Here is a 127,419-nt window from a genome sequence, read left to right on the forward strand (position 1 = left end):
AGTGTACCTATGATGAACATTACAGGCCTCTCTCATCTTTTTAAGTGGGAGAACTTGCACAATTGATGGCTGGCTAAATACTTTTTCTGCCCCACTGTATCTACAGTAGCTTTGATTGGACTGATCATGTCAACATCATGCATCAAGTCGACAATCTACTGGCAAATCCTTGTCATATGAAGAGAAATAATGAAGAGAAATTATAGATAAAACGTATCGGTGATCATCGGCCATTGGACCTAAACATTACACAAGTTGGAAATCGCAAATTCGACAATGAGTGGTTTGGAAGGAATCAGTGGCTAAATGCAAGCATTGCAAAGCAATCACTTACCTGCTATTCAGTGGCGAGGGTGTGTGGTGCCAAGTCTGTTTATGTGCCCATGAGCAAGGCACTTAATCCGAACTGCTCCTGTTAGTCACTCTTATCAATGAATGAATGATCCCTGAGCCTGTTATATTTCATGTTGTTGCTAAGCCTATTTATTTTCTTGATTGTTGTATATAAAATCGTCATGCATTTATTTTCTGTCTATCTAGGCAATACAGACTGGTCTCTTATCGGATCACCCTGGAGTGGACGCTGGAGTGGAGAACATCTAGGTTGAGGCCAACGACGGCTACTCCCAGCCACTGTGGTGGCAACAATTACATCTAACTACCCTGACCCCAACAGCAGCTACATTGGATTCCAGGAAGTTGAGGAGGCTCATAGCGTCTTATACAAATAATATTTTCAAGAAACAACATTGTATTTCAATTATTATTTTTTATAAAGAATTTGTTATTTTAAACAACAATTACACAGTTACAATGCCTTTCACACGTCACTCAGCATTAGTTACAAACATGTTCCTGAAGAGCAACCGTCTAGTAGGTTTTCACTCCAACAAGTGAGCTTGATTAGGGGTTGGGTTGGATTGAAATCCTATAGGACGGTAGCTCTCTAGGTACAATGTTTGAGAAATGTTGGGTTTTATAAAACACAGGGAAAATCCCAATTGCATACTCTATCCTTCTCAAAACACATTGGATGAGAAAGCCAGAGGAGCTCTGGATTTCTCATCCAATGTATTTTGAGAAGGAGACGAGGAGAGGACGTGAGGGATATGCAATTGAGATCTTCCCAGCTAATCGTACTCATTACTCCATGTGTTGGCTCACGCCTGTTCCAAAACTTCACCTGATGCACTGTAGGGATGGTGCCAGGTTTCCTCCAGACGTTAGGCTTGGCATTCAGGCCAAATATTTCAATCTTGGTTTTATCAGACCAGATAATTGTGTTTCTGATTGTGGTCTGAGAGTCCTTTAGGTGCCTTTTGGCAAATTCCAAGCAGACTGTCATGTGCTTTTTTACTGAGGAGTGGCTTCCGTCTGGCCACCCTACCATAAAGGCCTGATTGGTGGAGTGTTGCAGAGATGGTTGTCCTTTCTGGAAGGTTCTCCCTTCTCCACAGAAGGGAGACTCTGTCAGAGTGACCATCTGGTTCCACTGTGTTCTTGGGGATCTTCAATGCTGCAGAAATGTTTTAGTACCCTTCCCCAGAGCTGTGCCTGGACACAATCCTGTCTTGGACACAATTCCTTCGACCTCATGGCTTTTTGCTCTGAAACAGCGATTCCTCCTTTAAAAGTTTACACCGCAGGACTTAGAGGTACCCAGTGTCATGGCTTCATTGCTCCAGACCACCACCAGAGGGAGTTAGAGCACTCATTATGCATTTGGGTCCCAAGGTTTTTATATGACCAATCATATCGAGTGGTTCCAATGACGAATTTGACGCGAACCACCCGTCCCTGGTGACGTTCTTCAGCCAAGATGGCTGACAAAACATTACAGGGGAGCAAATGTAAGTATTTATAACGTCATAGCGAGTCAAGCAAAAAAAAATACAATTGAGAAGAATATGTTAGTTAATGTAGAGACAAACGATTATGCATTTTTTTTGTCATAAAGTTAATTTACAAAAATGACTATTTAGCAAGTTTTTTTTCAGTCATATCCAATACCAGGAGTATCAAACTCCATTCTTTGAATGATGCTGTGTCTGCATGTATGTATTACAATTATACACTTCAACAGTGTTTACCACTCCTGCTCCTGGGACATCAATGATTACACATTGTAACTATGCAATAGACTAGAAACATGATTGATTTGTAATTGATATATACAGAATAAAAAACAGTACATCCTGCCAGCACGCCCACAAGCGTGCTGAACGATGCGTGGAAGAGAGCGAGGAACGAGATGGGAGTAATAATCCAGGCTATTTGAAATGATAGGCAATTAGCAAGACACCCACAATAAAGGAGTGGTTCTGCAGGTGGTAACCACAGACCACTTCTCAGTTCCTATGCTTCCTGGCTGATGTTTTGGTCACTTTTGAATGCTGGCGGTGCTTTCACTCTAGTGGTAGCATGAGACGGAGTCTACAACCCACACAAGTGGGTGGCTCAGGTAGTGCAGCTCATCCAGGATGGCACATCAATGCGAGTGTCCAGAGCATGGAGGCGCTACCAGGAGACAGACCAGTACATCAGGAGACGTGGAGGAGGCCGTAGGAGGGCAACAACCCAGAAGCAGGACCGCTACCTCCGCCTTTGTGCGAGGAGGAGCACTGCCAGAGCCCTGCAAAATGACCTCCAGCAGGCCACAAATGTGCATGTGTCTGCTCAAACGGTCAGAAACAGACTCCATGAGGGTGGTATGAGGGCCCGACGTCCACAGATGGGGGTTGTGCTTACAGCCCAACACCGTGCAGGACGTTTGGCATTTGCCAGAGAACACCAAGATTGGCAAATTCGCCACTGGCGCCCTGTGCTCTTCACAGATGAAAGCAGGTTCACACTGAGCACATGTGACAGACGTGACAGAGTCTGGAGACGCCGTGGAGAACGTTCTGCTGCCTGCAACATCCTCCAGCATTGCCGATTTGGCGGTGGGTCAGTCATGGTGTGGGGTGGCATTTCTTTGGGGGGCCGCACAGCCCTCCATGTGCTCGCCAGAGGTAGCCTGACTGCCATTAGGTACCGAGATGAGATTCTCAGACCCCTTGTGAGACCATATGCTGGTGCGGTTGGCCCTGGGTTCCTCCTAATGCAAGACAATACCTCATGTGGCTGGAGTGTGTCAGCAGTTCCTGCAAGAGGAAGGCATTGATGCTATGGACTGGCCCGCCCGTTCCCCAGACCTGAATCCAATTGAGCACATCTGGGACATCATGTCTCGCTCCATCCACCAACGCCACGTTGCACCACAGACTGTCCAGGAGTCGGCGGATGCTTTAGTCCAGGTCTGGGAGGAGATCCCTCAGGAGACCATCCGCCACCTCATCAGGAGCATGCCCAAGCATTGTAGGGAGGTCATACAGGAACGTGGAGGCCACACACACTACTGAGCCTCATTTTGACTTGTTTTAAGGACATTACATCAAAGTTGGATCAGCCTGTAGTGTGGTTTTCCACTTTAATTTTGAGTGACTCCAAATCCAGACCTCCATGGGTTGATAAATTTGATTTCCATAGATAATTGAGTGATTTTGTTGTCAGCACAGAAAAGTATTTAATAATATTTCATTAATTCAGATCTAGTATGTGTTATTTTTTGTTCCCTTTATTTTTTGAGCAGTGTATTATTATTAGTTTTTCACAAGCGTAGCAGGATGGGCTATTAGCTGAACAATAGACTATTCAACCTTTACTAAAGAATGACCTAATAGCCGAGCTAATAGATAGATGGGGGGGCGCAATCAATAGGAGGTGAACAGTGGCTGGTGCTGAAAATATAGCTAACTTGCCTAGTTAAATATAGCTAACTTGCCTAGTTAAATATAGCTAACTTGCCTAGTTAAATATAGCTAACTTGTTACGCAGGTTTTGCACACCAACAGATGGAAAAAACCTACACCAGTCGAGCAATTCATTTCAACAATAATCGTCATTTTAATTTGACTTTACAAACAACAAGAGGGCATTATAGGAGTCTAGAATGTATCCCATCATGCAAATGTTTCCTATTAGCAGGACAATCGATTTTTTATAGCCTGACTACTGTTGTGAAAATAGCTCAACTTTGCAATGTATTCGATGCTTAAGTACTCTAAAGTGTTACATTTTTAACTGAAAACAGCATTTCTTCATCAACATCTTTATGCTTTTGTTAATCTTCTTGCTTTGATTCATGCTTGGGCCTGCAGGACACAAAGTTCTTTGTTTGTCAGACGAATCACTAGAATCATTGACTCACTCACGTGTTGAAAAGGGCAAGGAACGAGATGGAGTCACAATCCATGTCAGGCACACCTGTGAGCTCTGGAATTCCACCTCCGACAGGCAGAGTCAACATACGTGGCGGGTTTGTCAGGTCTTCGGTTCACCCTGACATTTCCATTTCTCTTCTGACAACTTGACCAACTGCTCAACATGCACAGCAAGGGCCGCCCGGACCATTATGCTGTTCTGCTATTCAAAGGATGTGTAACCGAAGAGAGATACCATGAATGGGCACAGAATACATAGCCTTCCCGCTGTGGCCGTCTATTTCTGCACCGTTTCGCACTGCCCTGAGACGAGCATGAAGAAATGAACATCTTCAAATAATTCATGATATTCTTAAGATATGTGTTGACTGAATGTCTGCAAAATAATCAAGTTAGGTTTCTCCAGAAATAAATAATTCTAAATAACAAACTGTCTTTATTTAGAAAATAGAGAGAATGCCTCACCCCATGTTCAAGAATGGCCTTTTTCTCGCTCACTCTAGGTTAAATAAAAACGAAATCTCCAAAATATAATTCATTTTTAAACAAAGTGATTATCATTATTATTAATTAATTTAGAATTATATAAAAGCGCCTTAGATATTCTCACAGAAAAATTATTGTGTCAATACTACAGAACAGTACAAAACAAGTGAGCACATGGTTAATGTTCTGATCATTTAAAAAAAATATATATATATCACATTTTTCACCGAGCCTTTCCATAAGTCTACACAAGTTTCTTCAACTCTCTTCTGACTGTAATTAGAGAGAAAAGCCTACAACTATTTTAGCATGGTTTCGCGCTGCTCTGAGGCAAGACTGGTCTTGATAAATCAATGAGATTTTTATTTTCACTTCATCTCTGTTTGGGTATTAGTTAGACAATAATTAGAAAATTAGGGTGCAGAAATGTTATGCTCTTAGTGTAACCTTTATTTAACTAGGCAAGTCAGTTATGAACAAACTCTTATTTACAAGGACAGCCTACTCCTTCCTCGTGCCCTGTGGGGAGTCTTTAGCTAAATAGCCCAGTACTGTACTGCCGACTGTCACGTTGTACAGTGCCATATTTTCCATTCCATCCTGAGGGAAACCAAGAGGGTTTTTTGTTTTTCTTGGAATAGAAAAAACATAATATGAATCAAATTAATTAAGCAAGTACCATTCAAAGGTTTGGACACACCTACTCATTTCAGTTTTTTTTACTCTTTACTACATTGTTGAATAATAGTGAAGACATCACAACTATGAAATAACACCGGTCTCCCGCGTGCCCTGCATTCTGTAGTACAGACATGGCCTGCTCTCCCTTATGTAAGGAATTAGGCACCTTTCCATGTTTACTACAGTATGTATTGTAGACTGCACAGTAGCCTAATAAACAAATACACATTTCATTAATAAAATAATTATGAAAAAAATACTCTTTCAAAATGCAGATGTTGATTTAGTTATGGATCCATAACAAATTACTATGGGAATAAATATCACTGATTTACAGAAATATTGGAACAAAGTTGTCTAATGAAGGCAAACATTATAGAATCCTCCAATCCTGTAGCCTATTCCCCGACCGTCGCGTTGTACAGTGCCATATTTTCCATGCCATCCTAACGGAAACCCTGAGGGTTTTGTTTTTCTCTGAATAGAAACACCATAATATTAATCAAATGAATTAAGCCACATTTCTTAAAAATCAATCCCATATACTATGTTACTACAAAAAAAGGTTTTAAATTCTCTGGTAATGTCAATACAGAATACTATCAAATGCTTCTCAAAGAAGCACTCTGGTGGTCAAACTAGCAATAACTTGAAGTAACAGAAAAAAATGTCTGACAATTAAATGACATGCCACAGAATGCTGCGGCAGCACGCAAGGTGTGCTGCAGTATGACGCAACTTTTAATGGAGGAACCACCGTATGTACTGTCAACTGTGGGACCTTAAATAGGCAGGTATGTGCCTTTTCCAAATCATGTCCAATCAATTGAATTTACCACTGGTGGACTCCAATCAAATTGTAGAAACATCTCAAGGATGATCAATGGAAACAGGATGCACCTGAGCTCAATTTAGAGTCTCATAGCAAAGGGCCTGAATACTTGTGTAAATAATGTATTTCTATATTCAATTTTTAATACATTTGCAAAAAATTCTAAAAACCTTAACTTTGTTCTTTTGGGGTATTGTGTGTAGATTGATGAGGGGAAAATATTTTCATCCATTTTAGAATGAGGCTGTAGCGTAACAAAATGTGGAAAAAAGTGAAGGGGTCTGAATACTTTCCTAATGCACTGTATTTAATGATATGATTAATTTACATTTGTCCCTCATTTAGCACATTTATTGTCAGTCACATTTATTCGGTACTTAATAGGCACTTATGATAGTCAAGTTGATCATGTGCTCTTTTTATGACCGAATGTTAAAATGAGGCGAATTTACACTTCTCAAAAGGCCCAGAATTGGTGGAATGATCCATGCCATGTTAGGGCACTAGGGGGTAACTAGCACCCCCTAAGAACAATGTTGTATTGCTGATGTTTGGTATGTGCATTTAACCTATGAAGGTCATGCTAAGGCAAATAAAATATAAAGTTAAATAAATGGCTACAGTTTACACTTTTTTAGTTATTTCATGAAATGTTGTTTTTAGATAGGGGTGTTTTTTAAGTACTGGGGTAACTGCCCCCCAAGTAGAAGATTATGGAATAGAGTTTCACACAAGTGTGTTAAAATCCATTTAATCAGTTTTATTTAGAAATGATTTAGTAAGTAATACTTAAAAGCTAAATCTAGCTGTCGTATTTTAATGATTAAAAACAAATATTGGTGTAAATTGTGTTGCACATGTCACTATTAATGTCTGCACTATGAGATTTGATGTAAAGTCCCTCTTTTTAACTCACCTGCACATTCATTTTCTTTGTTCTTTCATTGTTGCTTCTTTTCCTTACAATCCATTATGTACAATTTCACTAAATAGTATTGGAATAATGCAAGATTTTAAATCCCTGCAGTCTTTAAATTGACATTCAGGAGCAAAAGGTTTTCAATAGCTTTTAAAAAATTCATTAAAAATAAATATATTAATTGGAATATAATATTGGAATGGAATATAACTAATAACATGAAATAACATTGGAATAACATTTAATAACAATAAATCATAAGTTAACTAATTCAGTGTAACATTGATGTTGCATCTCTTTTGCTCTGCTATTGCACAACCCATGAGCCACCTCCTGCAGTGCTCACACCTCATCCAGTCCCCACCTGTGACTGAAACCAGCACCTCACAGAAAAGCCCCTCCGCACCCCCTTCTTTGGTGGCTGATGTGGCTTGTTGTGTTGCAACCTTCTTTGAGACCATTTTTTTTTAAAGAAGAACCTGTTTTGTTTTCTTACTCTCTCTCTTTTCTTCTTGTTGATGTTTCTGTCGAGCATTTTCCTCCAGCAAACTTTGTAAGGTGAGGCTGTCAGTACAGCTACAGACTCTGCCTCCCTCTTCCTCTGCCTCGCCTCCTGGAGCCTCGGCCACAACTCCAATAGAACTGCTGCAGCTGTTGGTTGTTGGTTTAAGCAAAAACAACAGGAACACATGAGTATTGGTACAATAAACACTGCTAATCACTATATGCAAATATATATTCCCTAACAAATATATATTACCAACATTTGGAGCAAGGGTAGGCTGCACGGTGGAGGTTGTGGCAGAGGTAGATGTGGTGGAGGTAGAGGTTTTGGCGTTAGAGCTGGTGGCGGTGTAGGTAGAGCTATTGGTGGTGGCGGTAGAGGTGGCGGCGGTAGAGCTGGTAGCGGTGTAGGTAGAGCTAGTGGTGGTGGCGGTAGAGGTGGTGGCGGTGTAGGTAGAGCTAGTGGTGGTGGCAGTAGAGGTGGCGGCGGTGTAGGTAGAGCTAGTGGTGGTGGCGGTAGAGGCGGTAGAGGTGGCGGCGGTGTAGGTAGAGCTAGTGGTGGAAGCGGTAGAGCTGGTGGCGGTGTAGGTAGAGCTAGTGGTGGTGGCGGTAGAGGTGGCGGCGGTAGAGGTGGTGGCGGTAGAGGTAGAGCTAGTGCTGGTGGCGGTAGAGGTGGCGGCGGTAGAGCTGGTAGCGGTGTAGGTAGAGCTAGTGGTGGTGTCGGTAGAGGTGGCGGCGGTAGAGCTGGTAGCGGTGTAGGTAGAGCTAGTGGTGGTGGCGGTAGAGGTGGCGGCGGTAGAGCTGGTAGCTGCATCGGTGGCAGCGGTAGAGCTGGTGGCGGTGTAAGTAGAGCTAGTGGTAGTGGCGGTAGAGGTGGCGGCGGTAGAGCTGGTAGCTGCATCGGTGGCAGCGGTAGAGCTGGTAGCTGCATCGGTGGCAGCGGTAGAGCTGGTGGCGGTGTAGGTAGAGCTAGTGGTGGTGGCGGTAGAGGTTTTGGCGTTAGAGCTGGTGGCGGTGTAGGTAGAGCTAGTGGTGGTGGCGGTAGAGCTGGTAGCTGCATCGGTGGCAGCGGTAGAGCTGGTAGCTGCATCGGTTGCAGCGGTAGAGGTGGCGGCGGTAGACGTGGCAGCGGTAGAGCTGGTAGCTGCATCGGTGGCAGCGGTAGAGGTGGCGGCGGTAGAGGTAGCAGCGGTAGAGGTGGCGGCGGTAGAGCTGGTAGCTGCATCGGTGGAAGCGGTAGAGCACTGTGGTTGAATGGATTCTTTGCATTGAAAATAAACGCTGAAAACAATACATCGGTGTGAGCACAATAAACACTTTCTACCAGGTAGATGCTTCTTCTGCTACTTTTCATTAATGTAGATCATTTTATCTTACTGGCAATGGGCTCAGGCTCCTCTATAACCTCAGCGACCATGAAGTCTGCCTCCGTGAAGATGTCCTTCTCCAAAGGCCACAGCCCACTGGCCCAGAAGCCCTCCACTCCTCTCTCCACACTGGCCACCTTGTTATAGATCTTGGTGAAGAGTCTAGCCATTTGGTATATACATATCCTTTTCCCAGGATGCATCGTCATCCACTGATCTGCTGCCCTGTTGTAAAAGGCCATCAGACCCTTGAAAACGGTACGGTCTAACGGATGCATTTTGTGGCTGCAGTGGGGTGGCAGAGTGATGAGAATTAGACCCTGGCCTCTTGCTGTCAGAACAGCCTCCAGGGTCTTATGGGAGTGGTGCCCATCGAGGATGAGGATGTGGGGTTCCTCAGGGGTGCAACCAACACTGTGGATGAAGTCGTGGAGCCAGTCGACAAAGATGGTACTGTCGACTCAGCCTGAGTCACTCACCCTTCCAACGGCCCTCGCAAGACTGGTTGCTTGCGAAACTCAAACTGACAGTTGAGGGTTGCGCTTCATTAAGCAACTGAACCAATCCACCCATACATACCCCTTTCCTTTGATGAACCTGTGCTTGATTCCCATCCTCTCTGTCAGATCAAAGGCGAGTCTTCTCACGTCCCATAATGCGATTGACGAGGTCACTTTCAGACGCGAAAGAGAAGACTGACGCCCCACCCATTTGGCTGAAGCCTGGGTTGTTCACCTCCTTTCCTCTGTGGTGCCATAGGGTTCTTGGTGGAATGTTGAACACCCTGGCACGCCCCTTTAAGGTCTATTGCCTTCAGGGGATGCTGTATCACCCCCGAGACACAGCTTCCATGGTCTGTCTTCTCTTCTGAAAATAAAAACATGACATGATATTAGTAACTGTAAGGAACTGACCCTTAACCTAAGCCCCCGACCACAAATCTAACAGATGGCCCCTAACCCTAACTACCACACACAGGACTGTGTACCTCAAGACAAGTCAGTTTCTTTCAAACCACCTGACTCAAAGTATTATTACTTTGGGGAGAGGTGCCAATTTAAAAGCTCTCTCTTAAAAACATAGCTAGATATCTAGCTATATGATATAAAATGCTGTGTAAAATACCTAAAAGGCTATAAGGTAAGATCAGCTATCAGTAAAGCTATCAGTCACTAGTGGAAACATTTTAAACTGCAATCAAGTTAAATTATATTTTTTATGTATTTTACCTCAGATGATCTTGTAGTAAAGTTGCTAGCTAGCACTGCTAGCAGATTATGCTAACTAGCATTTACTGCTAGTGAGGTTGCTAGGTAGCAGGTTAGCATAAACTAGCACTAACTAAATGTCTAAATGACAGGTAGAAACATTCATAACCATAAGGAGGTAACTAGCCCCCAAGGGCCAGATTTCCTCTAGTGTTGGGGGCGAATTTCCTGGAGTACTTCTCCTGTCCCATTCGGTGTCCTGTGTGAATTTAAGTGTGCGTTCTCTAATTCTCTCCTTCTCTCTTTCTCTCTCTCTCGGAGGACCTGAGCCCTAGGACCATGCCCCAGGACTACCTGACATGATGACTCCTTGCTGTCCCCAGTCCACCTGACCATGCTGCTGCTCCAGTTTCAACTTCCACCTGACTGCTGCTGCTCCAGTTTCAACTGTTCTGCCTTATTATTCGACCATGCTGGTCATTTATGAACATTTGAACATCTTGGCCATGTTCTGTTATAATCTCCACCCGGCACAGCCAGAAGAGGACTGGCCACCCCACATAGCCTGGTTCCTCTCTAGGTTTCTTCCTAGGTTTTGGCCTTTCTAGGGAGTTTTTCCTAGCCACCGTGCTTCTACACCTGCATTGCTTGCTGTTTGGGGTTTTAGGCTGAGTTTCTGTACAGCACTTTGAGATATCAGCTGATGTACTAAGGGCTATATAAATAAATTTGATTTGATTTGATTTGATGCTGCCACCACCATGTTTGACAGTGGGGATGGGATGGTGTGGTCAGGGTGATGAGCTGTGTTGCTTTTACGCCAAACATAACGTTTTGCATTGTTGCCAAAAAGTTCAATTTTGGTTTCATCTGACCAGAGCACCTTCTTCCACATGTTTGGTGTGTCTCCCAGGTGGCTTGTGGCAAACTTTAAACAACACTTTTTATGGATATCTTTAAGAAATGGCTTTCTTCTTGCCACTCTTCCATAAAGGCCAGATTTGTGCAATATACGACTGATTGTTGTCTTATGGACAGAGTCTCCCACCTCAGCTGTAGATCTCTGCAGTTCATCCAGAGTGATCATGGGCCTCTTGGCTGCATCTCTGATCAGTCTTCTCCTTGTATGAGCTGAAAGTTTAGAGGGACGGCCAGGTCTTGGTAGATTTACAGTGGTCTGATACTCCTTCCATTTCAATATTATCGCTTGCACAGTGCTCCTTGGGATGTTTAAAGCTTGGGAAATCTTTTTGTATCCAAATCCGTCTTTAAACTTCTTCACAACAGTATCTCGGACCTGCCTGGTGTGTTCCTTGTTCTTCATGATGCTCTCTGCGCTTTTAACGGACCTCTGAGACTATCACAGTGCAGGTGCATTTATACGGAGACTTGATTACACACAGGTGGATTGTATTTATCATCATTAGTCATTTAGGTCAACATTGGATCATTCAGAGATCCTCACTGAACTTCTGGAGAGAGTTTGCTGCACTGAAAGTAAAGGGGCTGAATAATTTTGCACGCCCAATTTTTCAGTTTTTGATTTGTTTAAAAAAGTTTGAAATATCCAATAAATGTCGTTCCACTTCATGATTGTGTCCCACTTGTTGTTGATTCTTCACAAAAAAATACAGTTTTATATCTTTATGTTTGAAGCCTGAAATGTGGCAAAAGGTCGCAAAGTTCAAGGGGGCCGAATACTTTCGCAAGGCACTGTATATATACATCTAACTTCATTGGAATATAGCTACAACTTTTTCAACGTTTACAATAGTTTACCACAAAATAGTTGAGCAAGAGCAGCGGCAGCCAGGGAAATTGTTGGGAAAATAATTTGGTGACAACATGTGGTTTTAATGTGAATAACATGGGGCGGGGGGGAATTACCCCCTAGTACCCTAATAATGGTATCGAGTGAGAATGACTAACAAAATCAATGGGGGCCCTCTGGAGGTCAGGGCCCCTGGGCACATGACCTGCGTGCCTGGTTGGTACTCAGCCATGATTACTACAAGTTTAGTTAGCTGGCTCTATTAAACAGCCTGTGTAGTATTTTCTTACAGATATCTGTGTGCCTTTTCCTGAATGAGTTATTAAAGGACCATAATAACATTGCTACAGTAACTGAGAAAAGTAACGCAGCAATGGGACAGATTATTAGAGTAGGTACCGAAAGGGGACGTGACCGGTGTTCTCATATTGTGCTGGCAAGCAGGCGATAGGCTCTTCTGTTGATCCTCGTCAGCTGCTATCATGAAACCCCACTGTGCCCATGGCTTGGTGTGCAGTCCGGTACAGAACTCCACCGAATAGTTTACGCCGGCGGCCAAGCTATTTTGAATGAGACGGCAGAGACCGTCTAATTTAGCTTTGATTAGAATTTCGATGCGCGCTATAATTCGGTAATTCCAAGGGGAAGATCGGCTCTGCATTTCGTGTCACATTACGGCGACTGGGCTATCTGTCGCCATTAGGGTAGCCTTCCAATGGTAGGCTACTCGATTGACGGTTTTTAATAATATTTTTAGGTAGAAGTGTAGTTTTAGTCTAATGATATCTGCGGTTTACTGATAGGCTTGGTTTCTGCGCTTTCAAGGATACGACAACGACACGTCCGAGGAGCAATTGACTCGTGCGAGTGTTTTTTCTTATCTGTGTCCACGAGCTGAGGAGAAGAAGCCGCAATCATGTTCGAGGCGAGAGGGATTCTTTTTATTCTGCTTGACATAGCCTGTTTAATTATCGGTATGTATCTGGTTGACTTAACTTGCGTATTATGTTGTTACATTGTAATGAGTTAACCTTGTTTCCGTAATGATGTTTTTGACAATCGCTGTCACGTGCATGCATAGGCTATGGCGTTGGGAGACCGTGGGTTTGATATTCGATATTAGCCAGACATTCGGACCTTCAAATTCAATAGCTCGTTAACGACTTGAGGTACATACTCAGGTTAAGCTGTTTACGAAGGCTGTTTACGAAGGCAAAAGTTGTACAACATTGCACAGGTCTTATTTTTTTAATCGTCATATGGTAACGGTGTAGGCAGCGTGGTTCACCATCAATGCAACCAGTTAGGGACCGTCGACAAAGTACATAATCACAATATTGAAATGTCAATAGCTCTTCAACCACATGACCTAGCAACATATTTTCAGTTGTCCATTATTCCTTACAAAGAGAGCGGTGTTGCACATCCGTTGGCTTTGTCATAAAATTATTCTATAAAAAAATATATAATTTAATTAAAACAATTCTCACAATTCAATTGCGCCTTGATCACATGACCAAGGCACTTCAAACCAATTTTGTATTGCTCAATGGAGAGGGGGACACATTGCACACCCTTTGGTAAAAAAAAAAAAAGCACATATACGATTTTATATAAATATTGAAAGTTTAGAATTAATAGCTGTTCACCCACATGACTTAGCAACCTCATTTCATCTGTCATTTGACATGTAAATGCCAATATTGAATTATTATGCTGTTGTAGTTGGCTATACATTCAGTAGCATTTTATGCCTTCACAATGTTCATGGCTAGTGCAGAGAAGTTTCATACACAGGTCTGTAGAGATGTTAACCTCAAAGTCTAAGCTGTGGGGTGGGGGGGTTCTACTAAGCTAACAAATGGAATTGTTTTAAGATAGTCATACCTTGGATCATTAGGCTATTGGATTTCGAATTTTAGAACCCGTTTAAGTATATATATTTTTTTAAATGAAATAATATTTTGATAAAATATAGAATTGCCTTTATTACTATAGCCCATAGAAACACATTGAATTGGGTTTGGGCTTGGGCAGTATCCAGATTGTCATACCGACCTTGTGCCATACCAGGATATTTGGTAGTACTGGCACTGAACACAAGGGGCACTATTTTCAAACCCCACAGATCTTCTGTTATCCAAAAGTTAGCATTGCTAACATGTACATTTAAAATCCCATAGAGAATGCTAACTAAATTCTAACGAGCGTATTGTAAGCATTTTCTACAGTCTGACTTAAAGTATTTGCAGGACAGACTCCCCAGTTCATAAAGTTACACAAGTAACTCAAAAATGCTACTCATAGTTTGATGCATGCACAAAACAAATATTAGACCGCAAGGCTCTTGATCCATGAGGGGATACTGATCAAGAGCCTTGCTGTTGCTAAGCTTGATTTTGGAAGTAACTAACCACTTAGCTAGATTGCTAACTAGCTATTAAATGAGCAAACCAATGCACAACTGCAGAACATTAAGCACAGTTTAGACCATTAACTTAATAAGTATAAGATAGCTATACTGAACAAAAATATAAACACAACATGTAAAGTGTTGGTCCCATGTTTCATGAGCTGAAATGAAACATCACAGAAATGTTAAATGTGCACAAACATATTTTGTCTCTCAAATTTAGTGCAGAAATTTGTTTACATCACTGATAGTGAGCATTTCTCATTTGCCAAGATAATCCATCCACCTGACAGGTGTGGAATATCGAGAAGCTAATTAAAAAGCTTTATCAGTACACAGGTGCACCTTGTGCTGGGGGACAATAAAAGGCCACTCTAAAATGTGCAGTTATGTCAAACAACACTACCACACGTCTCAAGTTTTGAGGGAGTGTGAATTTGGTATGCTGACTGCAGGAATGTCCATCGGAGCTGTTGCCAGATAAATTTATGTTTATTTCTCTGCCATAAACTGCCTTCATCGTTTTAGAGAATTTGGCTGTTCGTCCAACCGGCCTCACAACTGCAGACCATGTGTAACGACGCCAGTCCAGGACATCCACATCTGGCTTCTTCACCTGCGGAATCATCTGAGATCAGTCACCCGGAGAACTGATAAAACTGTGGGTTTGCACAACTGAAGAATTTCTGAACAAACTGTCAGATAACATCTCAGGGAAGCTCATGTGCTTGCTCATCGTCCTCACCAGGGTCTTGACCTGACTGCATTTTGGCGTCGTGACCGACTTAGTGGGAAAATGCTGAGCTTCGATGGCGACTGACATGCTGGAGAAGTGTGCTCTTCACAGATGAATCCCGGGTTCAACTGTACCTGCAGATGGCGGACAGTGTGTATGGCCTCGTGGGCGTGTGGTTTGCTGATGTCAACGTTGTGTACAGTGCCCCATAGTGTCGGTGGGATTATGGTATGGTATTTTATCTATGGCTATGTCGTGCCATTTATCACCTCAAGTTTTAACATGATAATGTACAGCCACTTGTCACAAAGATCTGTATGCAATTCCTGGAAGCTGAAAATAACCCAGTTCTTCCATAGCCTGCATACTCATCAGAAATGTCACCCATTGAGCATGATTGGGATGATCTGGATCGACAGTGTTCCAGTTCCTGCCAATATCCAGCAACTTCGACAGTCATTGAAGAGGAGTGTGACAACATTCCACAGGCCACAATTGACAACCTGATCAACTCTGCGAAGGAGATATGTTGCGCTGCAATAGGCAAATAAATGGTGGTTACACCAGATATTGACTGGTTTTCTGATCCATGTCCCTAAGTTTTTTTTAAAGGTATCTGTGACCAACAGATGTATATCTGTATTCCCAGTGATGTGAAATCCATAGATAACGGCCTAATTAAATTATTTCAGTTGATTTGATTTCCTTATATGAACTGTAACTCAGTATAATCTTTGAAGTTGTTGCATGTAGCGTTTTTATATTTTTGTTCAGTGTAGCTTGCAAGCATTTAGTTGTAAATTCCATACTGTAACTAGATCACCTGGTGCGTGCTGCACAACAGTGAGTGAATCACAAGGTTTCGGTGTCTCATCGTTCTGTGCTTGTAAACAAATACTACGTGACTGGGGACTACCGGCAAGCTTCATAATGAACAATTGTGACCGGTGAAATGGAGAACTAACATATTGCACAAATTGAATGCAGGTATTTACTTAAGTAGCTACAAATATTCACATTTATAAAAAAAATAGTTTCAATGATATTGACGGTATTGAAAAAACCATCTCTTGGCTGTATCCAAATACCCCGATATACAGTATACCTCCCAAGCCTATTGAATAACGCATTCATAAATGGGAAAAAAGACAGTCAAAAAATACATCTTAAGGTTTTGAAGTGTAAGAAAGCTCAGGAAATATTTCAGTTTTTTTGGACACATATTTAACCCTTTTATTTTTGTTGGCACAAAACTACCTCCATACTTCCATTCATTTGTATGGGTTACCTTCATATGAGTCCCTTGACACCTGTAGGGGTCGTAGAGCAAAACAGAGAACATCATTGTGTTTGTGAGAGTCTCCCTTTCCACAGTGGGGTCATATCGGTCCGATTTTTGGGGTGTCTCATGGTCTGACAAACGTCGCTGTAGCTCGGCCACTTTCCACCGCAGATGCGGAAGGACGACAGATTTCTCTAGTCTAAAAAAGGCCAGTGTTATTGCTTCTTTAATCAGAACTACAGTTTTCAGCTGTGCTAACATAATTGCTAAAGTGTTTTCTAATGATCAATTAGCCTGAAATTAGCTTTGAAATGATAAACGTGGATTAGCTAACACAATGTGCCTGGGGGTTGTTGCTGATAATGGGCCTCTGTACGCCTATGTAGCTATTCCATTCAAATCTGTAGTTTCCAGCTACAATAGTCATTCACAACCTTCACAACAATGTCTACTGTATTTCTGATACATTTTATGTTATTTTCATGGACAAAAAAGTGCTTTTCTACCAAAAACATGGACATTTGTAAGTGACCCCAAACGTTTGAACGGTTGTGTGTGTTGGAATCTTTTTGTGAGAACTAAAGGCTATGCAATATGCCTTTCTATGTAAGGAATAATATACCATTGAAATGAGTGCGTGGTTGAGGAGCTATTGAAACGTAAATATTGTGATCATGCACTTTGTTGACGGTCCCTAACTAGTTACATTGAAGGTGTGCCAGGCTTTCTAAACATTGCGGTGTGATTTATGAATCTCCGGTCCGAATTTGGGGGACGTAAGACCTGGGCAATGTAAACCTTTTTTCCTTAATAAAGAGCCTAACCTGAGATGGGTAGCTCAAATCGTTCGCGAGCTATTGAAGTTCGAATGTCTGAATTTCTGTCCGATATTGAATCTCAAGGCAAGGTGGATGACCAAGGGTGTGGTTATGTGTTGCCTATTGGTCAAGCGAGGGTGCGGTGCATTTTTCTTCATCATTTGATTATAAATCATAAACAGCCGAACAAGTGTTTTATTTGCTGCTGGTTTATGTTGATCAGTTTGTTGTGGTTGCAATGTAATAGACAATGGTAACAAATGTAACTGTTGCGGTCTCGAATGATTGTTACAATGTAACTCCCGACAACATTTGTAGAACCATGGCGTGAGCATTGCTGCTGTTTAGATTGTATCGAGTTCCAGCCAACACCTCTATCGTGCATCCACACCATTATCTATTCAAAGCCGTCTTCTATTTCAGGCAATATTGAATTGCCATTCATTTGTGATGATTTATCCATTGTTGCCTGGAAACATTGTGTTAGGGATTCTCTTAAGAGCTTTATGGATTTATTTTTATTTATTTATTTTACCTTTATTTAACCAGGTAGGCAAGTTGAGAACAAGTTCTCATTTACAATTGCGACCTGGCAATTGGATAACCCAACCTGTCTCATCATATACTTATGAATTCTAAAATCATTACCTGGTCAATTTGTGTCAATTCTGCACTCGTGCATTTTGTAATTTAGGCTACTTCTAACAATGCCTGGTTTATGAGATACTAGGCCTAAGTAATATAACATATACAGCTCTGATAATCTCATTTTCAGATTATGACTCATCTCAATAGATTTGTGGAGGGGTTTAATCTCATTCTGAATTATGGAAGTCCTGGATGAGTCATAGATAATGTATTCCAAAGTGCAGTGATCTAATTTAATTTCCCTGTGTGCTGAATGTTATCTAAGAGGCCCATGAACCTCAACATGTGAAGTTAATAGGACCGTGACAAATTAAAGCTAAGAGTCTATTTTTTGGGGGGGGGAGGAATTAAGGCATGACACCACCACCGACCCGCTTTCCATTTACTGTAACAAGCCAAATCGAATTTAATTTGTCACATGCACCAAATACAACAGGTGTAGACTTTACCGTGAAATGCTTACTTACGATCCTTTGCCCAACAATGCAGGGTTAAAAAGTAAGAAATTAGCACACAAAGGAAATAGTAATGTAATAAAATAATATACAAGGATTACTGGTACCGAGTAAATGTGCAGGGATATGAGGTAATTGAGGTAATATGCACATGTAGATAAGGGGTCAAAGTGACTAGGCAATCAGGATAGATAATAAACAGAGTAGCAGCGTATGTGAAGAGTGTGATTGTGTGTGGAGTCTATATGCATTTGTGTGTGTGGTTGGAGGCCAGTGAGTGTGCATAGAACCGGGGCAAGAGAGTCCGTGCAAATCTAAAGGGGATCAATGCAAATAGTCAGGGTAGACATTTGATTAACTGTTCAGCCGTCTTATGGCTTGGGGGTAGAAGTTATTCAGGAGCCTTTTGGTCCCAGATTTGGTGCTCTCTGCTGCCGCTTGCTGTGAGAACAGTCTATGGACTTAGGTGACTGGAGTCTTTACCATGCAGGACCTGGTATAGAGTTCCTGGATGGCAGGGAGCTCGGCCCCAGTGATGTACTGGGCCGTACGCACTACCCTCTGTAGCGCCTACGGTCAGATGCCAAGCAGTTGCCATACCAACCGGTGATGCAGCCAGTCAAGATGCTCTCAATGGTGCCGCTGTAGAACAGTGAGGATCTTACAGCCCATGTCAAATCTTTTCAGCATCCTGAGCAGTGGTGATTTTAGCATGGAAATCTTGGTGGGGCAAAAATAAAGTGGAATGCATGCCAGGGAAGCCTCTAAACAATACATTAATTGCACTATAACGGTGACAAACAGTGCCCACAGTTGTCCCAACAGCAGTCCCAACACCTTACCACTGCTACACCTGACTTTCAGCGGAGCCTTGTCTGGCAGCGAAACAGTTCATTCAGCCTAATTTACTGCCTTGAAAAAAAACATAGCTTATATAGCTGACTTGCTTCAACAAATTTCTAATGACAATTGAGATGTACAAACTATGGCATAAGGGGACGACAAGCGGATAAGAGGCAATCCCTAATTTTGATGAAGACATTAACGAGCGAGCTAGGACGGACATAGTCAATATAACCATTTGTTCAGCACTTTTGAAATGTACAGCGACAGAATTCAGAACATGGGCTGTTGTTACAGTGCTCTCCCTGTACACCAAGTTAGAAGTGTAGGATAAATAAAGGGGGCATATAAGCAGACAATGAAAGCTCTTACAATATTCAATTATTATATTTCTCTCGAACAGGTTATAGGCTACAGCAGAACAGTAGGTGAAATTAAGAAGAGTAAATAAACCAAATTATTAGGGTGAGGCACATGGGCTACTAACATCTTACTACACAACATACACTGATGTATACTGTAGATAAGAAAGTTATACTATCTCCCTGGCATATCACTTCATTTCTGAAGCAGCATACAATACATTTTTCGACTCACATTGTTGTGCTCGGCTCACTTGAACAGGAAGGTGACGCGGCGGTCCTCCGAGTTAAGTTGTTTTGAGCGTAGCACAAATCATGCTTCATTGGCAGCATGGCAAATATTGAATGTTTATCATTTTAAACTTAATCCCAGATTTGGGACCACACAGCCACTGTCACTGTTTCCTTCCAAACCAGTTGTTGAATTTGCTATTTCCAACTTGTTGTGTAATGTTTGTTCAATGGCCGATGAGCACCGATGCGTTTTATCTATAATTTCTCTTCATATGAAAAGGATTTGCCAGTAGATTGTTGACTTGATTTATGATGATGACTGCTAGCTAAGATCGGACTGATCATGTCAACATAATACTTTCACAATCAAAGCTACTGTGGTGCGGCAGGTAGCCTAGTGAGCGTTGGGACAGTAAACGAGAGGTTGCTGGATCGAATCCCCAGGGTGACAAGGTAAAGTTCTGTCGTTCTGCCCAAGCAAGGTAGTTAACCCACTGTTCCCCGGGCGCCAAAGACGTGAATGTCGATTTAAGGCAGCCCCCCGCACCTCTCTGATACTGCCTTACAAACATGGTCTCTTTTTTTTGTTTTGTTGAGTATGTGGCTTTATTAACTCAATGATATATATATATATATATATATATATATATCATTTTTTACTTTGTTTGCAAACTGATATGTGACACCTATTAATGCCAAAATAACATGCAAAAAAGGCAAGCTCCCCAAAAATATATATATATTTTTGCAAAAATGTGGGACTCAAAACAGGTGGGGCTCTGAATGACGGGTCGCCACTGCTCCTGAGGGGGAAGAGGCATTTTCGTGCCCTCTTCACGACTGTTGTTGATGTGGACACTGAGGAACTTGAAGCGTTCGACCTGCTCCACCTGCTGCCCTATCGACGTGAACAGGGGCGGCTCGACCCTGCGTTTCCTGTAGTGCACGATCAGCTCCTTTGTCTTGCTGATGTTGAGGGAGAGGTTGTTAAATAAACCGTTGCCAGGTCTCTGACCTCCCTATAGGTTGTCTTATCGTCGTCGGTGATAGTGTCGCCGGCATACTTAATGACGGCGTTGGAGTCGTGCGCGGCCAAGCAGTCTTGGGTGAAGGAGGGGACTAAATGATTCCATATGTGGTTACTACATGATTCCATGTGTTATTTCATAGTTTTGATGTCGTCACTATTATTCTACAATGTAAAAAGAAACACCCTGGAATGAGTAGGTGTGTCCAACCGTTTGACTGGTACTGTACATGGACACAATAAATACAACAGAGTAACTCTACATGTAATAACATGAATATAAACAGAGCAAATGAATGGAATACAGTATTGACGGCAATAGCACAACATTGATAGTGATAAATGGAACAAAGGACTGTATGAATATAAACAAGCATGTAATAACATGCAGTGCAGGACCAGCTAGAAGTCCTTAGCCAATCAGAGGGTGCATGGTCAGTTCAGAGTGTGGAGCAAGCAGGCACCAGCTGATTGGCTGAGACCCATGGGCTGTGCGCTGATATCTCACAATGAGGAGAGGTGGACTCTGCAGAGCCAGCCAAACGTAAACCGATGTGCACATAAACAATGTGAAATAGTGTGTTTATTCACTTTGATTAGCAGATGGTGCCGTAGGACCTCTGTTAAGGACCCTCGTCCAACTACGTCAGCATTTGCAAATGGCTGATTTATAGAATTTGTTAAATGGACGTCCAGCTGGTGTTGTTAGCAATAGCATAGGGCTAAGTATGTCAGGTTATCTGATGGTTGAAAAGGCTTGTTGCATCGCGTGCCACTATGTCCAAGATTTTATTTGGTAGATTCAAACTGTTTCTAATATTCACAAGTATGCCCCCTCAATCACATTGGTGATTGAGGGGGCATACTTGTGAATATTAGAAACAGTTTGAATTGTTGAGTCTCTAAGTCCTCATCTACCAAATAAAATCTTGGACATCTGTCTCTTGAAATTGTGGTATATCGGTAAATCATAGGGATGTGTGTTTGTCAGGCTTGCTCACGTAACTAAACCCATATGGTTGGGTTTTAAGTTACTCTGCCAGTCGCAAGAAACCTTAATGTACATATCATGGCAGCGTGGTGCTTTTACCTCTGCACTTTCACAGACAACCAAGTAACCTAAATATATTAAGGTGTTGTAACAGCCTATTTGAATGTTTGTGACTTGACTTTTCAATGTGACCACACTCTTTAACTACACTCTTTCCTTAGGCCCAGAATCCTCCATAGCCTAGTATTAATGGAGTGTATTGGTGCATGGATATCTCTGCACTGAAGCTTAACCATGACCAGTGTCCTCCCTTGTCCTCTTTGAAGAGAGGAGGCCAAGACAGGATCAGATTATGAGAGAGAGAGGGAGGGAAGGGAGTCCTGGGATGTTGTTGTGGCCTGCTGTGTTTTACACACCCACAGGCGCGCTCAGCTGTCACTGCCACTCCATTTAACGCGGTGGCACAGCTGACAATGAGAAATGAAAAACCCAGATATAGATACCAGACAGGAAAGAGAGAGCAGCTTGGAAGGTTTGGTTGTGGCTGGCTACTAGGCTACAGGTAGCAGGGTTGGGGTCAATTCAAGTCAAAAACTCCTCAAAACAATGTAAATTCACCTCCTAATTGACTGAGTAGAAAACTGAATTGACCCCAACCCTGTTGGACGTGTACTCGGAACAAGCTGGCAAGTGTTTTCACTAACATTTTCAACCTGTCCCTGACCCGGTCTGTAATATCAACTTGTTTAAAGCAGACTACCATAGGTAGTGCCCAAGAACGCCAAGGTAACCTGCCGAAATTACCATTGCCCCGTAGCACTCGCAAATATAGCCATGAAATACTTTGAAAGGTTGGTCATGGCTCACATCAACATCATCATCCCAGCCACCCTGGACGCACTCTAATTCAAATCCCGCTCCAACAGATCCACAGATGACAAAATCTCTATTGCACTCCACACTGCCCACGTGGACAAAAGGAACACCGACGTAAGAATGCTGTTCATTGACTACAGCTTAGTGTTCAACACCATAGTGCCCTCCAAGCTCAGGACCCTGGGACTGAACACCTCCCTCTGCAACTGGATCATGGACTTCACGACAGGCCACGCCTAGTGAGGGTAGGCAACAACACATCCGCTATGCTGACCATCAACACGGGGGCCCCCACAGGAATGTTTGCTTAGGCCCCTCCTGTAGTCTGTTTACCCACAACTGTGTGGCCTCCCACGAATCCAAAACCATCAGGTTTGCTGACGACATGACGGTGGTAGGACTGATCACCGACGATGATGAGACTATACGGAGGAGGTCAGAGACCTGGCAGTGTGGTGCCAGAACAACAACCTCTCCCTCAATGTCAGCAAGACAAAAGAGCTGATCATGGACTACAGGAAAGGGAAGGGCGGCTCCCTGCCATCTATACTAGGCAGTTTCTAGAGCAAGGCCCCCCAAAAAACTGACTCTAGCCACCTAAGCCAAAGACTGTTCTCTCTGCTACCACACGGCAAGCGGTACCAGGGCACCAAGTTTGGAACCAACAGGACCCTGAACAGCTTCTACCCCCAAGGCATAAGACTGCTAAACAAGGCTGCTAAATAGCTAATCAAATGGCTACTCGGACTACTTTATTGACCCTTTCTTTTACTAACTCAATACGCACACGCTGGACTCTACCCACACATAAGGTGTCTGCATGCTTCCCAGCTGAAACAGTTCGGAGTATATTTATTATTATGTTTTTTTGGCATTGTTTTTTTTGTGTTTAAAAATGGACAAACAGTTGCTACTTTTTTCAAGCGAAGGTCATTTAAGGGAGTATGGGAGCACACTCATTCGGTTTGGCTAGGCGCCAGCTGAACTAAAGCTTTCGGATGCCTTTACACTGACATCCCAACACACACACACAGTTGAAGTCTTACATACACCTTTGCCAAATACATTTAAACTCAGTTTTTCACAATTCCCGACATTTAATCCTAGTAAAAATTCCTAGGATCACCACTTTATTTTAAGAATGTGAAATGTTAGAATAATAGTAGAATTTTTTTCCCACGCTTTTATTTCTTTCATCACATTCCCAGTGGGTCAGAAGTTTACATACACTCAATCAGTATTTGGTAACATTGCCTTTACATTGTTTAACTTGGGTCAAGCGGTTTGGGTAGCCTTCCACAAGCTTCCCACAATAAGTTGGGTGAATTTTGGCCCATTCCTCCTGACAGAGCTGGTGTAACTGAGTCAGGTTTGTAGGCCTCCTTGCTCGCACACGCTTTTTCAGTTCTGCCCACAAATTTTCTATAGAATTGAGGTCAGGTCTTTGTGATGGCCAGTCCAATACCTTTGACTTTGTTGTCCTTAAGCCATTTTGCCACAACTTTGGAAGTATGCTTGGGGTCATTGTCCATTTGGAAGACCCATTTGTGACCAAGCTTTAACTTCCTGACTGATGTCTTGAGATGTTGCTTCAATATATCCACATAATATCCCTTGCTCATGATGCCATCTATTTTGTGAAGTGCACCAGTGACTCCTGCAGCAAAGCAACCCCCCCGTGCTTCACGGTTGGGATGGTGTTCTTTGGCTTGCAAGCCTCCTCCCTTTTTCCTCCAAACATAACAATACTCATTATGGCCAAACAGTTCTATTTTTGTTTCATCAAACCAGAGGACATTTCTCTCAAAAGTACAATCTTTGTCCCGATGTGCAGTTGCAAACCATAGTCTAGCTTTTTTATGGCGTTTTTGGAGCAGTGGCTTCCTTGCAGGTTATGTCAATATAGGACTTATTTTACTGTGGATATATATACATATATATTTATATGTGGATTATTTTGTACCCGTTTCCTTTAGAGGTCGACCGTTTAATCGGCCGATTTTAATTAGGGCCGATTTTCAAGTTTTCATAACAATCGGAAATCTGTATTTTTGGGCGCCGATTTTTATTTTATTAAAAATATATATTTTTTTTTAACTAGGCAAGTCGGTTAAGAACACATTCTTATTTTCAATAACGGCCTAGGAACGATGGGTTAACTGCCTTGTTCAGGGGCAGAACGACAGATTTTCACATTGTCAGCTCGGGGGACCCAATCATGCAACCTACAGTTAACTAGTCCAACGCAACAACGACCTACACATGGTTGATGATATTACTAGATATTATCTAGCTTGTCCTGCATTGCATATAATCTGACTGAGCATACAAGTATCTTAAGTATCTGACTGAGCGGTGGTAGGCAGAAGCAGGCGCGTAAACATTCATTCAAACAGCACTTTCATTCACCAGCAGCTCTTCGTTGTGCGTCAAGCATTGCGCTATTTATGACTTCAAGCCTATCAACTCCCGAGATGAGGCTGGTGTAACCGAAGTGAAATGGCTAGCTAGTTAGCTCGTGCTAATAGCATTTCAAACGTCACTCGCTCTGAGCCTTATAATAGTTGTTCCTCTTGCTCTGCATGGGTAACGCTGCTTCAATGGTGGCTGTTGTCGTTGTGTTGCTGGTTCGAGCCCAGGGAGGAGTGAGGAGGGGGACGGAAGCAATACTAAAGTGCCTATAAGAACATCCAATAGTCAAAGGTTAATGAAATACAAATGGTATAGAGGGAAATAGTCCTATAATAACTACAACCTAAAACTTCTTACCTGGGAATATTGAAGACTCATGTTGAAAGGAACCACCAGCTTTCATATGTTCTCATGTTCTGAGCAAGGAACTGAAACGTTAGCTTTCTTACATAGCACATATTGCACTTTTACTTTCTTCTCCAAACACTGTGTTAATGCATTATTTAAACCAAATTGAACATGTTTCATTATTTACTTGAGGCTAAACTGATTTTATTTTAACTTAATATAATACATCAATAAGTGTTATTTCAGTAATTGTCATTATTACAAATAAATGTGGAAAAATCGACCGATTAATCGGTATCGGCTTTTTTGGTCCTCCAATAATCGGTATCGGCGTTGAAAAATCATAACTAGAGGTCGACCGATTATCTCCAGGATCTTCACAAGGTCCTTTGCTGCTGTTCTGGGATTGATTTGCACTTTTCACACCAAAGTATGTTCCTCTCTAGGAGACAGAACGTGTCTCCTTCCTGAGCGGTATGACGGCTGCGTGGTCCCATGGTGTTTACTTGCGTACTATTGTTTGTACAGATGAACGTGATACCTTCAGGCATTTGGAAATTGCTCCCAAGGATGAAGTAGACTTGTGGAGGTCTACAATTATTTTTCTGAGGTCTTGGCTGATGGCTTGACATCATGGGAAAATCAAAAGAAAAAGAGGCACTGAGTTTGAAGGTTGGCCTTGAAGTACACGCTACATACGCCCACACACTCATAACATGCGCGCACACACGCTCCTGCTACTGCTCCACATATGCTGCTGATACTGCTAAGTCTATTTATCCTGTTACCCTTATAAACTTATAAACTCGGCAAAAAAAGAAACGTCAACTGCGTTTATTTTCGGCAAACTTAGCATGTGTAAATATTTGTGTGAACATAAGATTTAACAACTGTGATATAAACTGAACAAGTTCCACAGACATGTGACTAACAGAAATTGAATAATGTGTCCCTGAACAATGAGGGGGTCAAAGAGGGGGTCAAAAGTGTGGCCACCAGCTGCATTAAGTGCTGCACTGCAATCTCCTCCTCAAGGACTGCACCAGATTTGCCAATTCTTGCTGTGAGATGTTACCCCACTCTTCCACCAAGGTACCTGCAAGTTCCTGGACATTTCTGGGGGGAATGGCCCTAGCCCTCACCCTCCGATCCAGCAGGTCACAGACGTGCTCAATGGAATTGAGATCCGGGCTCTTCGCTGGCCATGGCAGAACACTGACATTCCTGTCTTGCAGGAAATCACGCACAGAACGAGTGGTATGGCTGGTGGCATTGTCATGCTGGAGGGTCATGTCAGGATGAGCCTGCAGGAAGGGTACCACATGAGGGAGGAGTATGTCTTCCCTGTAACGCACAGTGTTGCGATTGCCTGCATTGACAACAAGCTCAGTCCGATGATGCTGTGAGACACCGCCCCAGACCATGAACCCACCACCTCCAAATCGATCCCGCTCCAGATTACAGGCCTCGGTGTAACGCTCATTCCTTCAACGATAAACACAAATGTGACCATCACCTGGTGAGACAAAACCGCGACTCGTCAGGGAAGAGCACTTTTTGCCAGTACTGTCTGGTCCAGCGATGGTGGGTTTGTGCCCATAGGCGACATTGTTGCCGGCGATGTCTGGTGAGGACCTGCCTTACAACAGGCCTACAAGCCCTCAGTCCAGCCTCTCAGCCTATTGCGGACAGTCTGAGCACTGATGGAGGGATTGTGTGTTCCTGGTGTAACTAGGGCAGTTGTTGTTGCCATCCTGTACCTGTCCCGCAGGTGTGATGTTCGGCTGTACCAATCCTGTGCAGGTGTTGTTACACGTGGTCTGCCACTGCGAGAACGATCAGCTGTCCGTCCTGTCTCCCTGTCTTAGGCGTCTCACAGTACGGACATGACAATTTATTGCCCTGGCCTCATCTGCAGTCCTCATGCCTAAAGCACGTTCACACAGATGCGCAGGGACCCTGAGCATGCATCTTTCTTTTGGTGTTCTTCAGAGTCAGTAGAAAGGCCTCTTTAGTGTCCTAAGTTTTCATAATTGTGACCTTAATTGCCTACCGTCTGTAAGCTGTTAGTGTCTTAATGACCGTTCCACAGGTGCATGATCATTAATTGTTTATGGTTCATTGAACAAGCATGGGAAACAGTGTTTAAACCCTTTACAATGAAGATCTGTGAAGTTATTTAGATTTTTCAAATTATCTTTGAAAGACAGGGTCCTGAAAAAGGGACAATTATTACCTCGTACCTCTGCATATAGCCATATTTTTTGATTGATTCATTATTCACTGTGTATTTATTCCTCATATTTACATTTAAATGTAATATTTTTTTTATTACACAGTTAACCCCTTTACCTCTCTCCATCCACAGGGGGACTGCCCCTGGCAGCCTTTAATTTGGGCAAAATCAAGCCCTATCAGAGGGGCTTTTTCTGTAACGATGACAGCATCAGCTACCCCTTCCACCAGAGTACAGTCACCTCCATTGTGCTCTACACGGCGGGCTTCGCTCTGCCCATTTGCTGTGTAAGTAACAATAGTAGACTTGACAAACTAAGATATTTCTTAGATTTTAACTGACCAAACATTGAACAGCAGTGTACATAATTACCAATGCGCCTCTATTACTGTTAGTACTACACAGTTCTATCTCAGTGAAAGGTTAAACACATTGATATAAAATAATACACATACGCATCACATAAAGACATTTAGTTCTTATGTTACACCCCTGGTCATGATGCGTATCGTATCAGTAAGGCTTCAACATTATGGCCACTGTGCTGTCACTTAGGTGACCGAACCGAAGGGTGAAGTTCAACAAGGTCATACCCAGTAAGCAAAACTAGTTGATGCCATTACAACCCTATAAACTGGTTGTAATCATGTTATTTCAACCAGCGTTGCCAACTGTAAGGGTTAACTCAAAACTAGTTGATGCCATTACAACCCTATAAACTGGTTGTAATCATGTTATTTCAACCAGCGTTGCCAACTGTAAGGGTTAACTCAAAACTAGTTGATGCCATTACAACCCTATAAACTGGTTGTAATCATGTTATTTCAACCAGCGTTGCCAACTGTAAGGGTTAACTCAAAACTAGTTGATGCCATTACAACCCTATAAACTGGTTGTAATCATGTTATTTCAACCAGCGTTGCCAACTGTAAGGGTTAACTCAAAACTAGTTGATGCCATTACAACCCTATAAACTGGTTGTAATCATGTTATTTCAACCAGCGTTGCCAACTGTAAGGGTTAACTCAAAACTAGTTGATGCCATTACAACCCTATAAACTGGTTGTAATCATGTTATTTCAACCAGCGTTGCCAACTGTAAGGGTTAACTCAAAACTAGTTGATGCCATTACAACCCTATAAACTGGTTGTAATCATGTTATTTCAACCAGCGTTGCCAACTGTAAGGGTTAACTCAAGAGTACATCCAGTCCACAAACAGTTCCCCATTCCCATGTCCTCATTTAATTTCACATATCCTGATTTCCACATTTCCACATGTCATTTCAGTCACCTGAGAAGCTTTTACAACACGAGCTACAGAGAGGTTTTCATCAACATTAGGCCTTTAGAGTCCAACGGGTCAGCGAGGAAGTCCTGGTGTTTGCAGGCGACTCACAGGAAGGGGGTTCTGGGGTTAAATATCAAAGAGCATGTAAGAGCACTTAAAATGAATGCACTCCCTGTAAATCGCTCTGGATAAGAGCATCTGCTAAATGACAGAAATGTAAAAAGAGATTAGAGGACCTGAGAGTAACCAGCAAACCCCTGTGGTCAAGCGGTTTATTTTGTTACCCTGTTAACTAGGCCATTCAAACGTGATTTAAAGTTTAACTAGGAACGCGCATGCCCTCGCCTACCTCAGGATCTGTCTATTTCTTGTGTTTTGAGGGGTGCAAAATCCACTTGTCACTTCAATCTCGCTGGATTGATTTTACTCCTGCGACACGCTTTCAACCTCTTGCTTGTGCCTATCAATTTTTCCCGTTTACGTTAAGACCGCGGAAATGTTTGTAATGACCTGTCAAATGGTCTTAATGGAATATGCTAAAGCTTAGTCTGGGATATAACGCACCGTCTCGACACTTGCATCACAAGAAAGAGAAGAAAAATGACTCTTTTGATGGGTGTTCTTTTTTTTGTGGAATTTTAACAAATTCTAATTTTAGGTAGCTGACATGTTCACAAATGACATGCGCTGAAATGAAAAACTTCAGGAAATGAACACTCCGATTGTAGTGAATATTATGTCTGATCTCACAAACAACTTAAAGTAAGTTTAGATGGGAGTAATCTAAAGCCAAGTGTGTGAGATTTTTTTTTTAAAGTAATCCGAGAGTATCCTGCTGTTGACACACTTGTTGAATTATGCGAACGTGACAACCGTAATCAATGAGGTAGTGTAGACTGAGTAGGGGAGTGCAGGTGGGGTAGCAAGTGGTTGGAAGGTTGCAGCCCTGTTAAACCCCCTTATGTTAATTCATGAATATATGCATATACACCCAGTGTTTTTATGCAAATGAGGCACATCATTTTATTTTAACACAAAATATGTAAAACAAGAAAATGTATGTTTTACAATAAACTTAATACTAGAATTCCCACAAAAAACCCTAAACTTCATTCATTATTTGTCTGTGCAGTAAAATATTCTGATGGATTATTTAAAAAAATAAAGTTTGGAGTATCTTCATCCATTGTCCAACTGTTGCATTTATTATAATTGTTTTGAATACCTTTTGGCAATTTTGATGATCGTTGCTAGTTTAAGGTCATGTCCATGTAAAAGGACCCATGAGCACCAACTTGAAGTTCATATGAGCATGTCAAATGAAAGCAAATTTTGGAGAAATTAAGACTTACTGTGCCTTCAGTAAGTATTAGAACCCCTTGACTTTTTTCACATTTTGTTACGTTACAGCCTTATTCTAAACGTGATTAAATCCCCCCCCCCCCCATCAATCTACACACAATACCTCATAATTACAAAGCAAAAACAAAGTTATAAAAAATAACAAAAAATATGTATTAAGACCCTTCACGTAGTACTTTGTTGAAGCACCTTTGGCAGCGATTACAGCCTCGTTGTCTTGGGCAAGCTGTGGCACACTTGTATTTGGAGAGTTTCTCCCATTCTTCTCTGCAGGATCCTCTCAAGCTCTGTCAGGTTGGATGGGGAGCGTCACTGCACAGCTATTTTCCGGTCTCTCCAGAAATGTTCGATCGGGTTCCGGCTGGGTCACTCAAGGACATTCAGAGACTTGTCCCAAAGCCGCCACTCCGTTGTCTTGGCTGTGTGCTTAGGATCGTTCTCCTGTTGGAAGGTGAACCTTCATCCCAGTCTGAGGTCCTGAGCGCTCTGGAGCAGGATTTCATCAAGGATCTCTCTATACTTTGCTCCGTTCAACTTTCCCTTGATCCTGACTCGTCTCTTGTCCCTGCCGCTGAAAAACATCCCACAGCTTGATGCTGCCACCACCATGCTTCACCGTAGGGATAGTGCCAGGTTTCCTCCAGACATGACGCTTGGCATTCAGGCCAAAACGGTCAATCTTGGTTTCATAAGACCAGAGAATCTTATTTCTCATGGTCTGAGAGTCTTTAGGTGCCTTTTGGGAAACTCCAAGCGGGCTGTCATGTGCCTTTTTACTGAGTAGTGGCTTCTGTCTGGCCACTCTACCATAAAGGCCTGATTGGTGGAGTGCAGCAGAGATGGGAGAACCTTCCAGAAAGACGACCATCTCCACAGAGGAACTTTGGAGCTCTGTCAGAGTGACCATCGGGTTTTTGGTCACCTCCCTGACCAAGGCCCTTCTCTCCCGATTGCTCAGTTTTGCCAGGCGGCCAGCTCTAGGAAGAGTCTTGGTGGTTCCAAACTTCTTCCATTTAAGAGTGATGGAGGCCACTGTTCTTGGGGACCTACAATGCTGCAAAAAAATTGTGGTACCCATCCCCAGATCTGTGCCTCAACACAATCCTGTCTCGGAGCTCAATGGAAAATTCCTTCGACCTCATGGCTTTTTGCTCTGACATGCATTGTCAACTGTGGGACCTTTTATAGACGTGTGTGTTTTTCCAAATCATGTCCAATTAATTGAATGGACCACAGGTGGACTCCAATCAAGTTGTCGAAACATCTCAAGGATGATCAATGGAAACTGGATGCACCTGAGCTCAATAGCAAAGGGTCTCATAGAAATACTTATGTCAAAGTATTTCTGTTTTTTGTTTTTAAATTTGTTTTTAAATTTTATGAAACATTGCCTTGTGCCTTGATATTCCGTTATCAAAAAAACAAACATATTTAAGATATTTTCTAATATCTCTCCCTCATTAGGAGGGAAAGTTCACAGAATTAACGAGTAGAAGTAGACCTATCAACTAGTGATGCACCAATTTATATATTTTTTTTTTACCGATAGCCGATATTTTCCTTACCAAAAAAAAACAATACCGATAAATCACATTTTACAGCCTTTCTAATACAGTGAAATAGTTAACACACACACGGTCTAAGGCACTGCATCTCAGTGCAAGAGGGCGTCCCTACAGTCCCTGGTTCGAATCCAGGCTGTATCACATCCGGTCATTATTGGGAGTCCCATAAGGCGGCGCACAATTGTCCCAGTGTCGTCAGGGTTTGGCCGGGGTGGGCTGTCATTACCTGTCAAATATAATCGAAACCCATTTCTTTCACTTACTTGCTGTGCTGTTTCATTGTTCATTTGTTCAGTCATTTCATTCTCAACCAGGATTTCATCATACATGTCAAGTAGTGAAGTTTCACCTCTGTCTGTCTGTGTCCTCTCTTCCTCAGTGCCCACTGTCACTATCACTGTGTCCGTTTCCATCTTGTCCAGCTGTGTATGGAACATCTCACGTAAACCCCGTTTCTTGTCTGCATTGAAGTAGCGGTCCTTGTACATCGCAACGAGCATGGTGGCGACACAGTAAAGAGAGAATTCCACCTAATAGTTTGTTCACAGCCTGTGTCGGCAGTTTTGTTGAGCAGGCGTTTCAATTCCATGACAGAGGGTATCACGTCTGCTGCAGGCACAGTTGATGAGCTTTTTTCTTGAGTCAGTTGTTTGAATTGAGCTTGCTAGTGTGTTCATGTTTCAAACATGTTCTCAAATGCCAGCAGCGGTATGACAACCAGCACATTCATGAGCAGCAAAACAACTTTCCTCAGTACGAAATCCTCGAAGACCCACTGTGCTGTCAGACTCCGCATGATATCGCTAGTCCAAATGTCAGCCGTGAAGCTAATAGCAGTGACGATATTACTGTGTAACTCCGGTAGGGCAACATCTTAAAAATAGCGCACTTGGTAGCGTGTACCGGTGCTCGACCAGTCGGCGGAAGCCAACATCGCCCACGAGAGAACGGTTGATTGTCAAGCGCAATGGATTCCAGTATCTTGACGTTAATGGATTTCGCCTTTGAATTGTCTCGCTGAAATGTTCTTACTCTGTCAAATGGCTGCTCGACTTGTTGACTGCTCGAGCCACACAGCAGACGTTGTGTGCTAGGTTAGGTATGCTGTGTTGCACGTGTAGCGCTACATTTTACGTGGCGTCATTACGTCATGTACCTAATTATATTAGGTATTCACGTCAGCTTTGACATCGGTTTTTCACATTGCCATTAAACTAGACATCGGGCCGATGTTTGCATTTTTAGCTAATATCGGCCGATTCCGATATGCTCACCGATATATCGTGCATCCCTACTATCAACTAGTTCAGTGTTTTTATAAATTATTAAGTGATTAAAACTAAAAACATTTACCAAATCGGTAATGGAATTTCAGAGGAATCGGTAACATAAAATGTCTGCCATTTGATATGGCTACAATGACAAATCATAGTAGTCACAAACCACAGTTGGATTTACAAGTTTGGGCAGCACAGTAAAGTATAGTTCAGTAAAGAAAAGTACAGAGTTTCTTACAGTACTGAACTATACTGTACAGTACTGAACTATACTGTAATTTAGTCTACTGTACTGTACTATACTCTACTGTTCTGTGCTGTGTTGTACTTTGATGTCCCCTACTTGAGAAACAAAATACATATATAATTGGTTCAAATTTCGTCTTGTTTGGGGCAGAGCTCATTAAAATAGCCCGTGTGTAGAACAATACCCAAATATGCAAAGGAGGATATTGCATATTTATACCTTTTTGTGTACCTATTTAGGATACATCACCATATCCCTAATTATTATGTCTACAGATCAGGGACCCATGATGATATTCCGTTTCCGGGTGTAAATCCAGTTCACTTACTGTAGTTCAATAACCAAAAGAGATGGGTTTTTTTCAAAGTCAATGTGTCATGTCAGTGAAAACCTAATCTTTCTGTAGACATCGTTAAATCTTAATTTGGAGTAGATACAAAATTTAAGAGTTTTTGGAAACATGGGAGATTTTACCTCAATTCTATTACAAAACTTTGCATCTGCACAGTTCTTCCAGTAAATGTGTTTTTGTAAAATGTTCAGTGTCAATTCTTAAGTAGTCTTTGTGCATAGTTTTTTTTATGGTTTTGTTAAACTTTAAAATCAGTTTTTTTTGTTTGGCATACATTTTAAGTGAAAAATCAGTCTCAGCGTAATTACGTTAACCACTTTTTCCAACTTTGGCAATAGCAAACATAATTGATCCTAAGGTTTATCTGCCAACACAGAAATTAGATTTAGAAGAATTTCAACATGTTTGTTATTGAGCTTTGGATGTAGAGATGCTATTAAAACTTGAGGATCCTGTTGATAGGCTTTGGAACAAACACTGTCTACTTTCTCTGTCCAAAAATAACTGGAATACTTTCCTGGAACACTCTGATTTGAGTATGTTGATACACACACACACACAACCATGTCTCACTATACTTGAGGACTTTTTGAGGACCAACAATTGATTCCCATTCAAAATCCTATTTTCCATTACCCTAACTCCTAAAAGGCTATTTAATTTATTTTATTTTTTTACAATTGAGGACCGGCAAAATGCCCTCACTTCTCTGAATTTTTGTTGGTTTTCTATGCGTGTGAGAACTACTGATACTCACAGGTACACAGACTCTAGACTCTACTGGAGTCCCATACATAAGTCTCACTGCTTCTGTTTACTATCTCCACTCCAGTCCCATGGACAAGACTATTTATGGTTTACACTGATTTATTTATATGTACACATCGAGTGGCAACATTTTTCAAACTGTGGTGCTTCACAATGCAGCTTTCGCTCTAACGAACAGTGGGTCTGTAAAGCGAGAGTGAATCTGTCACTTGACTCTGTGTTGGACCAGTTTCTCCTCTGTCCTTGACAGCCAGACTGTTCTGGGATCCTTTGTGATGACAGCAGCATGATCGGACTATGATAACATCCAGAAATACAACCTCTTAGATCAGTCGTGGAGAGTATTTGCATACTAATGTGAATTAACGTTAACTTTTTGGGGGTGCTTTCGACATGTCCAGTTCCTACTTTCTTTGGGTCAATGTGTGTTGTGGAGGTAGCAGTGTGGGATTTTACAGTTTTGTGTTTGTTACGAACTACGAAAATATTTTCTTAATTGACTTACCTGTGTGTGTGTGTGTGTGTGTGTGTGTGTGTATATAAGGTTTAACAATCTTCTTTCACAGCATGTTTGAAGCTAATGGAGTTTCCCTACTGTATGTAGTGTGAAACTCTATTGTGAAGTGTCTTATGGAACATTGCACCCAGGTGAATCTTCTTGGGCGATTCATCGCCAGTGGAGCGGAAAATATTTCTGTATCAGATTGGTCTCGCAATTCTCACGTAGGAACTTCATTGGGAGGAATGATGTTTGACATGCTTTTAAAACATTTCTATCACATGTTTTGAGAAAATCGTGATGAAAGTGGGGGAAATCATGATGAAAGTGGCCCATAATTGGCCTTTAAATAAAATAAACAATACATGCCTCCTGTAAGACACTATGATATGTGAACCCTACATGACACAGACAACATCTTGGTGTCATTATACACCTTATCGTGTGCGTCAACTTATGGAGTATGTCTTGATTCTGAAATGCCAATTCTAACATTACATTTATTCAACATTAAAACAATAATATGAATATCTCAAAAATACTATTTTCGATTTTGCTTATGTTTAGACATATTGTTTGAAATGATATACTCTTCAAACGCATCACATTTCCAGTGGGCTCTCTGGTATTTTTAATGATATGACTCACTTTATACATAGAAATTGAAGTTATGGGTCATTAACCAATCAAAGCCCTCCTTTAGGATTGCACATTCAGAAAATCACAAGCTGAGGCAGATCCCGTTTAAATCCATGTAACATTCATGGTGATGGTGGTGCTCCTAAAATGTATCAGAACTTCAGAATTAGCAGAGAGCCCCCTCTGGAAATGTTATGTTCTTGTAGAGTATATTGTTCCAAACAAGATATCTTTAAATGAACAAAACCAAAAAGGGTAATTTTGAGATATTCATATGAATATTTTTTTCATGTTGAAATATGTGTATTTCAGAACCTAGAAATACTCCATAGGACACACTATAAGGATTATAATGACACCAATATCTTTTCTGTATCTTGTACGATTCACGGATCCTAAGTAATTTTTTATAGGAGGCATGTTTAGGTCTAAAAAGGCCTCAAACTGATGATTTTCCCCCAAAAATGGTTTGTGATAAATGTAGAAAGGCAGGTCAAACATCCTTCTTCCTAATAAAGTTTATTTGTGAGAATTGCCAGAACAATCTGAGATTGTTAAAAATTGCTCCCGTTGGCATGGAATCGCCCACTTCCAAAAGGATGACCTGTTGTGCCCTTCATCTCCCTCTCTGGGTTCATTTAAGAGAGAACAAGCACTATTGAGAGATGTTGTGGAATGGACAACGACTTGTCATATTGCATGTCCAGTCCACTGCACTCAAGCACGAAACGGCTGTGAATCAGTGCAGAGGAATAATTTGGGCATGGTTTGTTCTTCCATTAACACCATCTCTTCACCACGGGAGTGAGTAGGGGCTGTTGCCATGACAACTCTCTCACCACAATGTTGTAAACTTTTCATTCCTTTATGTTCCTGACAGCCTGCGATGTTTAAATGTCTACTTAGATATGTCTTGACCTTCCTCTCTGAATGTTCTCTTCCTGTCCGCCTTAAGGCGTCAGCATGTTTCAGCTTGGCTGGAGCCGAACCGAACGAGTGCGCTCGCATACTCCGAATTAATCGAACTCAAGAAATCTGTCATTTAATTGCCATTTATGCCAAAGAGATATTAGATATTTATGTAAATAAGCAGACGATCATATCCAGTGCAACTTACAGTAGTGAGTGCATACGTTTTCCCATACTGATTCCCCACCATGCTCTACCAACTGAACCCATCTAACCAAGATGTTTGGTGCAGTATTCTTCATTTGGGGCGGCAGGGTAGCCTAGTGATTAGAGCATTGGACTAGTAATCGGAAGTTGAAATCCCCGAGCTGACAAGGTACAAATCTGTCGTTCTGCCCCTGAACAGGCAGTTAACCCACTGTTCCTAGGCCGTCATTGTAAATAAGAATTTGTTATTCACTGACTTGCCTGGTTAAATAAAGGTAAAAAAAAAATTGTTTAAATAAATGTAAAAGAATGTGCATAAAAGCGAGTCATGCCTCGTTGAATGACAGACTTTCTTGAAGAATCCCTACTGTTGACCAGTCACTGATGAAGGGGTGTATATACTTTGGCTCCAAAAAACCTCACTGAAGTCCAAAACGAACAAAAACGTCACACAATGTCGCCATTTAACATATGCACGAACTCTACCGAACAGTTTCGGGCTGGGAAGCATGCGGACAGGTGTGCATTGACTTTATATGGGTGCGGGTTAAGGAGGGTGTTTTAGAGCCTACTCCCCTAACTGATTTATCTTGTTCTGTTTTGTCTTTCTTTGCTTTTTGCTAGCTGGACTGCCATTCGCAATACTCACACCGCTACACAATCCCTTCAAACGTGGATTTTTCTGTAACGATGATTCAATCAAGTACCCTCTAAAAGAAGACACCATATCCTATCAGTTGTTAGGTGGAGTTATGATACCAGTCACAGTACTCACTGTAAGTGCACCTGTTTTTATGTTCACTAGATAACTTTCTCTTCCTTTTCCAGTCTTAGTGCTTGTCATAAATTTATGCTATACATCATTGAAGCAATGTGTGTGTGTGTGTGTATATAGTTTAACTACTTGGCTTCATTAATCACATTCTCACACTGTGTGAAAGTAAATAAATGGAGCATCATGCTCCTTGCAAAAGCAAGCAAACAAATAATCTGATTTGTAAATTGAACTGCATATTTTAGAGATGCTCAAAGTATCACTTGAGAACTGAAAAATCAAACAAATCCCCAACTCTTGCTAGTTGCTTCTCTATGTACTCCTAGATCACAAACATATCAGACCATGGCAGTTGACCGTGAAAGTCCCAGTAGCGAAGACCTCTCCATAAGTCTACTCGGTCTCTATCTGAACGATACAATAGGAATGGCCAAACTGTCCCTCCCTCTGCCTTTCCGAGATATCGCTTGACTCTGGGCCAGTATTCTGACTAACATGCTGAGCACACTGCCCGTGCGAGCTTTGCTAAATACATTTACACATGTTATTCAATCATTTCATCCAAAACTGCTCGCGAGCGTATGCGTAGCCAGGCGCTAAAAAAGAACTTGGTTTTATAAGTCCCGCCTCTCCCGTCTCCTCATTGGTTTTTAGGAGCGTATACCCACGTGGGTGATTGAAAGATGAACTGAGGTCCACACTCCAGTCAAAGTTGGTTGCCAACTGCCATATAAAGTCCACAGAAGAAGAGTAGAAGATAAATCATTTGAAACTAACTAGGTTTCCCCTTTTTATCTGTGGATTAATTGTTGGGAGTAAAAATATTCTACAAAGATCCAGGAAAAAAAGGACCTTGTGCATTTCAGGTAAAATAACAACCAAATGTTTATATCCCAGGACAAATTAGGTAGCAACAGCAAACTAGCTAGCTAAATGTCCATGAATGTTTGCGTTTCGACCTGTCCCCAAAATAATTTAGTTGGTTCAGAGTTTTTGTTTTTATATTTCAACCTGCTTGTCCTGATCGCGTTTGGTGTGAACGTACAAAATCAACAAGCGCGCGATGGCACATACGGATTCACGCCCCTGGTCTAGTTAGTACGTTTCCTGGAGTTTCTAGATAGTTAAACTCAAAGCACAGAGGCCCGTATTCACAAAGCATCTCAGAGTAGGAATGCTGATCTAGGATCAGGTCCCCCTGTCATAATGGTCTAAAACAGTGGTTCCCAAACTGGGGGGAGGGCCCGAAGGGTCGGCAATGGTGGCGCACATCCGGCAGGGATGACCTCCACATCCAGCTTCTTCACCTGCGGGATCTTCAGAGGGGGGACAGAGTGCAGAGGAGTATTTCTGTCTGTATTAAAGCCCTTTTGTGGCTTTGCTGGTGACACTGGCAGTGATTTATTTTGAATTCAAGGAGCACTTGACCAGCGTTCTGCAGCGATACGCCATCCCATCTGGTTTGTGCTTAGTGGGACGATAATTTGCTTTAACAGGACAATAACCCAAAACACACCTCCAGGCTGTGTAAGGGCTATTTGACCAAGAAGGAGAGTGATGGAGTGCTGCATCAGATGACCTGGCCTCCACAATCACCTGACCTCAACCTAATTGAGATGGTTTGGGATGAGTTGGACCGCAGAGTGAAGGAAAGTCAGCAAACAAGTGCTCAGCATATGTGGGAACTCCTTCAAGACTGTTGGAAAAGCATTCCTCATGAAGCTGGTTGAGAGAATGCCAAGAGTGTGCAAAGCTGTGTTTTTTTTCTGGGGGTGGTTTAGCCAATAGATTGTTATTTTTTTTGTCACTCAAGTGTCACATGAATACACATTAGACATGGCAAAATGTATAGAATTGCAAGAAAATGTGCTTTAAAACTGCAACATTTTCTTTGCACTCCATGACAAAATGTGTAGAATTGCAGGAAATGAGCTTTAAACCTGCAAAATTCTCTACACCAACAAGAGGGGTGTGAAGTTTCTGTCATGAACAATATTTAGGCCCGTAGAAATAGACATGGCGCGCTGGATGTTCACCAATGCTGGAAGGGAGGCCCCCGAGTGAAAAGATTTGGGAACCCCTGTCTAAAAGACAACTGATCCTATCATCAGTCCTAACTCTGAGACTTTGTGAATATGGGCCAGATAGATACCGGTAAAATGAGGCACTCAGCCTTGTTGTGGCTCTTATCAAGTCCTTCTTTTGCAGCATTCGAAATCAAAAAGCCTTTTTAGTTCCATTAAATTGACATGCAGACACATGCTGCATTATAATTGACGGGAATAGACGGTTCACATGGTCCACATACATTTCCAGTCAGCCAGTGTAATTATACTCAGCAAGTAGAAACCCTCACACAGGTTGTTACTCATTTACAGGTCATGAATGAAAGTTGGTGACTCCCTCTATCCTCAAGACAGTTCCTCCACCATTCCTTCACTCACAAAGGCTTTCAGGTTATGACTTGATGGTATCTGTGTCATGGTGGTAATTACCCTTGAGGTTTAAACGGGTGGAACAGTCAACTGTTATCAGGTCAACGCCCACCTCCTTGAGAGTAGAGTACAGTAGTAGGTCCATTGTCAGTGTGGTAGAGAGGTGTGAGTCAAAGTTGTCACATTATTTATTTGACATTTAAAAAGAACCACTTCACCAACCGCCCACAATGTTTACCTGACACATTTGTTGCTCTCAACAATGGTCTCAATCTGCATTGGGATAATTTCCCCTTTTTAAAAAGGCCTTTACTTATTTGACTTTAGACATGTTTCTCCGTGGACATCCTTGTTAGGCCTTTATAATATATTCACTCAGATGGACATTCTTCTAAAAAAATACCTGTAAATTGTGACTTTTGACTTGAATACTTGTAAATCTAAGCTGTAAGGGATGAGTATGATCTAACCTCTACTTCCTCTCCTCCCTTCCTCACAGATGGTCTTTGGAGAGTGCCTTTCAGTCTATCTAAAGCGCATCAAATCAAAGTCCTCTTTCAGCAACATGTATGTGGGCAGTGTTTACAAAGCCATCGGCACCTTCGTGTTCGGGGCTGCCATGAGCCAATCGCTCACTGACATCGCCAAGTATTCGATTGGTCGGCTGCGACCTCACTTCCTGGACGTGTGCAAGCCCGACTGGAAGCTGATCAACTGCACGGCAGGCGCCTACATTGAGGACTTCACCTGCACCGGGGATACGCACATGGTCAACGAGGCCAGGTGGGTGTTGTTGAGAGGAAACTGACAGCTGGGCTGAATTTTTCTCCCTACCACTTCCCCCATCCTAGCCCTTCAGTGTTTACAGATAGGGTGGGATTTAGGCATATCTGAGTCTGGAAAGGTATAGGCAGTAAAGTGGTGGAGCTTCCATTTTTATGCCTAAAAGGCTTTACATGGTCAATCCGACATATGCAGTGTCTGTACAGCATTTACTGTGAATGCAGCCTCCACAGAAGTCGGAGCATTCATACTTCTTGCGCTTTGGGTAGCTGTCATGGGCATCCAATAAATTGGTCTACGCCGCACCACTCGTAGTGATTCAGGGCTAATCTCTATAGCCATCCAACTAATTACAAGCAACTGGGTAAGTGAAAAGACAATACCTTACCTCTTCTGAGATGTTGGGAGTATGTTTCCCCGGTGCTTGACATAGATCAGCCAAATTAGACAATACCTTACCTCTTCTGAGATGTTGGGAGTATGTTTCCCCGGTGTTTGACATAGATCAGCCAAATTAGACAATACCTTACCTCTTCTGAGATGTTGGGAGTATGTTTCCCCGGTGCTTGACATAGATCAGCCAAATTAGACAATACCTTACCTCTTCTGAGATGTTGGGAGTATGTTTCCCCGGTGCTTGACATAGATCAGCCAAATTAGCATGAAGTAAAAAGACTGCGCAGTTTTCCCACCTGCATCTCCATCCCAAAATGTGCCTACATCTAGGCTATTGTTTATATGTGTATTACACACACTATGTTGAGGTAAAAATCTGAGTATAATACTTGAATGGATGCCAGCCCCCAATACATGTTCATGTCATCATCAATCAACTGCCTTATAGTTAAAAACTACTTTGAATACCACCATCGATTTCTGTATGCTAGCTGTTCTACCAGCTTGTACGAATGGGAATTAGCATTTAGCAGTCACTTTTTCGAAACCTGAAAAGGGACAACTTCTAAATGTTACGCAGCAAAATATATCCAGATTGAATTTTAGTAACCACATTGTGGGCCTGTTACAATACATCAACCATGACAGATTTGACCAAAAATAACAACACTTTGTTAGATCAGATTTGTTGAAAGTGCGCCAGCATCCTTCTGTCCTCCACGGACATTAACCTCTTTATCGCATCTACCTCCCCGATCTCTTTCCAGGAGTTCAAACTAATTTTTGTGTTGTTGAAATCCCTACACGAGGTATCATAAAATGTTTACTTTGAACTTGTTGGATAGCCTTTTGTCAAGGAAGTTCGTGTTTATACAGGATGTACTGCAGGTGTCCCAGTACTTTTGCTATGGGCTCTGGTCAAAAGTAGTGCAGTATATAGGGAGCCATTTGGGACACACAAAAACCAAGTGTGGGCTTGCCTTACTCAACAATGATCTCATCACTCAGCATCTCGGAACAATAGAAATATAATACACTGCTCAAAAAAATAAAGGGAACACTTAAACAACACTAACTCCAAGTCAATCACACTTCTGTGAAATCAAACTGCAACACTGATTGACAAATTTCACATGCTGTTGTGCAAATGGAATAGACAACAGGTGGAAATGATAGGCAATTAGCAAGACACCCCCAATAAAGGAGTGGTTCTGCAGGTGGGGACCACAGACCACTTCTCAGTTCCTATGCTTCCTGGCTGATGTTTTGGTCACTTTTGAATGCTGGCGGTGCTTTCACTCTAGTGGTAGCATGAGTCTACAACCCACACAAGTGGCTCAGGTAGTGCAGCTCAGCCAGGATGGCACATCAATGCGAGCTGTGGCAAGAAGGTTTGCTGTGTCTGTCAGCGTAGTGTCCAGAGCATGGAGGCGCTACCAGGAGACAGGCCAGTACATCAGGAAACGTGGAGGAGGCCAACAACCCAGCAGCAGGACCGCTACCTCCGCCTTTGTGCAAGGAGGAGCACTGCCAGAGCCCTGCAAAATGACCTCCAGCAGGCCACAAATGTGCATGTGTCTGCTCAAACGGTCAGAAACAGACTTCATGAGGGCGGGCCCTCATACCAATGTCCACAGGTGGGGGTTGTGCTTACAGCCCAACACCGTGGAGGACGTTTGGCATTTGCCAGAGAACACAAAGATTGGCAAATTCACCACTGGCGCCCTGTGCTCTTCACAGATGAAAGCAGGTTCACACTGAGTATGTGACAGACGTGACAGAGTCTGGAGATGCCATGGAGAAGTTGGGTCAGTCATGGTGTGGGGTGGCATTTCTTTGGGGGGCCGCACAGCCCTCCATGTGCTCGCCAGAGGTAGCCTGACTGCCATTAGGTACCGAGATGAGATCCTCAGACCCCTTGTGAGACCATATGCTGGTGCGGTTGGCCCTGGGTTCCTCCTAATGCAAGACAATGCTAGACCTCATGTGGCTGGAGTGTGTCAGCAGTTCCTGCAAGAGGAAGGCATTGATGCTATGGACTGGCCCGCCCGTTCCCCATATCTGAATCCAATTGAGCACATCTGGGACATCATGTATCGCTCCATCCACCAACGCCACGTTGCACCACAGACTGTCCAGGAGTTGGCGGATGCTTTAGTCCAGGTCTGGGAGGAGATCCCTCAGGAGACCACCCGCCACCTCATCAGGAGCATGCCCAGGCGTTGTAGGGAGGTCATACAGGCACCTGGAGGCCACACACACTACTGAGCCTCATTTTGACTTGTTTTAAGGACATTACATCAAAGTTGGATCAGCCTGTAGTGTGGTCTTCCACTTTAATTTTGAGTGTGACTCCAAATCCAGACCTCCATGGGTTGATAAATTTGATTTCCATTGATCAATTTTGTTGTCAGCACATTCAACTATGTAAAGAAAAAAGTATTTAATAAGAATATTTCATTCATTCAGATCTAAGATGTGTTATTTCAGTGTTCCCTTTATTTTTTTGAGCAGTGTATATTGGATTCTATTTCTAGGAACAGAACATAATCAGCAATAAATCATGTCAATGCGGAGGGATACGCAGCCCTCCGCATTGGTACATTTGGGAGGCGCACAGCGATGCGGTACAGAGCTCGCGGAGGATCCGCAATTGCTTCACACCTCCCGTACAGCATTGCATTGTTACAAATCTTCTGACTCAATTATATCATACTGCCACTGAAATAGAATATCTCCTACTTTATTGCTGATTATGTTCTGTTCCTAGAAATAGAGTCCAATATATTATATTTCTATGGTTCTGAGTGCTGACCATGAGATCATTGTTGAGTAAGCAAGTCCACACTTTGAAGTTTCTCTTGTGTTCCAAATGGCTCCCTATTTACTGCACTACTTTTGACCAGAGCCCATAGCAATAGGGCACTATATAGGGAAAATGGTAGCCATTTTGGATTCAGGCTGTGCCCAGTTGAACAACTGCTCAGCTGGAAATCGCCTATAAAGACTCACTTAGGGGATGTGTCTGACACTGACAACTAGGCTGGCTGCTTATCAGGGGGAAATGACTTCAGCTAGAGCTCTCTCTGTACTTTAACCTTTACAATGTTTTGCAATTCCACAAATAACAGTGGGAGTCGAGGCCTAACTGGAATAAACAGAAGTTGGTCTATTGCCTGTCTCTAGCTCCTACATTGTACTGGGACACCTGGGGTTGCTTTAAGACCTAATTGCAATGGACTAGGAACCATGGTTTTACCTCGATTTGCCTTTGGGTAAATGGGTCTTTCCAGGTCAATAGATCCAGTTTTGTGGGTCTGAGTTTAGAAGTTCCATACGAATTCTGATTCTCTGAGCTTTCACTGAAAGCTGGCCTCCAAGCAATACTCGTTATCACCACGGAGACCAAGGTTATAATTACCAGTATCAGATAAGATGGGCACTAACCAAATTCTGTGAAAGAGTCACTCTAAATTTCAATCTGACAAGATTAGAACATCCTTTTTCATCTACTTGAAAACAGACAGATGGAGGCGCTACCAGGAGACAGGCCAGTACATCAGGAAACGTGGAGGAGGCCAACAACCCAGCAGCAAAGGAGAGGAAGTCTGTCTTTATTTAGATTTTGTCCCATCCTCAGTCATACCAGTTATTGGCAGTGGTGGGTAGTTCGCAAGGCTGTCTCTATACAGACTATACACTTTGGCTGTGGTGTATCATTACCTCATGTGGTAAGCCTCTCCCGTGTTACCTTAGAAACCTGAGTATACCCCATACAGAGACGACGACTAATCTCTACCATGATCCCTGGGTGGGCCCAGGTCATATTTACCTGGGTGTTGCTCTGGTCTCCCATGGCAGCTCTTCCCCGGTCGAGGGCCCGGTTCTGGGTGTTTTTCTTTGGGATGGTAGTCATTAATAGAACAAATAACTGCCTGGTGGATCGAGTGATGAGAGCAGGTCAGATCAACTCCCCAGTTCCTCTTTCTGCAACGTGAGCCTTTCTCTCAGGGAAATGAGGCCCGCTGTCGGTCAGAACCTCGGCTTGTGTGTCCCAAGTGCCTTACACTTGGAAACCTCCCATAGTGAATCAACGTTAATCCGCTATATACAGTGCCGTGCGAAAGTATTCGGCCCTCTTGAACTTTGCAACCTTTTGCCACATTTCAGGCTTCAAAAGAAGATATAAAACAATTTTTTTGTGAAGAATCAACAAGTGGGACACAATCATGAAGTGGAACGACATTTATTGGATATTTCCCAAAAAATTAACAAATCAAAAACTGAAAAATTGGGCGTGCAAAATTATTCAGCCCCTTTACTTTCAGTGCAGCAAACTCTCTCCAGAAGTTCAGTGAGGATCTCTGAATGATCCAATGTTGACCTAAATGACTAATGATGATAAATACAATCCACCTGTGTGTAATCAAGTCTCCGTATAAATGCACCTGCACTGTGATAGTCTCAGAGGTCCGTTAAAAGCGCAGAGAGCATCATGAAGAACAAGGAACACACCAGGCAGGTCCGAGATACTGTTGTGAAGAAGTTTAAAGCCGGATTTAGATACAAAAAGATTTCCCAAGCTTTAAACATCCCAAGGAGCACTGTGCAAGCGATAATATTGAAATGGAAGGAGTATCAGACCACTGCAAATCTACCAAGACCTGGCCGTCCCTCTAAACTTTCAGCTCATACAAGGAGAAGACTGATCAGAGATGCAGCCAAGAGGCCCATGATCACTCTGGATGAACTGCAGAGATCTACAGCTGAGGTGGGAGACTCTGTCCATAGGACAACAATCAGTCGTATATTGCACAAATCTGGCCTTTATGGAAGAGTGGCAAGAAGAAAGCCATTTCTTAAAGATATCCATAAAAAGGGTCGTTTAAAGTTTGCCACAAGCCACCTGGGAGACACACCAAACATGTGGAAGAAGGTGCTCTGGTCAGATGAAACCAAAATTGAACTTTTTGGCAACAATGCAAAACGTTATGTTTGGCGTAAAAGCAACACAGCTCATCACCCTGAACACCATCCCCACTGTCAAACATGGTGGTGGCAGCATCATGGTTTGGGCCTGCTTTTCTTCAGCAGGGACGGGGTAGATGGTTAAAATTGATGGGAAGATGGATGGAGCCAAATACAGGACCATTCTAGAAGAAAACCTGATGGAGTCTGCAAAAGACCTGAGACTGGGATGGAGATTTGTCTTCCAACAAGACAATGAACCAAAACATAAAGCAAAATCTACAATGGAATGGTTCAAAAATAAACATATCCAGGTGTTAGAATGGCCAAGTCAAAGTCCAGACCTGAATCCAATCGAGAATCTGTGGAAAGAACTGAAAACTGCTGTTCACAAATGCTCTCCATCCAACCTCACTGAGCTCGAGCTGTTTTGCAAGGAGGAATGGGAAAAAATTTCAGTCTCTCGATGTGCAAAACTGATAGACATACCCCAAGCGACTTACAGCTGTAATCGCAGCAAAAGGTGGCGCAACAAAGTATTAACTTAAGGGGGCTGAATAATTTAGCACACCCAATTTTTCAGTTTTTGATTTGTTAAAAAAGTTTGAAATATCCAATAAATGTCGTTCCACTTCATGATTGTGTCCCACTTGTTGATTCTTCACAAAAAAATACAGTTTTATATCTTTATGTTTGAAGCCTGAAATGTGGCAAAAGATCGCAAAGTTCAAGGGGGCCGAATACTTTCGCAAGGCACTGTAATGGTTTACAGGGGGGGTTTTGGGTCCTGTGGGTTGAACATATCAGTCTTCCCTCATTGCTGTACTGTCCTCACATGGTTGATAAAGAGATTTGAGGTAGAGCTCTCTTGGCTCTCTCTGTGTGATGTCTTAACCTCTTTTCAGCCATTACCACTAGAGAAGCTGTATACAGCTCTCTATTATGACATTAGGCTGGTGGATTATGTTACAGTACTGTGGACTTTTTCGGTCAGTATGGTCAGGCTTTCTCCCAACAATAACTAGTGTCCACTTTGGTGCCAGGCTCCAGGGCGTTGTCTGTGGGCCTGCAGTTATCCCCACTGTTTATCGGTCATTTGCTGGACGGGCGGATGCCTCCGCTGGGCAGCGCTGCTTAAGCAAACAGGAAGACACTAAAGGCGGCCGGATAAGTGGGCTAGGGTAGCGGCCCTCTAACCGCCCGCCCAGGGCATCTGATGCTGTCTCAACCCCCCCCCAATAACAGACGTCAGCGGACATCCCTCCCCAACTCTATTACCCAGAAAGGGGTGTGTCAGTTTTGCCAGTGTGTGCTTCTGTTGTTCAACAGAATAGGGATTTATCACTAACACTGAGCTGATTTGAAGTGGGTGAATGTGTTCCCCCCCCCCCCCCCCCCAGTGCACACAGCCATCCCATGATGCCATTGTGTTATGTTGCAGGCTGTCCTTCTACTCCGGCCACTCCTCCTTCTCCATGTACTGCATGCTGTTCCTGGCAGTAAGTATGATCTATGGGGTTTCCTGTGTGCACTCATGTATCATAGAGCTGGGTGATAAGGATAAATTAAACAATGTGCACCAGTTGTTTACCCTTAACTACAACTAACGGCAGCCATCAACATTAGAACTTTTCAAACATGACATCTCTCTCGTAGGGCCCTACCTGTTATTGTAATGAATGTCAGAAAAATGTCCAGTGTCGATTATTTTTGGTTTATCGTCCCAGCTCAAATGTATCAATTCATTTAATAGTTTACAGTACGTCATTGGACGTGTTCTATATGAATATTTAATACTTGAAATGCAGCAAAAATACCATGAATCGGATATACGCCGGCAAGTAAATCAGATTAACATTAGACCAACTGATATCTGTTCAGTATAAACTCACAAATGCAACAATTTTAATGAGTTAGTTCATAAGGAAATATTTATTAGGCCCTAGTCTATGGATTTCACATGACTGGGCATAAGCCTACCCAATCAGAATGAGTTTTACCACATACAGAAATACTCAGTTTCATCGGGTGGCTGGTCTCAGATGACCCCGCAGGTAGACGTACTGCCAAATTCTCTAAAACAATGTTGGAAGCAGCATGCCCCCACATAACTTGAGACATCGCATTGTAACAAAACTACACAATTGAGTGGCTTTGTAATGAGCTTCTTGATATGCCACACCTGTCAGGTGGATTCATTATATTGGCAAAGGACAAATGCGCAAAATAAGCTTTGGGTAAAGAAACATTTCTGGGATATTTTATTTCAGCTCATGAAACATGGGACCTACAGGTTGCATTTAGATTGTTGTCCAATATACTTAAAGTAGTACATGGGTCAGATTGATAGAGAACTGAATTCACCTCAAGCAAAATATCCACTGTGTTGATCTTCACTGGGGTGTACAGTTGCTATGGATGGACAACAAAGTAGTGTATTTTAGTGAGCTGGGTCTCTGACTCACAGAACACGAGGGTCCCTTTGGTTTATCTTAGGCAGGACTCGGGGTTACATTAATGCTGAACACAATACACCCTTTCTACAGTATGCCGAAGTCCTGACAATCGCTGCAGCAAATGAGAGTTAAGACCAAACAGCAGTTCTAAAGTTCAAGAACAGAGAGAGACAAGTCCAGTCTATTTTAAGAAGTGTCGCAGTTTGTTTTCCATTCATGAATAGACACACCCATTCAGAACTGCTGATTTTTGTCCCATTGAACAAAATGGTCCAGAAAGGCCGTAACTCAACCATGTACACTGATTTGGAAACTGTATTACATCATTATAAGCAGTCACCTTTGGTGGAAATGGCTGTAAATTGAACATTAGGTTATTATATTACTTGCTTTGATCATTTCTCACTTAACTGTATATGGAATTAAGACATTTAAACTAAGTTTTAGGCCTAGTAAAACCAGCAGACGAAGGTTGATTGGTTAAATACTACTTTGGAAGTTTCAGCTGTGCAGTATGTTTATATCCAAGAGTTGACGCTGCCATGTAGAGCGGTTAGAGTGAGCAAGATCCCACAGCTGCCAGCATCAACATTAGAATGATTTTTACATACACAACCAGAACACAGTGGCAAAACTAGCTCACGCACATCAATGATGGATCAGACCACTTTCAAACAGTAGCCAGCACTTAAACAAACCTCAAGTAGAAAACCAAGAGGATTAAAGCATGTCAACTACTGGTTTCAACCTACAATTGCTCTGGTGACATTGCTATGCAGAAGACACTGTGGTCCTTGTGACAGCAAAGCAATTTGTCAAATTAGTTAGCATTACATTTTAACTGACCAAACATGTGTTTTTTTTACTACTAACAAGTCTTTAAAAAAAACTAAGTAGGCAAGTCTCAACTAATTTCCACCTGTCTCCCAGCTATACATCCAGGCCAGACTGCAGGCAGAGTGGGCTAGACTCCTGAGACCAACACTCCAGTTCTTCCTGATCGCTGCATCCGTTTACACTGGCCTGTCCCGTGTGTCCGACTACAAACACCACTGGAGCGACGTCCTGGCTGGCCTTATTCAGGGAGCACTCGTGGCCATACTGGTGGTGAGTTAAATCACACGGCTTCATTTGGTTAAGGCAATTCAGCTTTATTTGTTACAATAGAAATTGGGTAGCAGAGAGCACAAGACCAGTGGTTAGAGGGGTATTTTAGTCAAAAGGTGTCTCCTGACCTATACGTGTCCCACTTTAAAAGCCTTACTTCCTACTAAGTAGCCATTCTCTTCAATAAAATGAACTGAGGTAGGTCAACCATTTCCCTCCAAAGCTGTCCACTGACACTCGTCTGTCCCCTGCAGGTATTTGTAGTGTCAGACTTCTTCAAGAAGAGGGTGGAGCCCCAGGAGGATGTGGAGATTCCCCACACCAGCCTGCAAGAGACGCCCACTAACGGAAACCATTACGACAGCAGCCCCAACTAAGCTATAGAGAAGAGGAACCGTTTACTGCATGCACATCATACCCCACTAAGGGTCGGACCACTGGGGTGGAAAGAAATTATGCGTCTCAAATGGTACCCTACTCCCTACATTGGGTCCTGGTCAAAACTAGTGCACTATGGAGGGAATAGGGCGCCATCTGGGAATGAACCAGACATGTGAATGTAACCCTGCTTTGTGCTTTCCTGACCTATGACCTGGAGCCAAGCTGTCTGAGCTTGTCCCACCCATGTTGCCTTGGCTGGGCTGCTACTATTACAGCTTCCTGTGTATTATCCAGACCAATATAATGCATCTTCACCTGAAGCAACAACAAAACATTGTTTTATCCAGCTGTATGTTAGAAGAAATCACTATACAGACTTTTATTAAAATTGTTGAAGTATGTACAAATGTTGCGCTTTTTGGAAGGAAAATAAGCCATTTTATGCTTAACACATTAACATTGTCTGGATGATGTCAGACACTCAAACCAACAAACACAGGTCACTCAATCACAAAATACATCAAATCACAGATATAAACTGGCAGCAAACACAATATCCCTCTTGATTTTCGTAATACCTATAATGAAAAACAAAAGAAATATGAGTGAAATTGTTCAATGTACACTGCTGTAGACCATACAGTATCTCCAAGCTTGACTACCACTTAGTCCTACAATCTAGGGTCAAAAAACTGCACTAGTTGGAATTAGGATTGTATGTATTAAGCTGACAGACAATGTTGTTTGCCTCCATTGACTGCTAAGGATGTTTTGTAAGCTGTGTCTTCGTAACAGAATGTATTTTAACTAGGGGAGATGTCTTGACTTTGGGACACAGGCACAACCGATTCTCTGAGCCCTGGTAGTAGTACACCACATTTGAACTCTGGCAAACATGTGAAGATCAGGGGCAGTTACCCTCTGCAGACTTGTTCTCCTACTATTGGTTTAAACTATAGACTTACAGACCACACACAAGCATTCTGTCAGCCTGAAGGCTGCACCCACTAGATGTAGAGCCGATCTTACCCTCCGCAAACTTGTTCTCCAGCTCTGTGTTACCGATGGCCTTGGCTGCTTGACACATCTGACGGAGCAGCTCCTCCAGGCGACGCATGCAGCGGATGATACTCCCTACAGAGACACAGGGTTAGCAAGCAGAAGATACTCCCTACAGAGACACAGGGTTAGCAAGCAGAAGATACTCCCTACAGAGACACAGGGTTAGCAAGCAGAAGATACTCCCTACAGAGACACAGGGTTAGCAAGCAGAAGATACTCCCTACAGAGACACAGGGTTAGCAAGCAGAAGATACTCCCTACAGACACAGGGTTAGCAAGCAGAAGATACTCCCTACAGACACAGGGTTAGCAAGCAGAAGATACTCCCTACAGAGACACAGGGTTAGCAAGCAGAAGATACTCCCTACAGAGACACAGGGTTAGCAAGCAGAAGATACTCCCTACAGAGACACAGGGTTAGCAAGCAGAAGATACTCCCTACAGAGACACAGGGTTAGCAAGCAGAAGATACTCCCTACAGAGACACAGGGTTAGCAAGCAGAAGATACTCCCTACAGACACAGGGTTAGCAAGCAGAAGATACTCCCTACAGACACAGGGTTAGCAAGCAGAAGATACTCCCTACAGAGACACAGGGTTAGCAAGCAGAAGATACTCCCTACAGAGACACAGACACAGGGTTAGCAAGCAGAAGATACTCCCTACAGAGACACAGGGTTAGCAAGCAGAAGATACTCCCTACAGAGACACAGACGAGAGAAGGTCAGCCGGAGCAGAGAGACCGGGATCCGTATGAAAACAGATCAGTGAGACACGGGGCAGTTTGCCTGGAGTCATTCCAATAGAGGATGTGTGTGTATGTAACTAGGGAAATTCAGGGGAGATTGTCAATGGGGGAGTTGCCTGAAAGTTTGAGTATTCAGTTACGATTCGGCCGAAGACCGTTCCATCTGAACTATACCATTAATGTGTGACCAGAACCCCAACCCTCCTTAGAAAAATGCAACCACGGTTTACACAGCTTCACATGGAATCCAGAGCCAAAATCTCAGAAGGATCTGATAACTGAAATATGATCTTGTGCGTCGCAATTAAGAGGGGAGTTGCATATTTTCCTGCTCATGTCAGGGTGAAATACAGAGCCAAATACCAGTCTTATCTCTAGAGTTACTTTGAAGAGAGAATGAGAGCATTAGGGGGGATCTGTTTCAGCTATTTCTCATCATCACCTATTGCAACTCATACACGAGGTAAAAATGTGTTATTCCCTGAAGTGTACCTCAGAAAGACAGAAACCTTTCCAGCCATAAAGGACTAGGCCTACAGCCAATTCAGAATGCAGAGGAAACCATATATTTCAACATGAGAGTTCATCACCCGGTCTTCTGGCTCTCCTTCCATGTACTACAACATGCCCAGTTTGCAAAACAAATAAAAAGTTATCAACTGCTAGATAGAGACATTGGCCATCAGAAAAACAACACTTGGAAGGCTGTCCATTAGATTGGCTCTGAACTTGTGTTAGGTGAGTTACCTTGCAAGTGGCTCTGGATAGGTATACCTGCTAAATGACTCAAATGTATGGGGCTACCCCACACGGAAACAGAAAACCTACATTTGGAGCGCGCCGTCCATTTCATAGGCACTGGACAGATATTAGAGCGTCGGGAGGTTAGCCAGGTGAGTTACCTTCAAAGACGTCGGTCATCTTGCAGATCTGTGCGAAGGTGGAGCCGTTAGCCCAGGTGTAAACCACGTCCATCAGGTGAGGCTTGAACTTGTCCAGGTAGGTGTCCTCGTCCACCTCCAGCTTAGCCTCCGCAGACACCTTGGCAACACGCTTGGCACACTCCTGACAACCAGACATCCAATTCCAGGTTTTAGTACATCCATGACAGTCATAGGCTGCGTGCAAAATGGCACCCTATTATTTTCATAGTGCACTCATGTTGACCAGAGCCCTATGGATACTGGTCAAAAGTAGATCACTACATTTGGGACACGTCCAGGTCCCAAAATACATAGCTATAGGGTATAGGCTAACATTTAAACAATTAATTAAAAAAGGGAAAATGAATGAAAAGTACGTGGCATATCTTGCCCTTTGATTATACAATTTGAGCAAACATCCACTCACATGAAGACAGGCAGGGAGACCCAATCTAATCTTTCAGCAGACAGACACAGCAGTAAGTCAATACAATAGGTTGGTTGGATTCCAAGTCAAACATACATTGCAGTGTAGTTAAACATGCCGGTGTATGCCTTGGTTCACAAACAGCATGAGCTAAGTGTTAGAAACCACACATCTGAAAAGCAGACTAAACCAGGCCTGAGGGGTGCATCACAAAGCAGAATTAAAGTGTTGAGTTTGTTACCATGCCTATTGAAGTTATTTAAATCATATTTAGAAAAGCCTGCCGCTAAACTAATTGGCCATATCCCAGATGGCACCGTAATTCCCTACTGTATGCAGTGCACTACTTTTGACCTGGGCTACACATATTGATCCTGCTTTGTAACCTATGCTAACCACCAGGACAGTGCAGATTCTGCTGCGGAGTGAATAATGTTTACCTGCATCTGTCTCAGAGGTCCAGCCAGCTGCTCTGTCAGCTTGGGCATCTCGTTAACCTGAGGGAACAAAAAAAACAACACAATGACGTCAGTCTAAAGCTTTGGACCACACCGCGACAACCTGCTGGGTGTCAAGGAGCAAACGTGTTTCTGCCAATTCAACATGATGAATCCTTTGAAAAATTGAAAATGTTGGCCGATACTGTGGTAAGAGCCACTCGGTAGCAGGATTATTGATCAGTCTCTGCCTCCTAATAAGAAGTGTCAATGAAACATTACTGCTGCCAGTAGGTTATTGATTTAAGGAGAAACATGCAGTGAGCTAGCTCAGTAATGGGAGCGAGCGGTCTTATGTTTCTTTACCTCATAATTTCTACTGTGTAGGCTACTGTGCCTTCAGAATGTATCCATACCTCTCGACTTACTCCACATTTTGTTGGGTCACAGCCTGAATTCAAAACGCACGGTACCCATAATAACAACGTGAAAACATGGTGTTTATTTTACTCACCCATCTACACACGGTATCCCATAATAACAAAGTGAAAACATGTTTTGAAATAAACCTCATGTACATAAGTATTCATACCCCTTTGCAATGACACTGAAAATTGAGCTCGGCTGCATCCAATTTCCTTTGATCATCTTTGAGATGCCATTACAACTTGATTGGAGTCCACCTGTGGCCAATTCAATTGATTGGACATGATTTAAAAAGAAAACTGTCTTTAAGGTCCCACAGTTGACAGTGCATGTCAGAGCAAAAAGCATGAAGTACAATGAACTGTCCGTAGATCTCCGAGATATAATTGATGAGGCATATCTGAGGAAGGTTTTAAAACAAATTATAGAGTGTTGAAAGCTTCCAAGTGCACAGTGGTCGCCATTATTGGGGAAAACATATAGATATATTGATCTACCCAGACTGTGGCTAGAGCTGGCCGGCCAACCAAACTGATCAACCGGGCAAGAAGGACCTTGGTCAGGGAGGTGACAAGAACCCAGGAGAGTAGCCAGACAGAAGTCTTCCTGAGAAAAAGGAAAGACTTGAAGATTGCTGTTCACTGCTGCTCCCCATCACTCTGACAGAACTACATCCTTGGCTGAGATGGGAGAACCTGTCACAAGGACAACAGTCTCCACAGCGCTTTATGGGAGAGTAGCCAGACAGAAGTCTTCCTGAGAAAAAGGAAAGACTTGAAGATTGCTGTTCACTGCTGCTCCCCATCTACATCAAGGAAGAGCGGGAGAAAAGCTGATACAGACACACCCTAGACGACTCAAATCGGTAATAACCGCCAAAAGTTATTCTACAAAGTATTGACCCAGGGGTGTGAATACTTATGTGAATTAGATATCTGTATTTCATTCTCTATATATTTGTGAACATTTTTAAAAACATGTTTTCACTTTGTCGTTATGGGATATTGTGTGTAGATGGGCAAGATTTATATTTTATATTTAATACATTTTCAATCCAGACTAACAAAATGTGGAATAAGTCAAGGGGTATGAATACTTTCTGAAGGCAATGTAAATGTTTCTTCTCAAAAGGTCACGGATGACCGCACTGATGACCTTAGCCTTTTCTCCCGCCACCTCCACTCTAGCTGGCTAAAAGTCTGACTGGTAAAGGTCACGGATTGCTGTCCACCATTGTTATCCTTGCTAATAGTAGGTCAAATATTGTTAAATTGACTTAAGGCAAAGTGAAGTCAAAACCATGATTACATACATACATTCATACATACATACATCACCTCAGGAGATGCACTGCAGTACTTAATGCAGCTGGTGGCCACACCAGATACTGACTGTTAGTTTTGATTTTGACCCCCCCCCCCCCCCTTTGTTCAGGGACACGTTAGTCACATGTCTGTGGAACCTGTTCAGTTTTATGTCGCAGTTGTTGAATCTTGTTCATAATATTTACACATGTTAAGTTTGCTGAAAATAAACACAGTTGACAGTGAGAGGACGTTTCTTTTTTTGCTGAGTTTACAAAAAAACGGTACCAGTCAAATATTTGGACACCTACTCATGCAAGGGTTTTTATTTTCTACATTGTAGAACAGTGAAGACATTGTAGAATAGTGAAGACCTCAAAACTACAAAAAATCATTGGACTCATTTTGTGACCAAAAAAAGTGTTGAATCAAAAAATGTATTTTTCAAAGTAGACACCTTTTGCCTTAATGCCAGCTTTGAGCCAGCCAGTTGTGTTGTGACAAGGTAGGGATGGAATACAGAAGATAGCCCTATTTTGAAGAAGACCTAGTCCATATGGCAATAAGCAAAGAGAAATGACAGTCCATCATTACTTCAAGACATGAAGGTCAGTCAATCTGGAAAATGTCAAGAACTTTGAAAGTTCTTTCAAGTGCAGTCGCAAAAACCATTCAGCGCTATGAAACTGGTTCTCATGATGGGGTTAACTCTTCTGCAGAGTTAACTGCACCTCAGAAATTGCAGCCCAAATAAATTATTCAGAGTTCAAGTAAACAAACATCAACTATTCAGAGGATACTGTGTGAATCAGGCCTTAATGGTCAAATTGCAGCAAATAAACTACTACTAAAGGACACCAATAAGAAGAGACTTGATTGGGCCATTAGAGCGGTGGAAGTCCAAATTTGAGAATTCTGGTTCCAACCACCATGTCTTTGTGAGACACAAAGTAGGTGAACGGATGATCTCTGCATGTGTGGTTCACACCGTGAAGCATGGAGGAGGTGGTGTGATGGTGCTTTGCTGGTGACACTTGTCAGTGATTTATTTAGAATTCAAGGCACACTTAACCAGGATGGCTACAACAGCATTTTGCAGCGATACACCATCCCATCTGGTTTGCTCTTAGTGGGACTATCATTTGTTTTTCCAACAGGACAATGACCCAAAACACACCTCCAGACTGTGTAAGGGCTATTTAACCAAGAAAGCGAGTGATGAGTGCTGCATCAGATGACTTGGCCTCCACAATCACCTGACTTCAACCCAAGTTGTTGGACTGCAAGGTGAAGGAAAAGCAGACAACAAGTGCTCAGCAGATGTGGAAACTCCTTCAAGATAGTTGGAAAAGCATTCCTCATGAAGCTGGAAGCTGTCATCAAGGCAAAGGGTGGCTTCTTTGCAACAGCTGGTGCACAATATCTAAACAGCTGGTGCACGATATCTAAGGAAGTCTCAAGCTGTAGCTCGCCTAAGGTAAAGTATCTCATGATAAGCTGTAGACAACACTACCTACCGAGAGAGTTTTCTGTATTCTTTGTAGCTGTTTACATACCACCACAATCAGAGGCTGGCACCAAGACAGCATTGAATGAGCTGTATTACACCATAAGCAAACAATAAAACGCTCACCCAGAGGCGGCGCTCCTAGTAGCCGGGGACTTGAATGCAGGGAAACTTAAATCAGTTTTAGAGAATTTCTATCAGCATGTTAAATGTGCAACCAGAGGGAAAATAACTCTGGACCATCAATCCTCCACACACACAGATGCATACAAAGCTCTCCCTCGCCCTCCATTTGGCAAATCTGCCCATAATTCCATCCTCCTGATTCCTGCTGACAAGCAAAGATTAAAGCAGGAAGCACCCGTGACTAGATCAATAAAGTGGTCGGATGAAGCAGATGCTAAGCTACAGGACTGTTTTGCTAGCACAGACTGGAATATGTGCCGGGATTCCTCCGATGGCATTGAGGAGTACATCCCCACAGCGATCGTACGTACATACCCCAACTACAAGCCATGGATTACAGGCAGTATCCTCACTGAGCTGAAGGCTAGAGCTGCCGCTTTCAAGGGGCGGGACTCTAACCCGGAAGCGTATAAGAAATCCCGCCATGCCCTCCGACAAACCATCAAACGGGCAAAGTGTCAATACAGGACTAAGATCGAGTCGCACTACACCGGCTCTGAAGCTCGTCGGATGTGGCAGGGCTTGCAAACTACAAGGGGAAGCACAGCCGAGAGCTGCCCAGTGACACGAGCCTGCCAGACGAGCTAAACTACTTCTATGCTCGCGTCGAGGCAAGTAAGAAACATGCATGAGAGCACCAGCTGTTCCAGAAGACCGTGATCACGCTCTCCGCAGCCGATGCGAGTTATACCTTTAACTTCTTCGATATAGGGGGCGCTCTTTTAATTTTTGGATAAAAAAACGTTCCCATTTTAAACAAGATATTTTGTCACGAAAAGATGCTCGACTATGCATATAATTGACAGCTTTGGAAAGAAAACACTCTGACGTTTCCAAAACTGCAAAGATATTATCTGTGAGTGCCACAGAACTGATGCTACAGGCAAAACCAAGATGACATTTCAAACAGGAAATGCCCCAGATTTTGAAGGCGCTGTGTTCCAATGTCTCCTTATATGGCTGTGAATGCGCAAGGAATGAGCCTACACTTTCTGTCGTTTCCCCAAGGTGTCTGCAGTATTGTGACGTATTTGTAGGCATATCATTGGAAGATTGACCATAAGAGACTACATTTACCAAGTGCTCGCTTGGTGTCCTCCGTTGCAATTATTGCGTAATCTCCAGCTGCGTGTATTTTTCCATTTGCTTCAGAGGAGAAACCCAACTGCCACGAGTGACTTATCATCGAATAGATATGTGAAAAACACCTTGAGGGTTGATTCTAAACAACGTTTGCCATGTTTCTGTCGATATTATGGAGTTCATTTGGAAAAAAGTTTGCGTTGTAAATGATGGAATTTTCTGGTTTTTTTCTTAGCCAAACGTGATGAACAAAACGGAGCGATTTCTCCTACACAAATAATCTTTTTGGAAAAACTGAACATTTGCTATCTAACAGAGAGTCTCATTAAAAACATCCGAAGTTCTTCAAAGGTAAATTATTTTATTTGAATGCTTTTCTTGTTTTTGTGAAAATGTTGCCTGCTGAATGCTAGGTGTAATGCTATGCTAGCTATCAATACTCTTACACAAATGCTTGTGTAGCTATGGTTGAAAAGCATATTTTGAAAATCTGAGATGACAGTGTTGTTAACAAAAGGCTAAGCTTGTGAGCCAATATATTTATTTTATTTGCGATTTTCATGAATAGTTAACGTTGCGTTATGGTAATGAGCTTGAGGATATGATTACACTCCCGGATACGGGATTGCTCGAAGCAAGAAGTTAAACAGATCAACATTTACAGGACCGCAGGGCCAGACGGATTACCAGGACGTGTACTGCAAGCATGCGCTGACTAACTGGCAAGTGTCTTCACTGACATTTTCAACCTCTCCGAGTCTGTAATACCAACATGTTTTAAGCAGACCACCATAATTCCTGTGCCCAAGAAAACTAAGGTAACCTGCCCAAACGACTACCGACCCGTAGCACTCACGTCTGTAGCCATGAAGCACTTTGAAAGGCTGGTCATGCCTCACATCAACACCATTCCAGGAACCCTAGACCCACTCCAATTTGCATACTGCCCCAACAGATCATGCAATCTCCATTGCACTCCACACCACCCTTTCCCACCTGGACAAAAGGAACACCTATGTAAGAATATTAATTGACTACAGCTCAGCGTTCAACACCCTAGTACCCTCAAAGCTCATAGATAAGCTAAGGACCCTGGGACTAAATGCCTCCCTCTGCAACTGGATCCTGGACTTCCTGACGGAGCACCAAGTCTAGGTCCCAGAGGCTTTGAAACAGCTTCTACCTCCAAGCCATAAGACCCCTGAACATCTAGTCAAATGGCTACCCTGACGATTCGCATTGCCCCTCCTTACACCACTGCCACTCTGTTGTCATCTATGCATATTCACTTTAATAACTCTACCTACATATACATACCACCTCAAATAATCTGTGCCCCCACACATTGACTCTATCAGTACCCCCCCCTGTATATAGTCTCGCTATTGTTCTCTCACTGGTGCCTTGTAATTACTTGTTACTTTTACCTCTTATTCTGTATATTTTTTTAACTACACTGTTGGTTAGAGGCTCATAAGTAAGCATTTCACTGTAAGGTCTACACCTGTTGGTTAGAGGCTCATAAGTAAGCATTTCACTGTAAGGTCTACACCTGTTGGTTAGAGGCTCATAAGTCAGCATTTCACTGTAAGGTCTACACCTGTTGGTTAGAGGCTCATAAGTCAGCATTTCACTGTAAGGTCTACACCTGTTGGTTAGAGGCTCATAAGTCAGCATTTCACTGTAATGTCTACACCTGTTGGTTAGAGGCTCATAAGTCAGCATTTCACTGTAAGGTCTACACCTGTTGGTTAGAGGCTCATAAGTAAGCATTTCACTGTAAGGTCTACACCTGTTGGTTAGAGGCTCATAAGTCAGCATTTCACTGTAAGGTCTACACCTGTTGGTTAGAGGCTCATAAGTCAGCATTTCACTGTAATGTCTACATCTGTTGGTTAAGGACTTGTAAGTCAGCATTTCACTGTAAGGTCTACACCTGTTGGTTAGGGGCTCGTAAGTCAGCATTTCACTGTAAGGTCTACACCCGCTGTATTCGGCACATGTGACTAATACAATTTGGTTTGACTTTGAAGAACATCATATATAAAAATATACTTTGATTTGTTTAACACTTTTTTGGTTACTACATGATTCCATGTGTTATTCTACAATGTAGAAAATAAGAAAAATGAAGAAAAACCCTTGAATGTGTAAGTGTGTCCAAACTTTTAACTGGTACTGTATATATGCACACCAAGAGGTTGGAATAATAGTGTGAAAATTATGATTATGTCCTTTTAGTGTAAGGGCTGTGGTAAATTAGTTAAGACTAATAAGAAAGTTAAATTAGTTAAAAGGGAAACTCCACCCAAAAAGTATATTTTTGAAAACTAGATTTCTGACATGCAAAACATTTTGGGACTACATCAACAGTGGACTAATGAAATATAAAAACATCGTTTTGGGGTGGAATTGTCCTTTAATAGACCAATAGGAAATCTCTCTGCCAATAACAGATCATTTTCAGTTTTCCCCTCCCCACTCAGACCACTCAGTCTGAGCAAAATTCTTGCTTGAGAAATTGCTGTTTGCTAAGAAGCTATTTTTGTTTTCAATTAAAATGGTTGAAAACTCAGGAAGGTAATTAATTACTTGTGGGAAATAATAATTGGTGTGACTATCTTGATCCCATTTCCCACTCTCCCATGGCAGTGCCTCAGCAGCCCCCCCCAGCTCCCTCTCTGTGACCTACTCCCAAGCCTATTGTAGCTCTGGCTCAGTGCCCTGGGTGGCGCCCCATTAACCCCTGATGTTTTTAGCCTGTCATGAGATCTGCCTGCCTGCCTCAGCCCTCATCAGCCTCTCCAGCAGCAGCAGGTGGAGAAGAGGGAGCAGCTGCATAAATATCATCATACAGCACACTAAAGCCTTTATGCGGGGTGACAGGACACTGGACGACAGCTGCATGTGAATGTCACAGAGCTGATCTGCTAACAGACAACAGAGCGAGAGAGAGAGCGAGAGAGAGAGCGAAAGAGAGAGCGAGAGAGAGAGCGAGAGAGAGGAGCGAGAGAGAGAGCGAGAGAGAGAGCGAGAGAGCGAAAGAGAGAGCGAAAGAGAGAGCGAAAGAGAGAGAGAAGAGAGAGAGAGAGAGAGAGAGAGAGAGAGAGAGCGAGAGAGAGCGAGAGAGAGAGCGAGAGAGAGCGAGAGAGAGAGCGAGAGAGAGAGCGAGAGAGAGAGAGAGCGAGAGAGAGAGCGAGAGAGAGAGCGAGAGAGAGAGCGAAGAGAGAGCGAGAGAGAGAGCGAGAGAGAGAGCGAGAGAGAGAGCGAGAGAGAGAGCGAGAGAGAGAGAGAGAGCGAGAGAGAGAGAGCGAGAGAGAGAGCGAGAGAGAGAGCGAGAGAGAGAGCGAGAGAGAGAGCGAGAGAGAGAGCGAGAGAGAGAGCGAGAGAGAGAGCGAGAGAGAGAGCGAGAGAGAGAGCGAGAGAGAGAGCGAGAGAGAGAGCGAGAGAGAGAGCGAGAGAGAGAGCGAGAGAGAGAGCGAGAGAGAGAGCGAGAGAGAGAGAGAGAGAGAGAGAGAGCGAGAGAGAGAGCGAGAGAGAGAGCGAGAGAGAGAGCGAGAGAGAGAGCGAAAGAGAGCACGAGACTTGCAAAGTCAAAATTTTCAAACATTTGACACAGGAATTCCTTGTTTTGAGGGGAAGCATCAAGAGGATGTCCTGAGGACTTGATTAATTTAAACACTTAACATTCAAGATATGGGGGGGGACATTAGACTACTATCAGACTTGAAGTAATAGGTCAAAGTGCTTTTAGTGAAAGGGTGTAAGAAATGTCGTGACGGCATTTGAAGTTGTAGAGTGTGGGGAAAGAAGATGGCTGCTTATCTGGCCAAAAGTATGTTTTAGCGCAGGAAAAGGTGTGTGTGCGACTTACGTTCTCCTGGAAGATGAAGACGCTGAGTAGAGCAGTAACCTGTTCTGCAGACAGATCGTTGAACAGGCCGTTGAACACCATCTCAGTCAGTAGAAGCTCATCAGCACTGGATCAAAAACAGGTCTCAGACCAGTCAGTGTTTTTTTTTATAGCATGTCGATACAGATAACTGTTCTAAGAACAGCTGAACACCATCTCAGTCATCAGCAGCCAGGGGTTAAAGCAACAACAAAAAGAATCCCATGAGAAACTGAAGCAGATCGCAGATGGATTGTCTGGGGCCAAGTTAACGTCAAATTTCATGTAAGAAAGTCATGACCATTTCATTTTAAACTGCCAAGTCCAGTCCTCCCTAGGAAAATGTTTATATATATATATAACTAGGCAAGTCAGGCAAGAACAAATTGTTATGTTTAATGAAGGCCTAGGAACAGTGGGTTAACTGCCTTGTTCAGGGGCAGAACGACATTTGAACCATGTCAGCTCGGGGATTCAAACTTGCAACCTTTCGGTTACTCGTCAGACACTTTTAGGATGCCATTGTCCCCTTGGAGCTCTTGCGTTGTGATGGGCATTCCGAGTCTCTTCTGTGAGCCGAATCATTTGGCTTCATTCACCTAAAGGAGTCGTTAATTTGGCTCCCAAACGGCTCTTTGTTCAGTAATTGACCGAAAACCATTAATTTAAAGCCTAAAACGTTGCTAACCATGATGTCAGATTGTGAAATGTTAGTTGAAATACATTTTTGCCTGACCAAATTATTAGATGGCCAGCAAAATGAACGTGGACCAGAACGAGTCTCTCCCTCACTCTCGTTCCAGCATGGAAAAATGACCATCTTCAAATAAATAAAAAATGTATTATTTTTTTTTTAAATGCATTTTGGTTTTACTATTATTTAGGCCTTTTTTTATATCCCTTTATTCCCCCCAAATGTCAGTTTACATGCGCCCGGCCCGCTACAGGAGTCGTTGGCGCGTGATTTGACAAGGATATCCCCACCGGCCAAACCATCCCCTAACCGCTGGGTTAATTGTGCGCCGCTGGGTCAATTGTAGGTCTCCCGGTCGCAACAGAGCCTGGACTCTAACCAGGATATCTAGTGGCACAGCTAGCACTTCCATAGTCCACTGTGTCACTCAGGAGGCCCCAGATAATGTTTTTATAATTTAATCTCCAGATAATAGATGTCCCGAATTCAAAAAGCAATAGTAACAGTATTGAAATTAGGCAGCCAGGTGAGCGGCTTTTTAAAATACGCCACGGTTACCGGCGTTCAAAAAATGGCTGATGGTTTGCGAACAACCCGCCACTACTGCTGCACAAGCTGCTCCACCATGCTTGAAACTCTGTTTCTAACGTGCAGTTGTAAAACGATGCCACTCGTGCAATTGAAGGACAAAAAAAATGACATGGTAAGCAATGGGAGAACTGGGATCCCCACTTTTTAACAAAGGCCACAACTGCTTTCAAACACGGTTTCCCTCTTTTTAACAAAGGCCACAACTGCTTTCAAACGCGGTTTCCCACGATTGCATTAACAATTGTTGTGCATCAACTGCTTGTCAGAACACATTCCCTCTCTATGGCTTCGCGCAATTTGAACGCGCCTGCATAGAACACACCAACAAGCCGACTAGGTAACTCTACTACGAGGTTGTCTGCTTTTGAATACGCCTGCATAGAACACACACCAACAAGCCGACTAGGTAACTCTACTACGAGGTTGTCTGCTTTTGTTTTAATAACATTACATGGCATAAATAGTCGTTTGAACGCCAAGGTGGTGTGCAGAATTATTTAAATCCCTTCATCTGAACATCGGAGTGTCAGCAACAATCCTGCAAGTCAATTCAATGCAAAAGGTTTAACAGAGAAAAACATTCTTATTTACAATAAAAGTGACTCCAAAGTGACAATACTTTATTTACCATTTATTTATATTGGCCACAAAATAATCTGAAACAACCAAAACTAAGAGCAAACGCATCCAACAAATGTGTTGAGTCAAAAGCTTGATGTAGTCGTTGTGTGCTATGAATATGGGACCAAACACTACACGTTTGACTACTTTACACAAGTAAATTTGTCCCAATACTCTAGGTCACCTAAAATGTACAGGAAGTGCTGTAATTTGTAAACCACAGAATCCAGACATTATTTAATTAAACAATATTAAAAATTAATGTTCTAAGTTATAAGACACCTAAAATGCATCAGTGATTTCCTGCAACTTTGACACACGACAAGAATGCCCCAGTGTGTACACTACGTAACTGTTAGCAATTAGGCTAACTATAACCACCTGGTAGAGATGGAAAGGCTTTCCCAAAAACATCCTCAATTAAATGTTAACTACAAAGTAGCCTATGCACCTGGCAGAATGATATGATTATTTGCATTAGTCAAATGACCATTTGCTTTGCAAACTCTGCAATCACATCGCTAACGAAACCATGGGCCCCTACCTGGTGCACACTTGAATTAAAGTGTAACTACACCCACAAAAAACATGGCGAAAGAGGCAACAAAAATAAAACCTATTTTATAAGGCCCTATTTGGGCGAAGTGTTCCCGGTGGCTTTTCCTTACCTGCTGATCTCACAGGCCACTCGGCCCTTCATTTCGATGACATCCGAGGAAGTCGCAAACCCGAGACGCCTCAGGACGCGCTTCCTGCACTTGAGCTCGTCCATCTGCAGCACGGTTCGAGCCTTCTTCAGCTCCCGCTTGGCCCCTTTGATATCCCCCGCAATCTGGCATACAGACACAGGATAACATGACACTAAAACCCATTGGAACCAATCTGGCATACAGACACAGGATAACATGGCACTAAGACACTAAAACCCATTGGAACCAATCTGGCATACAGACACAGGATAACATGACACTAAAACCCATTGGAACCAATCTGGCATACAGACACAGGATATCATGGCACTAAAACCCATTGGAACCAATCTGGCATACAGACACAGGATAACATGGCACTAAAACCCATTGGAACCAATCTGGCATACAGACACAGGATAACATGGCACTAAAACCCATTGGAACCAATCTGGCATACAGACACAGGATAACATGACACTAAAACCCATTGGAACCAATCTGGCATACAGACACAGGATAACATGACACTAAAACCCATTGGAACCAATCTGGCATACAGACACAGGATAACATGGCACTAAAACCCATTGGAACCAATCTGGCATACAGACACAGGATAACATGGCACTAAAACCCATTGGAACCAATCTGACATACAGACACAGGATAACATGACACTAAAACCCATTGGAACCAATCTGGCATACAGACACAGGATAACATGACACTAAAACCCATTGGAACCAATCTGGCATACAGACACAGGATAACATGACACTAAAACCCATTGGAACCAATCTGGCATACAGACACAGGATAACATGACACTAAAACCCATTGGAACCAATCTGGCATACAGACACAGGATAACATGACACTAAAACCCATTGCGCCCTAGTAAGGAACCAGAAAATATGACTGATCTCAGTGCTAACAACCAGACCATAGACCGCTTTCAAGGAAACAAATATGTACATTTGTCATTAGGCTGAACAATCCATTTAAAATGTACCATTTTATGCATATCATAAGGCCATATTGTGATGTTTCGAGAGTCAGATGAAGATTTGTCGTGCATGACTGAAGCTGCAAACTGTGGCATTCAATCCAATCAGAGCTCAGCCATAGCCAAGACTGACAGCCGAGGCGGAGGTAGTGTTGGTTAACTGTCTCGGTCTGTTACAGGCAGCTGTTTTCCTCTCCACCACACACAGTGCCCAACAGTCCCTGCTTAAAACCATTATCCAATTACAGGCTCACCTATCACCATTATATCATGCTGCAGGAGTGACTGACAACACGGGGAAACTAGACAACACCAGTATTAGGATTTTTAATATACATGTATTGTGGAGAATACAGGTTACGTACGAGATGTGGGCGCCAAGTGATATTACTTAGTAAAGTAAAAGTGGGCGTAAGGTACGGATAGTGTTTGAAAAATCTGGATATTCGAAATAGGCCTACATGTTTTTTTCAATGTACGTTTTTAACCGGAGCAGCTTTGATTAACCAACATTTCATTAGTCATTTAGCAGATGCTTCTATTCAAAGAGATTCAGGGTGTTCACACTACGTCCCTTACAGACCATTTCTGTGAGGTGACCACTCCAAAAGGAACTCAGACCCCTCAAAGGTGCCCCGAAGCGAACTGAGACCACCCGAGAGGTGGTCCGAGTTCAGTTTGAGGGGTCTGCTGAATTCCGTGGTCCCTTTTTTAAGGACAATGTGAACACAAAGCACCCTAGGTTCACTTGTCATTATTCCCGCACCACACACCGGACTACTGCAACACTGTTTCCACTGCCTTAACGCCATTGGTGCCATAAATGAGAAGATGAGCAGGTTCGTGGGAAAAAAGCTATGGATGTTGATTAGCGATTGTCAAGGATGCACAGAAAGTTTTGGGTTCAGATTATTTGTTTGCAATATGTGATCTATAGGCTAAGAGAGCATCATAAGTTGGTCATTCAATTGTGGGGTTTGAATAGTGTGCGAAGACAACATTTGACGAGAATTACAACATAGGGTACAAAATCAATTCTAGGGGCAGTAGCTTCCATTGGGTGTACAGCATTAATTAATCTGCAGTTATTATTCTGTTATTTATTCAGTTACCATTCATATTAAATGTTAATATTATCTTCTGATGACAATTATGTATAATATTTGAACTAAATGCAATCTATCAGCTTCCAACTGTAAGTGGGCATAACTAGCTGTCCAACAACACATTCTGATGGAATGGCAGAGTGCATTAAGTGAATGTTGGAAAAATATATTGGTTCCTCCTAAACACGGCAAAGTGAATGCAAAGAGGACTCGTACCACAAAGTAGGTGAAGTGAACTGGCCAAAGAGTTGAGTCCTCATTCAAAGGCAAGGGCAGTGTGTCTACAAAGAGAACTACTCTTCTTTTCTTACCTCAAGAGTTCACTTTAAACAGGACTGAGATCAGTACTTATAAAGAGGCCTGTGTGTGAAAACAGTCTTACAGTAGTTAATGCATACATTTTCATACCCCCCCCCACAATATACTGGTCCCCCATGGGAGTCGAACCCACAGCCATGGTGTTGCAAGCACCATATGCTCTACCAACCGAGCCAGACAGGACCCATACACATAAACAAGCTACACACGTGAAGGCCACCGGTCGGCTACCAGTCTTTCTCTGGGTCACACGTCAGAAAACCTACATTGAAAGGTATGCTGTTAAATTCAATTGAAATGTCATGGTATATCCTTGCAGTATGTAACAAAGTCAAACGGATATTATTATAAAATGTTGAAAAAGCCTTAAAACAGGCATTTCATTTTTTGGTGGGGGGGGTGTAAAAATGAACACTCACAAGTTTCCAATACTAAACGTCCGTTCGGATATTCGAATAACCATGCACGTCCCTAGTGTAAGGTTACGCCTATGAATTTTATTCAAGCCCAAGTCAACCCAGAAAAACCACCCAGAATGGAACCAGCTTTGTGTTACTAGTGAAAGTGCACGTCTGTATGAGTCTTTCCTTCTGGTCCAATCCCAGAGGCCAGGCAGAGGATTGGAGATCTTTTTCGAGCAGGTGTAAATCTCACGTCATGCCTAATCAAACATGGTGTGTCTGTGTGTAATCTGGTTTACAGGGCTTTATCCCTTCCCTTGCGCAGACATGTAATACATCCCACACACAGAGATAGAGGTCATGACCTAGGCCAGTTGTTGGAGCAGGGAATGGAAAATATAAATAACCAACCCAGCACAGTACAGCTCGGGACTTAAAAGGAAAGATTCACCAATTTTGAATGCTATATTGTTTGTGTGCATCTCTGAGCGATGTTCGATCGATTCCAGGGACATTTCATGTGTATCTGAGTAATTGCCGTTCAAGCAGGCAGAAATCCGTCTGGTATTACGTAGCACTGTGATAAAGTCGCTCTCACTACACTGGAAGTTTATAGGAATACCACTTTTGGATCGTGAAAACGTCTATCATTACATTTCAGATTTCAATACTGGCCGATGTCATAACGCGCGGGAGGTTGTCTTTGGAATGAGCCCAACACACTTCTCCTATTTGTCTAACCCTTCGGTTCAGGGTGCATTGCATGGAGCCTTCGCATTGCCTCTGTGAACATCAGACTTCACTCTGCGAGGCACATCAATCTGCAGATTTAACATGGTGAGATTGTAGACTCCTAAATTGATAGTGCAGTTTGTTTAGGCAATTTTACAGCCAACTACCTACTTCACATGCTGAACTGTACTTATATTCTTGTATGTAGCTACCCAGCAAGCCCATAGACAGCATTACATGGGTTTTGTAGTTGACTTGAGCTGCAACAGATTTCCACATGTTGCTACCAACATTATGACAAAAGGAAACATTTGTTCACAGCAACAGAAAATGTCACACGTTATTTAATAACAGTGGAAATGACAGGTGGTTTTGAATACATTGTTCCTTTAAAGCTGGAACATGTGCCTTTTTGGGCTTCCCAACCAAATGCTCATAGAAAGGCGTTATAAATCTGTCACTCTCATTGAATCAAGTCGAAGAAGCAGTAGATCTGTTCTATGGTGTGCCATTTCTATGATTCCCATTCTTAAGTTTTGTTTTTGTGTCTTTTGGTTTTGTACATCAGCTTCAAACATGTGGAAATACAATATTTCTGGTTATGAAAATTATATTTCACAGCGGTTTAGATGATTCTATACTTGGTTGTTTTGTCACAAACTGAAATTACGAAAATTCTTAATTTTTGCAAACAGGAAATAGCGGAGCAATTTCTCCATAGTGCTCTTTCAACACGCATCCTCTCACAGGTACTTGGCAACACAAATATTAACTTTATTCCTCATTTCATAAATATCTCCCTTCTTGGCATTTTAGAGCTAGCCAATTAAAAGAGACAGTCGGTTGGTGCTGAATGTTCTGCCAAAATTAGATGAATGAATGAGAGCGATCTCATTTCCATCAGATATTGTACTTCACCACACCCTATGTCTATTTCTGTCAGTAAATGGCCGTTTCCAGCTCAGGCGGACAGGAAGAGACCGAAAACAATTGTTCTGATTTAGGCTAGATCTACTTAAGTGACCTTGGGGTGTGGGCACTTGGAGGATTTAGTACAGAACCTTTGAAAAAACTACGTTCAAAATCATTCAAATATTTTTCGTCAAAGACAATGTTTCTTGAACCACAACCTATCCACAAAACATGATTCTCATCATAGCCCCACTGACAAACTATCAATCATTACTTACTGACAGAACATTATATGGTGCCAGCAAGACAGGTGGCAGTGTGGCCCTACAGGACATGAACCAACCAACCATCCCAAATACCACCACCCCACCCATCACCACCCCACCCATCCTCACCAGGGCTTTCCTCTCGCAGAGGGAGTAGACGGCCTCCAGGCTGGGGTCAGAGTGCATGGGGTGGGAGTACATCCTGTGTTCAAACGCCTCCACCTTCTGGATGACCTTCTTCAGGCCCGGGTCCTTAATGCCCATGTCATCGATGGGGTCCAGAAGGGGAACGCCGTCCGGGAACCTCTTCTGCACCTCCTGTGTGGTGGAGACAGGACCAGAGAAGGATCCATGAGAAAGCCTTTGATCACCGTTGACAAATACATTTATTCTATCTACAGTACCAGTCAAAAATTTGGACACCTACACCTTTGTCTTTATTTTTTACTATTATCTACATTGTAGAATAATAGTGAAGACTTCAAAACTATGAAATAACATTAGGACTCATGTAGTAACCAAAATGTTTATGATAAATGTTTCTCGTGGTGTTGTCCCCTCCAGGAATGCAAACTGGCGAGGGCCCAAAAAAAGTGACAGTCTTTTGCACAGATTTTTTCTATTGGTGTAAAACTGCAAGGAAATGTGCCTATTTTCAGAGTTGGGTTGTCACAATACCAACATTTTACTAATGATGTGATACCAGGCCAAGTGTCACGATACCGAGAAGTAGTTTGATACCACAGGGTTCTCACCTGTATGGATTTGAGCATGCTCTGTCTGTTGTCATAAGGCCGCAGGTCTTTGGGGCTGTAGAGACGAACTGAACTGATTGAGGTCAGGAGGTGGAGCATCACAGGAACCACCTGATCAGAAGCAATACAAAATCATAAGTATATTAGTTGATGCAAACAGTTGCTACACAAACACATCTATTTACTTAGTATCAAACAATGTAGCTGTCATCATAGCTATCATCATTGACTGAGGCAGGAGATCCTGAACACTAACTAATGGGGTTCTAAATGCATATAAAGAACTAAGACGCTGTCTGCTGCTATGTCTACGGGATCTGTATATTGGCACAAACTGCAGAACACCTGATTCAACTAGTCAACCTCTCCATTTAAATCAAATTTGATCCCCTAGTCTGTACTTTTTAATGCCAGAAAAGCCACTGGATACTGGCCTCCAGTCCACACACGGACGGCACAGGCTACAGAGGAGCTGGAAGAGCTTGGGGAGAGAGGGACTTTGCCGTACTTTGACAGTGAAGGGGAAGATATGAGGGAGAGAGTGGGGAGAGAAAGAGAGGCTTTGCTTTGACAGAGGGATTCATCGTAACGCGTTTAACAGGAGCGAGCCCAGAAAGCAGTGCCAGACAGCATTTCAGCTAGAGTTTAAGGGCTCCTCTGAGATATGGAAGAATAATACGAGACGAGAGACAGGCAGGCAGCTAAAGTCATCCAGATCTAGATGGGGCTCACAGGAGTTTAGGACAGGAGGACTGCACTAAATAACAAGACAGACTCTAAAAGGACTAGTGCAAAATGGTGGAAACGTGCACAGGCAGCAAAAGCCGCAGCAGTTTTAAAGCATGGTTCTTGGCAAACTTGGGTACAAATATAGTCTCAAATACTTTAAGCGTTCCATTTAGCCTGCCTGGAGTGCCAGGTGGGCGAGTGTTGTAGTTGAGAGTTCTCTATTGGTTCCATTGCAACAGGCAAGCTCAATCATGCACAGATACAGTATTTGAAATGATTCAAACAGTATTTGAACCCAGGTCTGGTGGTATTTGGGTAGAAGACAGCCGATATAGTGAGAAGGGTAGACAGAGAGAGCCAGGGGAATATGGGATATATGAGAGGGAGAAAGAGAGATTAGATTTTTTAAAGTGTCTGTGCTCATATGAACATAAACTAAAACAGAGTGTGTGTGTGACTGGATATGAACCTAAACTAAAACAGAGAGTGTGTGTGTGACTGGATATGAACCTAAACTAAAACAGAGAGTGTGTGTGTGTGTGTGTGTGACTGGATATGAACCTAAACTGAGAGGAGTCTCAAAGTTTAAATGGTGTTTATATTATATGGAGGTTTACAAAACCAAAGGAAAATAAATAAATGTTTTACACGAGGGCCATCGATCCCGACCACACCATGGTGTTTCAATGTGAGCATGAACATACTGTATAAGACAACAAATGAACATACAGAGGTGGAAAAAGGTATTTAGTCAGCCACCAATTGTGTAAGTTCTCCCACTTAAAGATGAGAGGCCTGTAATTTTCATCATAGGTACACTGTTGTCATAAGGCCGCAGATGAGGAGAACAAATCCAGAAAATCACACTGTAGGATTTTTAATGAATTTATTTGCAAATTATGGTGGAAAATAAGAGACATGTAACTTTTTTTTTTAAGAGGCTCCTCTGTCCTCCACTCGTTACCTGTATTAATGTAATGGCACCTGTTTGAACTTGTTATCAGTATAAAAGACACCTGTCCACAACCTCAAACAGTCACACTCCAAACTCCACTATGGCAAAGACCAAAGAGCTGTCAAAGGACACCAGAAACAAAATTGTAGACCTGCACCAGGCTGGGAAGACTGAATCTGCAATAGGTAAGCAGCTTGGTTTGAAGAAATCAACTGTGGGAGCAATTATTAGGAAATGGAAGACATACAAGATCACTGATAATCTCCCTCGATCTGGAGCTCCACGCAAGATCTCACCCCGTGGGGTCAAAATGATCACAAGAACGGTGAGCAAAAATCCCAGAACCACACGGGGGGACCTAGTGATTGACCTGCAGAGAGCTGGGACCAAAGTAACAAAGCCTACCATCAGTAACACACTACGCCACCAGGGACTCAAATCCTGCAGTGCCAGATGTGTCCCCCTGCTTAAGCCAGTACATGTCCAGGCCCGTCTGAAGTTTGCTAGAGAGAATTTGGATGATCCAGAAGAAGATTGGGAGAATGTCATATGGTCAGATGAAACCAAAATATAACTTTTTGGTAAAAACTCAACTCGTCGTGTTTGGAGGAGTTGCAGCCAAAGAACACCATACCTACTGTGAAGCATGGGGGTGGAAACATCATGCTTTGGGGCTGTTTTCTGCAAAGGGACCAGGACGACTGATCCGTGTAAAGGAAAGAATAAATGGGGCCATGTATCGTGAGATTGAGTGAAAACCTCCTTCCATCAGCAAGGGCATTGAAGATGAAACATGGCTGGGTCTTTCAGCATGACAATGATCCCAAACATACCGCCCGGGCAACGAAGGAGTGGCTTCGTAAGAAGCATTTCAAGGTCCTGGAGTGGCCTAGCCAGTCTCCAGATCTCAACCCCATAGAAAATCTTTGGAGGGAGTTGAAAGTCCGTGTTGCCAAATACTTATTTTCCATCATAATTTGCAAATAAATTCATAAAAAATCCTACAATGTGATTTTCTGGATTTTTTTCTTCTCATTTTGTCTGTCATAGTTGAAGTGTACCTATGATAAAAATGACAGGCCTCTCATCTTTTTAAGTGGGAGAACTTGCACAATTAGTGGCTGACTAAATACTTTTTTGCCCCACTGTAGCACACAAGCTAATTTCTCCTGAAAACAGAGATAAAATATGTGTTCCATATCCATTACGTGGTTGTTGCTTTAAGTTAAAGGGAAGCTCTGGGACACAGCACAGCAGCAGTTTCACCATTAACGACTTGGCCATGTTTGATTTCCTACAGGCTCAAGGACAGTTACAGTGTAACCCCTCCCGTAAATGACTTGTGTGTGTGTGGTCCACATTCTAGAAAGAACCACTTCAAAATGTTGGATTCCATCCTGCGGCAGACCACCAAACCAGGAGTACATAGTATCCACTGGTATTATTGTATCATTGCATTGGCTATGTCTGAATTAGCAACCCATCAGGTCTTTTGACTCTGTGTGAGGCCATATAGGGTCAAAAGTAGTGCACTAGGGCACTGGTTCCTCCCCCTCAATCATTGGGGAACATCCCACACCTTTCTCCCCCTGCGAGAAAGGTGTGGGATTTCTCCCCCAACTTAAGAGTAAGTTCCCTAAAACAATAAAGGAACCACCCCCATTTCTGCCGGAGCCACGTCCCCCCCCCCATCATATGTACCCACCTGCATTTCCCCCTTCTCGCCAGGGGCAGCGGGTTTGGCAGCCTCTGTGGCGGTGTTCTTCACACTCTCCTTACTGCAGTGGACCAGCACCTCTACCACGTATAGAGGGTCTGCGTCACCCGTTATGGCCTGGAGGGAAACAATCACATACCCTCAACATGGGTGCAACACTAAGCATTATGGGGTAGCCTGAAGGACAACAAATGCATAGAAACACATGCTATAAAAACACACGCTATAACACAAGGTGTATCTGCATTGCATTTAGTTTTAATACCAAAAAATAAAAAAAGGTTGTGTTTTCACAGATCCTTTCTGATAACATTCAACATAATCAAAATTACCTTGACATTTGACTTCTTCGAGAAATTAACAACCACACCCCACCCAAAGTCAGCATCTTCGTTTTTGACCTGGAAAATAGTTCAACATTATAGGCACGTCTGTATGTACAACAAACGCTCATATTGTTCCTTATCTCAGAAAAACAACATTGAAAAAACAAACATTTTTTATCTGAGTAAGCCCTTTTGAACAGCACATGAAGGCTAAAGAACGGCGGTGTACATTTTGTCTTTGGGCTGTGCTACATAGTAAGTATTTGAGTTGGTGGTATGAGTGGTATTTGGGTCTCTAACCTTGACCAGTCTGCCAGGCTGGAGGAAGGGAAGACAGTATTTTGGTTTGTGGATGAAGTCCTCTATCTCCTTGCTCAGTTTGGCCAGCTGTTGGCGGATCTTATAATAGGTCACCACACTCTCCTCGTTGGGGATCTCTATGGCGTTGTACATCTCTTCCAGCTTCGCCATCTCTGTGGACATCAGAGGAAAGGCAGTTGTACACACAGAAATAGAATTACTAGAATGGGAACGCACATCAATAGAGCGGGGATTCCCGTTCTGGTAATTCTGCCAGAACGGGAATATCAGCAGCTCACACCGATGAATGATATACACAGACATTCTAATAAATGTCTGCTCTCGCTAAAATTACTGTGTGTCGCAAGTTCGATGGATCGCGGTGATTCTGCCCGAAGATTTGTTTGTGGTTTGTCAAGGATAGGGAATTTGGAATGAGAAGCTGTTATTTCTGATACTATACAGACATCAACACGTCTGACTTTTTGAACTGCTAAATCAGATTCTTTGCATACAAATTGACAATTGATACTATTCTCACCCATCAGACTGTCAATTTAATCTCGTTTTTAGGCCAACTATTGTTATAAATGTGTGAAATTAGTTTGGATATAGTTTAGGTGTAGTTTCAAGCTGACTGCCAGAGAATGACGGACAGGGGGAGAAATTACATGTTCTCTTAAACTGCTTGGAACACATTCTTTTTGTGATATTAAGATTCAAACAATGTCGGTGTTTTGAAACAGACGCGTTCAGGAAAAGTGAAGAACAGGCGGAGACGTGACTTAAAATGGTAAGAGTAATGAAACATGTTTTAAAAAGCACATTTGGCTGGAGTCAACATGACACTCTAAAGTTAAGAGGATCAAGAATACACCAGCAAGTAGGCAACATGAAAACATGTCTTTGTAAAGCTTTGCACTATATTTGACCAAACCATAATCAGCGGAACAGTCTACCGAATCAATCTGATCTATTCTCTTGAATAAAGCACAAGGACTGGAGTAAAGCACTAGGACTGGAGTAGGTAGGCCTGTATTCTGTACTCACTCTCTACGACCCCGGGCACAGCCCTGTAGTGCTGAAACTGGTAGAAAGACTTCTCCAGCATGTACTCCGGGTTGATCTCCTCCACCCGCAGCAAGTTGAGAACCATGTTGTAGGTGAGGTGGAAGGCACTGTTCAGAGGGTCTGCCGAGCCCTGGGGTGGGAGAAAGGTGGAAGACGGGAGAGAGGTTAGGTTTAGACAGATCAAACGTATTCAGCAGGGTGAGCACGATGTTGTAGCTCAGGCGGAGCAGGGGAGAGAGGACGATGGTCACTCTCTTCTCCCCCCCTCTCCTACTCTGAAAGCAGAGTAACTCAGTGAACGGGACAAAAGACCCAAGTCATGTTTTTCCATGACGAACATTGATCATCAATTGAGTGAATTGAAATGGAGTGTTTGGATAACCCTGTTCATAAGGACAGCCGAGCAACTCAGGGAACAGTTTAAACTTAACACACCTTGAATCAGTCAAACATTGTCACCACGTCCTACTCTGACAAGTCCTCTAGTTAGGGACTGAAACATGGAGTTTGGATCCCCCATTAAAATCAACACAAGCTGATGGTGAGTGACTAAATGTACCAAATTGTGAAATCACATTACAACAGAAAAAGTTATCCATTCTCCAAGGAAATGTTTGAGGCCACTTGTCTATGAAGCCAAGGGCAGTTGGAGTTTCTCAGAATCTTTCAGTTGTGGTTTCCAGAAAGCGATTACAACAGTACAGTAAGAAGATGAATGATATCTACTCCAGAGCAGCCAGATGTCTCATTAAAACACATTCCTGACAGTAATCTGTCATGTGTTAGCCAGTGTATTCCACAAACACATGAAGTAGCCAGCCAAATAGATAAAGTAGCTCGCCAGGACCCCCCGGGCAGTAAGCCCCCCCCCCCCCAGCGGGTTTAAGAATTGTTTGCTAAAAATATTTTTGGTGCCCTCTGGTACCTTCTAATGCCTTTATACCATCAGAAATACACAGCAAAATGACTGAATACTTTGAGTTGCCCTCAGACTGGACACATTTTGTGTGCTATTGTTTACCATTTCAAATAGTGAACTTCACTGTATTGTTAGTTTTGTGGGATTTGTCTAGGCCTGTATGATAAGGACTACTTTTTAAGCAAGAGAACATGGACTGGACACATTTTGTGTGCTATTGTTTACCATTTCAAATAGTGAAATTCACTGTATTGTTAGTTTTGTGGGATTTGTCTAGGCCTGTATGATAAGGACTACTTTTTAAGCAAGAGAACATGGACTGGACACATTTTGTGTGCTATTGTTTACCATTTCAAATAGTGAACTTCACTGTATTGTTAGTTTTGTGGGATTTGTCTAGGCCTGTATGATAAGGACTACTTTTTAAGCAAGAGAACATGGACTGGACACATTTTGTGTGCTATTGTTTACCATTTCAAATAGTGAAATTCACTGTATTGTTAGTTTTGTGGGATTTGTCTAGGCCTGTATGATAAGGACTACTTTTTAAGCAAGAGAACATGGAACTAAAAGAAAATGAATTGCCACAATGTTTGTTCTTCAAATTATGCATTTTATTCAAACAGAATAGCCTTAGCTAACTTTAAAAATGTAAATTAAAAAAATACAATTGTGCGATGGGCACTTTCTCTAATGGGAAAATGGGTCTCTAAAATAAACAGAGCAGATGTTCAATTCAGTTCTGGGTCCACACATGTTAAGAGATAGAACAAAGTCAGTTCAATTAGTGAAAGAATTTCAAATAGTGTGCAACTTTGGGAATGGCAGTAAGTCAGTTGTAAAAATGAAATGTAACAGAGTCTGCTGACTTGCCCAGGCTTCAAGCTTCCTGAGGAATTCTCAGCTATCTGCAAAACTGGTATGTTTGAAGAACGAAGCAGGTGTTAATCATGAGCTTCGCTACAAAGAAAGCAGCAGTTGACTACTCTGACACTGATTAAATGAATTAGATACATCAGTATCTTTGAAAATACCATATAGAAGTAAATGTTTCTTAACACAATTCAATTGATTTTCTTTTATCATATTTTGGACCAGAGTGAGGCTATTGCTCTACTAGCCTAACAATTTATCTGCGGATAATCGCCAAAAAGCTCACCAGTATGCAAATTAGGGAACCAAATGAATGGCTCGCTTACCAACGCGATTGGCTACTGACAAGTCACTCACTTTAACGTCACTGCCTGCCTGGCAAGTCCTGATGGACCTCAGATCGAAAATACAAAACGAGATGTTTAGTTGACTTGTCCCGGTGCGATACCATGGACACGTAAACTACATTGAATGATTTATAAAATGGCAAGGACATGACAGCGACCTCAGTCAGTACAGTAATAGCCTACGCACCAGCACTTGGTGGCTGCATATGAAATACACGATAGAAAATAAATGAAAGTGCCAGAAAATAGGATAAGTGAATTTCGACTCATCGTTCCCACATTATATGGGACGTGCAGATCGACTCACAGACGAAGGAGCATCATGCCCTCCCCCTCCGTGTAAAGAAATTTGAGTTCAACCACCACAGCGTCAACACACACACACCCAGGTACCAGGAGGAACAGACAACAGACTGTCAAACCATCAGTGTTTCCCTGTCATCGCTCACTTTGTGACTGACAGGCACCTGTCCTATCTATAAATCTCACATCGCAGACTTATTTTCTTACTTATGAATTAACTAGGCTACTTTTCAATTCGCATCACTTATTTTAGCAGGAGGGGGCTCAGCCAAGTTATTTTCTGACTTGGCCATTTTTTAAAAATACAATTCGCTAGTTAATTTAATTGGGAAAAGTATCCGGCTAAAAATGGTGTATAGTCGACAGTGGAAAGCAGGAAAATACGGGTTAAGCCCAAGATTAACTGCCTTTGTTGTCTGTGAAAGATGGTGTTGTGCAAGCCTTAAGACGCTTCAACCAACAACACAAGGGACCAGGAAGAGATGGAGGACAGACCGTTCCCCAGAGAGAACCCGCTTCAACCCAGGACCAACGACACAAGGGACCAGGAAGAGATGGAGGACAGACCGTTCCCCAGAGAGAACCCGCTTCAACCCAGGACCAACGACACAAGGGACCAGGAAGAGATGGAGGACAGACCGTTCCCCAGAGAGAACCCGCTTCAACCCAGGACCAACGACACAAGGGACCAGGAAGAGATGGAGGACAGACCGTTCCCCAGAGAGAACCCGCTTCAACCCAGGACCAACGACACAAGGGACCAGGAAGAGATGGAGGACAGACCGTTCCCCAGAGAGAACCTCTACAATACAGGACCACCTAAATGGAAAGAACGTTTTGCGCTTTGGTGTTTCAGGCTTGCAAGCCAGTTAACCAAACCAAGGCTCCAAGGGTCCCTGATTGTATTAAGACTCCCTAAAGACTTGAGGTTTGAACACGAGAGTCAGTTAATCAAACCAAGAGCTGATAGATCCCTGATTATATCAAGACTAAGGATTCCCTATAGGTTAGGAGAAGTGTTTGGCTGAGGCTGAGTGAGTGTGTACTTGCAAATGACCTGAAGGTCAGGAATGAGCTACAGTTTAGGGGAAGTGTTTTTCTACACAGGCATGTCTATCTGTCCTTGTCTCTCTCTGCTCTGTGTGTGCGCGTGTAAATGACCCGAGGGTCGGGAAGTAGCTCTGTGACCCAGTAGAGAACCCCAAAACGACCGACTCACTCCATTACTGCGGCTCAGGAGAATATTAGGGTTCTTGGCTCCGGTTGTGCTTGTAAACCCCTGCCCTCTCTTCCCTCCCTCTGTGCAATCATTCATAGAGCCTGTACGTCACCCGGACAGTGTGTGGAGGGGAGGACTGCGTCGTTTTAAAAACACTAGGGGAGATGTCTTGGCCCGAGAACCATTGTGAGATCATCGCAGCAGGGGTTAGGATCAGTGCTGAAAGTGTTGTACAACTGGACTACTAGGTGTTCTGGGACTCATATAGTGTACATGTTCTATAACCCATAAAATGAAAGATATCAGATCAATGCCAGCAGGCATCCCAATCATTCATATGTGTGTATTGACATTCTGTACACACACACACAGAGAAAAGTTATGAGGATGATCCTTCTGTTTGAAAATGACACACACACAGCTGTTTTTCAAAGCCCCAGTGTGCTGTGTTTTGTCAGTACCTTAAGCAGCTGTTTCCCAATTGCAGGGCTCATCTTCTCATCCACCATGAAGATGACGATACCCCTCTCATCCATCCCTCTCCTGCCAGCTCGACCGGACATCTGGATGTACTCACCAGATGTGATCTAACACAGAGACAGAGAGCACAGCACATAAATATTGTCACTAATAATAGTCACAGCTGTCAAAACACACATGCTTGCTCGCTCACAGACACACAAATAGCAGCCACGTCAATATTCACACATGCATGGACATCTTTTGCGTGGGAGAAGTAGTTCAGAAATGTGGAGCTAGTACCAATGACAGAAGGTAAACTATTTGGCCTAACCGTCATTAGAAATGTGTACGGAATCAGATTAATTTACTCAAATAAAGGCCAATTCTCTTTTAGATGTCAAATGCATTCCTCTGAAACAAAACCAGAACAGTGAGTGGAGGTTTGTGGAGGATCCGCAAGTCAATATTAAGGTGTTAAGTTTTGTACACACACACAACCAGTCAAAAGTTCACATTCTCGTTCAAGGGTTTTTCAAACTGTTTACCATTTTCTACGTTGTATAATAACACAAAAGACATCAAAACTATGAAATAACACATATAGAATAATGTAGTAACCAACAAAAAGTGTTACACAAAAAACATGTTATATGGGAGATTCTTCAAAGTAGCCACCCTTTGCCTTGACAGCTTGGCATTCTCTCAACCAGCTTCCTGAGGTAGTCACCTGGAATGCATTTACATTAACAGGTGTGCTTTGTTAAAAGTGAATTAGTGGAATCGCTTTCCTTCTTAATGCGTTTGAGCCAATCAGTTGTCGGGGTGGTATACAGAAGACAGCCCTATTTGGTAAAAGACCAAGTCCGTATTAGGGCAAGCAGAGCTCAAATTAGCCAAGAGAAACAACAGGCCATAATTACTTTAAGACATGAAGGTCAGTCAATGCAGAACATTTCAAGAACTTTTACAATTTCTTCAAGTGCAGTTGCAAAAACCATAAAGCGGTATGATGAAACTGGATCTCATGAGGACCGCCACAGGAAAGGAAGACCCAGAGTTACCTCTGAGGAGGATAAATTCATTAGAGTTAACTGGATCTCATGAGGACCGCCACAGGAAAGGAAGACCCATAGTTACCTCTGCTGCAGAGAATAGGTTAGGTTAGAGTTAACTGCACCTCAGAAATTGCAGCCCAAATAAATGCTTCAGAGTTCAAGTAACACAAATCAACTGTCAGTTGGACAGTTGATTTGTGTTACTTGAACTCTGTGAAGCATTTATTTGGGCTGCAATTTCAGTCAGTTGGACTGTGTGAATCAGACCTTCATGGTCAAATTGTTGCAAAGAAACCAATCCTTTTATTTTTATTTTACCTTTATTTAACTAGGCAAGTCAGTTAAGAACAAATTCTTATTTTCAATGACTGCCTCGGAACAGTGTTCAGGGGCAGAACGACAGATTTGTACCTTGTCAGCTCTGGGATTTGAACTTGCAACCTTCCGGTTACTAGTCCAACGCTCTAACCACTAGTCTACCCTGCCGCCCCACTAAAAGGACACCAATAAGAAGAAGACTTGCTTGGGCCATGAAACATGAGCAATGGACATTAGACCGGTGGAAAACTGGCCTTTGGTCTGATGAGTCCAAATTGTAGATTTTTGGTTCCAACCGCCAAGTCTTTGTGGGACGCAGAGTAGGTGAAGGGATGATATCCACATCTGTGGTTACCACCGTGAAGCATGGAGGTGGTGGAGTGATGGTGCTTTGATGGTGACAGTCTGATTTATTTTAAATTCAAGACACACGTAACCAGCATGGCTACCACAGCACTCTGCAGCAATACGCCATCCAATCTGGTTTGCGCTTAGCGTGACTATCATTCGTTTTTCAACAGGACAATGACCCAACACACCTCCAGGCTGCATAAGGGCTATTTGACCAAGAAGGATCACGATCCAAAACAGGACAACGACCCTAAGCACACAGCAAAGACAACTCAGGAGTGGTGTCCTTGAGTGGCCCAGCCAGAGCCCAGACTTAAACCCGATCAAACATCTCTGGAGGGACTGAAAAATGGGTGCGCAGCAACACTCCCCATCCAACCTGACCTTGAGAGGATCTGCAGAGAAAAAAGTCCTGAGTCGGAATGCTTATGCAAATGCAATCGTTTCTTTTTTTTTAATTATCAATTTGCGGGGCATTGTGTGGACATTAAGGGGAAAAAATGATATATTTTAGAATAAGGCTGTAATGTAACAAAATGTGGAAAAAGGGTTCTGAATACTTTCCGAATGCATTGTGTGTGTGGTGTGTGATGATTATTTACCTGTTATGATGGTTATTTTATTTTCATTTTACCTTTAACTTAGTTAAGAATAAATTCTTATTTTCAATGACGGCCTAGGAACAGTGGGTTAAATGCCTTTTTCAGGGGCAGAACGACAGATTTGTACCTCGTCAGCTCGGGGATTTGATCGTGCAACCTTCCGGTTACTAGTCCGACGGTCGTCATCCATAACCGTAGGTTATACGGTAATTGTGCCAGCATAGTTGCAACGTGCACTAACACCTCTTCAGAACATTAACATGGAGAAGAGTTGCAACGGCTTGATTTGCCACTTGGTTTATAAACCCTCTGCTTTACTAAAGCTGCCTGCCACACATGGCCCTGATTAAATCACCAGATTCCATTTGGTCTCGGACATAAACATTACTGGCTCTGCCACGAACGCGCTAATCCAAACAGTTCCTTTTATGCCTTTGTCAAGCAGATTCAATTCTAATCTCTTGGGCATTGTTGGTGCTCTACAACATTTGGTCCCAGGTTTAACACTGGCACGGGTCTAAACTCCCTCCTTAAATCTCGGAGATACTCGCACACACCATGACAGAGCCAGAGGAGAGCTAAGAGGGGGCAGTCACCCCGTGAAGGGGCCCTGGATCTCTCCTTTTTGCTTCGTGATGGGAGGGTTGGAGGGAGAGGAGGAAGGAAGGCCTTGACTGCATGCGTGGTGTTCTGGCATCAGTTCTCCCAGATGTTCCTCATAAGCCTCTTGGACAACCGTTTCCTTTTTTCTCTCTCCCGCTCTCTATCCAGCGAGCAATCGCTCTCTCCCCATCCCAGAGCCAAAGGGGTAATAATCCAGCCCCTTTATTCCCAACAGCTTGATTCACGACCGGTCCTGTGACCCCCAGCTCCTCACATAAACAATACGTGGCTGTTTATCTTTGTCAGAGCTTCCCTGGCTCCCGCCCCATGGCTTTATAAAGGCGTCGCACAAACACGCAGCGGAAATGAGGAAGCCTCAAGATGAAAAGTCAAAACAGAGAGAGATCTGCACTACATCAAGTTAACCCTGGGTTCATCTGTCAGTCTGGTTGCAATATAGCAGGGATTACCCAGATTGAGACACATGTACTGTGTTTATCCAAACCTAATGATGGCTATTAATCATTCCAGGGAGTGATGAAACTAGGGCTGTGGCGGTAATTACATTTTGTCAACCGGCGATTGTCAAGCAAATAACTGTCTCAAACACATTTAGCTTCTCCTAGCTTCCACGTATAGCCTACAAGCCACTGATGCAGAACTTTGAAACATCTACATTTCACATTTAGCTTCTCCTAGCTTCCACGTATAGCCTACAAGCCACTGATGCAGAACTTTGAAACATCTACATTTCACATTTAGCTTCTCCTAGCTTCCACGTATAGCCTACAAGCCACTGATGCAGAACTTTGAAACGTCTACATTTCACATTTAGCTTCTCCTAGCTTCCACGTATAGCCTACAAGCCACTGATGCAGAACTTTGAAACATCTACATTTCACATTTAGCTTCTCCTAGCTTCCACGTATAGCCTACAAGCCACTGATGCAGAACTTTGAAACATCTACATTTCACATTTAGCTTCTCCTAGCTTCCACGTATAGCCTACAAGCCACTGATGCAGAACTTTGAAACATCTACATTTCACATTTAGCTTCTCCTAGCTTCCACGTATAGCCTACAAGCCACTGATGCAGAACTTTGAAACGTCTACATTTCACATTTAGCTTCTCCTAGCTTCCACGTATAGCCTACAAGCCACTGATGCAGAACTTTGAAACATCTACATTTTAAAAAGTCTAATAAATTAAATGCATCACAATAAATCCATTATTTTATTTTAGACAGGTCTAAAGAAACATGATATGAAGAAAATGTAGTCTACTTCAGAAGAACAGAATAGCATAATCTGCATTGTCCTGATGTTAGGTCCTGATCTGATTAGCTTTCTTACATGGCACATATTGCACTTTTACTTTCTTCTCCATCACTTTGTTTTTGCATTATTTAAACCAAATTGAACATGTTTCATTATTTATTTGAGGCTAAATTGATTTTATTGATGTTTTATATTTAAATGTTTTAATAATATTAAGTTAAAATAAGTCTTCATTCAGTATTGTTGTAATTGTCATTATTACAAATAAATGTATTTTATTATTATTAATTTATTTTATTAAATCGGCCGATTAATTGGCATTGGCTTTTTTTTTTTTATCATAAATCGGTCGACCTCTACTAGCAACCTTGTGGTTACTGGCCCAACACTCTAACCACTATGCTTCCTGTCGCCCCTGATTACCGTGACTAAACAGTCACTTGGAATTTGACTGCCATCATGACTCGTTACCGCTACACCGGCGGTCACAAGGTCACCGTAACAGCCCTAGATGAAACTGTGTAATGAATCAAATGCACCCATGAGTCAGTCAGTCACTAACATAATGATATGACCCGGTCTTTACTAATGTGACACAATCCCAGTCCTGGGTTTAGCCAGTCAAACAGGAGGGACTGAGGACATTGGAAAGATCAACTGGACACTTCATTGACTGGAAGGGGAATACTAGGGGGTTATGCTACTCCATGCAAAATACATTGGTTGTCACTCAACTAATAAAGCCTAATATTGCGCAAGTCATTTTACAAACATTTGTATGCTGAAGGAGTACAAGATACAGAATAGGCCAATCTCATTGGTCAGCGCAAGAAGCTGCTCACAGCGCGCAGTTTGACTAGGCCTGGGGATGTCCGGCATGCAAATGATTTGTAGATCAATGAGAGTCAACACAATTTCAATTACATGCTTAGTTCCTCACAGAAGGTATTTTCGGAAGGTACAGTAATATGTGCAAAACATTTTAGTGAACCAGCGATTCTAACGTTCGAATCGATGGTTTGTGGTCCCGAGGACAGATGCACTCGTAACCCGGACCGATGTACATCGGTGAATCTTTACATCCCTAATGATAAAGTAGTAGTAGTAGTAATTAACAGAAGGCTTTTTGTAAAGGAGTATTACCCAGCGGAAGTCTTTGCCATCAAACTTGCGTGCGTTGGTGAACAGGACAGTTCGGGCGGGCATGTTAATGCCCATGGCAAAGGTCTCTGTGGCAAACAAGGCCTGTGGAGAGAGGATAATATCACATTCAACATACTTACTCCTATTGAAACACAAAGCAAGGCCTTCGGGTTATAGCCTTTTCACACGACAGAGCTGAGATGAGCAGAGCTGTACTGGCCTTGTTATGCATCCATAATAGTTGCTGGAACGACAATATCTGAGCCAGCACAGAATAGTGAGTGAAAACGGTTGGTATAATTCAATGAGAGATCCAGGTGAGCTCCAGACAGGCCTACCTTGAGAAGCCCCTCAGAGAACAGGATCTCGATAGTTTCCTTTAGGATGGGGAGTAGTCCTCCATGATGAATCCCTATACCTCTCTTCAATAGAGGCAGGACGTGCTCCACCTGGAAACACACAGCAAGAATAATCAGACATTTGATTAACAACACATTTCTTGTCAACGGTAGCACAAAGATATGCCAAAGATAGCAGAACAAAGCCAAAGCTGGCACAGTCTACAATAGAAGTGAAGCCATACAACAATCAAGTAAGATCAAATGTATACAAAAGCTGCTCACACTAGCATGAGGCAGCAATCCATCTTAAGGACATGTGCCTGTCCTCCTCTGACCCTTAACAAGCCTGCGGCCTTCTCCTGACATCTGTACTGCTTTACAAAATAACGACCACCGCTGAGTCTAACGAAACTGCACTATGAGAGACAACCCGCACAGAAGAACAAATCCAATACAGCCTGACCTTACGGCATCAAGGGAACGAAAATAGTGTGTGTGTGTGTGTGTGAAATCAAAGCCACCAGAAGGAGCCACAAAGAGTGTGTGGGAACTTTTACAGTGCCCTCTTAAAAAGCTACTTACATAGAACCTCCAAAATAAGCTCACTATAAAGACACTAACAGCTTAGGCAATTAAAGTCACAGTTCTGAAAACTTAGGACACTAAAGAGGCCTTTCTACTGACTCTGAAAAACACCAAAAGAAAGATGCTCAGGGTCCCTGCTCATCTGCGTGAACGTGCCTTAGGCATGCTGCAAGGAGGCACACTGCCCAGTCATGTGAAATCCGTAGTTCAGGGCCTAATGAATTTATTTAAATTGACTTTATTCCTTGTATGAACAAAACTCAGTAAAATAGTTGAAATTGTTGTGTTTATATTTTTCAGTATATTTTCAAATCAATCAATGAGAAGTACTCACCTGGGGCAGCTTCTTGTCATCGTCTGACAGACAGTCTATGGCATTGTTGAACACCTCCTCCACCAGCTTCTTCTCCTCATCTGGAAAAACAAACGGAACAGATTTACATATTCATTCACACATTTAATTAACAAATCAGACGTGTGTATTGTGCATTCTGCCACCTGACCGATAGAGGAGTCACTCAAAAGCTAAACGTTATCCTTCTGACAGAGCAGTGAGTGTGTTTTGTTCTGTCCGAGGCTGTTGAATACTTTGTAGAAATACAGAAAAGTACTCATGCTTGATATGGATTCAACGTCATTGGAAGACAAAGTCGTTTGGATGTGATAAGAGTACGTCTTAGCTTCTCAGCCATCCTCCAACCACAATTCGATGGTGTAAAAGAAATCGATTGAGAAAGAGATGCGGAATTCAGCCCCATTCTGTGTGATTCATGCAGGCTTTGTAGGTCTGATGCAGATCCATATTTTCCACACCACAAAGACTAAGCCACAGGTGTCAAACTCATTCCAAGGAGCGCCTGCACTTTGAGTTGAGTTTGAGTTTATTTTTATTTTTACAGGGACAGTGCACATTAATCAACATTTCAGTAAAAGTGCCGGTTTTAGCCAACCGGCTAATTTTCAACCGCAGTCCCTGGGCAGGTTATTAAAAACAATTACAATATAGACAATAGCAACATAGAACAAGCAAGACATAGCAACATAGGACAAGCAAGACATAGCATACAGACAGAGCGAGCAACATAGAACAAGCAAGACGTAGCATACAGACAGAGCAGCATAAAACAAAAAGCAGCAAGACAAAATTCATAAAAGCAACAAAGTGTTTCCACACCTCACAAGCTACAGACAACAGACAACATGGAGTGGCAACACACAGCTAGGGACCATGTTCACAAATCTGATTGACCTTTAGCCTTGTCTTCAAGCATTTTGTGAAAGTGTGATATGTGGTGCAGTTATGTGTGTCTGATGGCAGTGTATTCCAGACATGGGAAGCTCTCACAGAGAATGCAGATTTACTAAAGGTGCTTTTCCTTAGGGGAACTATACAGTCACCTCTCATGGCAGACCTTGTGGATCTGCTGCCATATGTCTGGGTTTTCTGTTTAACAAAAATATTGAGTGGAGGGGGAGCCAGGCCATTGAGGATCTTGAATACAAGACATGCGTCGGTGTATTGCACAAGATTTTCCCAACTCAAGAGCTCATGCTTTCTAAGGATGTGACAATGATGATGGCTATTGGGCTTCCTATCAAGCACTTTGAGAGCCTGTTTGTAGACAGACTGAATAGGTTTTAATGTTGTACAGCAAGCTTGGGCCCAACTAGTCAAGCAGTATGTTAAGTGGGGGAGTATCATAGATTTGAAGTACAGTTTTCTGTAGTCAAACAATTTCGTATAAATCGGAACTTTCACGCCTCCCTTGTACTTAATTGACCAACCAAGGACACTCATTTGTTGGAACTCCCCTCACCTGGTTGCCTAGGTGTTAATTGGACAGGAAATAAACAAGCAGACACTCGGCCCTCAATGGAAAGGGTTTGGTGTAAGCCAATGTGCATCAGAGTGTGCCTCTCCTCACCCTCCACCCAACTGCCTGTCACAGATGTAGGCCTAACCAGAGCTGACTAGTTGAGAAATGGTTCCTCAGGTTATTGCTAGAGGACGACCGATTAATCGGCATGGCCAATTAATTATGGACGATTTCAAGTTTTCATAACCATCGGTAATCTGCCTTTTTGGACACCAATTATGTCCGATTACATTGCAACCCATTAGGAAACAGGTGGTCAGCCTGCAGTTACGCGAGTGCAGCGTCAAAAGGACCTTGGGGCTGCAAGGAGCCACGGTAAGTTGCTAGCTAGCATTGAACTTATCTTATAAAAAACAATCAATCTTCACATAATCACTAGTTAACTACACATGGTTGATGATATTATCTTCACATAATCACTAGTTAACTACACATGGTTGATGATATTACTAGTTTATCTAGCATGTCCTGCGTTGCATATAATCAATGTGGTGCCTGTTAATTTATCATCGAATCACAGCCTACTTCGCCAAACGGGTGATTTAACAAAAGTGCATTCACAAAAAAAGCACATTCGTTGCACAAATGTACCTAACCATAAACATCAATGCCTTTCTTAAAATCAATACAGAAGTATATTCTTTTAAACCTGCATATTTAGTCAAAATAAATGCATGTTAGCAGGCAATATTAACTAGGGAAATTGTGTCACTTCTCTTGCATTCAGTGCAAGCAGAGTCAAGGTATATGCAACAGTTTGGGCCTCCTGGCTCGTTGCGAACTGTGTTTCTTCCTAACAAAGACCGTAATTAATTTGCCAGAATTTTACCTTATGACATAACATTGAAGGTTGTGCAATGTAACAGCAATATTTAAACTTAGGGTTGCCACCCGATCGACAAAATACGGAATGGTTCCGTATTTGACCATATTAATGACCAAAGGCTCGTATTTGTGTGTTTAATATAATTAAGTCTATGATTTGATATTTGAGAGCAGTCTGACTGAGCGGTGGTAGGCAGCAGCAGCAGGCTCGTAAACATTCATTCAAACAGCACTTTGCGAGCAGCTCTTAGCAATGCTTGAAGCACAGCGCTGTTTATGACTTCAAGCCTATCAACTCCTGAGATTAGGCTGGCAACATGATAGTGCCTGTAAGAACATCCAATAGTCAAACGTACATGAAATACAAATGCTATAGAGAGAAACAGTTGATGCGTCATAATTCCTATAATAACTACAACTTAACTGGGAATATTGAACCACCAGCTTTCATATGTTCTCATGTTCTGAAACGTTAGCTTTTTTCCATGGCACATATTGCACTTTTACTTTCTTTCTTCTCCAACACTTAGTTTTTGCATTATTTAAACCAAATTGAACATGTTTCATTATTTATGAGACTAAATAGATTTTATTGTATTATATTAAGTTAAAATAAAAGGGTTCATTGTTCATTCAGTATTCAGTATTGTTGTAACTGTCATTATTACAAAGATATATAAAAATTGTCTGATTAATCGGTATAGGCTTTTTTTTGGTCCTCCAATAATCAGTATTGGCATTGAAAATTAATAATCGGTCGACCTCTAGTTATTGCTGTTAAGTGTCCATAGTAAGGCTGTGCCATGGTCCACTGCTCCCCGAGAAGGCCTACACTGCAGTGAGGACAGTCCCAGGGCAGCAGTAAAACCACATGAACAGAATGACAGAACGAGAGAGCAAGCAAACAAACCACAGCCTACGGGCAGGCCACGTGGCTTACGTCAGCTCTCTGGCACTGGGCCCAAACGTAAACACGTTAAATACACACACGTAGACCTTCACATACACACACACATGCATTTCCACACACACAAACTAGTTTCCATCAGATGGAGACAAACTCATCTCAAGAGTAATATAATACACACACGGATACCGTTTTGGCTGAGATCTCATAACAGAAACAGTCACACGTTAAACTCTAAACACACAACTGCCATGCGACTACAGGCACAAGAGGTGCCCGAGTAGTGTGTAAAGTAGAGTGGTGTCAGCATGACAACACCAGCAATCCATAGTAACCAGGTCAGCACCAGAAAAGTATTCTAATTAATTATAAAGCCCATCTGTCTGATATGCTCTTTATATAACAGTGTGACTTCATCAGATAACCATTATATACTGAACAAAGATATAAACCGCGACATGTAAAGTGTTGGTCCCATGTTTCATGAGCTGAAATTAAAGATCCCAGAAATGTTCCATACGCACAAAAAAGCTTCTCACATTTTGTGCACAAATTTGCTGCCAAGATAAGCCATCCACCTGACAGGTGTGGCATGTCAAGAAGCTGATTAAACAGCATGATCATTACACAGGTGCACCTTGTGCTGGGGACAATAAAAGGCCATTAATAGAGCACTAAAATGTGCAATATTGTCACAACACAATGCCACAAATGTCAAGTTGAGGGAGCGTGCAATTGGCATGCTGAATGCAGGAATGTCCACCAGAGCTGTTGCCAGAGAATTGAATGTTTATTTCTCTACCATAAGATGCGTCCAACCTTTTAGAGAACTTGGCAGTACGTCCAACCGGCCTCACAACCACAGACCACGTGTAACCACACCAGCCCATACTTTACATTAGTGACGGTGATGTTGAAAGTGTTCTCCAGCTCCAAGTAAGACAACAGATGGCAACCTATGATTAAAAAAGCAAGCCATTTCATATTCAGGAAATGCAGGACTGATATTTTGATGGGCAACCTGGCGCGCTAGAGAATTTGACGACATCTTGGTGCATTTTGGGCTAAAGGCTATAATATGGATAAGGTCCTACTAAAATTTCACGGGTCTGACTACAGCATACTCTGGTTGTAAAGTGGTGCTATGCACTCAATATTTAAAAAATTAAGTAAAAAATACATAATGTACTCACAGAAAGCTGTAAGTCCCCATTACTAAAACAATGTTATTTGCTTTAAAAATATATGATTGTGCGTCTCAGAATGCATCTCTACCACCTCCGTGCGCAGGAGAGGGATTGAGAGTTTGCAGCAGTGAACAAGCACAGGCAGATACTTTCATAGCCTACGCAATATGTTGAGTCGTGCTATCATTGTTGACCAAATAACGGTTTTAGAACAATCTACCGGAATATTGTGTCGCAAAAATCACAGAAAGTTACAGACGGGTAAGAGGAAGGCTGCGTCGGTAATTTTCGGGTTTATCGTCAAAGTTCTAGTTAAGCGGCCCGAGCCAGTGTCACACAGCTGCCTTGCATGCAGAGTAAGCCATGCAGGCACCATAAGCCGCGTAAGTAAGCCATGACCGACAGTTCCATAAACACAGCCTAGAAACAAATATGTCATAAAAGATTAAAGCCCAGTCAGTTCATTAATTAAAAGAGAACGAGAGAGATGGAGAGAGAGAGAGAGAGAGTCAGAAGGGGGAGCGGAACGTGGCTCCAATTAGGCTACTACCACCCTCTTACACCACAGAGACATAATATAGCCTAAACCTGAACAGGCCAGCAGCTCTGTTTCTATAAAGACTACTAATATGAAACTACATCTTATCCCACAACAGTGCTGCAGCTTATTAAAAAATGGATTAAACGCTCATCTATTAAGTCATGTGATAAACAGGCATTAGGTTCAGAAGAGAGCAAGACTGAAAACAACAGTATTTGACTTCACATCATATAGGCACGTCACTCAATTCTTCGGAAAATCCTCAGTATAAACCACACCTCGTATAGTCAGATTGTTTGTTTGTGTAAGTAGCACATCTTACACCAGATGTGTCAGTGTGTTGCAAAGCAAAAACAAACTGAGCGAGCGAGAAACGCACAACGTCAAAATATTGCTCAAGTCTACTCCATTACAAACAGAATCCTCCTGTGGTCAGGATGGGGGGGGTAGAAACCTCTGTTGCCAAGGGCCTGGCTCCAGCCAAGCCAAGAGAAATCTGCTCCATCTTTATCAATACACTGTCGTCTCTCCTCCCTCCAGAGACCGACCGGGCAAATGAGAAAGTACAACACCCATATTCATATCAACTCGATGAGAGATCGTTCACATCATGCCCAGTGGAAAGAGAGCATTTGGCGTTCTTGGATGTTATACTTGACTTCATCGAAATCGCACACAAAAGCGTGACGATTCGCCAGCTACGCAGGGCGGACTCTGACACGCGCGTTCTTCACAGTTAGGCCTAACTAAATTAGATCTGCAGCCCAGATTCATCCTGCTGCTCAGGGTCATCTTGCAATGAATCAGCACAGGCTGCATAACCTACTGGCAAAGAGTGTGTAGTCAAGTATTGGGGGCAAATCTATGGCAGCGTCTGAAGAGACACCCTATTCCCTATATAATGCACTACTTTCAGTGGCGATGACTCAAATGGCACTATATAGGTAATAGGGTGCTGTATTCCCTATATAATGCACTACTTTCAGTGGCTATGACTCAAATGGCACTATATAGGTAATAGGGTGCTGTATTCCCTATATAATGCACTACTTTCAGTGGTGATGACTCATGATGCTATTTTATCGCCCCCAGAAACCTCCTTTTACTCTATGTTCCAGACGTTCTAGACGACCAATTCTCATAGCTTTTAGCCGTACCCTTATTCTACTCCTCCTATGTTCCTCTGGCGATGTAGAGGTGAATCCAGGCCCTGCAGTGCCTAGCTCCACTCCTATTCCCCAGGCGCTCTCTTTTGACGACTTCTGTAACCGTAATAGCCTTGGTTTCATGCATGTTAACATTAGAAGCCTCCTCCCTAAGTTTGTTCTATTCACTGCTTTAGCACACTCTGCCAACCCGGATGTTCTAGCTGTGTCTGAATCCTGGCTTAGGAAGACCACCAAAAACTCAGACATTTTAATTCCAAACTACAACATTTTCAGACAAGATAGAACTGCCAAAGGGGGCGGTGTTGCAATCTACTGCAAAGATAGCCTGCAGAGTTCTGTCCTACTATCCAGGTCTGTACCCAAACAATTTGAACTTCTACTTTTAAAAATCCACCTCTCTAAAAACAAGTCTCTCACCGTTGCCGCCTGCTATAGACCACCCTCTGCCCCCAGCTGTGCTCTGGACACCATATGTGAACTGATTGCCCCCCATCTATCTTCAGAGTTCGTGCTGCTAGGCGACCTAAACTGGAACATGCTTAACACCCCAGCCATCCTACAATCTAAACTTGATGCCCTCAATCTCACACAAATTATCAATGAACCTACCAGGTACCTCCCCAAAACCTTAAACACGGGCACCCTCATAGATATCATCCTAACCAACTTCCCCTCTAAATACACCTCTGCTGTCTTCAACCAAGATCTCAGCGATCACTGCCTCATTGCCTGCATCCGTAATGGGTCAGCGGTCAAACGACCGCCACTCATCACTGTAAAACGCTCCCTGAAACACTTCTGCGAGCAGGCCTTTCTAATCGACCTGGCCGGGGTATCCTGGAAGGATATTGATCTCATCCCGTCAGTAGAGGATGCCTGGATATTTTTTAAAAATGCCTTCCTAACCATCCTAAATAAACATGCCCCATTCAAGAAATTTAGAACCAGGAACAGATATAGCCCTTGGTTCTCCCCAGACCTGACTGCCCTTAACCAACACAAAAACATCCTATGGCGTTCTGCATTAGCATCGAACAGCCCCCGTGATATGCAGCTGTTCAGGGAAGCTAGAAATCATTATACACAGGCAGTTAGAAAAGCCAAGGCTAGCTTTTTCAAGCAGAAATTTGCTTCCTGCAACACTAACTCAAAAAAGTTCTGGGACACTGTAAAGTCCATGGAGAATAAGAACACCTCCTCCCAGCTGCCCACTGCACTGAAGATAGGAAACACTGTCACCACTGATAAATCCACCATAATTGAGAATTTCAATAAGCATTTTTCTACGGCTGGCCATGCTTTCCACCTGGCTACTCCTACCCCGGACAACAGCACTGCACCCCCAACAGCAACTCGCCCAAGCCTTCCCCATTTCTCCTTCTCCCAAATCCATTCAGCTGATGTTCTGAAAGAGCTGCAAAATCTGGACCCCTACAAATCAGCCGGGCTAGACAATCTGGACCCTTTCTTTCTAAAATTATCTGCCGAAATTGTTGCCACCCCTATTACTAGCCTGTTCAACCTCTCTTTCGTGTCGTCTGAGATTCCCAAAGATTGGAAAGCAGCTGCGGTCATCCCCCTCTTCAAAGGGGGGGACACTCTTGACCCAAACTGCTACAGACCTATATCTATCCTACCGTGCCTTTCTAAGGTCTTCGAAAGCCAAGTCAACAAACAGATTACCGACCATTTCGAATCTCACCATACCTTCTCTGCTATGCAATCTGGTTTCAGAGCTGGTCATGGGTGCACCTCAGCCACGCTCAAGGTCCTAAACGATATCTTAACCGCCATCGATAAGAAACATTACTGTGCAGCCGTATTCATTGATCTGGCCAAGGCTTTCGACTCTGTCAATCACCATATCCTCATCGGCAGACTCGACAGCCTTGGTTTCTCAAATGATTGCCTCGCCTGGTTCACCAACTACTTCTCTGATAGAGTTCAGTGTGTCAAATCGGAGGGTCTGCTGTCCGGACCTCTGGCAGTCTCTATGGGGGTGCCACAGGGTTCAATTCTTGGACCGACTCTCTTCTCTGTATACATCAATGAGGTCGCTCTTGCTGCTGGTGAGTCCCTGATCCACCTCTACGCAGACGACACCATTCTGTATACTTCCGGCCCTTCTCTGGACACTGTGTTAACAACCCTCCAGGCAAGCTTCAATGCCATACAACTCTCCTTCCGTGGCCTCCAATTGCTCTTGAATGCAAGTAAAACTAAATGCATGCTCTTCAACCGATCGCTGCCTGCACCTACCCGCCTGTCCAACATCACTACTCTGGACGGCTCTGACTTAGAATACGTGGACAACTACAAATACTTAGGTGTCTGGTTAGATTGTAAACTCTCCTTCCAGACCCATATCAAACATCTCCAATCCAAAGTTAAATCTAGAATTGGCTTCCTATTTCGCAACAAAGCATCCTTCACTCATGCTGCCAAACATACCCTTGTAAAACTGACCATCCTACCAATCCTCGACTTTGGCGATGTCATTTACAAAATAGCCTCCAATACCCTACTCAACAAATTGGATGCAGTCTATCACAGTGCAATCCGTTTTATCACCAAAGCCCCATATACTACCCACCATTGCGACCTGTACGCTCTCGTTGGCTGGCCCTCGCTTCATACTCGTCGCCAAACCCACTGGCTCCATGTCATCTACAAGACCCTGCTAGGTAAAGTCCCCCCTTATCTCAGCTCGCTGGTCACCATAGCATCTCCCACCTGTAGCACACGCTCCAGCAGGTATATCTCTCTAGTCACCCCCAAAACCAATTCTTTCTTTGGCCGCCTCTCCTTCCAGTTCTCTGCTGCCAATGACTGGAACGAACTACAAAAATCTCTGAAACTGGAAACACTTATCTCCCTCACTAGCTTTAAGCACCAACTGTCAGAGCAGCTCACAGATTACTGCACCTGTACATAGCCCACCTATAATTTAGCCCAAACAACTACCTCTTTCCCAACTGTATTTAATTTTAATTTATTTATTTATTTTGCTCCTTTGCACCCCATTATTTTTTTATTTCTACTTTGCACATTCTTCCATTGCAAAACTACCATTCCAGTATTTTACTTGCTATATTGTATTTACTTTGCCATCTTGGCCTTTTTTGCCTTTACCTCCCTTCTCACCTCATTTGCTCACATTGTATATAGACTTGTTTATACTGCATTATTGACTGTATGTTTGTTTTTACTCCATGTGTAACTCTGTGTCGTTTTATCTGTCGAACTGCTTTGCTTTATCTTGGCCAGGTCGCAATTGTAAATGAGAACTTGTTCTCAACTTGCCTACCTGGTTAAATAAAGGTAAAATAAAAAAAATAAAAAAAATGGCACTATATAGGTAATAGGGTGCTGTATTCCCTATATAATGCACTACTTTCAGTGGTGATGACTCAAATGGCACTATATAGGTAATAGGGTGCTGTATTCCCTATATAATGCACTACTTTCAGTGGTGATGACTCAAATGGCACTATATAGGTAATAGGGTGCTGTATTCCCTATATAATGCACTACTTTCAGTGGTGATGACTCAAATGGCACTATATAGGTAATAGGGTGCTGTATTCCCTATATAATGCACTACTACTTGAAGTCGAGCTTGGACACCTGCAGGGAGTATCGTTAGGCTATTAAACTGTATATTATTATGGGGATAACTATACCTGTGTTGAAGTCGAGCTTGGACACCTGCAGGGAGTATCGTTAGGCTATTAAACTGTATATTACTATGGGGATAACTATACCTGTGTTGAAGTCGAGCTTGGACACGCGCAGGGAGTATCGTTAGGCTATTAAACTGTATATTACTATGGGGATAACTATACCTGTGTTGAAGTCGAGCTTGGACACCTGCAGGGAGTATCGTTAGGCTATTAAACTGTATATTATTATGGGGATAACTATACCTGTGTTGAAGTCGAGCTTGGACACCTGCAGGGCGTAGGCCTCACACTCCTTCTTACTGAAGCTGAAGATGATGACCGGCTGGAAGTTCCGCTCCATGATCATTTTAACAATCTTAAACACGTTGGATAGCCCTAAAGAGAAACACAACCACGTCGAGAACAAAAAAAACAACCATTTTGAAACCCTAATTTAGATGACACTGACCCCTGACAAAACTACTCCCACAAATACTTCCGCTATTCTAAAATAACATAATGGTTTATCGGTCTTAGTCACACACACCTCGTGTCCCTCCTTTGCGCCCCTTGGGGTCCCATTTGCCCCCTCCGCTGCTGCCTCCAGAGTCACCCGTGTCTCTCAGCACCTGCATGGCCGTGTTGAAGTTGTCCTCCCTGAACTCTCCCTGGAGGAGACAAGCAAAGGATCAACAGCCAACTTTAACCCGACAGACAGTACACCAGGCAGACAAACTGGCCCCATTTCACATTCTGCAGCAAGCTGACTAAGATCGAACCACAACTCAGGTGGGTCTTGTGTGGTGAAGGATAACAATTATTTACAGCACGTTTTATTCCCTGTACCCTTGGTAGTGAGATTGTTGTGTTCAGTACCTAATGAGAGTAAACTCTCACCAAATTTTATTTGTTGAAAGTGTGGAATATGTCAGTGATGCAGGATGCATTCTAATCACAAATCGTGCGTGGGAATCTTCGGATATTATGCACATGGCCCCATTGTTCAGGAAACAACACATAGAGCTATTCCTGGAGGTGTGACTGGTCCGCACTCTAAGCTACTGATTGTATGTTTAACCTAGTACCTAACAGCATGTTTAGTCACTGACCCACATTGTACACCAAACCTAAATAGTGAAGTGAGTTTCCAATAAGCATGGTAGCACTAAGACGATTTAAATTCTACTGAATCTAAATTGACTAAAGATTATCTTAGTGCAATGATGCTTTTGGGAAACCCAGCCCTGCTCAACACAGCACTAGATCATCTTTATGGCTACATCAATTCAATTATTGTACAAGGAACCGAATGAAGTATATTTCCACTGACAGGCTGTGCATTATCTCTCTGTGTGTGTGTAGTAAATGCAGAATGTCATGTATTATTGTCCTAGTCAAGACCGAGGAAACCTCGAGCTGTGTGCGTTTCCTTACGTTCTCATCCACCACAAGGTGAAGTCCGTCGCCACCTGCTGGGAAGATGTAGTGCTGCAGGGGTGTGGGCCGGAAGTCAGTGTACACCACGTGACAGGGCTGCATGGGGACAGGTGGAAGTCAACAACATGAGCACCTAACGACAATCCCTGAAATTCTTTTCAACGATTTCGTTAAAACAATTACGCTTGATGCATGTCTATAACACAAACACGCTTACAAGAGACAAGAACAAGTCAATTGTATGAGCACCTGATGCTTGATGCACAAGTAAGCAGACTAGGGATATTTTTGGCTGTGTTTTCTCAGCCTTCGAAATGGAGAGGCCGGTGTTGTGGCCCTGCCTTTCTGCAGACTGAGGTTTACCTGGCAATGGAAGGAGACTGGACAGCCAAGGGGACAGCAGCTGATCACTAGACAGGGCAGAGCTAAGGGAAATCCCAACCAGGTCTTGACGAACCTTTGGACCTTTTAACGGTCACCCCGACACCTTGGCCCAAGCGAATCAAACCCCTTGACGAGGTCTCTAGTTGTTGGGTTAAGGTCGCTCCGTGGTAGCCTACACACATCGATACAAGTAAATACATTTATTTTGTCTTTACCTGTCTGTGGAGGTGGCAGATCCATTCAGCGAACTGCTTGGCGTTTGGGATGGTGGCAGACAGGAAGACATAGTGGACGTTGTCAGGAAGCAGGATGATGGTCTCCTCCCACACCACGCCACGCTCGGCATCTCTCATGTAATGGATCTCATCGAAGATGACCCAGGCCACCTCTCTCATGACCTCTGACCCTCGGTACAACATGCTCCTCAGGATCTGAAACACAGAAACAAATTAAATGTCAACATAATCAATCATTTTCAAACTAGACAGACTAGTAACACTAGAGAAAAATTTAAGTACAACTTAGTCATATTCTAGCTCAGCCTAAAGACAGTGGAGATTGTTGGCGAGAATAATGTAATTATAATGGGAAGCTGTAATGGCATACTTCGGTAGTCATGATGAGGCAGGAGGCGGTGGGGTTGATGGTGACATCACCGGTCATCAGGCCAACATCCTGGAACTCTTCGTACATCTCTCTGTACTTCTGGTTACTCAGGGCTTTGATGGGGCTGGTGAAGATGACCCTCTGCTTCTCCCTCAGAGCTAGAGCTATGGCATACCTGGATGAGGAAGGGAGAGGGCGGGAAAGTGAGTAAGAGGCTTTTTCTGGTGGGGGGGGGCAAAGCCAACGGCTTTTTTAGAGGTCCTCCCGTTGGCTGCGGTGACAATTTAGCTGTTTTAAGGCTAATTTCCTCAAATTCTACACATTTTGCAATTTCTTATGCTATTATAAGCGGAACATTAGAACAAAATAATTGCGGGGCCATGACAAAAAACACTCCTGAATGCATAATGTTGATTCTCTCCGACTTTAAAACTGTATTTAGTGATTGTCAAATATGTTCTTACAAAAATTCATACTTAATATCTTGTTTTAGTTGTTAAAGTTCATTATGAAAATACCGTTTCGGATGGGAAAATGTTCTTAAAAACTTCAGTATTTCACTCATCAAACGCGCAAAACATCTGAACACACTCGTACTCTTTTCCCAACATCTTGCTAACCCGATACATACTGTGCTGCACAGTACATTACAGCTCGGCCAAACTCAGTAGTGTTAAACCTGAAAGGGTATCAGCATATCAAACTCACTCTGCACAGACAGTCTTTCCTGCAGAGGTGTGGGCAGACACAAGCACTGACTGGTTGTTATCGATACACAGAATGGCCTCACGTTGGAAGGGATCCAGAACGAAGGGATACTCCTGCAAAAAGAGATCAGTTTGATGTTAGCAGGAACACAGATGGGTGGACTGGAGTCATTTGACAAGGCAATGTCAAAGGCCATGAGTTTCAGACTGCGCTCTCAAAGTATCCCAATCCAATCAGTGGACTGATGTACCGTTACAGTACCTTGGCTGCTTTCCCCACACGAGGCTTAAGCTGTTTGTACTCCTCATTGGCTGGTAGGGCCACCTGTCAAGGTAAAGAAAGCAGATTTTCAGTAAAGGGAACCAAGTTGTAATATTGAGATATAGGCCTACCGAGGTTGCATAAATGTATTTTTTTAAATGAAGTCATTAAATTCGTATTTCAAAAGCCCCGTGAGCGCTCTTACCTCGTGGTTGCACCCTTCCACTGTCTCAACCGGCTCCACCCTCACCTTGGGCATGCAGTCGGCAAGACTGAAAAAGCGAGTTTCACATTCATCAGTATTCAATCCATTAACCAACCATGATAATAATTCACATTTCTTTGCAGATCATATAGTCACGAAGCTAATTGTGTCTATAACAAGACAATAACACCACACAATAACACTAATCTTGCCTCGCCATATTGTTCTTTTTTTCCTAAGGTGTGCGGCAGTCGGTAGAGATGAAAGATAGCGAGTGTGCAGAAATAGCAGTGGGCTGGATTAGAACCCGTGCTGCAGGGGTAGCTATATCTAATCCGGAGGTAGCCATTGATCATGACTCCGTTCCATTACACATAAGATCAATGGACGGACGAAGGAGTCTTCTGTAGGGGGGTGGGGTTTGTTAACACGCATCGCTTGCGATAAGGTTTTGGAAGCGTACAGGTCTTATCTTAGTGAGAAGGAAAAAAATGTTAAATTAACACACATTGGTAGGGTTGGGATTTCCATGTCACAGCACTATTTTACAGAAAACAGACAAAAGATAGAGTAGACTAGATTTCCTAATTAGCTATGTGTCCAAACACCTGTGTAAACAGAATTGATTAACGGCTCATGGTGAAATCATAACGGCATACAGGAACTCAAGTCCTTTTGTTCACCTGACCTAGAATTCCTACCAATCAAATGCTGACCGCATTATCTCCCAAGAGACTTCTCTTCGATTTTAGTCACAGCCGTGTATACCCCCCCCCCCCCCCTAAACAGATACCACGACGGCCCTAAATAACTTAACTGGACTACTTAAACTGGAAACCATATATCCTGAGGCTGCATTTATTGTAACTGGGGATTTTAACATTGACATATACGCTGACTCTGAGTTTATTAGGAAGTGCATTAGAGATTGTGACTATTAAAACCTTCCCTAACCAGAAACCGTGGATTGATGGCAGCATTCAAGCAAAACTGAAAGCGCGAACCACTGCATTAAATCATGGCCTGAGGACTGGAAACATGGCCGAATACAAACAGTGTAGCTATTCCCTCCGCAAGGCAATCAAACAAGCAAAGCGTCAGTAGAGACAAAGTAGAGTAAAGTTTCAACATCTTAAACACGAGATTTATGTGGCAGGGTCTACAGACAATCACGGATTACAAAAAGAAAACCAGGCCCGGTGACCTCTTGCTCCCAGACAAATTAAACAACTTCTTTGTGCGCTTTGAGGACAATACAGTGCCAATGACACAGCCTGCTACCAAATACTGTGGGCTCTCATTCTCCGTGGCCGATGTGAGTAAGACATTTAAGTGTTTTAACCCTTGCTAGGCTGCCGGCCCAGACGGCATCCCTAGCCGCGTCTTCAGAGCATGCGCAACCAGCTAGCTGGTGTGTTTACGGACAGATTCAATCTCTCCCTATCCCAGTCTGCTGTCCCCAAATGCTTCAAGATGGCCACCATTGTTCCTATTCCCAAGAAAGCAAAGGTAACTTAACTAAATGACTAATTCCCCGTAGCACTCACTTCTGTCGTCATGAAGTGCTTTGAGAGACTAGCCAAGGATCATATCACCTCCACCTTACCTGATACCTTAGATCCACTCCAATTTGCTTACCACAATCGCCATCACACTGCCCCTTCCCATCTGGACAAGAGGAATACCTACGCAAGAATTATGTTAATTGACTACAGCTCAGCATTCAACACCATAGTACCCTCCAAGCTCATCATTAAGCTTGAGATCTTGGGTCTCATCCCCGCCCTTTGCAATTGGGTCTTGGACATTGACGGGACGCCCCCAGGTGGTGAAGGTAGGAAACAACATCTCCACCCCGCTGATTCTCAACACTGGGGACCCACAAGGGTGGGTTCTCAGTCCTCTCCCTGTACTCCCTGTTCACCTATGACTGCGTGGCCATGCATGCCTCCAACTCAATCATCAAGTTTGCAGACAACACTACAGTGGTAGGCTTGATTACCAACAACGTCGAGACAGCCTACAGGGAGGAGGTGAGGGCCCTCGGAGTGTGGCGTCAGGAAAACAACCTCTCACTCAATGGCAACAAAAGAGATGATCGTGGACTTCAGGAAACAGCAGAGGGTGCACCCCCCTATCCACATCGACGGGACAGTAGTGGAGAGGGTGTTAAATTCCGTAGCGTACACATCACGGACAAACTGAAATAGTCCACCCACACAGACAGTGTGGTGAATAAGGCGCAACAGTGTCTCTTCAACCTCAGGAGGCTGAAGAAATGTGGCTTGTCAACTAAAACCCTCACAAACTTTTAGATGCACAATCAAGAGCATCCTGTCGGGGTGTATCACGGCCTGGTACGGCAACGGCACTGCCTTCAACCGCAAGGCCCTCCAGAGGGTAGTGAGGTCTGCGCAACACATCACCGGGGGCAAACTACCTGCCCTCCAGGACACCTACACCACCCGATGTCACAGGAAGGCCAAAAAGACCATCAAGGACATCAACCTCCCGAGCCACTGCCTGTTCACCCCGCTATCGTCCAGAAGGCGAGGTCAGTACAGGTGCATCAAAGCTGGGATCGAGAGACTGAAAAACAGCTTCTATCTTTAGGTCATCACTAACATAGAGGCTGCTGCCAACATACAGACCCAAATCACTGGCCACTTTAATAAATGGATTCAATAAAGTTATCACTAGTCACTTTAATTGTGATTACATATGAGATGAGTAATGTAGGATATGTATATACTGTATTTTATACCATATATTGCATCTTGCCTATGCTGCACTGCCATTGCGCATCCATATATGTATATGTACATATTCTTATTCCATCCCCTTACAATGTGTGTATAAGGTAGTAATTGTGAATTTGTTATATTAATTGTTAGATATTACTGCACTGTCGGAACTAGAAGTACAAGCATTTTGCTACATTCGCATGAACATCTGCTAACCATGTGTACGTGACCATGTGCACCATGTGTAGGTACACCACAAAGCGTGTTGTCACCAAAAAAATACTGTCGGTTGCAACTGTTAAAACCATTGAATTGTTAGATACTACTCCGCTGTTGGAGCGGTGAACACAAGCATTTCGCTACACCCGCAATAACATCTGCTAGAAATGTGTATGTGATCAATAAAATATTATTTGATCAGGTTACAGTAAGTGCGTATTTTGCAATTGTGAAATTATTTTTTATGTGATATGAAAGGTATTTATATTTCAAGAACCGTACCATTTAAACAGAACAGTAAGGTCCTTGGACTAAGGAGTAAAGTTAGGCTCCATTAGTCCAATATTGGGCTAAGACCCCCCCCCAGCCCAAAAATCTAGCCTTGTTCAAAGTCAATCTTACTTGATCTCCTCTGTAGAAAGAGTCTCCAGCTTGGACCTCTTCCCAAACACCACCTCATCTGTCCCGTTGTTGTCTGCTTCCCGCTTACTCTTGGCTGCATAGAACTCAGCCTTTCCTCCTTTGCCATTTTTACTGGTCGATTTCCTAATGGAAGGGAATATTTTACGGCAATGTTACCTTAAGACAGAAACAAGTAGACTTGTGTTATTCCTCAGCAATTTCTGGCTGATATTTGAATATTTAAACTTAAACGTTATCTAGCTAAGGAACATAGAGCAGCCAATCAAAATAATCAGATATGAAATCCAGGACAATACCACCACTTAAAAAAAAATATTCAAATAGCTAATCACTACATACGACTATGGAGAGTATGGAGGGCCAGATAAAATAAAAGTTGACACACTGGACTGCATCCTACATAACTAACATTGTTCACATTTTCAACAAATAAAATGTTGAGAGAGCTTATTCTCATTAGCTAGGTAGTAAACACACAACAATCTAACTACCAAGGGTCTGGGATGAAACAAACACAATGCCGGTGTAAACGTGGGCAATGTGCTGTAGCTAGCTAGATACTGTAGCATTAACATTGAGGTCTAACGTTAGCCCTGATGCCCCATGCGCGCATTCTCATTTGATAGTTGTCCATGTCACTACTTGAATGAAACATCTCCCTAACGGAGTTAAACCCCATAGCATACGTACCCCTTTTCAGGAACCGTTTCAGGTACCGCTAGTTTCTTTTTAGTTGAAGTTGTTTGTTCTTCATCAAACACGCTGAACAAATCGTCACCAAAGGCATCCGCCATGATTGCAAGAGGAAAGCACACAAATCCCACAATGCAAATGCATCAGCAATGTCACTTCCTGTACAGCATCCGGAAACGATCAAGTCATAACACGGGAAAAATATTTTTGACTCGTTTTACTAGTCATAAAACTAGCCACAGCATTATCAAAGACAGTACAGTATGAGGATAGGATAAAACTGCTTCTCCAACAAAAATCCCCTTTCACACTTGTCGGTCATCGGGTGTCTCACGCCGAGCTGCGCATGTGCAAACTGTCAAATTAAAGGCACTCCTTCGATATAATGTTGTTTTTGACGATAATGAAAACGTGTCAGTTTGTCACTCTCGCAAGATTTGAGTAATAACATGTTCAGCTATTTAATACATTGGCTTATATCCAGGTTGTACCTTTAGATTTCGAGAAAATGAACAACTCGGGAACAATTTGTGCTTCTCTCGTTGACTTCTCAAACCCCGGTCTGATCTGTTTGTCTGTTTCGCAATCTTTCCCAAAAGTCTCGCAATGTGCGCATCTGGTTTACTTCTTCTTCTATTATATAACTGCAGTCCGCAAACCAATGTTAAAAGTGTATTCCGCCACCTACTGTGTTGGAGTGTGTGGTCAATCACTGTTTACAACATTTCTAAATCCTCCTACCTAACTCAGTACTTCTGAGAAAATAAAAAACAGCCCTAATAACTTGTAATAGACCCCTCCCCATCCCCAAAATCCCTTCCAACCCCCCCCCAACCCAATTCAACCTCAATGACCCTACACTTCAATCGTTCCATCTCTTCAGCATACTTACAACAATATAACAACATATGCTCCATCGTTTCACCGACCATACACTCCATACACAAACCATTCTCATGCTTGCCAACCAGATGTAATGACGAGTTCAATGTACAATATTCTAAGCGCAATTGAGCAAACACCACCTCTTCCTTCCTAGTCCCATCTCTTCTGCCGCACATCTATCAAAATGGCTCTGATCTTACATTTGGCCTCACCTCTACCCAGTGGAATATTAATATGAATCATATCTCGTTTCAAAGCTCTTTTGGCTAACTGGTCTACAATTTCATTCCCTTCCACGCCTGAAAGTGAAAGTGAAGAAGAAAGTGAAGAAGAAGAAGAATCTCACTACTACACCCATTCTCTCAATTCTCCATAATAACATTAATACCTCCAATAGAAGGTCATTCCTATTAGATTTACCAGATGACAAACTATTCAATACAGACAGAGAATCAAATCCAATTTATTTATATAGCCCTTCGTACATCAGCTGATATCTCAAAGTGCTGTACAGAAACCCAGCCTAAAACCCCAAACAGCAAGCAATGCAGGTGTAGAAGCACGAAGAATCTGAAGAATCTGAGCATACTATAATTCTAACAGGTTGTACATCCTCTGCCCACTGGAGGGCAACTATTATCGCCAACAGTTCAACTGAGTATACTGACAGTTCATCTATTAGTCTTCTACATATCTGTACATCAAATTCAGGAACGTATATGCCTGCTCCTGTGCGCGCACTATCTGGGTCCTTGGATCCATCTGTGAAAAGCGGTTAAAAAAAGCATAAAAACTTCTACCAATGTAATTGTCAACCAGTTTCCCTTCATCACTGACTTCTGACCAATCTTTCCTTTTCTCTATCAAGGTTAGATAAACAACAGGATCTGGGAGCGGAGGAACATCCCCGATCACCACAGAAGGGCCAACCTCTAACTCCTCAAACCACTCTCATCAGCAAGCTTTGGAACTGTCCAACCAAACCACTGCCTTGTCTACTAGTATATTCCCAACAGTCATCTAACAGTAGCAGTGGGATGCTCAACCTCACAGCTTTTCAACCCAACAAGCTAATGACAATGTTTTAAACCGTATATCCAAAGGCATCTCACCTGCCTCCACTAGTAAGGCACATACAGATTTGGATTTAAATACACCAATACATATCCTTATTTATATTTTTTATTTAACCTTTAATTAACAAGGCAAGTTAGTTAAGAATACAATTCTTATTTACAATGACAGCAAACCCTAACCCGGACGAATCTGGGCAAATTGTGTGCCACCCTATTGGACTCCCAATCACAGCTGGTTGTGATACAGCCTGGAATCAAACCAGGGTCTGTAGTGATGCCTCTAGCACTGAGATGCAGTGCCTTAGACCAGATTTTTTTAATGTACTGGATTTTGTACAGCTTTTGTTCCATAAACTATACACCCATAATCAATTGTCATCCTGACAGGAGCTCTATAAATATCTATCAACGATTGTTTGTCAGCACTGCATTCATAACCAGAGACCGAGCGCATACAGTGTATTAGGAAAGTATTCACACCCCTTGACTTTTTCCACACTTTGTTACGTTACAGCCTTGTCCTAAAATGGATTAAATCATTTTTCCCCCTCATCAATCTACAGTCATGGCCAGAAGATTTGTGAATGACACAAATATTAATTTTCACAAAGTCTGCTGCCTCAGTTTGTATGATGGCAATTTGCAAATACTCCAGAATGTTATGCATTTCAGTGCTGCCACAAAAGGACCAGCTGACATCATATCAGTGATTCTCTCGTTAACACAGGTGTGAGTGTTGACGAGGACAAGGCTGGAGATCACTCTGTCATGCTGATTGAGTTTGAATAACAAGGGGCCTCCCGGGTGGCCAGAGACTCTGGGTTCGCACCCAGGCCCTGCCGCGACCGGGAGGTCCGTGGGGCAACGCACAATTGGCATAGCGTCGTCCGGGTTAGGGAGGGCTTGGCCGATAGGGATATCCTTGTCTCATCGTGCACCAGCAACCCCTGTGGCGGACCGGGCGCAGTGCGCGCTAACCAAGGTTTGCCAGGTGCACGGTGTTTCCTCCGACACATTGGTGCGGCTGGCTTCCAGGTTGGATGCACGCGGTGTTAAGAAGCAGTGTGGCTTGGTTGGGTTGTGTATCGGAGGAGGCATGACTTTCAACCTTCGTCTCTCCGGAACCCGTAAAGGAGTTGTAGCGATGAGACAAGATAGTAGCTACTAAACAATTGCTTGGAATCATTGTTCTTCCTCTGTCAACCACGGTTACCTGCAAGGAAACACGTGCCGTCATCATTGCTTTGCACAAAAAGGGCTTCACAGCCAAGGATATTGAGACCCCTTCCCTTTTTCCACATTTGGTTACGTTACAGCTTTATTCTAAAATGGATTCAATACATTTTTGCCATGGTGTGGGTCCGACTGTGTCGTGGAAATACTTCTTAAAAATATCTCTTAAGACACCAGAGCTTGTGAGTTCAATAATAGACTTTATTACAAAGTAATAAGCCGAGCTGGTCCATGGAGCAACTGCCAGTCCCAGACTCAGAGATCTCTTTATATACAGTTTCAGTCTGACACAACATACACAGTCACTCCTCTTTATGTACATGATTCTCATCTTTTGGTATTCTGACACTATTGTTTCCTAATCTTACTTCTAGTCTGTCTACGACCACCTTTATCGCACGGATTATATTGGTGGCATAACCATAGCAATGATACAAAAGAATAATACAGACATTCATTTATAATGCAGGTGCATGTCCAAGGACACCCACAGGACTAGACAACGGCCTCCATCAAGCCCACAATGGCCCAGACACACACACACACACAATGGCCTCCTCCCAAGCCCACATTGATTGTACTCAACACTCCGAGACAAAACAACACATGCACCAGAAAATCCCCCATAATAGCTAAAGTGGTCTTGGTCAGGACCCAGGCCCCACCAGAGCTTGAGACGTTCACTATGATCTCCTGAAGAACACACACAACACCATGAGTTACGTATTGGTTCCTGATCTAGATCATGGATCAGTTCTGAATTATTTACAGCAGTGTAGAATAGGATAGCACAATGATTGAGTATAGGAAATAACAAGGCATTTCTACATTTACCAGATGCTCTTTATCCAGAGCAACATTACAGAAGCAATTAGGGTTAAGTAACTTGCTCAAGGGCACATTGACAGATTTTTCACCTAGTTGGCTCAGGGATTCAAACCAGCAACCTTTTGGTTACTAGCCCAAAACTCTTAACAGCTAGGCTACCTGCCTCTCATTTCCATAGTGTTTTCAGAGACAAATCAGTTACTTGGCTATCTGACCCTGAGACCCAATTTGGCAGGTACTATAACAAGGCCCCTCATACCCCAGAAATCTCACCCCTGTCTGTCATAGTACCCCATCTCACCTGGTGCTGCATCTTCTTCCCTCCTTTCAGAGTGGCGTTGAAGTTGACCTCAGATTGGTTTATGTCTCCCTACCTAGGTTCAGACTGGTAGCTTGACACTCGTCCAAGGACCAGGCAGCTGTGTTTACAGTGCCCCCTGCTGGAGTTTGGAAGGTACTGGGGTTTATTTCTCTAGTGCAGTGATGAACTGAGATACTGCTATGAATGAAAAAAAGTGAAACAACAATTGCCCACATTAACCTGTCTCTATTTTAGATTGTGCTGTCCACAAACATAGCGGAAACTGGAGTCACCATACCTGATGTTGTGTGAAAACAAGTACCATGAGAGCAGTCAGATGAGTTCCCTGGTGGAGACGTTTGTCATCAAGGCCAGCGCCCTCCAGAGGCAAGACAGGGCAGGACACGTACGGAACGGGTTCTGCTTCCGCCTCTAACCCAAGTCCAGGTCAGGTTCTCTCTGTAACAACCTGATTGTGGATGTTCCTTCTAACGGGGTTCACTGGAGGATCTGTGACTTCATATCGTGGTACAGTAACAATTATTTTTAATCAGAGGCGAACAATTAAAAAAAACACACAAAGTAACCACAGACCCATACTCCAAAATAACTACTTACACATGGGTTTAGAATAATGACTGTCTTACCACTTAAACACATGATCTCACCCCAAACAACCTCCGTTTCCGATTCTGTCCCCTCTACAGCAGTGTGAGTACGGCTCCCCGTAGGAGTTCCTGTGCAGAGCCCTGGATGCGCCCCAGCCCCAGACAGTGAGTAACGCTGTGTGCCTGTTCCAGGGGATTGGGGCATGCATACCGGAGGGTCATGCCCTTAGCCCTCTGCGTTGCCACCCTGCCCCTAAATGACAAGATGCTCATCTTCGGCACCATCTTGGGCTGCCTGGAACCAATTGTAAGTTATGTCCATCAACAGTGACATAAATTATGTCTGAATTGCAAAATGAGCAGTTATATGTTGTTACTTTCTCTGCAATACTGTGATATTTATTTAAAAAAATATGAAATAGTGTGTTGGAACTCATATCGGTAAAAACTGTATAGCTCTGAGTTTAAAAGGTGCTCTTTGAATAGGGTAGTCTCCAGTATATTCTCCATACTGAATGTAATTGTATATTCCAGGCGACTATAGAGGCAGCTATCTCGGAGAAGTCTCCCTTTGCCACACCCATGAACCAGAAGGATCAGGCCAACCTGGCTAAGGCAGCCCTGGCTGTTACCAACTGATCACCTGGCCATCTACATTCTATCTGCTTACTTGGAGAGGTAGCTCTTTTAATAACAGCATGAACGACCAAAATCAGAGATAGCTAATGCAGGCACATGTTGATTAGGGCACACGGTAGCAAAACATTTTGCAACGGCGGATGAAAACAAGCGTGTCTTACTCGACAGGTTCACTCAGTACCTCTACATTTCAATCAGTTTTCTTCCATTTTGTGCCTAATGAACAGGACCCTGTTTTCTCTAATATAGTAACATAGTCTAACTGAATGAGTGTATTGTTTCTATGCCCTTCCAACTTTTCAGCCAACATCTTGGTTCCTTATAACATATAATATATGCCATTTAGCCAACGCTTTTATCCAAACAATTGTCTTGCTAACGGGTGGAAGATCATACGCAGTGAGAGATATCGAGCCGAGACAACCTACTGCAGGAAACACTTCCTGAATCGCACTGCCCTTAATCACCATAAAGGTACTCGACTCAATCAATATATCAAATCAATCAAATGTATTTTATAAACCCCTTTTTACATCAGCAGAGGCGAGGAAAAACTCCCTGAAAGGCAGGAATCTAGGAAGAAACCTAGAGAGGAACCAAGGTGGCCAGTCCTTTTCTGGCTGTACAGGGTGGAGATTTGAGGAAAGATCATTATTCAAGACGTTAAAATGTTCATAGATTACCAGCAGGGTGAAATAATAGCCGTGGTGGCTATAGAGGACAGTTCAACACCTCAGGAGTTAATGTCAATTGGCTTTTATATAGGCAGGAATTCAAAGTGTCTCTCGAACAGCATGTCTACTCTACTCTATTCTCTCTCACACAAACTTGTGCATGTTTTTCTCATCTTGTGTCTGACATCATCACGTGTCTTGTAACACTGAGCATGTTTTGTAACTGATATGGTATACAGTGTAAGTAGTGATATGACCTTTAGAGTGGCTAGTGAGAACATTTACCAGAGATGGTGTCTAGTCTTGGTTCATCTTGTGGCTGACATCATCACGTGTCTTGTAACACTGAGCATGTTTTGTAACTGATACGGTATACAGTGTAAGTAGTGATATGACCTTTAGAGTGGCTAGTGAGAACATTTACCAGAGATGGCGTCTAGTCTTGGTTCGGATCTTGGTGGCTCCAGTCTTGACTCCATCTCAGACATTTACCTGGATCTGCTCCCCATCAGTACATCAAACTGGAGCTGATAAGGATGATGGACCAGGTCGCATTCTCTTCTTCCTCCATGTCCGGTCGAGGACCAGCTTCCCGGGACCGGTCTGACCCGACGGGAGCCCCATTTAGGAAGTGAAAAATCTGACTCTGTATCAGTGGTTAGGGGCAACCTCTAACTACTCCGAGGGAGGCCCCAATAAATTGAAGTACTAAATGTGTTTCCTAATCAGATGTAGAAGACTTGATGTTTTAATGCCATTTGGACTCTTCCTCTGATCTACCTGCGGGACACATCCCTGATATCTCCATTCGCCGTGTTACTGTTCAGTGGGGACATCGACGTGCAGCACTGTGAACGACTCATATCTCTGGTCGAATGGATCCACTTCCAGGTCAGAGTTCATTTCTGGGCCAGCTGTATTAAATGTGTATTATTATACTGTATGTGTCATGCATGACTAGAGGGCTGTGTTACTGATACAACAGAGACATTAGGATAGACAAAGATAAAGAAAATCAAACTATTGTAGCCAATTTCCCAGACCCAGATGAAGCCTACTTCTGAACTGAAAATGAGTGTTCAATAGAGAATCTCCATTGTAAGTGCTCTTATGTCCAATAATAGGCTGAATCTGGGTCCAAGAAACGGACCCGTGTCGTTGTTGAGCATACTGTAGCAAGCAGGGCTCTGTTAGATCTCGGCTCCTCCCCGTCCCCTCCCCCAGGCCCCAGTGAGGATTGGAGTGATCTTTAAGCACCTGAGGAAGCTCTTAGACTCACGACTGGAGAAGATGCCAGAGAACCCAAGGACGAATCTACAAAGTAATATTCTACCCTTTCTCTGTCTTTCCCCTTCCTTTAAAAAAAAAAATCTTGTATCCTTTTCTCATTTTCTAATTTCAAATGCAATATTTTGTGTGTGTGTTCATGACATTAAACATTTTCCTCTGTGTTTAGCACGGTTTAGCACTGTGTAGTGGCTAATGGTATTATTTACTCTCTTTTGTCTCTCAACTGTAGATGAGAAGACCATCCAGTTGAATAAAGAGCTGATCAAGATGTTGAACGTCTCCTGACCCCTGTGACTGGGTAGATGGGACAGATGAATGACCTAAGGATAAGAGGGTGGTGGCGAGTGTATAACGAAATGTAAATCGTGAAACAAAATAGCATATTTCTTATCCAATGATGGCTGTTGCCAAACATCGAATAAAACTACCTTTGGTGTTCATGTTGAATATACGTTTTAGGAAAAAAATCTTTATTCATGGCTCCCTCGCTCGGGATGTAACAGACATCCTTTGGTGAGTGTTTAATGTTTTTTGTTTTCCAAAAGACAGAAACAGAAGTGTAATAGCTTTGTGTTTGCTTCCAGTAAACATCCTTGAAATATTCCTGCAATTATGCCACTGGTGCTGCCCGAACATTATTTCTTTAAGAATAGAATAGAACATCTCCAAACAATAACGAACGAGAACAGCTGTGCCCAGTGCTGTAACCCAAGACCTTCTCTGTCTGCGACACAAACAAACAACATTGCTTTAACGACTATCAAGGGATCTACCCACCCGAGCTAGCTTCATGTATTATGATGTCATTTACTTGACATTTAGAAACCACAGAAAATAAGTGGCCATGCACACAGAGGGTATACACATATATTTTGATTTTACTCTGTACACTCTTAAGAAAAAAGTGTTTCCTGAAAAGGGTTCTTCAGCTTTCCCCATAGGATAACCCTTTTTGCTTCCAGGTATAACCCTTTTGGGTTTCATGCTGAGCCCTCTGTGAAAAAGGTTCTGCATTGAACCCAAAAGGGTTCTCCTATGGGGACAGCTGAATAACCCTTTTACGTTCGAAGGTACTAAGTGTACTAAGTGTACTGTGAGTTCTGGCAGTGTGGTTACGTTTACACTTTGATTTCCTGAATACATAATAAAGCTCTTTAGGTCCAGGTCCATGTTCATTAGGCACCAAATGGAAGACAACGGAATGAAACAGGAATGGATTACCTTGACTTCTACAATATAAAACGCTCAGTTCAAACATTTTGAAAAATGTTCCCTTGTGTGCACTAATGAACACAACCCAGGTTAGATGCCTCTGCTTTAATAAAGTGCAGTCCCTCTTGACCCCTCCCATGACCACTTGATCACCATGTTAAACAAAGGAGGTGACTCCGTCATGATCTTCTCCTCCCCTGTGTGACAAAACTCTCCCACACATCACAGTTAAGAAACAATTGTCGTTTTAACCACCAGTTGGCGTTTTGGACAGTAGTGTGTTGAAACGTTCTTTTATCTCTGCTGAATCTATCACTGTGTTTTCTCAGGCCTTAACCCACTTCTGTATTTGTGTGGCTGAGGCTCGCTCAAAACAAAAAGGCCCTAATATGGACATTACTGTCTTTCAGGGATATGATGTGTATACTTGGTTTACTGCAATATTAGCTCTTTAATTGAATGATTTGGATGTTATCTGTCGGAGATCTGTCTCACTTTCTATGCATTTAAAAAACAACACATGGTTTATTTGTGAATGACAGACTGTGAATCTCCACAGCTACATGCCATGCCACACAGGAAGAGATCTTCAGTTGAAAACAGAAAAATACCCATCTCAAAGAGTTTACCAGACAGCTGAACACTTTGCATCCATATTAGGGGTTCTATTTTAACAAACCTAACGCAATGTCGAATCTTAGTTATGAGCGCATTACGTGCGATGGTGCAAAAGGGTTTTGATGAATTTTTATTTATTTATTTATTTCACCTTTATTTAACCAGGTGGGCAAGTTGAGACCAAGTTCTCATTTACAATTGCGACCTGGCCAAGATTGTTAGAGTTGCGTAAATTCGAATCTGGTATCAGGATAAATATAACAATGAGTCACCGATTTTATACTATGTATTTTTTATTAGCTAAGTAATAAATGGCAAATGCAACTTTTGTATATACGGGCTCACTGTAATACCACGCAGGGCAGAACAGAGAACTGACAAGATGTATGTAAACAGTATTCTTTATACTGTGATAGACAGTTCCAACCCGTCTGTTGGCCTATCACAGTAGAGTCTGGGCGTGGTTTAAACTCGCTCAGCCTATTGCAGGCGCTCAGGGGGGGCCCCGCCTCTTGGCGCTTCTGTTGATAGATGTAACTGTTGCTGTGAAGAACATCCATGCGCTCATACCGTTATCTCGTACCTGGCTCCTGTTATCTAACAAAAGACCGCTTGTTCTCGCAACACCCCATGCTACTCTGTATTTTTCCATCATGAGAAAGTCCCATGGCCCTGACACTTTTAACAATGTTTCAAGTCAGCTATGTTGCATAACACATACATACATCCACACAAGCCAACAGCAGATAATATTCAATCATATATATGGTAATGGCTATAATGTAAAACACAGGATCCAACAAGATAAAGCAAAGCAGTTCGACACATACAACAACACAGAGTTACACATGGAGTAAAAGTCAATAATACAGTAGAAAAATAAGTCTATATAGAATGAGAGCAAATGAGGTGAGATAAGGGAGGTAAAGGCAAAAAAAGGCCATGTTGGCAAAGTAAATACAATATAGCAAGTAAAACACTGGAATGGTAGATTTGCAGTGGAAGAATGTGCAAAGTAGAGATAGAAATAAAGGGGTGCAAAGGAGCAAAATAAATAAATACAGTAGGGGGAGAGGTAGTTGTTTGGGCTAAATTATAGATGGGCTATGTACAGGTGCAGTAATCTGTGAGCTGATCTGACAGCTGGTGCTTAAAGCTAGTGAGGGAGATAAGTGTTTCCAGATTCAGAGATTTTTGTAGTTCGTTCCAGTCATTGGCAGCAGAGAACTGGAAGGAGAGGCGGCCAAAGGAAGAATTGGTTTTGGGGGTGACCGGGGAGATATACCTGTTGGAGCGCGTGCTACAGGTGGGTGCTGCTATGGTGACCAGCGAGCTGAGATAAGGGGGGAATTTACCTAGCAGGGTCTTGTAGATGACCTGGAGCCAGTGGGTTTGGCGACAAGTATGAAGCGAGGGCCAGCCAATGAGAGCGTTCAGGCCGCAGTGGTGGGTAGTATATGGGGCTTTGGTGAGAAAACGGATGGAATTGTGATAGACTGCATCAATTTATTGAGTAGGGTATTGGAGGCTATTTTGTAAATGACATCGCCAAAGTCGAGGATCGGTAGGATGGTCAGTTTTACAAGGGTATGTTTGGCAGCATGAGTGAAGGATGCTTTGTTGTGAAATAGGAAGCCAATTCTAGATTTAACTTTGGATTGGAGATGTTTGATGTGATTCTGGAAGGAGAGTTTACAGCCTAACCAGACACCTAGGTATTTGTAGTTGTCCACATATTCTAAGTCAGAACCGTCCAGAGTAGTGATGTTGGACAGGCGGGCAGGTGTAGGCAGCGATCGGTTGAAGAGCATGCATTTAGTTTTACTTGTATTTAAGAGCAATTGGAGGAGAGTTGTATGGCATTGAAGCTCGTCTGGAGGGTTGTTAACACAGTGTCCATAGAAGGGCCAGAAGGATACAGAATGGTGTCGTCTGCATAGAGGTGGATCAGAGACTCACCAGCAGCAAGAGCGACATTATTGATGTATACAGAGAAGAGAGTCGGTCCAAGAATTGAGCCCTGTGGCACCCCCATAGAGACTGCCAGAGGCCCGGACAACAGGCCCTCCGATTTGACACACTGCACTCTATCAGAGAAGTAGTTGGTGAACCAGGCGAGGCAATCATTTGAGATTCCAAGGCTATCGAGTCTGCCGATGAGGATGTGGTGAATGACAGAGTTGAAAGCCTTGGCCAGGTCAATGAATATGGCTGCACAGTATTGTTTCTTATCGATGGCGGTTAAGATATCATTTAGGACCTTGAGCGTGGCTGAGGTGCACCCATGACCAGCTCTGAAACCAGATTGCATAACGGAGAAGGTATGGTGGGATTCTAAATGGTCGATAATCTGTTTGTTGACTTGGCTTTCGAAGACCTTAGAAAGGCAGGGTAGGATAGATATAGGTCTGTAGCAGTTTGGGTCAAGAGTGTCCCCCCCTTTGAAGAGGGGGATAACCGCAGCTGCTTTCCAATCTTTGGGAATCGCAGACGACACGAAAGAGAGGTTGAACAGGCTAGTAATAGGGGTTGCAACAATTTCGGCTGATTTGTAGGGGTCAAGATTTTGCAGCTCTTTCAGAACATCAGCTGACTGGATTTGGGAGAAGGAGAAATGGGGAAGGCTTGGGTGAGTTGCTGTGCTGTTGACGGGGTTACGGGTAGCCAGGTGGAAAGCATGGCCAGCCATAGAAAAATGCTTCTTGAAATTCTCAATTATCGGTGGTGACAGTGTTTACTATCCTCAGTGCAGTGGGCAGCTGAGAGGAGGTGTTCTTATTCTCCATGGAATTTACAGTGTCCCAGAACTTTTTTGAGTTTGTGTTGCAGAAAGCACATTTCTGCTTGAAAAAGCTAGCCTTGGCTTTTCTAACTGCCTGTGTATATTGGTTTCTAGCTTCCCTGAAAAGTTGCATATCACGGGGGCTGTTCGATGCTAATGCAGAACGCCATAGGATGTTTTTGTGTTGGTTAAGGGCAGTCAGGTCTGGAGAGAACCAAGGGCCATATCTGTTCCTGGTTCTAAATTTCTTGAATGGGGCATGCTTATTTAAGATGGTGAGGCATTTCTTTTTAAATAAAAAAACAGGCATCCTCTACTGACGGGATGAGATCAATATCCTTCCAGGATATCCCGGCCAGGTCGATTAGAAAGGCCTGCTCGCTGAAGTGTTTCAGGGAGCGTTTGACAGTGATGAGTGGAGGTCGTTTGACCGCTGACCCATTACGGATGCAGGAATAAACAAGTTGTTGATGTGTCGAGCCTTGGTCCCTCATTGGCCATCAGAATGTGCTCTATGGCTAAATATGTGGTTGCTTCAGTTTGTTAAATAGCCTGCACCATATTTGCTAAATACGTTGAACATGTTTTCAGTCCACATTGTTATAATTGCATTGCTTCAATAAGGAAATACATTGTTAAACATAGGCTATAGCATGCACACTGATATAGCGGCTAGGTCTACTGTAAATTACAGTCTTGACATGGATATACTGTGCCAAACGTAATCAATAAGCAAGATGAAATTCACTAGGCTATTGATAAGGCCTAAAAATACATTATATAATTCTAATCAAATTCTAATAAATATGAAACAACCTGTTTTAAATAGGCTATGTCTAAATGCAGTTCCATCTTAATTGCTCCCTGTGGATGTCTAATACACACAAAGCAACTTAGACTATGGAGGGTTTTACGCACATGCAAACTTTTCACAGGAACATGATAAGGATTCAATTTGCACTTCTCCAGAAATAGCAGACGAAGTTGCATTACATTCGAGAATCTTTCCAATAAATTAGGTTTTTAATCAACTTAAAATGAAAAACAATCCATTTGCTTTTTAAATTAACAACAATATTTCTAAATAGGATCAGGGTCAGAAGTATGATATCATAAATCGCTTCTCTCATTCCATGGTACTGTGTACACACTTATGCCTAAATGTCTTTATGCATAGGCTCCTGTTAATTGTAACGTTGCCTATGAGGTAGATTCTCAAAACAATTGTCCGTTAATATGGCATTATATGAGGACAATAGTTTAGAGGAGCATGCCTTTGGTAATCGGACGAGGGGTGCTCTTTGAAAATGTGGATGGATCAGAGGAGGCTGGTGGAAGGAGGTATAGGAGGATGGGCTCATTGTAATGGCTGGAATGGAATGAATGGAATAGTTTTATTAATGTTTCTATATACCAGATTCACTGGCACATTTCCCCTTCCATGAGCACGGTGCGTCATGGCTGAATAGGCTGAAACTTCAGCTCTAAAAATCTGTGCCATTATCAACTGCGTTTCTGTTAAAACTTCGCAGGTTGACATTAATTGTCATGAATCTTACCCTGGAGGCAGAACTGAGCTATATCCACGAGATGTGCAAGCTACAAAGTCAAAATTGTCTATATTGGGAAAATTCATAAAAACAAATTTAATTTAAGGTGAGGGTTAGGCCAAAAATAGATCCCTAGATGTCAGGCGTGTCAGGTTCCTGCGTACCCACTCATTTGTTCCTCAGTTTGATTGTACAGTATGGGGTGTCATGACGTTGCCCTGTTGGCGAGGTTTATGACCCCCATAAATACCTTATCCACTTTTCTCTCTCTACTCTACAGATTGGACTCTTAGAAAGCCCTTTGTCAACATAGAGAGAGTCTGGTAACATCAAAAGGTTGGGGAACAGTGTAACGGTTTTCTTGTGTCGAAGGAGAGGCGGACCAAAACGCAGCGTGGTTATTATTCATGGTTCTTTAATAAAGAAACTATACATGAATAGACTAACAAAACCAAGAAATGTGAAAAACGAAAACAGCCCTATCTGGTGCAAACACAGAGACAGGGACAATCACCCACAAACTCCAACACCAAACAGGCTACCTAAATATGGTTCCCAATCAGAGACAATGACTAACACCTGCCTCTGATTGAGAACCATATCAGGCCAAACACAGAAACAAACAAACTTGACACACAACATAGAATGCCCACTCAGATCACACCCTGACCAAACAAAACATAGAAACATACAAAGCAAACTATGGTCAGGGTGCGACAAACGGAACCATATTTCAGTAATCCAACCAGTTGAAAATATCTGTTGGTACTTAAAGAATATGATGTCAGATCAGTTGTCGTCTGAGAGATTATTACTGATGATAGGATGACATAAACTGTATCTTGGAAAGTCTACACATTCTAGTTATCAGATTCACATGGAATTGTTGTGCAATTTAAATGTTTAAATATGAAACTATTTGTGAAAAGATTAAATGTCATTTTAGCTTCTAAATGAGAGAATTGTTTTCATAAGTGAACTATGCTCACTCAGTGGCCCCGCCCAAGTGAACAGACATTGGTTGTGAACTATGAAACACGCCATTCTCTCCACCACTACAAAAGCCCATTGATGAAAGTCAACCTTGGGTTCCCGATGATGAGGACTGCTGTCCATACGTTTAAAAGGGCTAATATCAACTACAGAACTAAGCCAACCTCAGCATGAGCTCTGGTTGAACAACTACAACCTAATGAAATTAACATTGTGTTCACGAGGACTGCTGTCCATACGTTTAAAAGGGCAAATTTCAACGTGGAGGTGACGATCAACAAGCTGGAAGGATGAATTTCGACTATACCAGTCAGAATATAGAATGAGCTTATAGCATAGCAACTTGGTATGAACTTTGAACTCTTATTCACTAAAGAAGTGATACATCCTAGACGTTGAGTTAGCAGCAGCAGCTGTAAACGTGGGCTAGGAAAGGACAGACAATCTCTTCAGAAAGACAGGGTACTACAACGTATCCATTCTACCACTCAATGACGGTACTACAACGTAACCGTTCTTCCACAAGACATATTCTTCAAAGGACAAGGGGGATCTCTGCTGGGCAACCCAACCTTCCATCTTCGACCAATCTATATAAGCGCAGCTCAGAGTAAATATTTATCGCATTTTCCTTTTCCAAATTGGCGGTTATTTAGAATGCATAAGATTCTGTATTTACGATAGCATAGCTTCATAAGGTTCGATAGAGACCCAATCCTTTTGTTCCTCAGTCTTCCCGCGCTTTCATTCAAACCCGTCCGCTAAGGACGTTTTCTTGTATGACATAATTAGTAATCAATGTATGATCCATCATGTGTATATGTAATTATGTGTGATTATATACGTATTTAGTAAATAAATAATTAAACCAAATGTTGTATTGCTGATTCAACTTGCTAGCCAGGGTTCGTGAAGAATTTTACAACGTTCAGAATTGACTGCTATTGATTTTTTAAGATTACCAGGTCTTTAAGAGTTTATTCGGAAGACAACAGCTCTATAAACATTCTTCCGTGGTGCCCCGACTTCCTAGTTAATTACATTTACATGATTAGTTTAATCAGGTAATATTAATTACAGAGAAATTATTTTATAAAATAGCATGTCATATATCACTTAATCCATAGCAAAGACACGACAGGGGAAAAACAAAGAGTACTTGGAAGTACCCACCCCTCATAACAAGCAAGTCTGTCAGGGTTTCAAAACATAATTTATGAAGAAAATAACAATAAGGAGGCTATACACAAGGGGTGCCGATATGTAGCCCGTGCTTCCTAGCTAGATATGTAGCTTGTAACTTGTGTGTGTGTGTGTGTGTGTGTGTGTGTGTGTGTGTGTGTGTGTGTGTGTGTGTGTGTGTGTGTGTGTGTGTGTGTGTGTGTGTGTGTGTGTGTGTGTGTGTGTGTGTGTGTGTGGGGGTGTGTGTGTTGTGTGTGTGCACGTGTGCACGTGCACATTTCCTGAAAAGGTACGAAACCAATACCTTTTTTTGAAAAGTCAGGCCTTTTTTCAGGTCCTGAATTTGTTCTAATGCTATTTTAAGCTTAAGGGTTAGGTTTAGGGGTTAGGTATAGGTTTGGGGGTTAGGTTAAGGTTTATGGTTAGGCTTAGGCTTAGGGGTTAGGGAAAATAGGATTTTTAATGGTGAAACATTTTAACACTCCAAAAGGTCACATTTCACGAAAACACAGCTGTGTGTGTGTGTGTGTGGCATCAATATGCATGTGTGTGTTTTGTGTGAGTGTTCATGTTCATGTGTGTGGTTAGAGTCCAGTGAGTGTCCATCGAGCCTGTGCAAGAGAGTCAGTGCAAAACATAAGGATACATAAGAATCAAATCTAATTTTATTGGTCGTATACATGTATTAAGCAGGTGTTATTACGGGTGTAGAGAAATGCTTGTGTTCCTAGCTCCAACAGTGCAGTAATATCTAACAATACACAACAATGCACACGAATGGATTTAAGAAATATAGAAATAATTGGAGGAGCAATGTCGGAGTCCGGAGTATAAATATACTGTATATATACAGTGCAGAAAGTATTCAGACCCTTGACATTTTCCACATTTTGCTACGTTACAGCCTTATTCTAAAATGGATTCAAATTGTTTTCCCCCTCATCAATCTACGCACAATACCCCATAATGACAAAGCAAAAACAGTTTTTTAGAAATTGATGCAAATGTTTGTTTTTTTAACTACTGAAATATCACATTTACATAAGTATTCAGACCCTTTTGTCACGTCTACTCCAGCTCTGCCTCTCTGGTGCTCATTGTCACCAGTTTACTTATTATTACGCACACCTGCCACCATTGTTATGCGCACCTGTAGCTACCGAGGATGCCTCAGCTGGCTCGTCAGGCTTCCATGCCTCAGCTGGCTCGTCAGGTTCTCAAGCCTCGGTTGGCTCGTCAGGTTCATCAGAGGCAACCGGCCTTCTCCTGGTCCCGCACGTTAGGGAGGGGTTACTGTCACGTCTACTCCCGCTCCCCCTATCTGGCGCTCATTGTCACCAGTTGACTTATTATTATGCACACCTGCCACCATCGTTACGCGCACCTGCACCTCATGACACTCACCTGGACTCCATCACTTCTATGATTACCTCCCCTATATCTGTCACTCCCTTTCATTCTTTCCTCAGGCATTATTAGTTATGTTTCTCATGCCCAGACACTACCCATTTGGTATTGTTACATGTTTTTCGTATTATTAAATTCACCCGTTGAACTTGCTTCCTGACTCCCAGAGTCTAAGTTACACCTTTACTCCATACTTTGTTGATGCACCTTTGGCAACGATTACAGCCTCGAGTCTTCTTGGGTATGACGCTACAAGCTTGGCACACCTGTATTCAGGGAGTTTCTCCCATTCTTCTCTGCAGATCCTCTCAAGCTTTGTCAAGTTGGATGGGGAGCGTCGTTGCACAGCTATTTTCAGGTCTCTCCAGAGATTTTCGATCGGGTTCAAGTCCGGGCTCAAGTCCGGGCTCAGGCTGGGCCACTCAAGGACATTCAGAGACTTGTCCCGAAGCCACTCCTGCGTTGTCTTGTCTGTGTGCTTAGGGTTGTTGTCCTGTTGGAAGGTGAACCTTTGCCCCAGTCTGAGGTCCTGAGTGATCTGGAGCAGTTTTGGTGTACCTGTACTGACCTCTCCTTCAGGATGATAGCGGGGTGAACAGGCTGTGGCTCGGGTGGCTGAGGTCCTTGATGACCGTTTTTTGGCCTTTCTGTGACACCAGGTGTGGTGTGAGGGGGACAATGCAAATAGTCAGGGAGCCATTTGATTAACTGTTCAGCAGTCATGGCTTGGGGGTAGAAGCTGTTAAGGAGCCTTCTGATCCCAGACTTGGCGCTCCGGTACCACTTGCCATGCAGTAGCAGAGAGAACAGCCTATGACTTGGGTGGCTGGAGTCTTTGACAATTTTTAAGGCCTTCCTCTGACACCCCCTGCTATAGAGGTCATGGATGGCAGGAAGCTCGGCCCCAGTGATGTACTGGGCCATACGGACTACCCTCTGTAGTGCTTTGCCAAGCAGCGGTTATGACCTACGGTTATGGATGACGATGACGACCGTCATGGTTATAGCGTTGGACCTGTAACCTGTAACCGACAGGTTACAAAATCGAATCCCCGAGCTGACAAGGTAAAAAAATCTGTCGTCCTGCCCCTGAAAAAGGCAGTAAACCCACTGTTCCTAGGCCACCATTGAAAAAAAATAATGTTCTTAACTGACTTGCCTAGTTAATAAGGAAAGGTCAAATAAAATACCAGGTGGCGATGCAACCAGTCATGCTCTCAATGGTGCAGCTTTAAAACTTTGGAGGATCTGAGTTCCCATGCCAAATATTTTCAGCCTCCTGAAGGGAATAGGCATTGTTGTGCTCTCTTCACGTTGGTGTGTTTGGACCATAATAGATCCAAGGAACTTGAAGATCTCGACCCGCTCCACTACAGCCCCGTCGATATGTGTCCTCCACGATGTGCAGTAATACCACTAGAGAGCAATGTTACCCCCAGACTATTCACTTGTCTATGCAACCTTAATCTGACATGTGTTAGTTTGTCTCCACAAGATCTGTTAGCAATCACCAACCAGAAACTAGCCTGCGTCACACAAGATACAGTGTACCAGTACAGACCGTGAGATTACCATAGACCACAACAGGAAACAACTACGTGGTACACAGACGTTTGTTAAATAAATGAGTGACTGTCACAAAACATTTTTTTATTGATCCACAACAAATATTTAGATGAACTTATACATAAGTCATTCTGACTTTATCAAGCAACTCTAAGTCTTTTAGGTCATGCACCTGTATTGTTCTATATTCATGTACGAATCAACAAACAAAATTAGCCCTCTTGTATTGAAAAGTTGCAATATGCTTTGGACAGTCTGGTGTCATGTCTGGTGTCATGTCTGGTGTCATGTCTGGTGCCATGTCTGGTGTCATGTCTGGTGTCATGTCTGGTGTCATGTCTGGTGTCATGTCTGGTGTCATGTCTGGTGCCATGTCTGGTGTCATGTCTGGTGTCATGTCTGGTGTCAAAGCTCTTCTTCGTCCACCCCGATGTTGGAACCAGCTTCCCCCTGAAGCTAGGAGAGCAGTGTACCAGCCCATCTACTGAAAACATCTGAAACCCTAAGTCTTCAAAGAGTTTCTTAAATAATCCCACAGCACCAACTCCTCCCCAACCCCCTCTTCCCCCATCCCAATAAAATCCCTATGTCACTTGATACATTCACTTCAATCATTGTAGATGAAGGGGAGGAGACAGGTTAAAGAAGGATTTGTAAGCCTTGAGACAATTGAGATATGGATTGTGTATATGTGCGTTCAGGGAGTGAATCGGTAAGACAAAAGATTTGAGTTCCTTTGAACAGGGTATAGTAGTTGGTGCTGGGTTTTTCACGCTCAACAGTTTCACATGTGTATCAAGAATGGTCCACCGCCCAAAGGACATCCAGCCAACTTGACACAACTGTGGAAAGCATTGCAGTCAACGTGGGCCAGAATCCCTGTGGAAAGCATTGCAGTCAACGTGGGCCAGAATCCCTGTGGAAAGCATTGCAGTCAACGTGGGCCAGAATCCCTGTGGAAAGCATTGCAGTCAACGTGGGCCAGAATCCCTGTGGAAAGCATTGCAGTCAACGTGGGCCAGAATCCCTGTGGAAAGCATTGCAGTCAACGTGGGCCAGAATCCCTGTGGAAAGCATTGCAGTCAACGTGGGCCAGAATCCCTGTGGAAAGCATTGCAGTCAACGTGGGCCTTAATCCCTGTGGAAAGCATTGCAGTCAACGTGGGCCAGAATCCCTGTGGAAAGCATTGCAGTCAACGTGGGCCAGAATCCCTGTGGAAAGCATTGCAGTCAACGTGGGCCAGAATCCCTGTGGAAAGCATTGCAGTCAACGTGGGCCAGAATCCCTGTGGAAAGCATTGCAGTCAACGTGGGCCAGAATCCCTGTGGAAAGCATTGCAGTCAACGTGGGCCAGAATCCCTGTGGAAAGCATTGCAGTCAACGTGGGCCAGAATCCCTGTGGAAAGCATTGCAGTCAACGTGGGCCAGAATCCCTGTGGAAAGCATTGCAGTCAACGTGGGCCAGAATCCCTGTGGAAAGCATTGCAGTCAACGTGGGCCAGAATCCCTGTGGAAAGCATTGCAGTCAACGTGGGCCAGAATCCCTGTGGAAAGCATTGCAGTCAACGTGGGCCAGAATCCCTGTGGAAAGCATTGCAGTCAACGTGGGCCAGAATCCCTGTGGAAAGCATTGCAGTCAACGTGGGCCAGAATCCCTGTGGAACGCATTGCAGTCAACGTGGGCCAGAATCCCTGTGGAAAGCATTGCAGTCAACGTGGGCCAGAATCCCTGTGGAAAGCATTGCAGTCAACGTGGGCCAGAATCCCTGTGGAAAGCATTGCAGTCAACGTGGGCCAGAATCCCTGTGGAAAGCATTGCAGTCAACGTGGGCCAGAATCCCTGTGGAAAGCATTGCAGTCAACGTGGGCCAGAATCCCTGTGGAAAGCATTGCAGTCAACGTGGGCCAGAATCCCTGTGGAAAGCATTGCAGTCAACGTGGGCCAGAATCCCTGTGGAAAGCATTGCAGTCAACGTGGGCCAGAATCCCTGTGGAAAGCATTGCAGTCAACGTGGGCCAGAATCCCTGTGGAAAGCATTGCAGTCAACGTGGGCCAGAATCCCTGTGGAAAGCATTGCAGTCAACGTGGTCCAGAATCCCTGTGGAAAGCATTGCAGTCAACGTGGGCCAGAATCCCTGTGGAAAGCATTGCAGTCAACGTGGGCCAGAATCCCTGTGGAAAGCATTGCAGTCAACGTGGGCCAGAATCCCTGTGGAAAGCATTGCAGTCAACGTGGGCCAGAATCCCTGTGGAACGCATTGCAGTCAACGTGGGCCAGAATCCCTGTGGAACGCATTGCAGTCAACGTGGGCCAGAATCCCTGTGGAACGCATTGCAGTCAACGTGGGCCAGAATCCCTGTGGAAAGCATTGCAGTCAACGTGGGCCAGAATCCCTGTGGAAAGCATTGCAGTCAACGTGGGCCAGAATCCCTGTGGAAAGCATTGCAGTCAACGTGGGCCAGAATCCCTGTGGAAAGCATTGCAGTCAACGTGGGCCAGAATCCCTGTGGAAAGCATTGCAGTCAACGTGGGCCAGAATCCCTGTGGAACGCATTGCAGTCAACGTGGGCCAGAATCCCTGTGGAAAGCATTGCAGTCAACGTGGGCCAGAATCCCTGTGGAAAGCATTGCAGTCAACGTGGGCCAGAATCCCTGTGGAAAGCATTGCAGTCAACGTGGGCCAGAATCCCTGTGGAAAGCATTGCAGTCAACGTGGGCCAGAATCCCTGTGGAACGCATTGCAGTCAACGTGGGCCAGAATCCCTGTGGAACGCATTGCAGTCAACGTGGGCCAGAATCCCTGTGGAACGCATTGCAGTCAACGTGGGCCAGAATCCCTGTGGAAAGCATTGCAGTCAACGTGGGCCAGAATCCCTGTGGAAAGCATTGCAGTCAACGTGGGCCAGAATCCCTGTGGAAAGCATTGCAGTCAACGTGGGCCAGAATCCCTGTGGAAAGCATTGCAGTCAACGTGGGCCAGAATCCCTGTGGAAAGCATTGCAGTCAACGTGGGCCAGAATCCCTGTGGAACGCATTGCAGTCAACGTGGGCCAGAATCCCTGTGGAAAGCATTGCAGTCAACGTGGGCCAGAATCCCTGTGGAAAGCATTGCAGTCAACGTGGGCCAGAATCCCTGTGGAACGCATTGCAGTCAACGTGGGCCAGAATCCCTGTGGAAAGCATTGCAGTCAACGTGGGCCAGAATCCCTGTGGAAAGCATTGCAGTCAACGTGGGCCAGAATCCCTGTGGAACGCATTGCAGTCAACGTGGGCCAGAATCCCTGTGGAACGCATTGCAGTCAACGTGGGCCAGAATCCCTGTGGAACGCATTGCAGTCAACGTGGGCCAGAATCCCTGTGGAACGCATTGCAGTCAACGTGGGCCAGAATCCCTGTGGAAAGCATTGCAGTCAACGTGGGCCAGAATCCCTGTGGAAAGCATTGCAGTCAACGTGGGCCAGAATCCCTGTGGAAAGCATTGCAGTCAACGTGGGCCAGAATCCCTGTGGAAAGCATTGCAGTCAACGTGGGCCAGAATCCCTGCTTTCAACACCAAGAAGAGTAGCTGCTGCATGTGAACTTTAAAAAGAAAGTTAGCAAAAATAGATAAGATCTTGCAACCATGGAAAGTTAAATGCCTGACTATTTGTGGAAAAATCACCCTGATTAATTCTTTAGTCATATTCCAGTTTACCTATTTACTTCTGGCCCTGCCTACACCGAACAATTTGTTTTTTAAATGATATGAGCAAAACATGTTTCACTTCGTTTGGAACGGCAAGCCAGACAACGTTTTACTTGCTTATTATATAAAGAATAGGAGTTTGGGGAGATACAAAAGTTATACCCAAACTGGTTCTCCAGTAGATTCATAAGAATATCTTACCCCTTCCTCAAAAATTGACATTTTCCCTGTATACAAGATTACAGCCTCTCACTTTCAGTTAATTGAAAATGGAGCACATTGACCTTGAGCTGCCGAGGAGAGCCCCAGATGACAACGTGGGCTACACATTCAGTCTCTACTGAGGACATCTGTAAGACATTCAAACGTGTTAACCCTCGCAAGGCTGCCGGCCCAGATAACATGTCTAGCAGGGCCCTCAGATAATGTGCAGGCCAGCTAGCTGTTGTATTCTCTGACATTTTCAATCTCTCCCTAGCTGAGGGCTCTATCACCCACCTGCTATCATCCCTATGCTCAAAAAAGGGAAAGTAACTGAACTGAATGTCTACCGACCAGTAGCACTCATTTTCATCATCATGAAGTGCTTCGACAGGCTGGTCAAAGACCATATCACCTCCTCCCTCCCTCCCACCTCCTCTCCAACTCGCCTACCGCCCTGACAGACCCACGGACGACCCAATCGCCATTGCACTGCACACTGCAGTTACCCACTTGGACAAAAGGAATGCCTTGGTGAGGATTCTGTTCATTAACTACAGCTCATCCTTCAATACCATAGTGTCCTATTAGCTCATTACAAAGCTCACGGCCCTGGGTCTGAACTCCTCCCTATGCAATAGTGTCCTGGCTTCCTGACTGGCCGCTCCCAAGTGGTGGAGGTAGGCAACATTACCTCCTCGACACTGATCCTCAACACAGGGGCCCCACAAGGGTGCGTCCTCAGTCCCCTCCTGTATTCTCTGTATACCGAAGACTGCGTGCCCTCACACAGTTCCAACTCCATCATCAAGTTCGCTGACAACACCAACAATGACGAGACAGCCTACAGGGAGGTAGGCACTCTGACGGCATGGTGCCAGGTAAACAACATCTCCCTCAACATGAGCAAATAAAAAAAGCTGATTGTGGACTTCAGGACAAACCAGGCTGAACACTCCCTCATCCTCCTCAATGGGGCCGCCAAAGAGACGGTCAATAACTTCAAATTCCTAGGCGTACCCATCTCAGAAGCTCAAGTGGTCTAGCGTAGAAAGCACGACTTGTGATTCTTCATCCTCAGGATGCTGAAGAAATTTGGCCTGTCCCCCCCAACCACCACAAG

The 127,419-nt window shown here is 43.1% G+C and overlaps 3 protein-coding genes and 1 non-coding gene across 5 annotated transcripts; 1 reads left to right on the forward strand and 3 right to left on the reverse strand.

Annotated features, from left to right (window-relative positions):
* Positions 1 to 4,887: 4,887 nt before the first annotated feature.
* On the reverse strand, positions 4,888 to 9,221 carry LOC109868212 (uncharacterized protein DDB_G0271670-like). The gene is made up of 4 exons (XM_020457647.2): positions 9,062 to 9,221; positions 7,941 to 8,903; positions 7,677 to 7,831; positions 4,888 to 4,893 (listed from the first exon to the last, which is right to left on the reverse strand). Exons 1-4 carry the CDS (start codon positions 9,219 to 9,221, stop codon positions 4,888 to 4,890), a joined length of 1,284 nt encoding a protein of 427 aa, XP_020313236.2.
* Positions 9,222 to 12,447: 3,226 nt separating this feature from the next.
* Positions 12,448 to 50,582, forward strand: LOC109868273 (phospholipid phosphatase 1). 2 transcript variants are annotated; one of them, XM_020457711.2, is made up of 6 exons: positions 12,448 to 13,004; positions 27,844 to 27,998; positions 40,537 to 40,820; positions 47,626 to 47,683; positions 49,571 to 49,747; positions 50,002 to 50,582. In XM_020457711.2, the coding sequence occupies exons 1-6, from the start codon at positions 12,947 to 12,949 to the stop codon at positions 50,122 to 50,124; spliced, it is 855 nt and encodes a 284-aa protein (XP_020313300.1). In that variant the 5' UTR covers positions 12,448 to 12,946; the 3' UTR covers positions 50,125 to 50,582. The 2 variants fall into 2 exon arrangements, with proteins under 2 accessions (XP_020313300.1, XP_020313301.1); XM_020457712.2 differs by lacking the exon at positions 27,844 to 27,998 and adding an exon at positions 37,452 to 37,603 and having other exon boundaries at positions 12,452 to 13,004.
* LOC109868275 (exosome RNA helicase MTR4) lies at positions 49,776 to 104,170 on the reverse strand. Its single transcript, XM_031803371.1, has 26 exons — positions 103,561 to 104,170; positions 102,850 to 102,993; positions 99,485 to 99,551; positions 99,280 to 99,342; positions 99,019 to 99,131; positions 98,311 to 98,485; positions 97,920 to 98,135; positions 97,318 to 97,416; positions 96,431 to 96,551; positions 96,148 to 96,279; positions 86,050 to 86,129; positions 85,128 to 85,238; positions 84,790 to 84,891; positions 79,438 to 79,563; positions 75,295 to 75,445; positions 74,245 to 74,417; positions 73,951 to 74,019; positions 73,607 to 73,735; positions 70,218 to 70,328; positions 69,592 to 69,780; positions 64,698 to 64,861; positions 62,106 to 62,211; positions 53,729 to 53,785; positions 52,841 to 53,003; positions 51,158 to 51,262; positions 49,776 to 50,706 (listed from the first exon to the last, which is right to left on the reverse strand). The coding sequence occupies exons 1-26, from the start codon at positions 103,662 to 103,664 to the stop codon at positions 50,654 to 50,656; spliced, it is 3,123 nt and encodes a 1,040-aa protein (XP_031659231.1). The 5' UTR covers positions 103,665 to 104,170; the 3' UTR covers positions 49,776 to 50,653.
* Positions 97,615 to 97,743, reverse strand: LOC116356680 (small nucleolar RNA SNORA35). The gene has a single exon (XR_004205107.1). It is a non-coding gene; the product is annotated as a small nucleolar RNA SNORA35 (small nucleolar RNA).
* Positions 104,171 to 127,419: the final 23,249 nt, after the last annotated feature.

This window comes from Oncorhynchus kisutch, linkage group LG23 (genome assembly GCF_002021735.2).
Source record: "Oncorhynchus kisutch isolate 150728-3 linkage group LG23, Okis_V2, whole genome shotgun sequence".
Lineage (NCBI taxonomy): Eukaryota > Metazoa > Chordata > Actinopteri > Salmoniformes > Salmonidae > Oncorhynchus > Oncorhynchus kisutch.

What these genes read in the sequence shown, in the direction of transcription:
- LOC109868212 (XM_020457647.2), bottom strand. Translation starts at nt 9,221, where the DNA reads ATGGCTAGACTCTTCACCAAGATCTATAACAAGGTGGCCAGTGTGGAG. An exon ending in GGAGCCTGAGCCCATTGCCA is followed by an intron (nt 8,904 to 9,061) that starts GTAAGATAAAAT and finishes CCACCGATGCAG; the next exon opens with CTACCAGCTCTACCGCCGCC. An exon ending in TACCCTTGCTCCAAATGTTG is followed by an intron (nt 7,832 to 7,940) that starts GTAATATATATT and finishes AACAACCAACAG; the next exon opens with CTGCAGCAGTTCTATTGGAG.
- LOC109868273 (XM_020457711.2), top strand. Translation starts at nt 12,947, where the DNA reads ATGTTCGAGGCGAGAGGGATTCTTTTTATTCTGCTTGACATAGCCTGT. An exon ending in TCGCTCTGCCCATTTGCTGT is followed by an intron (nt 27,999 to 40,536) that starts GTAAGTAACAAT and finishes CCTTCCTCACAG; the next exon opens with ATGGTCTTTGGAGAGTGCCT. An exon ending in ACTGCATGCTGTTCCTGGCA is followed by an intron (nt 47,684 to 49,570) that starts GTAAGTATGATC and finishes CCTGTCTCCCAG; the next exon opens with CTATACATCCAGGCCAGACT.
- LOC109868275 (XM_031803371.1), bottom strand. Translation starts at nt 103,664, where the DNA reads ATGGCGGATGCCTTTGGTGACGATTTGTTCAGCGTGTTTGATGAAGAA. An exon ending in TCTGCCACCTCCACAGACAG is followed by an intron (nt 97,417 to 97,919) that starts GTAAAGACAAAA and finishes GTCCCCATGCAG; the next exon opens with CCCTGTCACGTGGTGTACAC. An exon ending in ATGGCAAAGACTTCCGCTGG is followed by an intron (nt 79,564 to 84,789) that starts GTAATACTCCTT and finishes TCTCTGTGTTAG; the next exon opens with ATCACATCTGGTGAGTACAT.